Source organism: Plasmodium brasilianum, chromosome 5 (genome assembly GCF_023973825.1).
Source record: "Plasmodium brasilianum strain Bolivian I chromosome 5, whole genome shotgun sequence".
Classification (NCBI taxonomy): domain Eukaryota; phylum Apicomplexa; class Aconoidasida; order Haemosporida; family Plasmodiidae; genus Plasmodium; species Plasmodium brasilianum.
Genome location: NC_090118.1, coordinates 536941 through 651036, shown reverse-complemented (window position 1 = coordinate 651036; position 114096 = coordinate 536941). Strand labels below are relative to the sequence as shown.

Genomic DNA, 114096 nt, shown 5'->3' with positions numbered 1-114096 from the left:
GAGAAAAAGATAAGAAAAGGAAAAAGAAAAAGATAAGAAAAAGATAAAAAATATATAAGAAAAAGATAAAAAAAAGATAAAAAAAAGATAAAAAAAAGATAAGAAAAAGATAAGAAAAAGATAAGAAAAAGATAAGAAAAAGAAAAGAAAAATAATGGGAAAAAAAGGTACATACATACTAATATTATATGTACTGTATTCGTACAAGTAATATTCTGTAACATATGTACAGAAAAAATATATATTTATAATGACTTTACCTTTTTCTGCCTTAAGGACGTTACATGTATGTACTTTTTTGTTCTTCGTTAAAATTCCGTACTCGTATGGTTTAGCCGTATATTTTAAGAGTAACTAGATATTCGTAAGTTTGTGCTTACTTAAAATTTACTTTATTTTTTTTCTTAATGTTTTTATTCATAGTACTATATTTTTGTAATTTGTAATTGTTAATTAAGTCTGTTACATGAATGTAGTTTTCCTTTTTTTTTTTTTTTTTTTTTTTTTTTTTTTTTTTTTTTATGTCATTCGGAATGTTGTCTTTGCTGTTTTTATATGTTACTCGTACAACGATATGCATCCTTTTAAGTTCTTAAAACTAATAGCACTACTAGCTTCAACAATTTTCGAATAAATATTAGCAATCATTTTTCCATTTTAGTTTTATATAGGCTTATGATGAACAATCATTGGCAGTACGCAGATATATTATGTGTGCAATTTATAGTACATGTTGAGGGAAAGCTATTTTTACATTTCCATTTTTGCTCTCTTCAGGTTTTTACAATATATTTTTTAATTAATCCATTGCTACTAATCTTGTAGTAACTTTTTTTATAAACATAACTGGTATATGTAATATTGTACAATTTATTTTTACATTAACAGTTTGATTATATTAATGTTGCATTTTTCGTATGGTGTATTTCTCTCTATTAGCAAATGCTTATAGAAAAAATAAAAACAGATATTTCATATTTTCAAATAATTTTTGATGTTTTTACAAAAAAGAAAAAAGGTAAGAAATGGTAAGAAATGGTAAGAAATGGTAAGAAAAGGTAAGAAAAGGTAAGAAATAGTAAGAAAAGGTAAGAAATAGTAAGAAAAGGAATAATTCATTTCATTTCGATTTCATTTTTTTAAAGTATGATAGCTGCTGTACTTACTAGCCCTATCTCAGTTCCAATTATATTATTCAAAAATTTCTGACCAGGTCATAACTTTTAAATAAATATATTTTTTTACAAAACTTAAAAACTCTTTATATAATCAACAAATTGATGGTCGTTCGAATTGTGCATGTCCCTCCTATGATACCTTTAACTTTTTTCAATTATATTATGAACAAAGGAAAAGGCATATAGCGGGAGGGTTTTTCAATTATATTATGAACAAAGGAAAAGGCATATAGCGGGAGGGAAATATACATATATATATACATATATGTATATATATGTGTGTGTATATGTGTGTAAATATTTTTGTATATATGTATATGTATACATGTGTGCACATATGGATGTATACTGTTTCCCTTTCTTTTTTTGGATAATTTTTAAAACATTCAATGCTAAAAATTTCATTCAGCGCCTTTTTTTTTTGTATTCCTCCATTTATTATATTTGCGGCTTGCTTATCATGAAGTTTTAAATAAAGGTATATATATAAGAAGAAAAAAGGAGGCAGTTTAACGTGTTAACAGATAAATGGAAGATGTTATCTGCCAGTTGCTAGCATAATCGCTGTGCAAATTTTAATAGACACGCACCTGCATATATGATAAGCATGAACAGACAAGAAAAAGGATAATGGTAAATTACCTGGAAAATTTGCACATACTTTTGATGAAAAAGAGATGAGAGCAGTTTCATGTTTTCTCTCTGTTTGCCGCCACATTTTTATATTAAAATGCATAATAAAATGTTACACGGCCATATTTAACTTTATTTTTTTTATTTTATTTCTTCTATTTTATTTTATTTTTTTTTTTTTTTATTCCATTTGTTATAATTCGATATATTTTATTTTTTTTTTTTTCATTTGTTATAATTCGATATATTTTATTTTTTACTTTTTCGTACATATCAGTTCAAAATATAAAACCCGCAAAAATGATAACCTTTACCGTAAGAGTAAACGACCCCGTTAATTTTATAAAAATATTCAGAACTTGGAGAAATGTATATTTTTTTTTTTGAAAAGGGCTAATATATATATATATATATATATGTATATGTACGTACGTATAAAACCTTCAATAATTATATGTGAAAATTATTGAAAGCTATATTTTTCCTGAACAGTTCATAATATTTATCATTTTAAACATTCCAAAAAATTCTTTTTGTCACAAAATTCGTAGCAATTTTGTGAGCATTTTGTTATGCACCAGTACAAATTTTTTTTTTTTTTGTTTTTAATCTTTTATGCTTTGTCTTTTACGCCTTTTCTTTCCCTTTCCCTTTCCCTTTCCCTTTCCCTTTCCCTTTCCACTTTCCACTTTCCCTTTTTTATTTTCATTTTTACATTTTACGTAATAAAAATGCAGAACGAACCATCACGCATAAAGAGGGGTAAAATATATTATATATAATATATAATATATAAAATACATATATATATATATAGGGAAAAAAAAAAATATTGACTAAAAAAATATAACATACCATTTATTTTGGACGTTTCAAAAATGAAAGTTTCTGAACAGATTTATTGAAAAATAAAAAGTGACGTGCACGTATCAGGTAAAAAAAAAAAAAAAATAAAAAAAAATAAACCACCTTTTTTTTTTTTTTTTTCCTCATTGAAGGAATGATAATTTGTTTCTACTAATTTTCATTTCATTTCTTTTTACAAAAACAAATGATAAATTTTTTTCTGCTACTGAAGGAATGAATAAATAATATATATATATATATATATATATAATTTACGTATATTTACGAATACTTAAGTATAATTTATGCATAGTTTTTGTGCATAATTTTGTTAAATTGCAGAGACCCCAACAACATTAGAACAAACTTTGGATTCAGGAATAAATTATAAAATTACTTAATAATATTTTATGCGCATGTTACTACTTAAAGGAAAAAAATAAAATTGCAAATTCTGAAAAATGATTATAAATTATAACAAAAATTTATTAGTAAAATGTTTCTTAAACAATTTAAGCAAATAAAATATTCTACTTTTTTAAATATAAAAAAAACAGGACAAAAAAGTAAAACTAAAACAAAAACCAAATAAACATTTAAAAATTTTAGTTGGTCTCTTTCTTTTTTCCTTTTCTTTAAGACATTAGATATAAATTACTGTTATTTAGAACGACCAGAATTATAATATACTACTCTAGTACTACTACTTGCTATTATATTTTACTTCTACAATACTGTACCCCAGTAACGACTATGTTTCGTTGTAGCATTAACACTACTAATAATTTTCTACTCCTAGTACTATAATTGCAAAGAGCAATTTGCCTTTTTAAGACTTGTACGTGTTATAAAATTAAGAATAAAATGCATTATTGTAAAATTACAAAATAAGAAAAATTATTTCTGTGGTATCTACAACGGCGTTAAAAGTGGGGAGATATAATATAACAAAAAAAAAAATAAAACAATAGGGGAAATAATATAACAAAAAATTGTACAAATTTGTATAAAATTATTAACAAAGGATAAAAAAATAATGCAAAAAATAATATAGTACAAATTGGTAATGATGTTAAAAGGGTAAATACGTAAATTTTATTGCTTCTAAATGCGGTACGAATTTCAATTGGATTCAAAAAATTTGACTAGATTTAATGTATTTTAGGTTTATTTCATTATTTATACATACATGTATTATATATAACATATATGATGACGTAAATGTGAGATGAAAGAAAACAACAAAATTGGACAATAGTGCATAAAAAATAAAACAAAATATTATTATATATATATATATGTATATATTTACATATATATAATATATAAATAAAAATAAAAAAAATAATATTTTTACAAAAATTATCGTAGAATAACATTCTTTTACGAACTTGAAAAAAAAAAAAAAAATGCCAGTAAAATTTTAAAAAGAAAATAATAAATAAGAATTATTCCTTAAAATATTTATTATATTGTATATATATATATATATATATATATAATAAAGTAATAAATATATCGAACAAATTTTTTATTTTTTCAAGTATATCTTAATTTTTATTGTTTTTCATTTTTCAAGAATTAAAAAAAAATAAAATTTAATTGAAAAAATCGTGTTATATATATATATATATATATATATATAATATATATATAAATCATTTTGTATTTTTTTTTTGAAATAACTTCTTATTATGATCTTATATTTTTTTTTTTCGACTCACTTTTTATAATTCGATAGTTTTAGTTTTAAATTTATATAATACTACTACTAGCATGTTATAGTTTATATAGGTTCAAGTTATTTTAATATATATTTTACCTTGTAATATATAATATATATGGCATTATGCTTATAGATATATATATATATATATATTTATATATATGTAATAATATTATAAAGTAAAATATATATTTTAAATAAATCCGACGAGACAGTAGTAAGTAAAACCGTGTGGAGTTTATTCATTTGTAATATTTATATAAGATGATTTAAGATTTAATAGGTTTTAATTAGAATACAAGCAAAGATTATAAAGTACACTTGATATTAATAAAAGCCTGATAGCTCCATATTTAATAGTAGTTTTTTATTTTATTTAATTTTTTTTTTTTCATGTTTCAAGGGATTTTAATTGCTGCGCATTTTTTGTAATATAATATAATAATTGAATGCATATTTTTATATATGTTATGTGCCTCCTATATATTACAATATTTTTGTGTTCTAGTCCTATCCCCCTTAAGTTTACCAATTTAGGATAAAAAATTTGCAAATAATAAAAATATGAATTTTTGCTGATCATCTTTTTCCATTAATTTTTATAAGTACGCTTTTGAATTCTAAGAAAAAAAAAAAAAAAAGAAAAGATGTCAAGAAGATGGAATTTGAAAAATAATAACTCATCGACGAGGCCTATGAATTGGCTGATTCTTGTAATTAGTCTTGTGTTATTAGTAAGCACATAAGGAAAAAAACATACGCAGTGAAATGAAAATAGTGCCTTATTGGAGGCGCGTTATGCAGTAGTAGATCGTGCCGTATGTGAGCGATGCCTCATATATATGTTATACATACATATAATATATATATGAATATTATTTATGCATGTACTGTGTGCATGATTTGAGTTATAAACACCCTTGTAGATTGTGTTTATACACTTATAATAAAACAACCTCGTTTTCTCCCACTCTATAGAACGATGTTCTCTCGTCCAACGGGAATATATACGTAGAAGCACATAGACCCGCACAATCACAAAGGAAAAAGAAAGCAGTAGCAAAGTCATTTGGGTTTTCTAAAAGAAGTATATATTCAAGAAATTTTCGTGCACCAGAAGAAGGTTATCCTTTACCTTTTGAGAATACGGAAGTACAAGATAGTGATGATAGAAATGCCAGTAGTACAGCTGTGCCACCTAAAAAAGTTGAGGAGGAAGTTAATGTAGAAGAGAAGGAAGAACCCACTGATGATACAGAAGATTTAGAAGATGAAGTAGAGGAAGAAGTAGAGGAAGAAGTAGAAGAAGAAGAAGAAGAAGGAGTTGAAAAAGTACCATATGGTACATCGTTATTAAAAGATATAAGTATTCCTTTATATGAAAAAGAAAGACAAAGGAAAGAAAGAAAAGAACAATATGAGAGAAAACGTGAAGAAATTGATAAGTTTAATGAAAAAAGAGAAGTATTATTTGGTAATATATTATTTGGTGAGAATGTAAGACGAGAGAATAAACCACCATTCAATTTAGAAATGAAAAAATATTTCGATAATTTATTAAGTTATAATGGAAGAGAAGAAACATTGAAACCATTTAATGACATTATTGAAGATTATAATAAAATCCATAATATTCTATATGAGGTACGATCATGTCAAAGATATTATTTTTATATTATTTTGAATGAAATATGGAAAAATTTTAATACCTTAGCAACAAATTTAAAAATGATTTCAAAGAAAAAAACAGATGCATGGAATGATTGTGTTAAAAATTTATCTAAAGATGTAGATAGTTTACAAAAAATGACAGAAGCTGATTTTACGAATTATGTTATTAATAGTGGTTTTCCATATGATGAAGATACGTTTGTTAAATATTTGAATAGTAAAGCAGATGCGTGGATAGCAGCATTTGAATTAAATAAAATAAAATGGATTAAAATTCTTACATACAAAGTGAATGTTTGTAGATATTCAAAAAAAAGAGTTGATAGAGATTTATATGAAGAAAATATGAAAACACATGAATATTATGCTGCCTTACCTCCTGTAACAAAGTATGATGTTTTAAGAGGTATTCAAAAAGAAAGCATATTAAATAGACAAAAAATAGGAAATCAAAGATTAGAAAAACAACTATTAAAAAGAGATATGCAACAGAAGAAATGGGAAGAAAAAAAAGATGAAGCCCATGAAAAATGGGTAAAGAATAGAATTGAATATGAAAGAATTATGAGAGAACGCTTAAATGAGCATAACAGAAGGGGAGTAGGAATGTTAAAGGATTTATATGATAGTAATTTAGGTGAGGAAGAAGAAGAGGAAGAGGAGGAGGAGGAGGAGGAGGAAGAGGAAGAGGAGCAAGAGAAAGAGGAGGAGCAAGAGAAAGAGGAGGAGCAAGAGAAAGAGGAGGAACAAGAGAAAGAGGAGGAACAAGAGGATAAAGAAACCGAAATGGAAGATGAACATGTTGAATTAACAAAAGAAGAAGAAGAACTGGAAGAGGAACAAGAACAAGAGGGTGATGATACTCCGGGGGAAATGGGTGATTTAAAAAAGTCAGGACAAGAAAGAGCATTTAAAGAAAGGTTGTTCCGAGAATGGTTAGAAAATAGAATCGCAGACCTTGAAAAGAAGGAACATGAAAAATTAAATGAGGAAATTCAAGTTAAAGAAAAAATTATGAAAAGAAAACAATTAGCTAATAAAATAGCAGCTATAAATAGTAAAGAAAGAAAAGAACGCGAGAAAGAATTAATAAGAGAGAGAAACAAAAATACAACAGGATATAGAAAGCATAATATACCACAACGAAAGAAAAATAAATTAATAGTCATACCATATCCAGAAGATCCAGCAGAAAAATTAGAAACAGTAGATAAATTAAAAAAAGAAAGTACAAAACTAGATAAGTTATATAGAAAAAGATTAGATCGTGAAAGATTAAACAGAATGAAAGAAGCAAATAAAAAATTATCTTATTTAAAACCCAAGGAAATATATTCAAAAAAAATAAGCTATCCCGTAACTTCACCCGTGGTAGAGGCATAAAGTAGTGATTGCAGCTGTGGTAGCAGTAGCAACTAGTACTTACTGAAGTGTATAATCCTATAATAATAATAACCCCAAACAGTTAGAACACAAAATATAATAAAAGGGGTACAAAAAAAAAAAAAAGAAAATTCAAACACAATGACAAAAAAAGAACAGCGAGAAGGCGGCGGATAATAAGAGGTTACACAGAACGATTTGAAAAATGATGAACAGCAATGTTATTTCAAGAAAGAAGTATAACTGTTTCTTCCATTAATTACAAAAAGAGGTGATGAATCAATAATCGAATAAACGAATAACTGAGTGAAGGATAGAATACAATTGTTATTTCCGTATATTTCTACGATACAACACCACCCGTAAGAATGGCGATAACGGGAAAAAAGGTTCATTTGACATAGGGTGTATATTAAGTGCAGTGTATTATGGCTTGTGGAATAAGAAAATGTGGTAGTATATAGAGTACTACGTGTGTGTATATATATATTACTTGTAAATAATTTTTTTTTTTTTTTTATTGAGAAAAAAGCGTGGATACAAATTTTAGAAGGACATGATTTTCATATATTTGAGGAAATATTACTATTATATAAATAATTTTTCATTTTTTAATTTTTTAACCTTTTAACTTTTTAACCTCTTAGCTTTTTTTTTAACCTTTTAATCTTTTACCGTTATATGTAGTTTTTGAGCTTTTTACATTTTTGCACTTTGATATTTTTATACGTTTGTATTTAAATCTCGTTTATTTTTATCTGTTAAACAAAAATCGTCTTGGTGCATGTGCTCTATGTATATATATATATATATATATATATGTATATGTATATATATATATGTATATGTATATATACAAAATAAAATGTTTTGTAGTTGTGTACTGCTGTGCTATATTATTTACTCATATATATATTTTTTTATTTTTTTGTTATATTTATGTATACATAATATATATATTTTATGTATATTTTTTAATTAGCTAAAAGACTTTCAACTGTGTCAGTAAACTTATTCCAATCTTAATAATATAGTAGTCATAATATATTGTAAAAACTCAATTCGGGAAAAAAAAAAATACATCCATATGGCACTGCAAAAATTGGTATATAATTATATATACATATGCATATATATATATATATATATATATATAAAATACATTTATGCAATAATTAAACCTGTAAACTTCAAATTGAATGAAGGAAAAATATGAACTGTTCATAATTAAAAAATTATTATATCCAGTTTATAAAAATTTTATAACATGTACATAAATTTATATATTTTTTTGTATGACTTATGCATAAATGGTTGTCTCATTTTATTTTATTAAAAGGTGCCCAAAAAAAAAAATCATACAGAATTGATCAAAACTGATACAACATAATTTATTTTAAATAAATATACATATACATAGTGAACATATATAATAATAATATGTATAATTGATATTAATGAACTAATATTGAATAATGTAAACAAATATAAAAAAAAAATTTAAAGGGACCCTATCCCTGTTATTTGGTATTTTGTATTTGGTATTTGGTATTTGCACACAGTGGTCGTATTAGTTTGTTGACTAGTGAAAACCGAGAGCTTGTTTCCCTGGGACTTGAACCAGTTTCCGTCAAATCGTCATTATAAGGAAACTTAACCACTGCAATGAGAGCCGCGTAAAAAATTTTTATACTTTTTTTTTTTTGTTTTCTTTTTTGCGTTATTTTTTTGCGTTATATATATATATATGCTCTATATTCATCCGGAAAAAAACGAAAAAAAAAATAAAAATATACCCAATGCATTAATTATTAATGTATATATATATATATATATATATATATATATATATATATATATATATATATATATATATATATAAAATAACATTAAATTGTATAATATTCAAATAATTACATGAATAATATAAATGTTCTTAAGCATATAATATTTTATGTAAAAGTTTTATAAAAAATTATGAACATTAATAATTTTTATATTTTATATCGCCTGACCTGCCCATAATTTTGCTGCATTTTTTCATCCTTTAATTATTTCATTTTAATCGAAAAACGTAAGTGATGGTTATTACATTTTTCAATTAGAACAAAATGAAATTATAAAATATTCTTATTATTTATTACATATAAGGAAAAATATACTTAATTCATTCATAATTGGAAATTAAAAAAAAATGGTGTGTCCCTACTCCAATTTAACTTGCTGTGTATCCAGACGTTAACTTTATTAACAAGAGTTTGGGATCCGAGGAACTCGAATACTCAACAGTTACTCTCAAAAATTAATATCCATAACCACTTTGGAAAAGAAGGCAAGAAAATTATCTTGATATGGTAATTATACTCAAAATTTTTTTTTTTTTTTTTCATATATATGCCAAACTTTTCACCTCTTCATTCACAAGCATAAAAAACACTTTAATGCAAATAATTACTTGAACATGTGTATGTACTCAAAATACATAAAAGGAATAGTAATTAAATGTAAAATGTGCACGTTCATAAATAAAAACTTTTTAAGGAATTATTTTTATATAAAATTATGAACAGTACATATATTTTTGTTATAAAGTGCCTGTCTTATTCATAATGCTGTAATATTGTTACTTTCCTTTTTTTTTTTTTTTTTTATTTGCTTGCTAATATATATTTTTTTTATTCTTTTTATACAAGAATCATATATTACGTTTCCTTTATTATAAGTTTATGAATATCTTAATGCATAGTATTTTTAAAAATTTGTACTATGAACATATATTATCATTAAACATATATTTCTTAATACAAAAATAAATATATGGGGCGAAACATATATAAGAATATATATATGTAATAGCACTAGTTTTTATATATATATGAAATAAATAGTGCTAATGGAGATGATATATTATTATCTACATTTATATGTTATTTCCTAATTCATACACTTTTTTAAACTAGAGAGAGTATTTAGTTTATGTATTATATACTGTATTTTTTTTTTTTCTGTTGCATTAATAAAAAAGAAAAGTATAATTATGCGTAATATTAACATCCTAGTTTATCCTTGATATATATGCAGCTCATCTATGCAGTAACAATAGCTTACAGAGCAGTTCCATTCTTAAATTGTTTCGTCGGACTAAGAAAATTGGTCTTCTTGAATACATACATATATATAAATATATTCATATAAATATATTCATATAAATATATTCATATAAATATATTCATATAAATATATATATACATATATATATACATATATATATACTATAAAAGAACAAAAAAGTATGTACAAAATTTAAATAATATACATGTTTCTTTACTGTATATTTCAACAGTGCATATAAAATATATTCCTATATTAGGGAAACACGTATAACAACCCTAGTTCATATTTCCTCAAATGAAAATTTCTCGTAATATTTTCATAAATGCTCGAGAAGCACTGAAGGCTATTTATTTTTCTTATTTTTCTTTATTTGTTCGCAATACTGTGAGAGCTATGCAGTTATAGCAATATGTTTTTATTGTAATATTCGATACAATCTTCTTCCTCTATTTAGCAAAATATATCTTAAAAATGATACATATTCTTATTATCTGTTGTAGTAATGGTATAGATGAATGAGGCTACAAAAAAATCAAAAAAAGCTTCCAAATATTTTACGGTAAAAATTGAAAACTATGAAATTCTTATCATTTCTTTTGTTCTATGCTTTATATTTTTAAAGAAAATTTTACATGTGAATGATTAAAAACTTTCGTTCAACCTTGTACTGTTTCTTTTTTTTTTTTTAGTGACAATATGTATATTTTATAAATCAATTCCCGAAAAAAAAAAAATATATTGTTATGTACACTAACATTTTTCTACAGCACAACGTACTCCTAAGCATAAGCAGCAAAAACTATATTATGTAAATATGTTAAATAAACTAGCTGTACGAAATTATATCTTTAAACTCTAAATCACTTTATCACCTGACATGTACAGGTTAATATTTAATTTTTCTATAAACCTACTTTCGGTAAGGTATTTCCGCCTTTAGTAGAAAATATTTTGTTATATAAAAACATTTATGCTCATATACTTCGTGTTCAACATTGATTTGGTAACTCGAACAGATATACAATAATAGAAAAAAATTTCGTCGATACATAATAAAAACTTATATTTTCCTTTAATATTCTCAATGAAATTAATATTCCTTTTTTTTTTTTTTTTTTTTTTTTTCAATGTTTTAAGAAGAAAATTAAAGTTAAGTTAACAAAATAATATTACCTGTTCAAGAAAAATAAGATAGAACAAAAATATCGATAATCTCTCTTCTCTAACTTTATTGTAAATTCACGAAGAAAAAAATGTTCAATAATTATTCATTTTCATGAATGAGCAATTTAATTTTGAATTTATATCTATTCCAGCAACTATCAGAACATCAATTTTTTTTTTTTTTTTTTTTTAATGTTTATGTAACAGTGAAATATTACGGAAATATAAAGAAAAAAAAAAATAATAAGTACAGTTACAATAATAGTATTATTTTCTTGCTGTTCCTAGCGCATTGGCTAAGCATGCTGACTTTAAAACTAAGTGTCTAAGGTTACTATCTGTGTGTCTACAAACCCTTACGACAAAACTAACATCCGGATTTATAGCAAAAGCAGATTGGGGTAGGGGGCGCACCACTCTTTTTTTTGACATTTTAAATATCTCAAAGTTTTGTTCATTTATTCATATCTAACAAATTGTATCAAATACTATCAAATTCGTTTAATTTATATGAAATGCCAGATAAAAAATAAATTAACAGTGTATGTGTCTTTACAAATTTTATGAAAAATAAAAAATTGTAAGAATGCATAATATTATAATTATGCACAAGTCAGGCAAATTGAGATATAAAAATATTTACTGTTCATAATTTTTCATAAAACTTGTAGATAAAACGTTTTGTGTTTAAGAAAATCCTCATTTTTCAAAAAACATTTTTTAATATTATACATTTTAATATAACTTAATTTTATATATGTACACACTGTAGAGGGTATATTTTTAATTTTTTTTTTTTTTTTTTTTTATGTATGTATACTTTTATCAAATCAAAAAAAAAAAAAAAAAAAAAAAAAAAAATTGAGTATAATTATAATTATACAGAATAATTTTAAGCGACTCGTACACCAGTGGTTAGGCGTGTTGATTAGGAAGTGATAGTAACTGGTTCAAGTCCCGGGGTATCAGGCGTTCACAAGTCAACATACTAATATGAATCACTGCGAGGGAGTACTTGGGATGGAGTCGATCAAATTTTTTTATATCTTTTTTACATTAGCAATGTCAATGTAATAATATTTACTTATTATAATTGTATGTTCACTATGTATATGTATTAAAATAAAAATAATTTAATCTCAGCTGTGTATGATTTTTATTGGATACATTTAAAAAAAAAAATATATAATATAACCAGTGTCGCATGCGTCAGGTAATATTAAATATAAATTTATGTACACATCATAAATTTCTTTAAATTTAATATTTTTTTTAATTTTTTATGTTCATACATATATTTCGTTTAATTCGTTTGATTTTTTCTTATTTTATTTATATAAATATATTCAAACATGTATTACAGTGTCATATTTTGTTGTTTTCCCTTGTACAAACGAAAGAAAAATGTTTTGCCTATATAAGAAAATAAAAAATCATGAATATAAGCACAGCGACAAAATAATTTTCTTTTCCTTCCTAGAGAAGTTACTGAAGATGTTGAATTTGGAACTACTTGTCGAAAATTTGAATCAATGGGCCTTGAAAGTCATACAACAATGTTAACACTTGGATCCTCTATATAAAGTTAGATTGAGGTAATAGGAACCCACCAAATTTTTTTTTTTCTTAATAAATTTCATCAAATATATGAAATAACTTAATATTATGTTTCTCTTTATACTTGTCAAATATATTTAAAAAAAAAAAAAATAAATAAATACCATTAAAAATGATTAGTTGCATTAAGCACTATTAAAAAAATACCCAAATTCTTAAACCGGTTTTTGCAATTTTGAAAAATAAAAATAAAATGTTCCTCCATGTTATGAACAAGTCATGTAATTAGTGGTGCTACAAGTAGTTATCCCTAAGGAACCATTAAGGAAAATACTGAATGTGTTAATTTTATCTATTTATGAATTTTAATTTTATTCGTCCATTAAATTTTATGTAAATAGAAGTTAACTATACATACAGATCGATAATTATTGAAACACTGATTTTTTTTTTTTTTTTTTTCATTCTTTTTCATTTATGTGCACATGGAAAAAATATAGGAGGAAATAACGGTAAGTATATATGAGTTAAAAAGTGGCAAGTATATATGAGTTATAAAATGGCAAGTATATATGAGTTATAAAGTGGCAAGTATATATGAGTTATAAAGTGGCAAGTATATATGAGTTATAAAGTGGCAAGTATATATGAGTTATAAAGTGGCAAGTATATATGAGTTAAAATGGGGAGAATACAAAAGTGAAAAAGGGGTCTTATAAAAATGTAAAAAAATTTCGATCTTATTAATGCAAAACATAGAATCCTTATATAAGTAAAGAATTATAAGTATAAATGGAATGAAAATAATATTTATTTGTACTACAATGGTTTGATGCTAAGTATGTTAACTTCCGATATGGGGGGTCTTATATTTGAATACTATTGTATCCGACTCCTCCTGACAATGTTAGCATGCACATGCTCTTATAATAATAAGATTGAGGTAAGTGCACATTGAATTAATTTTTCACATTCTTTTATATTAGAATGAAATACTTTGAATGGTAATATGAAATGCTTTAACTCTTCATACTTAATGCATATATATATGTATTACAGAAAAAGAATAATATAAAGTTGTATCGTATTGTTAATAAACATTTATGAAATAAACTATATTAATAATATAATTTAAAATTTTATAAAAAAAAAAAAAAAAATACAGAAAATTTGTGCGCACATCAGGGAATTGTTACTATAAGTGTAAGCACTTCGGATGAACCATAGAAAATTTTTATATTTTATTTAAATTTTATTCATGCATATTCTTACTCATCGCCAAATAAATTATATATATATTTTTATGTTTATATTTATTTATTTTTGTATAGTTAATGAAATATAATATTTTTTTTTCTTGCCTTCTCTACAGGAATAGTATATATATATATATATATATACATATACATATACATACAGCACTATAAAAGCTTTTCGTGCATATATAAAGCAAATTATCTTTTTAAGTACATAGAAAAAAATTAACGAATAAACAAAGGGGGACATTACATCAGTAAAAATTATATAAAAATAAATATGAAAAAATAGAAATAGGTAAAAAAGAGTTTATGTGTAATATTATGCTTGATTGATTATTCCTGAATAATACTTAATATTTTGCTTTCTCATTTATAATATCCCACTTAACAACATTACAGAAATTTTATTTATTTTATTATAAATATATTCTACATGTACTTGTTTTCCTTTTTAATTTTATTATATAATTTTTTACCTTATTTTCATAATGAACAAAATATTTGCACTATGTAGCTTATTACTGTAAACACTATTATGAAATACCATTTTCGATATAGTAAAAATTGATACAGCTAATTCATCATTTTAGGAAAAATTTGAATATTTACCTGTACAAGTCGGGCAAATTTTGAGTTACTGTATTTAGTGGAGTACTAAATTTTTTGTAATATGTTCATTTTTAATATATTTTGAAAGAATGTTTGCATTTTATTGTAGTATGTATTCTATGGTATTATAGTCCAATAATAAGATTATTCGCAATGAAATACTCATACAACATAATATACTACTGTTATGAACAAATCATAAAGGAAAAGAAATTATATATATGTCATAAGTATAATACAATTAAATAATTATTTCTATTGAGGTATAGGAAAACTACATGTATGTATTCACTTCAAAATTTCAGAATGACTTACATTTCCTGTGTTTTAGAAAATTACCAATATTTATTATGAGAAATATTCATACAAAATAAACCTGCTGGAGTTCGTAAATAAATACATGCATATGTATACACACACACACACACACATGCATATATATATATATGCATAATAATTGGTAATATGTCTATAATACTGATTTGTAATGAGTACTGAAAAATTGTTTAATAGCCAATTAACATATTATGCACATAGAAAAGGGAATTTCCAGTAAGAATCTAGAAGTAGTGAATAACATTACATGAAAAAGAGTGTAATATATTACATGAGTATTTACTCACAGTAAAAAAAAAAAAAAAAAAAAAATTAAATAAATAACCCATTTAATTCATATTATTATTAACAGGTCAGGTATTTTCTTATAATACAATGTTATAATAATCTAAAATAATATTTATCATTAATGTACACAATTTAATAAGCATAAAAAGAAAATTATAAATCTCAACATAATAATTAAAGAAGCAAATTTATTTAAAGACACTAATAAAATTGATAATTCCTATATTTAAAAAAAATAAGAACTATACATTAAAAAAAGTATAAGGGTTAAAATTTGTATTGCCAAAGTAGAAAATTTTCAGTTATGAAAAGCATTTCGCCCATTTAACAGTATGCACTGTATCTATTTTACTCCTGATACGATTTCTTGTATTTAAATAAATAAAAATATATAAATATAGATAAATAAATAAATATATATATATATATATATATACAACTCATTTATGTTTGGAAAAAAAAAAATTAGAAATACTTTAGATTAATTTTATAAGTTTATTAAAAAATAAAAATTTGTATAATAACATGAAAAGACGGATGTATATAATAGCATTTGGTTTTACATTTATAATATATAAAAATTATTTTACGAATGTGAAAATAATGCGGATAAAATAGAAACAAATATTTTAAATTGTACAAAATTATACACAATTAGTAATGAACAATTATAAAATATTTAACAAATAAAAAGTACATTAAAAAAGGTTTGACAACAAAATAAATAAATAAATAATTACCAAATTTTTAATTTATTTATGCAAAATTGAACATATCTCATATATCTTTTAAGATAACGCTTGTTCATTAACATGTATAAGACATTTCGTATAACACTAATGATATTAAAAATAATAAGAGGCGATTCCTACAATAATCTTTTTTTTTTTGTCGGTGAATATATATATATATACATATATTGAGAAACGTCCATTTTTCCTTTATTTCAATACTACAGAATATATATGTTCCTTTCGATTATTTACAAACTAACGTACTACTATAACTTCTTTTCTGGTTAGTAAAAAATATGCACATATTTGTTTAATATATACATAACATAATAGCACTTATTCACACTTCATATAAGTGTATGTATTTATGTATGTATGTATATATATATAATATGTGCGAAGGTCGTAACATGTAGCATTTCTCACTAGCTACCTTTTATTTGCCTGTCCCTTAACTGCGGGGGTCCTGTTCTCTCTTTTGCATCATTTTCGCATCATTTTCGCATCATTTTCGCATCATTTTCGCTTCAGTTTCTTTTTCTTTTTTTTTTTTTTTGACTATTTCAACCCCTTATGATGATGTATAATCCATTACTTTTTTTTTTTAAAAGTTTAGAACATTTGTGTTTATCTCCTTCAATAACCAATTTCCATATATTCTTATTGAGCTTAATAAAAGAGGGAAATTTTAAATACGATATTAAAGATAACTTCATTAAAATAATAAAACGACACCTAGAAGAATATTCCATTCCTTTTAAATTCAAAATAAGTTTTTTATTACAGTGCGACGAGTAAAAATCGCGTTCATCCTTGGGTAGTTTATTTTTAGACCATTTTGCATATTCCTTTGCTAATTTATGCATCATATCAACATAAAGTGACCTCAGATACTCACTGTAATGTTAAAAAATAATATAAGCCTTTTTCTTACTTATGTAATTTGTAAAACATTTTCTCAGTTTTTGATCTAACTCCTTTTTTGATAATTTGTTTGCTAAATCGGATTCCTTACATCCGAAAGGCAAATTAGGTCTATTTTGAGTTACAAGTGGATGATTTGAAAGTGCCTTCAAAACATTTTTTTTTTCTGCATCATCATTTTTTATTCCTTGTGATACATAATTTAATATTCTGGAGGATCCACGCTTACTTAAGTGGAACTCTCATATTAAGTTATCTTGTTATAAAGACACAGAATTCTACAAAAAAAAAAAAAAATAATAATAATAAAATATGTATATATGTATACATATATATACAGACTTACTACGTTTATCATTTTAGCGTATTAAACAAAGAATCTACAGTTAAGCACTTTTTACGTGTAAAAATTTTCCTACTGATAACAGGGTATTCAAAAAAATAAATAGGGCGATGGTAAATCCGGATAAACCAATCTTTTTTAAATCATTGTTCGTAATCATATTTTTCTCAAAATGGGGAGAATATAAGTTTAATAAATAATAATCAGTTAATAATTTTAAAATTAATTTATTAATTACGGAAAATTCTAATTCTGAACAATTTATTAATTCGTTAAAAGTTAAAAAGTTAGATAAACTATTTGTTAAAATTTTAAATAGAAAAAAAATATAATTCGGTACTCAATATACAAATATAACTAAAAAAAAAAAATTCCTTATATTTTATTCACAAGTCAGGTAATTTAAAATAAAAATGCATGAACTGTTCAGGCGTTTTCGGCAGAATGTTTCCTTCCTAATTTTTTTATTATATGAATGTCATGCTATATCTTTTATTTATTAAATTCTGTATATACTAGTTTTGCGTATATATATATATATATGTATATGTATATTTTTTTTTTTTAGATGTATGCTTAAATATAAATTAAGAAATATGGTGAGAATATAAAAGTTCAACTGGTTGGTTTGGAAAAATTGAAATCACGAGCATACAAAGAAAAACAAAAAAAAAAAACATGCTAATAATATATAAGGAAAATTTTGTAATTTTTGTTACAATAAAATATCATTTTATTATTTATTATTTTTTTTTCAATAGATATGGAAGTTACCTTTTTAAATGGTAGTGTTACCAATTCGAATTTCAAGGAATGAAATACTTAATTACAAGGTTAATACAGATCATCAGTAATAGTCAAATTATTTTTTTACTAATTTACGATATATGGTAGCATTATATATTTGGAATACTGTAGTTCTTTTTTTTTTTTTCAAATGGAAATGGATTTATATATAATATTATATAAATATTACATGTAATCAAAGGTATAAAAAATTACTCTATCTTTTGTAATAATTTCATTTAAACAATAATCTAGTCTATATACAAAATATTTGAAAATTGAAGAATACATATATGTATATGTATATATGTATATGTATATATGTATATGTATATATGTATATATGTATATGTATATATGTATATGTATATATGTATACATGTATATATATAGATGGATAGATATATCATTAACTATTCAGGACATTTGTACACAAAATTAACTCCTATGTACTTACAATATTTTTTAATAAACGTTGTTACATTACGCCCTTTTTATACATGAACATTCATATTTATTTTTATTTATTTTTTTTTATATATAGTAGCTATAATGTTTTTTTTTTTCTGAAATTATCACAATAGAATATATGTATATGTGTATATATATATATATATATATATATACTTTCTTTTTTTTTTTTTAATGTAACTATCAGAGAATATGAAAGGGAAAATGAAAGAGAGAGATAGAGAGAGATAGATAGAGAGAGAGTAAATTAAAATAAATTACGGACCGTATATGCATACGTGAAAAATTATGAGAATAATACGAATGAACATAATATTTTACAAGTCGACACTAGGTGCAGTGAAAGTCAATCAATAATTATGAATTTTTACCGTCAACTTTGCTAATTTTAAGGGGATTATTGATTCCTTTTAATCAATTTGTAGAATTACCATCAGTAGAATGTAGTATTCTTAGGGATATCATAAAATTACACTATATTGTTTTCATCATTTTTTCTTATCATTAAATAATAGGATATATATATATATATATAATATGCTTTTTATGTTATTTTATTATTTTCTACTTATTTTGTTTTTTGTTAAATAAAATATATATTTTTTTAAATTAATGCAATAATCTAAAAATTATAGTTATATGTGATGCACATATTTTTGAAAAAATACATGCAAATCCTACTTAAATTTTTGCTTATGTTAATATATTATGAAAATTATATATAATCCATTATTTACACTGCCAAATGGTAATGTGTAATTTTGCTTAAAAATATTGTTCATTTTTTCTTTTTTTTTTTTTACAATTATTTATTTACATTTATTTTTTTGCATATATTTTTTTGCATTTATTTTTTTGCATTTATTTTTTTGCTTTTATTTATTTGCATTTATTTATTTGCATTTATTTTTTTATGTTTATTTTTTGTTATAATTAATCTGATATAATGAAAATACCTAATTAAATTACTCATATATTAATGAGTAAAATTTAACATTTTTTGCTTTTCCTTTGAACATATATAAATATTATATATTTTTATCTCCATTCATTTTTAATTTACTATTCTTAGATTAATTAAAAAAAAATAAAACATTATACAATTGAAATTCAATAAATCAGTAAATATGAATTGAATGTCTTAATAAATATAAAAAAAGAGAGAAAAAAAAAAAAAAAAAAAATAGTATTATTCGCTATATTATAAGCAAATATATGTATTATATATATACATAATTAACCAAAAAATGCGTATGCTCCTACCCTTTAACCTGGTTTCCTGCTAATACAAATGATAAAACGTTGTTTTGCAAATTTAGAGACCATTTTTTTTCGAAGCTGCTGTCCTAATGTCCATAGTTAACATTCCTTAGGTGCCGTGCAAGGAACAGCAAGAGAAAAAAAAGAAAGTCCATTGTAATATTATACTTATAATTTTTTCTATTTATTCCTTTACTTGTGAATATATAAATATATTTAAAAAAAAAAAAAAAAAAAAAAGACTTATTTAGACTTTATTAATAATTCGAAAATGTTGTACATACGTAAAATATAAATTAAAATCAAAGTACTTCAATGAAATATGTTATATGAATGTACATACAAAAAATCACTTTTTAAGGAAGCATTTTTATGAAATATTATGAACTGTTAATGCATTTATCTTCCAAATTGCCTGACTTGTGCATATAAAGTTCTTGCATATATATTCTTGTTCTTAATTTTTCTTAATTGAATAAAAATTTATATACGTTGTTCTATCTAGTGAAGTATCTTATAAAGTATGTTCTCACATATATAGTAATCTTCATTTTGAAAATATAAGGAATGTTTCATTAAAGGATTGTCCATTAAGAACATTAAAAACATTACTTGAAATTAGCTATTTCTTACTTACACCTTTAAGGAGTTAATTAAAATTTTCGTTAGCTGTAGGGATGTAATATAAAATATTATATATATCATTTCACAAAATTCAATAATGATGTTGTGCATTATATAGCACTAGAAATGTTATTGCTTTATCTAATCATAGCACTGTTTAAATATTTGTAATTCTACATATATGCATATATATATATATATATATATGTACGTACATGTACATGTTGTACATATTATATGTACGAGGAAAATGCAACTTGAGATCATATTAACTTCGTTAACTCGAGTATATATAAACCGAAAAATAGTTATTGCCATGGGAAAGAAAAGCAAAAAAAAGAAAGCTTCCTTAAAGTTAATTTTACAAGTCCATTAAAAAATAAATAATTTATATCATTAAAAGGAGCGATATAGAGCGAATATGTTGTAAATAACAATATTTATCATTTCATATATATATATATATATATATAATGATATATTATATTACGAATATGAAAATAATGAGGACAAATAACAAACAAAAATTTAAAATAATACAAACTTTTGAACAAATAATATACAATAACATAATTTAATAAATGAAAAAATAAATTAAAAAAGACAATATAAAAAAAAAAAAAAAAAAAAGAATTTTTTAATTTTCAAGTATTTCGTATAACAATAACGATGATGATAATAGGAACAGAAAACTCTTACAATCATTATTTTTTATGTTAGTAATTACATAAGGGCGAAAAATCATTCTGCCTTTATTTCATGTACTACGAGTATATATTCCTCTCAATTACTTATTAACGGACGTACTACTATTTTCCGGTTAATACAGAATACACATGAACTTATATATATAATATATGATTATGCACACATACATATAAGTGTGTATGGAGGTAAAATTTGTTTGAGGCTTCACCGCTGACTGCTATTCTTTTTTTTTTTTTTTTTGCCTGATGTTGCCTTAAATGCAATTCCCTTTTTCACTATTTGAGCCACTTGTTTTTTTTTTTTTTTTTTTTTGCTCATTTTAGGGCAACATGCCCTTCCCCTTTTTTTGTTTTATTATGCTACATAATTATTTACTCTCTCTTCTAATAATTTAGTCCATTTTTCTTCATATTTCTTAATAACAGTATCCCATATTTTGTCAAAATTATCCAAGAATTCTAAAAGATGATATTTAGTTCTTATAAATTTCGTCATGAGATAAAAAAAACTCCACCTAGATATATTTTGCATTTCTGATAAACATTCCAATAGATATAATTTACATTCTTCCCATAATACCTCAAAATAATCATTAGGTATATGTTTTTCTTGAGACCATTTGATTAACAATGTCTTTATATTACATAACATATTTAAAAAACATGTCCTTTTATTTTGAAAGTAATAATGATAAAAGAAATAACCTTCACTCTTTTTTGGAAAATACGAACATCTTTCAGCTAAATTTTTTACCTCCTCTATTGATAAATTTTTCGAAATATCTTCGTTCGTACATCCGAATGGTAGATTATATGTTGGTTCAGATAAACTTGTTTTTAATTCATTCATAATTTCATTATGTTCACTTTCATTTTCGTCATCTTTATTTTCTCCATTTTCATTTTCGTCATCTTTATTTTCTCCATTGTTATTTTCGTCAACTTTATTTTCTCCATTGTTATTTTCGTCAACTTTATTTTCTCCATTTTTACTTTCTTCATTCTGAGTAATATCAGCTAAATTTCTTGGGCATCCCCAAACATGTAACTGTAACTCTGTCAATGCATTTTCTTTAGATAAACAAATAGTATTCTACCAAAAAAAAATAAAAACAAAAAATTATATGTATGCATGTGTATATATATTCATGTATATATATAGTGTGTACTGATTAATAATCTTATTATTTTAGCATGTCAAACAACGCATTATTTATAGTTAAAAACGCTTTTTAGGGTATACAAATTTTCCTACTAATAATACATTATTTAACACTACATTTAGAAGAACAAACAAACAGGAGATGCTAAATCCGAACAAGTAAAACCTTTTTAAACAACTCTTTGCAAGCATATTTTCCTCAAAATGTGCAGAATATAAGTTTGATTTATAATAATCAGTTGATAATTTTAATATTAATTTTTTAATTACGGAAATTTCTAACGCAGAATAATTTATTAATTAGTTAATGGTTAAAATGGTATATTAACTATTTGTTACACTTTTATGGGGAAAAAATATATAAGTACGTTGTTCTTACTATAAAACTAAAAAAAAAAAAAAAAAAAAAAAAAAAAAAAAAAAAAAAAGCCTTATATTATTCACAAGTCAGATAATTTTTAATATAAATGCATGAACTATTCAGGTGTTTTCATCATAATGTTTCCTTGTCCATTTTCTTATAACATGAATATCATGTTATATATTCGTTAAATTCTACATATATTAGTATTGAGTATACATATGCACACTTAAGCAAAGGTTGAATAATTGTCGTAATATCGGCATATGTTTTATACATATACATAAACATATACATGTATATATAACATGTACATTCATGTGCATATACATTCATGTGCATATACATGCATGTGCATATACATTCATGTGCATATACATACATATGCATATACATACATATGCATATACATACATATGCATATACATACATATGCATACATGTACATATATATGTGTTATTTTTTCATATTTTTTTTATCTGTAAGCTAAAATATAAATTAAGAAGTAATGGAGAGGATGTGAAAGTTCAACTGGTTAGTATGAAAAAGTATAATTGGAAAACATGCAAGAAATAAAATGGTAATCATATATAAGTAAAAAATTTTTAGTTTAATTACAGTAACATGATAATTTTTCATTTATTATTTCTTTCATGAAGGCTATGGATGTTACCTTTATAAATGGTAATTTTGCCTATTTGAATTTCAAAGGCTGAAATAGATATTGACAAGGTTAATATATTAATATGCTAATATGCAGATCATTTGTATTGACAAATTGTTCTTTTTCTAATATACTATATATATGTTAGTGTTAAATATTTTGAATACTGTAGTTCTTTTTTTTTCAAAAAGTAAATAATTTATAAATAATACATATATATATTATATGTATATATTAATTGTATATATTAAATGTATATATTAATCGTATATATTAATTGTATAGATTAATTGTATATATTAATTGTATATATTATATGCATATATTAAATGTATATATTAAATGTATATATTAATTGTATATATTATATGTATATATTATATATATATATTAAATGTATATATTAAATGTATATATTAAATGTATATATTATATGTATATATTATATGTATATATTAAATGTATATATTAATTGTATATACTATATATATTCAATAGTATAAATGTTCTATCTTTTGTAATAAATTCATTTAGAAAATAATCTGGACGCTAAATAAGTATTTGCAAATTTAAAAATATATATAGATATAGATATATATTATTCGCTATTCAGGTAATTTGTTTAAGAAATTAATTCTTATGTACATTTAATATTTTTTGATAGAAGTTCTTGCATTAAATCTTTTATATATACATGAACGTTCATACGTCTTTTTACTTACTATTTTTATGCGTAGTAGCTATAATTTTTTTTGTTCTTACAATTATTACAATAGAATATTTGTATACATATGTATATATATATATATACTTTCTTTTTCTTCTAACGTAACTCTAAGAGTATGAAAGTCAAAATCGGAGAGAGCGTATACTAATATAAGTTATTGATCGTATATGTATACATGAAAAATTATAAGAACTATAAAAATAAACATAAATTTGTACTAGTCAACACTTGTTCTGTGAATAATAAGCATACGAAAGAATATAAATTTTCACCGACAACTTTTATAATCCTAAAGGAATTTCTAATTTCTCCTAGTCAGCTTGTATAATTGCTGTTGGTAGTATTCTTTGGGATATAAGAAAATTAACTAATTTTTTTTTATTATTTTTTCTTATAATTAATTAAAAGGATATGTAACAGATAATAATGTTTTCTTATTTAATTTTATTTATTTTTTTAAATTAATTGTGTTTTTATAAATCCAGTATAATTATTTAAAATTTACATCTATTATATATATAATAAATGTATTTTTGAAAAAATACAAGTAAAATTGTTTACTTAAACTTTTCCATATATTATATATATTATTAAGGTACATCTAAAATTTATTATATATATATATATATATATATAATGCACTACGACCAAATAGTAATGCGTAATTTTTCCTTATATAATTGTTATATTAATTTTTTTTTTTTCGATTATTTATTTTTTTTTTTTTCGGTTTGATTAACCTGATATAAATAAAATAAATAATAAAATTATTCATATATTAACAAGTAAATTTATACATCCTTTGTTTTTCCTTTGAACATATATGAATATTATATTTCTAGGTCTATTCATTTTTTATTAACTATTTTTGGAATAATTAAAAAAATAAAACATACAAATGAAGCATTTTTAATAAATAAATATGAATAACTTTATTATATACTTAAAAAAAAAAAAATAAAATAAAATAAAAAATGATATTAATATTATTCGCTATATTATATAGTAAATTTATTTTATACATATAAGAATATATACGTATATTATATACATATAATATACACATATAAGAATATATACATATAATATATACATATAATATATGCATATAATATATGCATATAATATATGCATATAATATTATACATTATATATATAATGAGAAAAAAATTGGTTTACTACTGCCCAAACCTGGTTTCCTGCTGGTGCAAAAGTTATCTTCGTGGCATGCGAATTCAAATGCATGGTAATCAAACCCAGGACAGTCACTTCCAGCACTTCCAGAGTTGTCATTATTAGTCCCTGAGCATGGGAAGTCTAGAAAAAAAATATTGCCGTTGTAAATATAAACTCATAATTTTATTTTTCTTTGTTTTTACTTGTTTATATTTATATTTCCATAAAAAAAAATAAACATATGACATTACAATAATTTGAAGATGTGTATAAACGTAGAATATATTAAATTAAAAGTACTTGAAATGAAATTTATGAATGTTCATAAATAAAATAACTACTTAAGGTATCATTGTTATAAAAATTATGAACAGTACATACATTTATATTTCATGTAGCTTGACTTGTTCATAAAATTCCAGATTTTTTTTTTTTTTCTTTTAATTGGATATATATATATATTATATATATATATATATATATATAGTATATATAAATATATATATATATATTATATTTATATTTCAATTTATATATATAGAACAAGTGCCTTATAAACAATTACTCCTGTTTATAATAATTAATCTACATTTTGAAAATATGTTGAATTTTTCAAAAATCGATTATACGAAGTAATTCTACCAAAAATTAACTATTTCGTAGTACAATTTTATAGCAGGTTACTTAAAAATTTTATCAGCAGCTGGAATACAGAACATATTATATTATTTCTTAAAATTGAATAATATAGTTGATACATGATATATGGTGCTACAGATAATTTTGATTTAATCAATGCATATTACTCTTTCTAGAAATAAGGAAATATTTATATATATACACACATACATGTATCTATCTATCCATCTATCTGCATATATATATATATATATATATATATATATATATATATACATATGTATATAGTTATATGCATACAGATTAAAGTGTACTATTGAAAATGCTCTCTCATTTTTTGTGTGAAATCGAATATAAACTTAAATATAATCATATTCCAATGGGACAAAAAAAAAAAAAAAAAATTAAAATAAAATAAAATACTTCCGTGCAATTAATTTTATAAGTTCATTCAAAAATAAAAATTTATATCATTAAAAGTGGGATGTAAAGTGGATGTAAATAATAATAATAATAATAATAATAATAATAATAATATTTATCATTTCTTATGTGCATTATATTATAAATAAGAAAATAATGAGGATAATTAATGCATGTTCAAAATAATACAAATTTTAGCACAAATAATATACAACAAAAAAATGTAATAAATAAAAAAATATATTAAAAAAGATTATATATAAAAAATAATAAAAATTGCAAATTTTTAAAGGATTTTGGTATCACAAAAATATGATCATCATAACGGTAACTAATGTTTTCTACAGTAATCTTTTCTTATGTTAGGAAATATATATAAAGAAACAAACTCACTTTTACTGTATTTCAATACTACAAAATATACTCCGGTCGATTATATATACTGACGGACGTACTTCTAACGTTTGGGGTAAATAAAAAATACCAAAGCACCTGTATATATATATATATAAACAAATTCTTCATGATTATATCCTTTCTATATATGTACGTTCGGTGGTTATTAGAGGACCCCCATCTTCTTTCTCTGTTATTCTTACCTTCCTTCCTAAGTATATCCTTTTTGGCAACTTGCAGCATTTTTTTTTTTTTTTTTTTTGGAATTCTCAATGTCTCTCAATGAAATATAATCATCTACTTTTTTTTCTAAAAATTTAGCCGCCTTGCATCCATATACATCAATATTAGTATTCCATATATTTTCAAAATTCTCCAAGAAGACATTTAAGGAATAATTAGTTATTACAGATTTATTTAGAAACGTAAAAGTTTGCCATCTCGATGAACATTTCATTTCTCTTAAATGTTGAAAAAGTTTTTTCTTACATTCTGTCCAGTAAAGATCATATATATCATTAGGTATTTCTTCTTGTTTACACATTTTATAAAAATTTTTCTTTATTTTGGACATCATTTTAAGATAACATGAAATTTTACATTTAAGATAATAATAATATATACTATAAATTTTGTCCTTATTTACAAAACATGAACATGATTTAACTAACTTATTTATCTGTTTTTTTGATAAATATATCGTAACATCATTTTTCGTACCTCCGATTGGCATTTCATTTTTTTTTTTTTTTTCTTTTTAGCCAAATCAGTCCGAGTACAACTTTGAGCATTTGTATTATTCGTCTGCTGTGCTTTTTCAGCTAATTTTCTAGGACATCCCCTCGCACTTAATTCTAACTTTATTAATGTATTATTCCTTAATGAAGAAGCAGTATTCTACCAAAACGAAAAAAAAGGAAATAAAAAATATAAAAAAAAAAATACATACATAAATAAATAAATAAATATATATATATATATATATATGTATATATATATATATATATATATATATATATATGTATATATATATATATATATATATATATATATATGTATATTATATATATACACATAATACTTATTGACTAATACGTTTATCTTTTAGCCTGCTGAACAACACTTTTGTAGTTAAACGCTTATAACATGTAAAAATTTTCCTACTAATAACGGGGATTCTAACAGTACAAGTAGCACTACATTTAGCAAAACAAGCAACAAGGCGATGGTAAGTCCGGAAACGCCACACTTTTTTAAACCACTCTTTGCAAGCATTTTTTCCTTAAAATGTTCAGAATATAAGTTTAATAAATAATAATCAGTTAATAATTTTAAAATTAATTTTTTAATTACGGAAAATTCTAATTCTGAACAATTTATTAATTCGTTAAAAGTTAAAAAGTTAGATAAACTATTTGTTAAAATTTTAAATAGAAAAAAAATATAATTCGGTACTCAATATACAAATATAACTAAAAAAAAAACAAAAAAACAAAAAAACAAAAAAAACTAAATAAAATAAAATAAAATAAAAACAAATAAAAAGAAATAAAAAGAAATTAAATTTAATAAAAAAAAAAGTAAAAAAAAATAAAAAAAAGATCATAATTATCCACAAGCCAGGTAATTAGGAATATGAATGTATGAACTGTTCAGGTCCTTTCATTAAATTGTTACTTTTTACAATATTCTATTATATTACAAAGGTATAATTCATTTATTCATTAAATTCGACATATATTAGTGATAAGTTATATGTATGTATATATATATGTTTAAGATTGAAGAACTATTGCAATGTAGTAATATCATATATATATATATATATATATATATATACATGTAAAAATTTTTATATATATGCTTAAACATGAATGGAGAAATGGTTAAAATATAATAATCAAAGTGATATGCATATACTAAAGTAAGAAATTATTAAAATATAAAAAATAACATGGTGATATAATATAAAAATTAAAATGGGAAACATAAAAAAGTTAAAAAAGATTAATTTCCTAATAGTAAGTAAAAAAATTATTGGAATTAATTACAAAAAAAATAAAAAATCAGTTTTCCTGTAGTTTCTTGAACTATACCTATCAATGTTCATTATTTAAGCATGCGTAGTAACTTCAAATATTATTTTCAAATTATTCCGACAAAATTAACAAGTGAGCATTATTATCCTTCTACAAAGAATAAACAATGGGTTTTGTGTCGATTCAATTTTTTCCTCATTTTTTTATTAACAAGAAATATACTACTTATTACCCTTTAAAACAGAGAACAATGTAGCATTCTTTTGTTTTTTGTTTTTTGTTTTTTTGTTTTTTTGTTTTTTGTTTTTTTTTTGTTTGTCTTTTTGTCTTTTTGTTTTTTTGTTTTTTTGTTTTTTTGTTATTTTGTTATTTTGTTATTTTGTTATTTTTTGTTAAATTTTTTTTTTTTTTTTTTTTTTTCCATGTTTACTAAAGTATTCATATGCGTAATCGCAATTTTAATCATATTCGTAGTTCAATTTTTTTTATTATAAAGTGCTTATATTTTTTATAAAATGTTCATTGATTATATATAGCATTAAGTTAGTTGTAGTATTAACAAATACACATTTATATGTTTAACGAAAAAACAAAAGATACCGTATAACACTTTTTAGCGAATATTTTAATTAAGTATGTTATGCCATTAATGATAGCTAAAAAACGAAAATACGAAAAAAGAAAAAAAGGAAATTAACATGCTGACCCTAGAACTTATAACATATTTAGGAAACGAAAACCCTCCCCAGTCATTTGGAAATTTAGGTTATGAACATATTTGGTTAAATGAGAATAAAAAATAGGAAATTAGCCACCTGCTTATTGTCGATACAAAAAAATATATATAGGAAGAGCGAAAGAAATAGCTTTTTAATTCATTAAAATTGTTATATTTTAAATATTTAAAAAAAATAATAATAAAAGGCAACCATTTAAATTTCAAATATGATTGCATAAAAAGTAAAATACATAGAGTAAGAGAGTATGAATGTGGTGGATAAAAAAAAAAAAAAAAAATGAAATAAAATGAGATATTGATACTCGTGAATATAATTATTCAAAAATATATATATTAAAAAGAGAATTAATAAGGGAATAAAGCAAAATTAATATATAATAAAAATAAAATTTATAAAAAAAAAATAAAAAAAATAAAAAAAATAAAAAACAAAAAAAAAACAAAAAAAAACTAAAAAACAAAAAAAAAAATGTGAAATTAAGATATTTTTCCTCTTTTTTATAAATTATTCTTACATATTTCTCGTGTGAAATTTTATAATTTACCTTCATGAACGTACATTTTAGAAACATGTTCATTTTATGGTAAAAAATATAAAAAAAATATTATATTTGTATATGCAAAAATAGGGCATTTGTTATTGGATAATTTTTTCGTTTTTAAGGATTCGAAAATTAATCAAACATATCTTGTATGAATATAATAAAAATATGTCCTAAATTTTATGATAACTCGCACAACAAAAGTGAAAAAATAAAAATAGTCAATAAAAAAGTATATCTGTGGTTCCTGTAAATTTACATGAACAAGTCAGGTCGCAATAAAAACGATTAAGAAGCATTAATTTTGCTTTATATATATATATATATACATATACATATGAAATAGTTTTTTTTCCCAAAATATGCTTTCCATAGCAGGATATACAAAAGATTTCATAGGAGCTATTCTTTTTAATTAAGCTGATGTTGACATGATTTTACGTAAATATGATGATTGTAATTTTTTTTTTTTTTTTGCATTCCTCTTCTTACAGCAGAAGGGCGGAATTGGAAAAAACATAATTTTAAAAACATCATTTTACTTTTTTTTTATTTTTCATGAATATTTATGTAGTAACGTATGGTTATGGAACAAATATATAAGCAATTAAAATTAAAATAAAATTAAATAAAATTAAAAAAATTGAATTAAATTGAATAAGATAAAATTAGGGAAGTTGCGTATACCCGTGCATTTAGACGTATACTTATTACACATAAAAAATGAACGAATGAATGAAATGTTTATATACAAATATGACTCAACATAAAATTATTTTTAATGACTACAAAAAGAACTTTCACAATCTCGTGCACTCACATTTAAATATGAACAATACATATTTACATCCCCATATATGCGTATACACATGCACAATGTCAACTATATATATATATATATATATATATATATATATATACGCTGGATCACTTAAAAATACCCCAATCTTAGCAACACTGTGTTTTGGAGTTACCTTTTTGTAGATTTAACATATCACAAAGAGGATACCATGGAATACGAAATTGTCGTTTTCCAAAAAGAGAGATACAAGGTGTACATGTTTTTATGCAAATGCTACTATATATGTCACTGCGTATATGTTACATAAGAATTTTTTTTATTTTTCTGTTTTTATTTCTTTTCCTTCTTTTTTTCCCTCCTCTTTTCCTTCTTTTTTTCCCTCCTCTTTTCCTTCTTTTTTTCCCTCCTCTTTTCCTTCTTTTTTTCCCTCCTCTTTTCCTTCTTTTTTTCCCTTCTCTTTTCCTTCTTTTTTTCCCTCCTCTTTTCCTTCTTTTTTTCCCTTCTCTTTTCCTTCTTTTTTTCCTTCCTCTATTCCTTTTTTTCATCTTCATTATACTGATCTATCACGATAATAATGCCCTTTTTGAATTTAAAAACGGGCGATACACGTATTCATAATCCTCATTCAAAGAATCAAGGGTTTCCTTGTTTATCTTATAAACAATAAAACTAAATCTCGGGCCAACTTCATTTAAAATTATTTCATTGTTTTCATTGGTCTCCCAATTATAATGGCGAAAATATATTATATCATTTTTATTAAAAAATGTAATAATTCTATTATTTTCATATTTCTGTAAATTGCCATATTCATCATTTTTAACGGATATTTGAAATTCTTTATCAGTCTGCTCTGTCTCTTCCTCTTCTTTTCCATTTTCATCAGTTTGTTTTATAATTTTGGTATGTATTCCATTTGCTATATATTCACAATTTTTATTTCTAACTAATTTTTTTTTATTCACTCTAATTTTAACTGGTGGGAATAAATATTTAAAAATATTCATAATTCTTTTTCCTAAATCTGAATTGAAATTATGAAAAATTAAATGTGGATTACACGATGACATATTATTTATCTGATCAATAAATTCATGTCTCATCTTACAATCTTTAATAGTACAAAATAACGTAGGACCAAATGGCAAATGACAAATTATTAAATTTCTTGGTTTCCCTTTATATTCATGTAAAATAATTACATCAGTTATATTATTTTTTCTTGCAAAATTTATTAAATCTTTAACATAATAACTCCCTCTATTTACTTTTTCACTGTTTGGAATCAAAAGCTTAAATTCTTTTGCAAAACTTTCTAACTGAGCAGACGGGTTTCTTGACGTCGTTATTAACACTCGAGGATTTTCAATTCCGCAGAAAAAATATTCATCATCTAATTTTCTGTTAAGTGATTTTTCATCATACAAGTTCATCTTTTTTCTTAATTCATTTTCTTCATCTTTTAAATCCCCTCTTATTTTTTTATTCTCGTTATAGCTTTGCTTTATACTTTTTATTTTATCTGCATATTTTTTCTTTTCTTCCTCCACTCGTTTTAAATATAAATACTCTTTTCGCAATCTTATGTTTCTCCTCAACATTTTTAAGATTTCAGTTTACAAGAACAATTTCCATTCAGGCAACTAGCCCCATGAACGATTAACATACAAAATGAATACATACAAAAATAAGTACATATATATATATATGTACCTACTTTACAGCATTCCAATGTTATAAAACCGAATGCTTTGACGTTTGTTGGATTTGTGTGTTCAAGCAGTTTCCAATGTTGTTGCTTATTTTTTAATATATCTTTTCTGTATTTCGCACAACGTGTTTATAATTTTTTTTATATCACCTAACGTGTTCATAATTTTTTATATTTCACCTAACGTGATCATAATTTTTTGTATTTCACCTAACGTGATCATAATTTTTTATATTTCACCTAACGTGATCATAATTTTTTATATTTCACCTAACGTGATCATAATTTTTTATATTTCAGCTGCGAATATTTTTTTCATTTAAGATAAATTGTTAATAATTTTTTGTTACTTTTGGGATGACTCTTTTTTTTTTTTTTTTTAGCTAGTTATCGCCTTATTAAGATATTTTTATATGCATATTTTTGTATATATATATATATATATAAATATATATAAATATATATTTTTTTTTTATGACTTGGTAAAGAAAGCCAAAAAAACAAAGTACATAATTCTTATGCAATTTTCATTTACAAGTGCAGAGAAGCACATATATATACGTATGTATACAGCTGGGTGATTTCAATTTTTTAATACAATTTTTTTGGCACCATTTTTGTTCCAAATCATTGTTTACAATGCTCTCATTTCACAAAGATGAGTCAAATATGAATAAATTTTCGTTATGTTCTTCTTAAAAATGCATATGGATAGACACATTAAAGTATGCGCATGTGGTAAGAAGCATTTCGATTATTTTTAGTTTCCGTATTCCTTTGTTATATGATTAGCACATATTAAATTGTAAATATGAAAAGTAAAACATAAAAAATTACTTATTTTTTTTTTTTTTTTTTCTCGGAAATTAATAAAGTGTACAATATATTTTATACTAAATTGATTTACGTTCAAATGATAAATAGAACGAAAGCAGCTTATTCGAAGCGCTTCTTGTCTGGTGGGAAACGAGTGCAGAAAAAAGTTGTACAGAAAATTTTCGTAAAAAATTAGAAGCGCTATATGCTTGCTCTTGTACGGAATCACCTGTTATATATACAAAATTAGGTAAATATGTACATGTATATTTTGTATGCTTATGTCATAGGAAAGCTGCCTTTTAATCCAACAGCTAACAAAAAAGAGATATACTTATATGATTTCCTTTTAAAATGGAAATGCTAAATTTTTAGTCAGTTTATTACTACATCGTTTCAAAAATGGACTTCTTTTGTATTACTAATTTAATTTTAAGTTTATATGGACAACAATAAAAAAAAAAATTGCAAAATGAAGATGTGTGTGTTATACACTGTTCATTATGAATATATTTCATTTCTTGCTAGCTTCTCTAATACATCCAATTTTTGTAGCCTATTTTTTATTCATTCCATATATAATAAATCATACATATAAAAAAAGTAAAATAAATTTTTTAAATTATTCCCTTCTCCCCCTCATGGTAAAAACAAAGTTATATATTAAAAAAAAAAAAAACAAAAAAAAAAAAATTTAAATTAACACAAAATTAAATAAGTGAAATTAAAATATACATATGTACATAATATAGTATTAAGAAATAATTAAAATATATATTTTTTTTTTTTTGTGCCCCCCAGTTTTGGTTATTTAACTTAGTATCTCTCCACATTCAGCTTTTTAAAATCTCTGCTACATTGCTTTTTTCCTTGCTATTACTTTTTTTTTTTTTTTTATATTTATTTTCAAGCTGCTATTCTCTTTTTAACAAAAAAAATATAACACTCTCTTTCTACATGCCATGAATACGAAAATTAAAAATTAAGAGAGCAACCTGTGTTCTTTAAAAAGAGTTAACAATGAAGAGAATTCAACCGATTGACAAACGAAAAAGGGGCGAAGCAAATGGGGAAACCACTTAAAAACGAAGTTTACAAAAATTGGTTGCTCCAAAAATCCTTCATTTTAGGAGTTGATAAAAAAGTTTAGGCGAGAAAACAATATGTATTTTTTTAATTTTAAAAATCTATATATTTTGTTTGTCTTTTCCTATTCTCATACACTTTAATAAATTCACCTTGCGATGATTTAAAATTATATGCACGCGTACATAATTTGTGCGATAATATAATTTTTTAATCTTCAACACATTGAAATTTGCTTATATTTGCTTATACATAATTCATAAGAAAAAGGTTCGCATAACACTAGGTTTATATATTTTATTTTGTAAATTAACATAACAATGATATGGATATTCCATTGTTTTATTTTTCCTCGCTTAGCGAAATAGAAATTACTATCCATCCAAACATATAGTATAAGCATTCCATAATATACTGTGCCTTTTAAACATATATTACGCATACAAATATGTGTATGTACATGACATGAGTATGTGCATGACATGAGTATGTACATGACATGTATATGTATATGGTACATATATAACATTTATATATATTTTTTCTTTTTTTGATTATTTATTTTCTGGCCTACCAAGTTCAGTAAAAGCTGCCCATATATTTTTATCAAAATATCATCATATATTAAGTATTCTCTAATATACTGTTAAATCTAATAGTCTCGTTTTTATTTCAGATTTAAATAAATATATGAACATTTTTTACATACAAAGGTATATTATATATATTTTTATGACATACAAGCACGTAAAATTTATTTTTTATGTATAAAACGCTTTAAGCCTTTTACCCTGCAAAATGTAATGATCGTTATCGTTATCATCATATATGCGTGTACACTGCTTAAACGCAAAGAACATGGATGCGGGAATTTCTTTTTATACAATGTGGTGAATATACAAACGGTACATACATAAATCTGCGTAAATTAAAAATTTACGTAGAAAAAAGGGGGCGGCTGGCCTTTATTTGCTAGTTAATCATATATATATACATACAAATATATAAGTCATGAATTTGCGTCAGTTATTGGTCAATACGCCATACAATTTATTATTTAATACACCATACAATTTATTATTTAATACACCATACAATTTATTATTTAATACACCATACAATTTATTATTTAATACACCATTCAATTTACCATTTAATATACCATACAATTTATTATTTAATACACCATACAATTTATTATTTAATACACCATTCAATTTACCATTTAATATACCATACAATTTATTATTTAATACACCATACAATTTATTATTTAATACACCATTCAATTTACCATTTAATATACCATTCAATTTACCATTTAATATACCATTCAATTTACCATTTAATACACCATTCAATTTACCATTTAATATACCATCCAACGAACTCACCATATAATTCACTAATTAAATTGATGCTACATAATTAAGGAAATACGAATATAAAAATAAAATAAAAAATTTTCATTTTGATTGTAATAATCTCTATCATTTTTAGCAAAAATTTTAAGTCATATTATAAACATAATATAAAAAATATGGAAGAACATTTTCATGTTAAAAAAAAAAAATAAAATAAGGGACCAATAAGGATGATGAAAAAAAAAAAAAAAATACCTAGGTGTCGTTTACACTATATAATAAAATAAAAACAATTGGAGAAAATATTATTGCTACATTTGCTATTTTTTCTTTTTCTGTTTTTTGCCCCTAGCATTATTGAACATTTTTATATGTTGAACACGTATATATATATATAGGTACGACTCTATGTGCATATATAATATATCCATGTTATATGTTCATCATGTATATACTGACAAAAGTGCTCCTATGATGGGGCTTTTTTTTTCCGAAAAGTTTAGCCTCTACTGTTATGTGAGGTTCGACCAAGTAGTAGTTCAATAAATGTACATATATACTTATATATATTTGTATATAAACATGAACCTACTACTTGCATATTTATATATGTAATTAGCTTTAAAAAAACATGCAATAGCAATAATTTCAAGGTCAAAAGGGTATGCCTATGTATACATTGCATACATACATATGTATTTATGCATGTATGTACGTATTATGTACGTATTATGTACGTATTATGTACGTATGATGTACGTATGATGTACGTATGATGTACGTATGATGTACGTATTATGTACGCATTATGTACGTATGATGTACGTATGATGTACGTATGATGTACGTATGATGTACGTATTATGTACGCATTATGTACGTATGTATATTTTTTTTTTTTTTTTTTTTTTAAAAGCTACAGATTTGATATGGGACCAGATGGCCCCATGATTTACCCACCCACGAGTAGTTGAAAATTTTGAAAATCACGAATTTTGGCCCCTTAAAAATTGAACAAAAAAATTTAAAAAAATTTGATGAAATAATATTATTTTTTTTTTTTATAAAATTATTTTTCTTCCAAAAAAGAAAGAAAAAATAAAAAAGTAAAATTGAAAGTAAAATTGAAAGTAAAATTAAAAGTAAAAGTAAAAGAGATAAAAAATAAAAGATACAAAATTAAAATTAACGAAAAAGTTAAAGTACATATTTTTTATTGCCAAAAGAATTATTTCTTTTTTTTCTTTATCGATTAAGAATATTGTAAGTATTAAAAAATACATTAAATAAATATATATTATATATTACATATTATATATTATATATGTTTACATGTTAATAATATACCAATAAAATATACATTTTTTAATATATGGAAATAAAAGGGTTGTAGTTACCATTTCACATTGTATATATTTTCATTTTACGTGCATTGCGCAAATTTTTTTGAATAAGTATTTAAATTATTCGCAGTTACATTTTTTTAAAAAAAAAAAAGCTAACAAAGCAAAGCGAAAAACAAGGCAAAACAAAATAAAACACGCATATATTTTTTTTTAATTATTTAAAGTGTCCTTTTGCGTGTATAAGTAAATAAATAAATACATATATATATATACATATATATATATACATATATATATATTTGTATATATTTGTATATATTTGTATATATTTGTATATATACCCCCCCATATATAGCGCATAGCCCGTGCATATAATCAATAAGTCCAAATGGCAAACGCGAAAGCAGCCAAGCCAAATTTGCCCGAGTCGAATATTGCCATTGGTATCGACTTGGGAACAACGTACTCATGTGTTGGTGTATGGAGAAATGAAAACGTGGACATTATAGCAAACGATCAGGGAAATAGAACAACCCCATCGTATGTTGCCTTTACTGATACAGAGAGACTAATAGGAGATGCAGCAAAGAACCAAGTTGCTAGGAATCCGGAAAATACTGTATTTGATGCAAAGAGATTAATTGGAAGGAAATTTACAGAATCATCTGTGCAAAGTGATATGAAGCATTGGCCATTTACAGTAAAGTCAGGTGTAGATGAGAAACCAATGATTGAAGTTACATACCAAGGGGAAAAGAAATTATTTCATCCCGAAGAAATTTCATCAATGGTTTTACAAAAGATGAAAGAAAATGCAGAAGCATTTTTAGGTAAATCCATAAAGAATGCTGTAATTACTGTACCAGCATATTTTAACGATTCTCAAAGACAAGCAACAAAAGATGCAGGTACCATTGCTGGATTGAATGTAATGAGAATTATTAATGAACCAACTGCAGCAGCAATAGCATATGGTTTACATAAAAAAGGAAAGGGGGAAAAAAATATTTTAATTTTCGATTTAGGAGGAGGTACATTTGATGTATCTTTGTTAACAATTGAAGATGGTATATTCGAAGTGAAAGCAACAGCAGGAGATACACACTTAGGTGGTGAAGATTTTGATAACAGACTAGTTAATTTCTGTGTAGAAGATTTTAAGAGAAAAAATAGGGGTAAAGATTTATCAAAAAATAGTAGAGCATTAAGAAGGTTAAGAACACAATGTGAAAGGGCCAAACGTACGTTGTCATCCTCTACACAAGCTACCATCGAAATTGATTCCCTTTTTGAAGGTATAGATTATAGTGTAACAGTAAGTAGAGCAAGATTTGAAGAGTTATGTATTGACTATTTCAGGGATACGTTAGTACCAGTAGAGAAAGTCTTAAAAGATGCTATGATGGATAAAAAAAGTGTACATGAAGTTGTTTTAGTTGGTGGTTCAACACGAATTCCTAAGATACAAACATTAATCAAAGAATTTTTTAACGGCAAAGAAGCATGTAGATCTATTAACCCAGATGAAGCTGTAGCATATGGTGCAGCAGTACAAGCAGCAATATTATCGGGTGATCAGTCCAATGCTGTTCAAGATTTATTGTTATTAGATGTATGCTCCTTATCCTTAGGTTTAGAAACTGCTGGTGGTGTTATGACAAAATTGATTGAAAGAAATACAACTATTCCAGCAAAAAAAAGTCAAATCTTTACGACGTATGCTGATAACCAACCAGGTGTGTTAATCCAAGTATATGAAGGAGAAAGAGCATTAACAAAAGATAATAATTTGTTAGGTAAATTTCATTTAGATGGTATACCACCTGCCCCTAGGAAAGTACCACAAATTGAAGTTACGTTTGATATAGATGCAAATGGAATTTTAAATGTTACAGCTGTTGAGAAGAGCACGGGAAAACAAAATCATATTACTATTACCAATGATAAGGGTAGGTTATCCCCTGAAGAAATTGATCGTATGGTTAATGATGCAGAAAAATATAAAGCAGAGGATGAAGAGAATAAGAAAAGAATTGAAGCAAGAAATAGTCTAGAAAACTATTGCTATGGTGTTAAAAGCTCATTAGAAGATCAAAAGATTAAGGAAAAATTACAAGCAAATGAAGTAGAAACATGTATGAAGTGTATTTCTACAATACTTGAATGGTTAGAGAAAAATCAACTAGCTGGTAAGGATGAATATGAATCAAAACAGAAAGAAGCCGAAGCAGTCTGTGCTCCAATTATGTCCAAAATATATCAAGATGTTGGAGGAGCTGCTGGTGCTGGTGGTATGCCCGGCGGTATGCCAGGAGGTATGCCAGGAGGAATGCCAGGAGGTATGCCAGGTGGTATGCCAGGTGGTATGCCAGGTGGTATGCCTGGAGGAATGAATTTCCCAGGAGGAGGAATGCCCGGAAATGCCCCATCTGGAAGTGGACCCACTGTAGAAGAAGTCGATTGAACGATGTGTTAAAAGTACATAGTGGAAGAGAAAAAGTATAGGAGAAGGGGCCCGCGTTGTTAGGTTATCTTACGAGAAAGAACAAAACGGAGCATTTACTGCATACATATCGTGTTATATATATATATATATATATTACGATATATGTGTGTTTGTAAATTGCAAATTTGTGTAGTTTATTATTTTTTTTATTTTTTTGTAAATTAAAAAATTACTTGAGAGCAGCATATTATTACATATTAGGCTTGTTATACGTGTTAAGCGTCTTTATACATATTTACATATTATATACGCAAAATTTAATTCATCAAACGCACGTTTTTACATCATGTACTCGCATATCCACATCTTACATACAAACCGCGAAGCACTTCCGTGTGCACCTTTTTACACGCCCCCATCTTAACGAAGAGGAACATGAAGTTTTGTTTGCGCAAATGTGTGTATAAACTCATTTATTTTCATCTTTATAATAATGCAATTAGCCGATAAGAAAGCGGGTTTTCCCAGTGCTAATGATGCGCATTGTATATATACATATATATATATATACATATATATATATATCTGTGCAGTAGTGCGTCGTACAACAGGAACAACTCACATATTAACGCGTGTATGTATATACATGCACACGTGGTCGTATGCATATATTATCGTGTATTTTGCGTGTATGTGTATATTGTGTGTGCCATACTTGTACGACGCGTATATTTTCGCCAATTAATTTTTTTTTTTTTTTCTTACTCTGAAATTTTAAGAAAATTTATTTCAAACTTCTCCTTTTTTTTAATGAAAACTGCGTAAGGAATTAAGGCAGCTCCTATTGGGATCGTCCAAGCATGTGTTATACATATGTGTGTATATATGTACATATATTTATATACATATTATACATATCATATGTATGATCCCTATCCGTAAGTATATGCCTAAGATGAATAATTAACATTGTAGGTTTTTGAATATAAGTATTTATGTTCGCAGTATGGGAAACATATAGTATTAAGTTTAGGTTTATGCTTGTCGGATTTTGGAAAATTCGTTTTCTGTTTTTACAATAATGGGGAACACAAACAAGTACTACGCCACATATCAAATATTTATGTGCACATATCTACGTAAAGTTTCATAGATGAGTGTACCAAAGAGAAAGGGAAAATGGTAAAGAACAATGGTGAAACAAAGCTGCTGCAAGGGCTCTTTTTTCTCTTCCCACATGGTAGATAATTTACATTTATATATATATAGCAATATGATGCCAAAAGCGTCAAGTACACGTGTTAGGAGTCCATTTATTAGTAGTATATATTGTGGTTCATTAATAAGGGGAAAAAACATATATATACAATACACACGCATATATATATATATATATATTTGTATATGCGCACATGTGCATATATAGGATATATAAATTAATGTTTAATTATTTTTTAAAAAATTGCTTTAAGGAGGATAATTTAAATACGCTAGGCCAAATGTGCTGCGCAGCTAGCTATTGCTCTATTAAAAATATTTAAAAAAATAAAATAATTAATTAAATGAGTGGATCAATAACGCGCATTTTTGCAACAGAAAAATAATTAAATAGATAGATAAATGAATAGATAGATAGATTGTATATAGGCAAATAAATAGATGGGTAGGTAATTAAATAGATGGGTAAATGAATGGATAGGTAAGTAAATAAATAAACACATAAAAGAAAGAATGAATAAACAAAACAAAGATAAAAAGAAATGACGAAATGGCAATATGACTGAATGAAGTCGTAACTATGCTGTGATGATAAGGTGAAACGTCCATAGGAGGACACATGTAAAAAAGCGGGTTTCTCACAGTTATGAACATTTCGACCCATTAATTGTTATATCGAAATGTTGTTATACATATTCTTCAAAATATTTCGTAAAAAATAGAAAGACGGATCTAATGAACTCTCTATCGTCCAAATGGTATTTTGTTTTTTCCTTAGTCCATCGGCTTGATCCTTCACTATTCTATGCTTCTCCTTCAACTGCCCCCTTCGATCGTCTTCCTGTATTTCCAATTCCTCCTTCTTAATGTACGTCTTTCCATCAACTATTATTTCATTATCATTCATAAAGGTGAGGCATCCATGAAAAGCATTGTTTATAGTAGTACATAAGGATTGCATGTTTACATTACCAATATATATATTACCATGCAATGTATTTTCTTTACTCATAGCAACTTCATGTGATATATTATTTTCATCATCGGTGTGTGATGATAAAATAGAGTCAGATAAGTCGTCCATGAGCAACTCTTCATCTGTTTCTCCTTGTCCGTTATATATTTCATCATTCATATAATAATTTATAAATTTTTTTTCATTATTAATTTTTTCATCATTATTATTATTTATTTCATTATTATTTTTTTTTTCATTATAATTCTTTTTTTCATTATTATATCTTTCTTCATTATTATTTTTTTCATTATTATCATCATTCTTTTCATTATTTTTATCATTTTTTTCTTTTTGTATGTTTTTTTCACTAACCCCATTAGAGGCATTTTCCTCTTTCACTTTCTCCTGTACATTTTCTTTTTTATTATTATCTATCTCCTCTATATCATCCCCTTCTTCATTATTCTTTTTATATCTTAACGATAATGTATACTTAGCATCATTGCATTCATTCCAAAATGCGCTGTGTTCATTTAAGAATCTTTTACGCCTGTGAGGGGGGGGTGAGTGGAAGAAGTACATGAAATGCACAGCGTGTATGTAGGTACACACCATTATGTGAGTATATGCTATAGGTGTACGGATGTATGTATGCATGTATGTATGTGTGAAATGTGCATAGGCAGTGAATGTATGTATGTACATATACATGTGCCTCCAAACAACCCTGAGAGCTCCATTTTTCACGCAACCCATGTAACATTCAAATTTTTCGATATTTTTTTTTTTTTTTTTTTTTTTTTTTGTTTACCTTTTTCCATTTATCTTATCATTATGTTTTCTTTTTTCCCCATCCGTATTTTCCATATTCGTTACACTAGCCACAATTTTGAAAACCCTAAAACTCCCTTGGGTATTACTAGCCATATTGAGTAAGTTATAAATACTTCTAACATACACATTTTCATATGTACTATTTAATGGTATGCTGACTGAATCTATACAGATGGAGGAGCGATAAAAATAGCGCTGAACAAATACATGATTTTGACTTACTTGTTCATAAAAATTAGGAGAATAAAATGTGTAAAATTTGATTTCATCATTTGGTTGAATACATGAATGTAATAACATTTCAAAATTAAAGGAAAAAAAACTATTACATGTGGGAAGCAAAACAAAATGCTTTGGTTTCATTAAAAGTAATATCGTTTTTAATGTATTCTGATTGACATAATTTTCCATATTAAATGAACTTATTCCACAGTTTAATGAAACTGATATGTGCTGTTCTTGTATGTTCGTAGGAACTTCTTTTAAATAATCAATTAGTTTTTGTTTCCAAATTTTTTTTTTACTTGTTAAGACATTTTTGTTACCCTCCTTAAAACTGCAGTCACTTCCACTACTCATACCCCTTTTGTTTTTTCCATTTGACTCGTAACATTGACGCATGGTCGCTTCTTTTAAATCGCCCTTTTCCCCGTTGTACAATATAGTCTTACTGGTAAAATTTTTACTCTCTATCTTCACCCCATTTTTTAGGATATCATATTTCTCTCCACCCATACTGTAAAAAATATTCCTACCACCTACCTTATCATAGTCATGATGCACCTCCTCCTCCTCCTCCTTCTCCTGCTCCTCATATTTTATTAACAAATGTGGATTAATACTGTTTCTGTTTCTGTTACTGTTACTATCATTGGAATTATTTTTTGCACGATACGAAATATCATTTATATAATACTCCTTATGTGGTAATGCCTCATCGCCCGTGTAATAACTATTATTATCCTTGTCACTATGCTCTAATTTTATTCTTACTTTTTTTTTTTTACGTTGATTTTTCTTCTCTTCATTATTATTATTTTCACTTTTGGCAAATTTCCTTATATGGGCATAGTACGATGTATGGACCCCTTGTTCCTTTTGACACTCGACCTCATCCCCGTTTTCTAAAATGTCGTTAAAATTTTTAGCTAATTCGTTATTGTACCTTCTTTCCCTTTTCGAAATAAGCTCATCATCCTTATTTCCCCCTTCCAGATTTGCTACTTCATCATGTGCAAAGTATTCACTACTATCATCAGTGCCATAATTGTTATCATCGCCATAGTTGTTGTATTCATTTTCTACATTAAGCTTTCTGCTATTCTTTTTTTCGTTTCCCCTCTTCTTCTTAATCGCCTGATGGTCCTTATCATTCGCGTTACTTTCTTCATAGCCATAAAATTCATCAGAACATTTATATTTTACAGACGAGCTTATATTATGTTTTCTCTGTAGCTTTTTACACGCACTGTGGAATTCGTGTTTACCTGATCTTGAAAAGGAGGCCCTACCTTCGCCATCGTAATTATCATCCTCATCTTCATCCTCGTCATCCTCATCTTCATCCTCGTCATTCTCATCTTCATTATCGTCATCCTCGTCATCCTCATCTTCATTATCGTCATCCTCATCTTCATCTTCATCATTGTCGCTCTCATCTTCATCTTCATCCTCGTCATCCTCATCATTTTCGCCCTCATCCTCGTCCCTATGTTCCTTTGCTACATCGTCCACGTGGTCGCTTTCCATATAACCAGTTACACCCTCCTCAAACTCCCATTGCTCATTATTACTCCATCCATTTTTCGTTTCATCTTTTACCGCATCTTCTTCCACTATCTTATTATCCTCACTCCCTTTGACATGTGAGTTGTCACTTCTTATCATGTTTTCCTTTTTTCCCCTTTCATCTGAGTAATCATAATAGTTTTCTTGTTTATAATTTTCTCTTTTCAAAAACAAGTAGTTTGGATGATCAAACGTGGGAGAGCTAAACCGCCTCCTTCTCTCTTCCTTTTTTGTGTTACTTTCATCTTTCAAATTTAGCTCTCCAAATTTGCTTATATTTTTTATATTATTATTTTTATCAAATTTTTTATTTTTATTATTTTTGCAATCTTTTTTCCTCTTCTCCTTTTCGATCATGTCATTTTCCCTTTTTAGGTACATCATTTCCTCATGGGATTCAAATATAAAATTTAATTGTTTCTTCTTAACATTTTTTTTTTTTTTTTTTTTTTTTTTTTTTTTCCGCCTTATGAAACATTCCCTTTTCAATATTACTCTTTTCATTCAAATAAATTTCATATAACTTTTTATCATCCATTTTAACATTTTGGAAAAATGAAAAATTAAAATTTCCTCTGTTGTCTTTTCCTCGATTTGAATAAAAATAATTACATAAATTCGTTGAAAGACTATCTACATTACTCTTTTTGGTAAATATGACAATATTTTTTTTTTTTGTAAGGAAGGTTGATAAAATTTTTTTAGCTGAGTCATTATTGAACGACGCAGGAAAAGAAAATAAAATATAATAAGCGTTTTCGAATTTTTTAAAATCATTGTAATTTCTTAAACATATCAAGTTTTTTATTTTAAACAAATTTATTCTATTCTTGTGAAAATTGCTTTTAATATATTCGTTCATATACGTGAGGGACGTAAATAACAGTCTTGTGAAATTTTCCCTGAAAAGGTAACGAAAGTGCATGAACGGGTCAGGTAAAATAAAGAAGCGGCCAAAATGTAGATTCAAAAAATAGGGAAGCTAGAAATGGAGAGGTGAGAAATGGAGAAGCGAGAAATGGAAGGCAACAAATTGGGAAAACTAAAGCGCGATTTTTCTTACGAATAGGGGCACAGAAACAAAAGGGCATATCTTTGTGAACACACTTCCAAAAGGGCATTAACATGGAATAGGAGATCTATGAATATGCCTACGATTAAATGGAAGGAAAAGAGGGAAGGATTGGAAAAAAGAAAAATTGAGTGAACTAAGCGAGTTGAACGAGTTGAACGAAATGAAAAAATTGAAAAAAAACTGAACGTAAAACGGTATGAGGTGCAGCCAAATGAAAAGAGAAAAAGAACGTAACTGAACTTCCTATCGATATAAGCAAAAAATTAAAAAAATGAGTATTTTTATTCAAAAGCTCAAAATCAATTTTAAAATTTCACAGATATTCCTGTGTGTGCATGGGGGAGACATTTATATATGCATTCTATTTTAGACTACACTGTTCTACACTTTTTTGTTCACTTGTTTATTTTACTCATCCATTCGCTCAACCACCCATCCATTCGCTCAACCACTCATCCATTCGCTCAACCATGCATGCATTGATTTCCCAATGGCATGGAATCACCTCTTACCATCGATGTCCACAGGAAATATCACGCAGCCCAAGTTGTTTATGGTTCTATTGACTGTATACAGAATTTTCTTTATATCCATCAGTTTGGAATAATTTTTATTTGTGTAATGAAAATTGCTAATATAGGTAAAGACATCTGACTCTTTTATAGCGCCTGTTCTTTCAATAAAAGAATAATCTATTACATTAAAATTTATGGAATATAATATTTTGTAATTAAACAGTTTTATAATAATAGCTGATGAACCAATGTTATCTCCATTGTTAATAAAATATAATGGTACTATAAAAACTATATTTTTTTTTTTACAAATTATTTTTTTAAAAATATAATATTCTCTATATTCAATTGTTGTTATATGTTCATACAACTCATTTATTATTTTTAAATATTCATTTTCATTTATATTTTTAAAATATTGACAATTCTTTGTACATTTAAAATAACTTAACATAACATATTTACTAAATGCTTTAATATATTCATGGCATATTATCGGTACCCTACTATTATTCTTTCTTTTTATTAATTCCATATATATTAAGGGGAGACAGCCAACATATTTTAAACTATGATTAGTCACTAGGATGAAGTCTACGTAAGCACACACCCTACAGAACATGAAAAAAAAAAAAAAAAGAAATTTTTATCCCATGTTGTGTGCAGCAGTGCATGTACTTAGGGAAACAACCCGGGAAGGGCTCGACGAACGGAATGGGGATAATTTAATGGAAGTATATATATGTGCACATGCACCAATGTATACATATATGTATATATACACATCCATGCACTAATGTATATGAATAAGCACGTATATACGGAGTGAGGAGGGGGAGCGAATGGGGCCACGTAGAGACTCCTCTTTTTTTTTTTTTTTTTTTTACCTTAACACATTTTTTATATCATTAATGCAAAATTTGTCATCCCACCCACAATTTATAAGAATGTAGATATTCCCATCTTTCTCATTTTCATAAAACTCACTCTTATTATTTAAGTAATCATAATTATACAATTTCTTATACTTGTTAAAATTTATTTTATCATTTTTATAAACAGATAAACCTTTATCATCTTCTTGTGATAGTTCTCCATTGTCTTTCTGTAATAAATCAGTTAGTTTACATTTCTTGCTTGAATATTTTATATCTTTTATTATTAACAGGGTTGAAAAAAAGGTATGGCTGTACAGAGGTACTATTTCTAGTATCATTTTGTTGTAACTAAGGAAGTACTTTCCTCACCTGCGAACACAATCTGTGCAATTTTATTTTTATACGTTTTTCCTGCCTTTTGATTCTAAACCAATATGAACTAATTCGAACTCCTTTTCACTTATCCAGTTTAGCATAACCAGTTTGGCCTATCTAGTTTAGCCTTATCTCCTTTCCGCTATCTCTTTTTTTTTTTTCAAATCAATAATATCAAAACGCATTTTACCAAATCAAGCATTTTTTCGATTTATGGGTATCTTGGCAATAATATATGTATAAAAAAAAAAAAAAAAAAAAAAATTGCTTCCTGTATTTTATTGCATGTCTGGGTAATTATATATTATATCTACATATCACAGCATGTAATCTTATATGTAAAAACTATCTTGATTTCATTTTCTCTTTTTTTTTTTTTTTATTTTAAAATTAAATATATTACATGTAGTATTTATTTACAATATATATACGAACTTTTTCATAATTTTGTACTTTTGTATACCTTAAAAAAAATTATCTTTTGCTCTTCACATTTCTTCAATATATGATGTATTTTATTTAAGAAAAAAAGAAAAAAAAGAAAAAAAAGAAAAAAAGGAAAAAAAAAGTTTTACTTCACATTTTGGCCTTCATGAAGTTCTTGAAATATCTTTGTAGCGATTTTTAATGTATGTATGTACATGAATGTATAACATGCATACATGCGTATAGATATTATTAAGCATTTGTTTATCCCTTTTTTTTTTTTTTTTTTTTTTTGTTTAAATATGCGTATATCATTAATATATATAAATGTATGCATATTAATTTATTTATCTATTCCTTTTTTAGTAAATCGATTTATAAATGAGTACATGTTAATTTAAAATTTTTTCGCTACTAAATTTGGTAAAGCTATGTATTTTGCTGAAAGGGGAAGATACAATTTTTTTAATTTAAAAAAGAACAGAAAAGAAATAATTACGATAACATAAAATAAAATAAAATAAAACGAAATGAAACGTAGTGAAACAATATAAAATGCGTAGTTTCACTCTTCTCTACTTTGAACATAAAAATATTATAACCTTAAGAATTCCACCAACCTGTATTAATAAGAATTTTATAAAGAAGCAGCACTCAAGGCAATCTTTTTTTAGTGACCCCTTTAAGCATGTACATTTTAAGTCTTGGATGTTTTCCAATGTAAATGGGGACTACATGAATGTACATACATATATATACATATATATATATATATATATATATATATAAGTACCTCAAATTTATGTGTGTACGCTTTTGTGCACCGCTACAAGGGAGCCGTTTTCTTGTCCCAGTGTGACAGAGCAACAGACTTATTTATTTGCATCCACCTGTATGCATATTTATGTATATACATTTATGGGGAAAATTTGAGTGAAGAAATAGAGCAAAACGTAGTAATAGAGATAAGGCAAAAATGGTAACAACAGCAGAGGGAAAATTTAAGGGGGAAATAAAAAGTGATGCTGAAAAAAAAAATAAGAGAGAGCAAAAAGTAAGGAAGATCACAAAACGAAAGATAAATACAAAACGAAAGATAAATACAAAACGAAAGATAAATACAAAACAGAAGTTTACAAAACAGAAGTTTACAAAACAGAAGTTTACAAAACAGAAGTTTACAAAACAGAAGTTTACAAAACAGAAGATAAATACAAAACAAAAGAGCAATGCATATGCAAATGCGAATGATGAGAAAGTAGTGAAAAGCACAAACATAATGGCAATTAAGAAAAAAGGAATGAATGCGGAACTAAGATCTCTATCCCATGATTTCTTCGATTTGTTTAGCCCATATTGTGTACTTTTTTATGTAAACAAATTAAAAAATTTAATCGAATTAAATAAAAAATTAAAAGAATTAAGCTATAAATACACCACTTTTATATATGTACAGAATAATAGACTGCTATACAACATTATGAGCAATTATACAAAATTATCTTTAACTTTTCAAATTCAAAGTTTTACAAATTCGTCAGTAATTAAATCGAAGTATTCAAAAGATGAATATTTTAATTTTAAAAAATTAAAACCATTACTTATTTTAAAAAATTTCAATGATGGTGCAAATTGTGAAATGGAAAATTTTTTAGTTATTACACGAAATATACTAAAAAATTTATATCCATGTGTAAATTTGAATAACGATTTTACAAATAAACCCAGGAGAATCATATTATATTGTTACAATAATATGGACGAAACGATATATTTTCGTCAATATGTAGTAAATGTAAAAAGAGAATCATTTAAAAAATTGCTAAATGAAGCATATAAACAAAAAAATATAAGTGAATATTATGACATATATAATTATGTATCAAATAATATTGATATGGATAAATTTATAAATGATAAGGAATCCAAAATGATAGAAATAGGACCGCGAGTAAGCTTCAAGATTTTTAAAATTGCAGATCAGGATAAAGGTATGTGTGTAATTTGTCTTTTCTTTTTTCTTTTTTCGTTTTTTTTTTTTTTTCTATTTTATGATATAATCCCCCACTTCTTACATGAAATTTATAATTTTCAAAAAACTTGTCTATCTCACTATTGTTTATAAAGTATGTTTAAGCTATTGTGAAAAAATATGTTTATAGGTCATTGTATCAATTTTTTTTTTTTTTTTTTCATTTATAGTTATATATTCAATGATGGAAAGAAAGTAACACTTAAAAGTAATATTTCGGACTATGAAGAATGAAGATATATCCTTTTGTTTTTCCCTAATTCGTTTTGTCATATTTTGTTTATTCAATTATTTAGTTAATCATTTATTTAATTTATTAACTGATTAGTTAATTTTTTTTTTTTTTTTTTTTTTTTTACCCCAGTTGGCACAACCGAGATTCATACAAATTGTAGAACGTATCGTGGGGGGTTTTCCCCCTATGTAGACAAATAATTTATTGTATTATTTTTCATTTTATTAATATGTCAAATAAAATTGTGGCTTTATATATCTTATTACAACACTAACGAAATGTGAAATTATTCGCCTTTTAAATTAGGGCTTTTTTTTTTTCTGAACCGTTCATAATTTTATGAACAAGCAATAAAAGTATGACCAAAAAGGTGATCATTATAGCTAGAAAAAGGGAAGTACATGTATATATTATGTGTGCCCTTATATATATTTATATGCATATGTGCATTTTTTTTTTTTTTTTTTTTTTGTATAACGAATGTAAGCATATATATATATTTTTTAATTTCTTATCAAGCTGTTATCTGTGTACATATGCCAATTTGCAAGAAAAACAAAGGCATAAGATTAAACAGTATTATTCGAGTGATATATATACACCGTAGCAACAAACTGAGTCGTACTATCTATTTTTTCATGTTCTCTCCACATTTTCTTATTTCAACGCCATAATTAATTTTTACATACTGCTGTACTTACTCGTGTGAGTAGTCAAACTTTTCCTTAAAAAGTCATATAAAAACGTAAGAAGGGGACATACATATATTATAATTTTGCGTCTATATTTTATCGTCGACTATTTATTTCTGTTTTAATAAAAAATTTTTATCCAAATATTCACGTTCGTCCATTTGTGTGCATGTATATATATATATATATATATATTATATATATATATATATATATATATATATATAATATATATAATAACTGGCTTTACAAATATGCAGCTAAATTGTCTTACTTTGTGCACACCCGCGCTGATAATTCAGCTAGTGGTATGTTTAGCTTCAGCGGAAGATAGTATATTCAATCCTCGTTTATATACTCATGATTCTGATTATTCCATTAAGGAGTATTTAATAAGCTACTTGGGGATGACATACGATATTATTAAAGGGAATCCACTGGGGGATCCACTCTTCGGTGCAGATTTGGGGTATAGGCGTTACGTCCTTAAGAATAAAATGAGGCTGAGCGATGGGCTGATAAGCGGTAAGGACAAAAGTAAGAATGACAGTAACAGTGATAGTAACAGGGATAAGAACAGGGATAGAAACAGGGATAGGAACAGTAATAGGAACAGTAATAGGAAGAGTAACAGGAACAGTAATAGTAATAGTAATAGTTATAGTAATAGTGATGGTAGTAGTGATGGTAGTAGTGATGGTAGTAGTGATGGTAGTAGTGATGGTAGTAGTGATGGTAGTAGTGATGGTAGTAGTGATGGTAGTAGTGATTATGGGGGGGTGCGGTACAGCGCGCTCGAGAGGGGGAGCGTAAAATGCAGCAGGTCAAAGGAACAAAGTGTTATTAACGAAGTGGAGGACATACATAAGGAATACAAAAAGAGCTGCAGATTTCCACCGCAGTATAACATTCAGCCTTTTAGTGGCTCTAATTATTACAAAATGCTAGTGGACCGAATTAACAGAGGGGATTCTATAATAATAAAAAAGGAGCTGTGTGCAAAATATTTTGTTTCTCTTAATAAAGTGAACGGTAATATGTTGGATGCAAATTTTATCGATATGCTAACCAAGTTAGGAGAAAATTATCAAAATGTACAAGATGATAAACATAAATGTAATTTAGAAATGTATAGAAACAATAAATATAAGGAAAACTGTTTAAAGACTATAACACCTTGGATGAACTTTTTCAATTTATTTGGTACTCACCTAATATCAGGGATATATTATGGTGGAAGCATAATCAATAATTTGTATGTACAAAATGATAACATGAAAAATAGTTTTAGAAAGATTAAATTAAATAAAAAAAGGTTAACCCCTTTTGTTATCCTTAATAAGAATAATTACCATAGTAGAAACTTAAACTTCGGTTCAGTCATATCAAATGAAAAAATATATTACATCAAAGAGAGGAATTTATTAGTACACGGAGGAGAAGATAATCAATATGGAAAGAATGGAATAAGTGCTTTAAAATCGAATTGGCAGAAGAAGTGGAAAAATAGCATTAAGGGAAAACTAGCAAAACCGATTAAATTAATTTTTATACCATTTGCCCATTTTTTAGAATCAGATGAAGGGAAAGTTTCCTATTATATGGCTTTAGAATATTATTCTAATTTGAGTTATTCTAATTATAATATATATCCTTTTCAGTTAAACAAAAACGAAGTAGACATGTATAAAATGCATATAAAAAGATATAGACAATATATAGATAAGAATGTTAATTATAATATTTCACCTAAATGTAAAGGAGGGGAAAAGATTATAAGTGGTTTTATTATTACTAATAAGAAAAAACTATATGATGATAATATTATAATGCATATGTGTTCTTTGACTAATGAGTGTGTTAGTGGGGTAGATATACATGCAGATAAAAATTTTGAATTTGGATGGATTTTATGTAGCCAAGAAAATTTAAATCAAATACATCAAATGAAGAAGTTGGTCCAAGGGAATGGAAAAATTACTTGCCCATCAAAAATGAAAGTAGGTTTTGGTTTTACCTTAACGGTCAGAAAGGGTATACAAAGAAATATTAACATGAAACCGTGTGTAAGTAACAGAAAAGAATGTGAAGTTAGTGGTAAGCTGGAGGAAAGGGAAGAGCACTATATGGCGGAAATACCCCATCACACCCTTGACGAAGGTGCACAAAGTTTTCTATGGATAAACTGTCTTCCAAATGAAAAGAGTCTATTATTGGATTCGTTAGAGTCTAAGGTTTATTGTGAAAAAATTTACTTAAATGATAGCACTGTGGTTAGTTTAACTTGCTCAAAAGGAAAATTTATTATTGCTGGATTTGCAGTCGATTACACAGCATCTACTATTGACGATTATGAGATTTGCCCAGTAGGAAGTTCTTCATGTGAAATTAAAATTCGTGTGCAAGAAATAAACAGCCAGGAAGTGCACACTCCTATAATTTACATAGTATGTTCATCTCTCTAAAAATGAGAAAACGAGAATGTAACATACTAGTGTGTGCCTTTTTGGATATATATTTACAGTATTACTTTTTTTTATTTTTCATTTTATTTTATTATTATTATTTTATTTTTTTTTTTTTTCTACAAATGGTCATATAAACTTTCTCACATTTGCCCTTTTGATAAGTGTATATGTGTACATATATGTATATGTATACATGTGCATATATCTGTTTACGCATTCGATGTTTCGTTTCACATTATTCTGTATCTTTTCTTTAAGTATCATTTGTGTCGTTTCATATGCTGGGATCACCTCCCCCGCTGTTATTCAACATTATGCATAGTAATTAAGTTGTAACTCACCTTTTGACCATATTGTTTTCTCTTCAATGTGTATGCGCGTATATGTATGCATATAATGAACAGCGGAATGTTTGTTCAGTCATTTTCTCCACATTCTTTTTGGTATTCTGATTTACTCCCTTTCACGTTAACATAATTTATAAATTGATAAAAGGATTACGTATTTTAATCCAAAAGAAAAAAGAATAAACATGGGATTTATTAAACGAGTGCATACGTAATTATAGCGCAAAATGACATACCCCTTTAGCGGCACTCCACAGTTGTGAGGCATACTTGTGTAGATTTAAAAATTGTATCTTAACTGAATGGAACGATATGAAAACAACAAAATAGCAAATTAACATATTAACGAAATTATCGATTTAAGAAAGAATAACAAAAAAAAAAAAAAAAAAAAAAAAAAAAAAATATATATATATATATATATATATATATAAATTTATATATAAACATATACATCCTGCATTTTCCCGTGAAATGTTTAATCGATCAAGCGTATATACTTCAACGAAAAAAGAAATATAATAAAATTTTTTATTTATAAAAGTGAGTATGTAATATGAATAAATGCCATTTGCCTGTTGAAATATTTTATGGAAATATTTTGTACAATGAAATGCATCATATTATACAGTTATATGTTCCCTAATCATTAGATACAAATTGGAGGTTTGAAGAGTTACGAGCTGCATTCAGGTTTTTTCTTCTTCTTTCATCTTTGTTCTTAATTTTTTTAAGTCCCTATACCTTATTTTTAGTATATTTTGAACAAGTTTTAGGCTGTGCATTGCGTTTCTGCCTGATTTGCAAATGCAACAAGTTAATGCATTCCCCGCGTAACATACATATGTAAGTAATCACATATATATATATATAAATACATGTATATATATATAAATACATGTATATACATGCATGTGTATATATATGTACTTGGGTGTGTGTACTCATATGCCATTTTCCCGCCCAAAATTCGTGTGTAAATATTTCCTGAACAGGCAATATTTTTTTTTGAAAGTTCACTATTAGTCCTGCTTATAATTACAGCAATTCCGTATAGAGGGGCGGTCCAAAGTTTTGCTCGCACGTATATATAATATAGACATATGTACATGAGCTTACGTCGACAAAATTGAAGAGATAGTTAGTCCTAGAGAAGCAAAATGTAAGGACAAGTCTACATTTTTGCGCGTAAATTATTTGCCTAACAAGTTGTGAGGAACAGAAGACCAGTCAATAAACCCTCGGAAAGGAAAGTAAAAAGGGGGATGCACGCAAAAGGAGGAAGTGTGTGCAGAATAAGATATAAATGAATAAATAAAGCATAAATGATATATAAAGCATAAATGATATATAAAGCATAAATGATTTATAAAGCATAAATGATATATAAAGCATAAATGATATATAAAGCATAAATGATATATAAAGCATAAATGATATATAAAGCATAAATGATATATAAAGCATAAATGATATATAAAGCATAAATGATATATAAAGCATAAATGATATATAAAGCATAAATGATATATAAAGCATAAATGATATATAAAGCATAAATGATATATAAAGCATAAATGATATATAAAGCATAAATGATATATAAAGCATAAATGATAGATAGATAAATAACTAAACGAATAAGCAGTATGCGATAAACCCATATGCAAATATATGGACAAAACAGCGACGTCGTATAAGCAAAATGAACGGCAGAAACAGCAAGAGGGAAAAACAACCACGTAGCGAAAATAGGAAAAAGCGGGGTTAGAGAAATTTTACCAAGTAATGATGAGCATTGTAATGTCAAATAAAACTTCAACAATTTTGAGGCGCTTATTTAAGGAAAACCGAACAAATTATACAAATGGGCCTTACAGAAAGAACATTCCTGGAAAATGGTACTATAATATTAATACAGCTACTAATAATGACTACGTAAAAAAATGTAGAGTAAACATTAGCGAAAGGACGGAAAACATTAAGGGTGGTGGGGAAAAGGAGGAAAATGCAAATAACAACATAAACGAAATTGCAAATATTAATGATAATAAGTTAATTAACTTTTTTGAGGATAAGAAAAATGGAGAGCCATATTTTTCAAAAGAGAGAAAAAGAAATATAATAATTAAAGAAAGGAAAAAATCGTTTATAGAAAACGTTAAGAAGACATCCTTATTACAGCTAAATATACAAATTGAAGAACTTATTTATGAAGAGTTATTAAAATACAAAAATATAAAAAATGTAATTATAATAAAAAATAAACAGGAGATATTGAAATATTTAAATAGCTTTTTATTATGTACAAATAAGGCAAAATATTACATATTAAAAGTGTTCATGTTCAGAATTGTTGAAAGGCTCGATAGTTATAAAGTTAATGAGTTAATATATATATTATATATATATAAAAATAATCTTTTTTTAAATCCTTTTTTAATAATGCACATATTAAGTAAATTGTGTTTTGATGAGTATATACAACATATGACTGTTAATGAATTTGTATTTTTATTAGACATTTTAAATATACCACTTGTTATGACGAATAAATTTGTGCAAAATGTGCACCATTATATTGACATAAATAAGAACAAGTTTAAATATAAAGACTATTTTACTATAGGCTATTTTTTTGCCAAAAATAATTTGTACAATGAAACTGTAATCAATTACATTGCTCATTTTTATGAACGATGTGGAGTGCATTCCTTTTGCGGAACTACAAGCCAGTTGCCAGAAAATGCTTTAAATGATGTGAAAGGTAAATGTGAATGTGTTAAACATAGACATAAGAGTGGAGAGAAAAACAAAATGCTCGCAGCTACGCAAAATAACACACCTATACCAGATGTAGGAAACGGTAGGACTCATCCCCTGGTACTTGTGCTTCTTTTCGAAAATAATAAAATGCTTCTTTTTACTAAAGATATATATAAAGATTTATTTATTTTGTCAAAATATGGGTACAGAAATGTACATATATATAACAACATATTTAAAATAATAATTTTGAAAAGTAATTATTTTAAACCAATTGAAATTAGCTCCATTTTGAATTCACTCAAAAATTTAAATTATTTTAATAGCTTTTTATTTTGTAAATTAAGTGCAAATATTAAAAAAAATTTAAGTCAATATAATACGAACATATTATTGGACTGTTTAAACTGCTTTTCTTATTTTAATTATAAAGACAATGAATTGATAACAAAAATATTAGTTACATTACCAAGGACCATATCAACCTACACATCCAATAATTTTATAAAATTGGTATATTTTTTAAATAATTTTTCTCCTTTCTCACCCTATTTTATTTTATTTTTAAATGAGCATATTTTATGCTTTTCCTCTACACTTGGTATGCTTCATTTAATATCCCTACTGAAAATTTGTACTCATCAAAATTTAATTTGCAAGCCAATCTTTTATTTGCTAAAAGTAAAGTTAAGCAAGTTCGTTTCTTGCCACTCGCTCTCCAGTTGTTATGAGCGCAGCGCAGCGGGGAGAGACTCAACAATCAAAATAAATGAGGAAAATGGAAGTAATGGGAATAAGTTCAACAGTGACAACAACTGCAATAACGCCAAAAATATTTATGAGATCCTTCTCGTTATGAATTTTATGTCGGTAAGATACAAAGACCTGCTTAATAAATGTGTAGAAATGATGTTAATTCTTCAAAACGAGTTTGGCAAATTACAGCTCGAAGAAATAAAATACCTGACCTGTTCATGCTGTTACTTCATACTTATTAACAATAGTAACGATCACCATTATGCTGGAGACATTTTGGCAAACTCGTTACACCTGCACATTATTCGTCGAATTTTTGCCTTTACTGACTCCCGTTTGATGCAGGAGGGGGACAACAGCAGCAATGGAAAAGGCGTTATCGAATGTAATAACGAATGTAGCAACGAATGTAGCAACGAATGTAGTAACGAATGTAGCAACGAATGTAGTAACGAATGTAGTAACGAATGTAGCAACGAATGTAGTAACGAATGTAGCAACGAATGTAGTAACGAATGTAGTAACGAATGTAGCAACGAATGTAGTAACGAATGTAGCAACGAATGTAGTAACGAATGTAGTAACGAATGTAGTAACGAATGTAGTAACAAAAGGAGTATAATTGACAAGGGAAATAACGAGAGGGAACATAGCACCCTCCGTGGTAGGGATTGCGCGAATTCACATTTTGGAGAGTATAACAATAACATGTCGAATCCCTTAAAATGTACTCGTAGTACAAAGGAAGAAAAAATTACCCATAATGAATCATCGATTATTAATAAAAATATGAACAAGTTAGAAGAAAATATGGGCGAAAATATGTGCATAAATGCCTCCCCAAATATATATGCAATAATTATACTTAGTTTTCTCACCGACTTAGCGTACCATTCGTCAAAAAACAAAATTGCAAATGTTTACAATTTCAATATTGAATATATAAAAAATATTTTTTTCAAAAAAATGAACAAAATAAAAAAACTCGATGGTACCAACGACTGTATATTTATGCTTAAAAAAATGTTTCCCTTAATTTACTCCCCACATATAAATAATATTCATTTAAAAAATGTTGAGGCGAATACATATTTTATATCGACTTATTTTGTGGGTCTTTTTCAAAAAGAGGACAAGGAGCTTACAGAAAGTGCACATGTCAAAAGAGAGATTTCCTATCACCAAAAAAGGCTTAAAGAAATATATGAAATTATGAAAAGTTTAAATCAGACAGATTACAGATTTAAATTTATTAAGGATGTAAAACAAAAGTCCATTTTTCTTTATACCAATTATATATATATAAAAAGTAGTACAAGTAAAAGGAAAATAGCTATCTTATTTGCAACAAAAAATTACTACTACACTACAATTAAGCAAATGGAAATTGGTTTAAATAAAAGTGATGCTTCCAATATGCTCGATACAAAATGCCTGACCAAGTCAGCAGTAGTACAATTGGAGTATTTTAAAATATTCTTTGATGTAGTGTATTTAGTACCTTTCAATTTGTGGGAGATTATAAACCGGACAGAGAAGAAGCATTTTTTGGCTACTCTCCTTAGGTTATGAAGTGTTGGGAGAGATACATTTCGCCCATTGGAGCATTACTTTGTTATTAATTTTTTTTTTTTTTTCCCGCCGTTGAATCATGTGTACATATCGTCTAGGTAAAAAGTGATGAACAACTCATGAAATTAAAACATGTCATTTGAACAGAAGCGGGAAAGGAACGTATATATATGTATTTATATGTATATATATATGTATTTATATGTATATATATATGTATTTATATGTATATATATATGTATTTATATTTCATCACCGCTGAAACTTTAATATTATTGTAATCATTTTCGTGGAAATGACAATGGGGCATGTGTGCAATATTATTATTTTTATTTATTTTTTTTTTTTTTATTATTAATATTATGAACGGGTCATATTTTTTTTTATGGTTAGCCATTTATTTTGGACAGAGTTGTTGCAAAAACAATTGCAAATTGTTAAATATTGTCGAAAATTGTACATGCTTATCTATTAATTTTTCTTACATAATTTTAAAAAAAAAATAAAAAATAAATACTTGTATATATATATTATCATTGTCCGCGTTTTCTTTTTTGTGTCCACGATTTTCCTTTTATGACGTTGTTCTATGGTGCCATTTAAGGGTATATCAGATCTCTCCAAATGCGCTTAGCGTAAAATATTAAACAGAAAGAAAAAAAAATACATATATACATATATATATGTATGTGTATATATATATATGTATGTGTATATATATATATGTATGTGTATATATATATATGTATGTGTATATATATATATGTATGTGTATATATATATATGTATGTATATATATATATATGTATGTGTATATATATACATGTATGTGTATATATATACATGTATGTGTATATGTGTATATATACATATGCCACTGCATTTTTTTCCCTTTTTTTTATTTTTTAATTTTCACTTCCAATATCTTTAGCACTGAAATTTCCTCCTTCTCGCCTTTTTTGACTTTCATCTTGGTGAATATTTTAAAAATTTGAGCAAATCTGGGATGTCAACGCGTCCATGCGGTTATATGTATGTGCGTATGTATATATATATATATATATATGTATATATAGATAGATATATAGATAAAGATATATATAGATATACATACGCATACATTTGCGTTTATGACCTTCGCACCTATCGGTGTAAAGTGTACAATTTAGTGCTTCTCACAAAAAAATGGAGAACAGATCAGCAGCGAAAAGATCAAAAAAAGTTTTATGTGTGTGTTTGTTCACCGCTTGCTTCCTACTCTCTTATACCAAGTGCAATGTCAAAACAAACGAGAGTAATGATTCGAACGATGAAATATTTAGCAAATACATAGGGAAGGGTTATGACATTCTGTTTGGTTATCCATTACCAAATAATGAACTTATTGAAGATCCAGGTTTTAAAGAGATAATAATTAACACTAGTAACTGTATTGATGTGATTAATGAAAATGTTTGTCAAAAAGGGGAATATTTTAATTTTATAGATAACATAAATGATGTTACCAATTTAGCCATGGATAATATAAATGTGGACCAGTTAGATCGAAATATAAAACCATTTTCAGCATCCATGCCATATAGTAGTTATTTTGTTAACTTAGAAATGGAAAAGAAAAAATACCTTGTTGTTCAGAATAGTTGTGTTCATACTTATGCTACATATAATTTAAGAAATTTTACAAACAATATTAACAAGAATTTTTTAGTAGATATTGAAAAATTACCTATATTATCAAAAAAAAAAAATGAAAAAAAATGCCCCAAATTGTTATATCTAGGTGATCCGAACAGTGAATATTGCTCAAAATATATAAAACCATGGATGAAATTTTTTAAAAAATATGGAACACATTTAGTTATTGCAGCACATTTCGGAGCAAAGTCTTTTAACACGTTGGAAATTACACTCCAGAAGTTAGAACAGATCAAGATATACAACTATAAATACCCCCTTAGGGACGTCCCTTACTTGAACGTGTTTAGCTTTTCCCCACTACTACGGGATATTCTGGAAGAGGCGAATGATAGTAATAATAATAATAATAAGAAGAAGAAGAATAATAATAATAAGAAGAATAAGAATAAGAAGAAGAAGTACAATAAGAACAATAATACAAACAGTACGAATAGTGATAGAGAACAAACACCTGTTAGAGGTGATCTCGAAAAAGACATTGTCTCCATGAAGATGGGACAAAACAATTCAAGTAATCAAATTAGTAGTCTAGATATCAGGGGTGGAACCACAATGGATGAACGGTGGAATGATTTGACTTACGAAATTTGGAAGAATTCAGTTTATTCCAATATTATACCAATTTATCTTGATTTGATTTCTTTAAACTCATTTATGCGTATAGAAAAAAAAGAGTCATATAAGACAGCTCTTTTGTATTATAATAATCTCTATGGAATAGACAAAGAAAATTTTTATCTTTCAAAAAATATAACTGATGTTTTATCAGATGGTGAACAAATTACTGGTTCAGCGAAAGGGTCCTTAACTTTAAGTTGTCCTGTTGGTTATATCAAAAGTACTGGTTTTATACTTATTATTAACAAGTCAGAAAAGTTAAAAAGTTTGAACAGTCAAGGAAAAAGAATCAAAATACAGCCATGTGATAATAAAGGGGAATATGATATTTCTTGCGCTTACAGGACAAACAGCATCGATGTAGTCACTTTCGGCTGGATGTACTGCGTGAAGCACAGTTTCTTAAGGTTTGAAACTATATACATGGACAGCGATGGTAGGGATGATAGTGATGATGATGATAAAAACAATGGCAGCATTGGTGGCAACACTGATGGAAGTAATAATGACAGCAGTTACGGTGGGAAAACCCCATCCAGGGAAAACTCGTTAAAGATAATATGTTCTGAGGGAAACACTCTAGCATTTGGATTTAAAATGAAATTATCAAAAAAGGAAAATTTAGAAAAGATTAAAGTTAAGCCTTGTACTGCTGGACAAAATAATTGTACTATTAACCAAACGAAGAATGATTCTGACTATTTATTGTGGGGATTTTGCATCCCTTTATCTTTTCATAGTATTTCATTATTACAGTTAACATACATTCATGACGCAAATATAACTACTAATGTAATGGGAGCCTGTTCAAATAATTACATAAATGAATTTGATAATATTTTTTTAGGTTTTTCATTTTCTTTTGATTATGAACTAGAAGAAGTAAATGTATCTCCATGTAAAATGAATTACAAATTTTGTACAAGCAAATTAGACAAAAAAAAGAAAATACCAAAAAACGGAAAGAAGCATTATGCCGGGATGCTCTTGCTGTGCAGGTACGGCGGTGCTGCAGAAAAGAAATTCACGCACAGATAAGAAGCGGAGTAGGGTGAGTTCATACATAGGTTCATAGATAAAAAAAAAAAAAAAAAAAAAAAAAAAGGTTATCTCACTGATGAACAAACTACTTATGATAATATATCATAAACCTACGGAAGTATAGCAGGTTGTTATTGCAGCGCTGTTTATATATCTTTTCACACTGTACCATGTGCTTCCTATTCACCAAGCAGATATGCATCTAAGCTTGTATACCAAAGCATGTGTTTATATACGCATGTACAGGTATGCACATATATACACCCACTCCTAATTTTATGACTTTACTACTTTTTACCAGTCCAGTGTACTCTGCAAAAATAAGTGTTACACCCTTTGCAAAACAGGAATGTATGTTAACTTTTTACTTATCATGTGTTCATATTGCTTTCTATTTTTGCAATCACTTTCATTTGTACGTTTTAAAATAAAAGGATATAATATACTATTTATAAATTACTTTTCATTTTTCTTAGTACTGCATGACCTTTTTTTTTTTTTTTTTTTTTTTTTTTTATAATCATACATATTCGAGTGTTTCTCATTCGTATGTATGCATGTATGAATGTATATATGTATATATGTGTATATGTATATATATGTATATATATGTAAATATATGTATATATATGTAAATATATGTATATATATGTATATATATGTATATATATGTAAATATATGTAAATATATGTGATTTTTTATAACGTATAAATTAATATTAGTTTTACATGACATAGACATATACTCTATTTTTTGAGACCATGTACATAACTGCTAGTGATTTCGATACACACTTATGTGTTATAGATGTATAATTTTGAATAAATAAAAATCATTTGTTTTAGCTTGTTCTTCATATGTTAAGTTTTGATAAATCTGTTATTATTACGTATGTAGAGTATGCATACATCCATATGGCATATGGCATAATCCATGAGCAGCTCTTTAAGCTTTCGTCTTAAGTAATAACATGTACGAATTAGTAGGTTATGCATATGTGTATATACACACGTGGGTGCATATACATATGTTTGAGCAAATGTTGACTGGGTACGTAATGGTTGGGAGAAAATTTTTTTTTTTTTTTTTGGGGGGGAATAATCAGTTCCCTCTGTGTTGTATACATTCAAAAATGACGCTTTACACTTTTTACGACAAAATGAAAAGGAATAAAAAAAAAAAAAAAAAAAAAAAAAAAAAAAAAAAAAAAAAAAAAAAAAAAGAAAAAGAAAAAGAAGATATAAAATGAAGACATAAAAAGAAGACATAAAATGAAGACATAAAAAGAAGATATAAAATGAAAATATAAAAAGAAGATATAAAATGAAGATATAAAAAGAAGATATAAAATGAAGATATAAAAAGAAGATATAAAATGAAGATATAAAAAGAAGATATAAAATGAAGATATAAAAAGAAGATATAAAATGAAGATATAAAAAGAAGATATAAAATGAAGATATAAAAAGAAGATATAAAAAGAAGATATAAAAAGAAGATATAAAATGAAGATATAAAAAGAAGATATAAAATGAAGGCATAAAATGAAGACATAAAATGAAGACATAAAATGAAGACATAAAAAACATAAATATATGCAAGTCATAAAATATCGTTCATCAATTTGTTTGAATTATTTATGTATGATAAATTCTAAATTGTTTTATGTCTAGAATAGTGGAAATGTATTGTTTGGCTGTTTATAAAAAAGTTGGCATTAGTTGCATATCACAATAATGTTAACACAAGAAGTAGTTGCTACATCAAAAAGAAAAAGAAAAAGAAAGGACGTGAGGAAAGGTCAAAAGAAACAAAAAGTATGGTATTAAAATTGAAAAATTATTGTTATAATTCACTAACACATGTTACATTTATTAAATTTACTACATTAATTTAAAAAATTTTAATATCACAAGCTGAAACGTTTGTATTTCATATAATAAAGCGGTACAGGCTGCACTTCTGAGAAAATTGTAATACTTCGAGAAGTCGACGTGACCATGACGTCCTTTCGACTGATGCACATATGAACATATATATATATATATATATATATATATATATATATATATATATATATATATATATATATATATTATGGGTGGGTGCACACGCAAGCCCTCTTTTTCTTTTACTAGGAAAAACGCTTCAACGGAAGCAAAAACCATGGTCTGTTCAGGCGAGGATTGAAGAAGGAAGAACTTTTATATAAAAGAATTTATAAAAAGGGAAAAATTAACTGCTATAATTGGATAGACCCATTATTTTTAAAAATTTGAGGTTTATATGTTTAAGTTGAAGCATTTGAGCAAAATAAAAGCTATCAAATTTAAGCTGCTCCGTAATTTCTATCTTGCACCCAGTACAATAAACTAAAAAAAAAAAAAAAAAAAATCTTTTAGAAATGGTATATTCCCTCATCTAGTGCATAACAAATAACCCATTGGTTCAACATACTCGTTTTTGAAAAACTTATGCAAAGCCAATCAACAAATCGGAAAAATCAATACATCACAATTCAATAGAGTACAATACAGTGCAACTAAATTATTTGTTTTGTTTGCAAGCGAGAAAAATGAATGATATGTGTAAGAAAAAAAATAATATATATAAACTAATATATGCTGCATATAATGCTCTGGACACATGGTCCCGATGAGTGATTTTTTTTTTTTTTTTTTTTTTTTTTTTTTTGATTAAACAAATAAAATGAACAAAAGGAGTAAATAAGATAACTATATGCACATATATATATGTATATGTATGTTCGAGGAAATGAGTTTAAATATATATTTCAGTATTTTGTGAATTCTTTTAATGTAAATGTATTTTTATATAAGTATACATTTTTAATAAAATTACAATATAGTAAATTTTTACTCAAAAAATAGAAAGTACCTTAAGTCATACTCCCCTATTTCCATTGCTTTATCTCTCTGTATATATACTTATATATATGCATGTATCCCTCTTTGTACGTATGTACGTATACACATATGTACATATATAATATATACATATGTGTATATCTTTGCATGTGCATGTAGCTTTAGTATGTATGTGCTTTTTAGAGATCAAATAAAGAATGAGGACGATCAAAATGACAATCAGCAAGTAGAACTCAACCTCCAAAATAATTTATCTTCGGAAAATGTAAACAAGAGCGCGAACACGAGAACGATCATTTAAAAGCACATACACATAAACACATACATATACATACACATACATACACATACATACACATACATACACATACATACACATACATACACATACATACACATACATGCACATACATACACATACATACACATACATACACATACATACACATACATACACATACATACACATACATACACATGCATACACATACATACACATGCATACACATACATACACATACATACACATACATACACATACATACACATACATACACATACACATGTATCTGTGAACATACTGTTCTCCCCCCTCATGTGCGCATATGCCCCATTTTAATCGTTACTTTATTCCTGTAACTGTTTACACCTGTGGAGTGCTAAAAATGAAATTTTCACTCTGCTTTATAGGATAACACACTGACCTCCAAATACTTAAGGAAAGAAAATAGGAGGTTTAAGCATAATTTGGTAAGAACAAACATTTCATATATTTGCATGTACCTCAGTATAATAGTGGGCTACATTTGCACATTTATATATGAATGTCCACTCCTAACGTTGGTCCCACGTTAACGCTGGCGGATTTTATTTTCCCCCATACGTGCATACATATATATGTGCATACATGTATGCATGCATATATATGCATAATGCTACCTTCTCCTTGCAGAATGTTTTGGATAAATATAAGCCTCTGTCAAATATTCTGGGAAGTACATACGAACAAGTTAAACAAAAGAAAATGGGAGTGGCAAATATAAACGTGGAATACATAATCGTGGCACACATAAAAATCTATTTTTTTACTCAAAAAATAATGGAAAAAAATTATATGTTTATTATTCCTCCATTCACTTTAGAAACTTGAATTAGCGGCTGACAAGCAAAATGAGTTAGACATATCGAAAAATAAGGTAAATTTTTTTTTTTTTTTTTTTTTTTTGCAAGTTATTTTTAATAAAATTTTGTTCAAAAAGGAGTGTTACACATTGTGCACTTTGTATTTTGTATTTTACGTTTTACATCCCACTTTTTATACATTTATTTTTTATTTAGAAAAATGCACATCCAACGGGAATTGTAATAGCGGTCTGTCTTGGTACCGATTTTGTAAGTTACGTGCATATGAACAATTCATTCTTTTGTTCAATCATTTGTTAATTTATATGTTTTATTTTATTTTTTCATTTTTATGTATCACATTTTGGAGATTTAAAATGGCTGAAAAAGGAGGAGGGAAAATGATCTCCTCACTTTCAATCTCTTTTTGTAGTTACGCAGTCCGTACATGCATATTTGTTTAATTTTACTCTTTTTTTTTATTTTTTTATCCTTTTTTATTTTTTTATTCTTCCTTTTTGCATTATTTTTGTCCATATTGAGTTCTTAAAATTTCTACCTCTTCAGCACTTCTCTGCATTTGTAAAAGATTTTAAAACGAATAATATAAATAATAATTTTATCAAGTAAGAGAACACAGACTCCTACACTCGTATTGTCTCTTGAAGTATCGAGGTGTTGAAACATGTATATGGTTCTGATGCCCTCTCATTGTCATATGTCTATACTGCCAATACTGTCCATACGAGTTGTGCTATGTACATATACATATCATCACAATGAACACGATAATTTTATTCCAAATCTTTTACAGAATAAAAAAAGTGTACAGTGAAGTAATATTCTGCTCGGCATTTGAACAGAAAAAAATTTTTTTCTTGTTTCGTTTTGGTTGCATTGTCCTATGGGATTTCGACATAAAGGAGAAGGAAGTAATGAGAGAGGGGAAAAAAAAAAAAAAAAAAAAAAAGTATAAGATAGTATAGGAATGGATAGAGTAGACTAGTAAATAATAGGAAAGAAAAACCATTCGATACAGCAAACAGACATGTTTCACGTATATAATGTGTATTTGTAGCATTAATGTGCCTTATCATGTTATTTACGTTTCCATTTGTGCAGATATTATTTTTAAATCTGAAGGATTACTTAAGTGAAGCATATACAGAAAATAACAACGAACTGGACAGCATGTTTTATATCATGAATATTCCGAATGATGATAATGAACTTAAAAGCATAAAAGAAGTTGATAGACGATCTTTTAAGATAAAGAATGATGTTATTTATATTTACACAAACAATATATTTGAAAAGTTAAGCTACTCGTATGCATTTGCCCAGGTAGAGCGGGAATGTTGACAGGGCGTGTTCATGTACATATCATGCTCATGTGTACATATGCATTGATCATATATATACACATATACATATATACACATATACCTATATACACATATACCTATATACACATATACATATATACACATATACATATATACACATATACATATATACATATATACATATGTGCATATATACATATGTGCATATATACATATGTGCATATATACATATGTGCATATATACATATATGTATATGTGTTTCGTCCCTCATCAGAGCGTAAAGTTATCATACTTCGAAAAAGTAGTAGATGATACTATTGACAAGACAAAGAGTATACCAGGTAGACTCATTTTCATATATGGTGTTATTGAACATGAGTACTTTGTAATAAATTAACAGTACTAATGGAAACACATGTATATGTATATATGCTCTTGCGTTACAATGTTTTGCTATTACAGAGTGCTTAGCTAGAACGGGAAAGATACAGTTAAAGAAAAATGACATAAGTAAAAAAATTGGAGAACTGTTTGTGAATAGATTTTATATTAATTTGAACACTGATATATTGGACACTCCAGGTAATAAAATTTTTTTTTTTTTTTCTTTTTTTTTTTTTGATTAATATCAAATTACTCCTCAAATTGTGTAGCATGAGGAGAAGAAAAAAAATAAAAAGCTGTACTTGCATATAAAAATGCATAGCTGTGTAGATACACACGTACACACACAAATACGCAGATATATAATTACACGAATGTGCAAGTGGATAATTACACATATATATAAATATTAAATGCATAACTACGCGTGAGTGTCCAGTCTAGATCAGGCGAACCGAAAATTTTTTTATTTTATATTATTTTATATTATATTATATTATATTTTTTTATTTTATATTATATTATATTATTTTATATTTTTTTATATTATATTATATTATATTATTTTATATTATATTATATTATATTTTTTTATTTTATAGTATTTTATATTTTTTTATATTATATTATTTTATTATTTTTTTTTTTTTCATTCCTACATGCACAATTCAGAAATTTTCTGGGACCACGATGACTTTACTGACACGTATGAGCATTTCCGCAAATATCTAGATATCTCAAAAAGAGTGGAAATATTAAATCATAGGTAAAGTAAAACGCATTTATGTGCATACACACATAGGAGTACGCAATTCCGTGTGCTCGTATATATGTGCATGTTACCTTTCTGATACCACAATAATGTTGTACTAAAGAAATAGTACTGCTATAGTAATCGTTTAAGAATAGTTTAAAAATCGCTTAAAAATAGTTTAGTAATAATTTAAGGGGAAGTGTTTCATCGTAGTAGTATGACTATGTCAGGAAGAAAGGAAAATTGCGATAGAAAATCTTCTTTTCATTATATCATATATGTTCCTTTGATATATATTTTACTGTGTTTAGTAGCTTTATGAATATGTAACATGATGCGATTGCGATAAATATGGATATACATTTGGATATGTATGTGCTGATGCACATATGTATATATACATATGAATGTATGTGGCGGTTCTCCCTTTAGGTTAGACATAATTAAGGATTTGTACGATATGTTACAGAACGAGTTAACGATTCAGGTGAACCATAATAAATATTCAGTCTAAATGAACATATCCCTTTTTTTTTTTTTTTTTTTTTTTTATTTTATTTAGTTTTACTTGTTTCACACTAGTGATGTTTCTAGTATGTCTGTTTAATTTTCCTTTTAACTTTTTGTAGCATGGCTATAAGCTAGAATGGATAGTGATATACTTAATATGCATAGAAGTTATTATAGACATTGTGTGGACAATCATTATTAAGGGGGTCTTTAAGTGGAGCTAATTTTCCCCACTCCTCCCCTTCCCATCGTTTATTAGCGGCTTTCTTTTTTCCCCTTCCTTATTAGCTGCTATTTTTTTTTTTTTTTTTTTTTTTTTTTTACTTTATTCCTTGTGAAACATTACTTTTAAATATTCTTTAATATTATATTTTTTTTATATAAAAAAAAAAAAAAAAAAAAAAAAAATTATCTTTGTAAGTGCTCTCTCTTTAAAAATTAAAAACAAATGACAAATAAAAAAAAAAAAAAAAAATAATAATAATAAAAGTATAACGATAAAAGCAATAAATATAAGATAACAAATGAAGAAGAAAATAAAAATAATTAGAACAGAATGGATAGTAAAAAACCCAAGAAATTATTATATTTTTTCATAAAAAATAAAAAAATGCGTTCCTGCGCATATATACATACATATATATATATAGTTGGCTGCATTTTGGTATATATACTGGTGTTTCAATTTAACAATGTAGACTTAATCTGCTGTCACATAACTCGTAAGTTTCTGCTAACATGGAAAAAAAAAAAAGAAAAAAAAAGTATGTACGTGTGCAGATGAATATATGAACGGGTAAGCAAATGAATACACTAGCAGGTAAGCTTGTACATAGACAAGCATGTAAATAAGTAAGGAGACCTATTACGCACAAAGTTAACAGAACAATTGGGTGTGTTACACAAGAATTGCTGCTTACAGTTAAGGATTACCCTTCAAAGGGAAGCAAAACGTTTTTGATTTTTTCTTATAGAGCTAATGCTTGCCTTTGTGTTCACTTCGTTTCTTCCTATATCCATTGATACATTTACTCTCCTATGTGTTTATCTTGCTTATTTCGTTTATCAGTTTTTATTTTTATTTTTTGGCATTTCCTCCAGTGCGCGTACACAACACACACGCGTATATATATATATATATATATATATATATAGGCTTACACAAATGCATATTCACATGAACATCTGTATGGCTGAGTGCTCTTTATTTCCAGTCCACTCATACAATTAGAACAATTATATTGAACATTTTACTAATATATACACGGAACTAGCTATTACGCTTATTTTTTTTTATTTCTCAGTGCTCTCCAATTTTTCATTACCCACTTCTTTTTTTTCACTTCCTTTAACTGCATCATTATTAATCTCTTTTTGTTCCATGTTTATTGTTTTTTCCGCGTTTATTTTTTTCCCTGTCATATCCTGAAGTTCATTACGCGCCTTATTCTCTTCACATTCATCACTGTCATCCTCATCATTTTCCTTCTTTTCTTTGTATATGTAACATATTGGTACAAAATAATCAATTCTACAATTGTCAACTAGCTCTGACTCTTTAAGGGTTAAGAAGTTGTTTAGGGGTGCGCCTTTATAGAGCAGTACAATATTCTCAACGGGTATTCTTCAAAAAAAAAAAAAAAAAAAAAAATAGAGAAGCGGAAAAGTATAAAATGTGTGCAAATAAACTAATGAAAATTTTCCTCATAAAGGAGGCATAACACCACGAGTAGCATTCAAGACTCGTAGGTATGAACACGCACACACACAATGAAAAAAAGAGGCACGCGCTTATGCGCATGTGTACGAGATCGTCTTTTTTGCTTTCTTTTGCTTTCTTTTGCTTTCTTTTGCTTTATTTTGCTTTCTTTTGCTTTATTTTGCTTTATTTTGCTTTATTTTACTTTATTTTGCTTTATTTTACTTTATTTTGCTTTCTTTTGCTTTATTTTACTTTATTTTGCTTTATTTTACTTTATTTTACTTGATTTTGCTTTATTTTGCTTTATTTTGCTTTATTTTAAATTTTTTTAATTTTGCCTCATTTTTTCCCCCTGTTCTTTTGCTGCTTACGAAACAGACTCATCCGTTAGATTATAAATTTTTTGCTTCAGCACTCGGACTTCACTCGTGTCGACAATTTTTATTTTAATAGTTTGTCTAAAGCATGCGGACCATAAAGGAATACATCGGCTTGTTCCTGACCCACATGACTGTAGCGTTCTAACATTAACTGTAATCAATGATGATAAGTATAATTCTAATTTTATGGTTTTTCTATTTGATTTATTATACGTAGATAATTTTTCATCCAGCTTACATTCCACCCTCGCAAAGTATAACACCAATGATGAATTCTCATATGTATAATTTTTTAATAATTTAATTTTATTAATAAGTTCATTTATTTTAATACTATTGCTAATATCAGTCAGCTGGTACGTCGACGAGTTCTTATTAACAAAGTCGTTTATTGTAATTAATATATCGTTAGTACCTACCGTTACGTACATTATTGCAAAATTGGTGGGAAAGACTTACATGAACACCTACCAAGCACCAACCAGTGCACACAGATATATTTAAGTGTACAAGGAATGAGTATATTTCAAAATGTGAGAAGGGGCAATTAGCGGTAATTCGCTATAATTGGCAGTAACTGTCGGTAATTGGCGGTAATTTGCAGTAATTGGCAGTACATGTGTGTGTGTTCCTCGACATATACGTATACGCATATGTTGTATGCATATGCACATGTAAAAAGCAAATTATTTATTCTAATGCAAATAGGCCAGGAGCTCACAAAAAAAAAAAAGAGGCACACATATATATATATATATATATGAATAAATTTCCGATTAACAAACGCAAGTTAAGTAAACATAAATGGACATGATGCGGTCAACAAAATAGGTGCACAAAATAAAAAAGCATATGGAATATAATAGCACAGAATAGCCAGAAATAGAATGGAGGAAAGAGAAAAGAAAAAATGGATAAAACAAATGGGGAGTGGGTGTATTAACGAAATTATTCTTCTATTTATTAGTGGAACATTTATTAGTAACATGTGCAGAACGTTAAGCGCTTAATTTGACATCTTTAATTATTTTTATAAGAAAAAAAAAAAAAAAGAAAGAAAAAGAAATAGAAATAGAAATAAAAATAGAAAGAAGCATAACCACAAAAGTAAACACAAAATAAACACAAAATAAACACAAAATAAACACAAAATAAACACAAAAGTAAACACAAAATTAAAAATGAAGGTAAAATAAAAAACAAAAAAAAGAAGATCGATCGAGGAATAAAAAGAAAGGAAGTAGTAACATTTATAATGACAAGGCGAAATTGGGATAAACACATGCATGCATACACATTTTTTGGTAAATTTTTACAGATTGTTAAAATAATAGCGAATAAGTACTGAGTAAATAAACATACAAGTAACAAATGAATTTACGTATACGTAAAGAATAATTATGTACAGAATGTATGTATGTATAAAAAAAAAAAAAAAAAAAGAGGATGCAAAAACGGGAATTTAAATTACTGTTTGCTTTTGTTTTATTTTGCTTTATTTTGCTTTATTTTGCTTTATTTTGCTTTATTTTGCTTTATGTTACTTTATTTTGATTTATTTTGCTTTATTTTGCTTTATTTTGCTTTATTTTGCTTTATTTTGCTTTATTTTGATTCATTTTGATTTATTTTGATTTATTTTGATTTATTTTACTGTATTTTACTTCATTTTGATTTATTTTACTGTATTTTACTTCATTTTACTTTATTTTGCTTTGTTTTGCTTTATTTATTTTTTCCCCCGTATGGAACATTTTTGTTCTGTTTTGGCTTAACTTTTTTTAATTAAGTTTATTATCACACGTATATAGAAGTTTATGCAAATATTAAATTTGTAGGTCTATGCAGATAAATTTGTAGCATGTGCAGATAAATTTGTAGCATTTGCAAATAAATTTGTAAGCATGTGCAAATAAATCTGTACGTATTTACGTACACATATATTTACACATATATTTACACATATACATACGTTAATAGGACATCATAACAATGACGTTCTTACTGGTTAATATTGTATGGTGGTGTTAATATAACAATTATACTTAAAAAAAGAGGAGAATCAATTAATTTCTCTTTCTTAAAAAAATGTATGTATAATGTACGGTAATATATATATGTACATACGTTGGCACTTGTACAAGTATGTGTATGTATATGTGTACTACATATATAATCCAGTAGAACTGACGTATATCATAGTACCTTTTTTTTTCCCCTCTTAACGAAATGATTTACGCTTGCTTTGTTTTGTATTGTATTGCATTATTTTATTTTATTTTTTTCCCTTTATCTTTTAATTAACTATCACTTCACATATGTAACCGCAGCAAAATTGCACACCTTACGAGGTTTTAAGAATGAGAAAAAGTAAAAAGGTTTAACAAAAAATGAAAAAGAAAAAAAAGAAGAAAAAGAAATAAAAGAAGAAAAAGAAATAAAAGAAGAAAAAGAAATAAAAGAAGAAAAAGAAATTCCTATTTAATAAAATTTCTCTTATTATCGCGCATATATAAATTTTTAAAAAATGTTTCCGTCTGAATAGGTGAATGACAAAGGCCATTTATTCTTAAAAACATTCCATTACGCGTACATACATATGTATGTATATATATATATATATATATATATATATATATACATGTGCATGTGCATGTGCATGTGCATATGTTGGCATATAATAGTGCATGTATGAATATGTACGTATGCTTGTTTATTTATGTACTTAAGTTTACATTTTTTAATTGGATTAAATAGAAATAAAAATATTTTAACAAAAATGGCGCAAATTTTTTAAAAATTGAATTTGTTCATTATTAATTAGTATATTCCCCTACATATGTGCATGTATGAGCGAACATTCAAACAGGTATGCACATGAACACACAGAATTATACGCATGTATATGTCCGTACAACCCTTTCGCCTTTTCTGATAAAATTCTTTTAAAATATCTGCGATGATGAATATGCAGTACTTGCAATATTTCGCCGAGTATGCATGTATGTATGTGCATATGTAAGAATGTATACATCACACATGGGGCTTAATATAAAAAATAAATGCGAAAGATAAAAAACTGGACATGCACAGAAGATTTAGTGTTTCAATAATTTCACAAAAAAAAAAAAAATAAAAAAAAGTTTTACATAATTATACATCATCAATTAGTACTTGTTTACATTTGCACATTCACATAACATAAATAAGCAAATTTTTTTTTTTTTTTTTTTTTTCCAATTATATTTCCACAAGAATATGTTCTTTACAGACTTTTTTTAACGACTGCGCAAAAATGTAAAATGTGTACAGAGTAGATACGACTGTATTATCTGTGTATTTATGTGTTACGTTCGTTCGTGCTTGTGTATGTCTGACCGTTATAAGATTTACATCTGTTCCTTTTCCGCAGCTATACTGCTTTTTGAAGAATTTGTGTCTGGAACGCGTGTGTGTAAAGCATTTTCAAGGGGAGATCATTTTTCATACAATTTTATGCCGCTGTTTTTCGTAAAGCTATTTAGTCGTTCGTTCATTCGTTCATTCGTTCATTCATTCATTCATTCATGTTTTGGCGTTTTTTCATTTCACTGTTTTGCTTTTTCTCTTTCCTGACAAAATAGACTCACCAGTTGAATGCACTTTCTCTAACAATTTCAAAAATGTAAAATAAAAAAAAAAAAAAAGAAAAGAAAAAAGAAATAAATAGACAGATAAATAAATAAACCGTTTAATTATTTAATTAATTAATTATACTTCATGTTGTATTGTGGTTCACAAAAAAATGAATAGAGGTTTGTTCTTTTAAAAAAAAAAAAAAAATGATTCGTCTTAGTTTAAGGAAAAGTGTAAAGCGAATTTGCAAGAGTGCACACATATGTACCCATACACGAACATATACACACATGTACATGTATACATATATCGCTGCATCACCACCATTGCACATGGCTCCTTCAGGATGTTCTTTTTCAAAATTAACGTCCGTACCTTTGCATCGAACTGCTGTAGTACATTATTGCCTTTTTCACAGAGTTAATATTATAACTAAAAAATTCATAAATTTCTGCATCTGATAAGACCCATGGTTGTATTCCATTTTGTTCAAATGGATGAATAATATTGTACAAAAAAACAAATGAACTAAAATATTCAAATAAAAATTTGATACAATTTTTTTTGGGAACATTTTTTTTCGTTTTATAACATATAAGTGTAGATAAAAGGTAATCTATTAATCCCATTCGTAAGGAAATAACTACATCAACAGGTATATAATTATATAGTGCATTGAAGTTATTACGAAAAACATCTATATATATGGGCTTTACATACAAAGGAATGTTGTTATTAATAAAATTTTTAATAATCTCTACGGACTTATCATCATTTTGTAGTAAGCAGCTTTCAAAAAGTTCATCATGAGTGTTATAGTTTAGTGTCCTGTTTTTCTGTATGCTACTAATATTTAGTGAACTACTCAAGTAAGTACTTTTAGCTTGGGAAGGAGGACGTTTGTCAGCAGGCTGTCTTTCTTCTTTCCTTATATCTATAGATCCATTCTCGGTTAAGTGCTTACTTGTGTCCATCATCCCATTTGACCATTTTGTTTGTCCATGCAATATTTTTTTCCACTTATTTTGAGAGAATTTTTGTGCTATTAATCTTCGAAAAAATGAAAAATCCATTTTTACAAATTCGAAAATTTTCGAAAAAAGGCTAGCTATTTTTTGCTTGAACAAGCAATAAAAATATTTGAATTTACAAAAAAATGCTCCCATTACTTCTTTCGGAAAATAATAAAAAACATACCATATTTGTTTCAAAAAATTTTCATTTTTATCATAAAATTCTTTTTTGTCAAGATCAAACATTTTCCTTAATACGTTTTCTATACTTTTATTAGTACTTGGTAAAAAATTTTCAGCTATTAGTTCACCTTCGGAAGTAATATTACTGTGCTCAGCTATGTTTATTAACTTGTCATGAGAAAAATATTTGTTCATAAATTTTAAATGGAGTGAAAAATTTTCGTAAGTGCAATACATTTTTGAGAACTTTCTTCTTCCCTTTTGAGAGGAAAAATTATTAACAGGACAGGACATTTTTGTTATAATGAATTCGTCTGGTGCGCCGTGAGCATCGCATTGCGGGCAATTACAGTTGGAAGTGGAGCAACGGTTACTGGTGCAACTGCAGTTAGCACAGTTGGAAGTGGAGCAACGGTTACTGGTGCAACTGCAGTTAGCACAGTTGGAAGTGAAGCAACGGTTACTGGTGCAACTGCAGTTAGCACAGTTGGAAGTGGAGCAACGGTTACTGGTGCAACCGCAGTTGGCACAGTTGGAAGTAGTGCAACTGTTACTAGTGCGATCGCTGTTAGCATCATTGGCAGTAGTGCAGTTGCTACTATTGAAACCTCTACATGTGCAGGTGCCTCTGTTAGTGATGTTTCTACTAACCTGCCTAGTCGACTGAATTACTCTGTTCATGTAAAAATTATGTCCACACAAACCCTGCGTCAAATTATCATAAAATAAGGAATTAAAAAAATGGTCAGCCACATATATAGTTACATATTGGACTTTCAATTCATATAAATATATTAGTATGTTCAGAATATAATTCATGAGTTTCTTTTTGTGTAATATTATAATATCACTCATTTTTAGTACAATGTAAATATGTTTAGGTACCTTGCTAATATGTTTACTTAATAAAATGGTACTATTATTTTCATTTTTTAAAAATGCTAAAAACGATAAAAATATGTTCTTATATAACTTCTTAACATGTGTTATTGTACATTTATTAAAAATTCCTTGAACAATATTTCTTAAAAAGAGTAATTTAAAATATATCTGTAATTTATAAAATTCTTTAATTTTTCTAATAAAACAATACACAAATAATATGGACCATATAATTATATATGATATAAACAATAACATATAATCAACTGGGTTCTTTACATGCTCTTTTCTGTGCCTTCCCTCAGTCATTTTTGGAATTGCTGCATTTTTATTTTGTATTTCGTATGGTATACGCGTTTGGACTCGTTTGTTTGCTCCTTTGTTTGCTCCTTCGTTTGCTCCTTCGTTTGCTCCTTCGTTTGCTCGTATGTTTGTTCGTTTGTTTGCTCCTTTGTTTGTTCCTTTGTTTGCTCCTTTGGTTGCTCCTTTGTTTGCTCCTTTGTTTGCTCCTTTGTTTGCTCCTTTGGTTGCTCCTTTGTTTGCTCCTTTAGTTGCTCCTTCGTTTGCTTATTATTTTTCCTCTTCCTTTGTTTCTTTATTTTTACAAAAAATCATTAGGTACGGTCTTCCTTTGAATCATTTTGTGGTCTTTCACTTCAGCGTTTTCGTGTGTGTGCATGTGTACATGTGCACATACAGATATAGATAAATAGATGTATATATACACGCATACGCACGTACATACATGCACACTTGCATATATAGGTACACTATGATAAAGTAGCTTGTAACATTTTGGCATGCCCCCCAAAGAAACGAAACATTAGCTTTCTATTTTTTCTCCTTGGGAAAACTTAGCTCATTTGACGTTAACGAATATACCTCCCTAATACTTTAAAAAGGAACTAAACAATTTTGAAAAAAAAAAAAATAAAATAATTATGTTACAGTGCATTTCAATCAGTTTCATTACCATCAAGAGTATCCACATTCACCCAAATTAAGCATGTTCCCATTTCTCAAGTTGTATAACAGAAAAGAAAAGAAAAATTAAAATAAAACAAAAATAAATATATAAATAAATAAAATAAAATAGAAAAAAATATATTATATTAAATCAAAAACTTACAAAAAAGGATAAAGGAGAAGAGAACGAAACAGTTTCATTTCTTGAAATTTTATTTGTTATTTGCAAACGTCCATTTCTGAGCTATAATTTAAAGAAAAATAAACCCTCCTATATTAGCTTTTTTATAATGCGAAGGAAGGACAAAAAAGGAGAACGGTAAAAAGGGAGAATAATAAAAAAAAGAAAAGGAAAATAATCAAAAATGTAGGAGAAAATAAACGAAAAATAAGAATAATATACGAGAAAAATAAAAATAAAATAAACGGAAAAAAGGAATAATATAAGTGAAAAATATAAATAAAATAAACGGAAAATAAGAATAATATACGTGAAAAAAATAAATAAAATAAACGGAAAATAAGAATAATATAAGTGAAAAGTATAAATAAAATACACAGAAAATAAAAATAATATAAGTGAAAAATATAAATAAAATAAACGGAAAATAAGAATAATATAAATGAAAAATATAAGTAAAATACACAGAAAATAAAAATAATATAAACAAAAAAGTACAAGAAAAACCTATACACACTACTTACCTTTCATTTGAGTAACGACCTTTCCCTTATTACACGTGTACTAAAAAGCTACTCATTCATAATGTATATTTTATTTTAACGTTTTATCGTTGTTGCATATTCGTTAATGCTAATTTATGTATACCTTTGTTTTGTGTCTTATTTAACATTTCTCTTTTTTTTTTTTTTTTTTTTTTTTTTTTTTTCAACATAAGTATTTATCTGTTCATTTGTTTTTGACCCCCCCCCCCAATTTTACATAATTTAGGGTTTTATTAAGGTATAGCAAGTGACATAAAAATGCTTGAACGTAAATTCTTGACATTATTTAACCTTTTTGCAAAATGCAATTATAGGTTGTTTTTTTTTTTTTTTTTTTTAATCCCTTTGGTAGTTCGACATCAGCTGTTAAAAATTCCTCAAAACGCGTATGCACGGTGTACACGTAGTACTTAGTACATAACATATACACATAAATATATACACATAAATATATACACATAGATATATATATATATATATATGTACGCGTATAAACCTTGGATGAAGTAAAAAAGTGAAAGATTTTGTTTCCAGTTATTTGCTCATGTGCAAGTACATGTACACGTACATGTTAATGTAAATATGAACGTAAGCGTAAGTGTAAGCGCAAATGTGTATGACAACATGGGTATATATGCACATATGCGTACTTTGCGCACGTAGTTGATGCGTAAAAATGAAGGGATATCCTTAAAGTATGCCCCTTTTTTGTTGATCAAGCATATATTTATTTTTTATTAATCCATTTGTTTACATAATGTTAATAATTGTTTTTCTTCTTTCTCGTAACCAAGTTTTTTGTATGCTGCGATGATATCAGAAATAACATCCTTATTGTACTTTTTCATTTTAATGAAATTACTTAAACTTCTATCGGATTCTCTCTACAAATAAAATACAGAAAAGGAAATGATAAAATGTGCACTTAATCAGTAGTACTGCTTTTGCATGGTGTTCCCGTGTTTATATATTTACACGCACATGTATAATTTAACTCGCATTTAATGGAAAAATGAACGAAAATGCGACTTTGCGTAGCTTCCTTGTCTGCGTTGCCTAGTTTGCTTTCTTTTCCTCATTTCATCCTTTCTTTTTTTTTTTTTTTTTTTTCCTCTTTTCATCCTCTCTTATTTTATTTCCATTTTATTGTTTACCTTCATATTCAAGTGTAGGAACACTATCGATAGGTATGCCCAGAGTTTGTAATTAAAAATGTTGATTTCATTCGACTTATATAACAGTTTATATGCAAACAAATATTTTTTTCTTCTTAAATAATAATAAGCAAAGTATATATAAGCATAACTTGTTGAACATATTTGCAATGAATTCTTAATCATAATTTTGCACTCTTCAAATAGATTTAAACAAATATATATTTTGCTTAACTGTACATAAATTTTTGCGCAAATATTATTGCTTGTACATAATTTTAAATAATTTTTTAAAGGCTCAATACATTTTTCGTAATCCCTTAACTTGTACAAACTTTGACCATAAATATAAAGAATGTCTAAGTTGTTAAGGTGTTCTTTCCTTTCTTCAATGAGCTCAACACACTTTACATAATCTGTAGAAAAAAAAAAAAAAAAAAAAAAAAAAATTCCAACTTGAGAAGACCATAAAGTGATACGTTCTGAAGTGAGCACGGTGAGATGTAACACAAACAAATGTATACTAAGTAAATCATAATTTTGTTCTCACCTTTAATAGCAAAAAATGCCCTAATAGTTAATTGCTTGTACAAATTAGTATTTATGGACACTTCCGTTAAAAACTTATTTTTATTTTCACAAATGTACATGACAATATTTAACATATTAAATTTTATGCAATATATAAGAAACAAAATCATATATTTATCCTTCAATGGTATGTTGTCTACACGAATTTCAGGGAAAACCGCTGTGCTTCCGTTATTGGTAGGTGTTTGCTGCCCCCTTTTTTTTGCTTTGCCTTTTGTTTTTGTTTTTGCTTCTTCTAAAGTGTTCTCCTTGTTCGCCTCCTCCTCATCGTTCACATCATCTACTTTGTTAACATCATCTACTTTGTTAACATCGTCTACTTTGTTAGCATCGTCTACTTTGTTAGCATCGTCTACTTTGTTAGCATCGTCTACTTTGTTAGCATCGTCTACTTTGTTAGCATCGTCTACTTTGTTAGCATCGTCTACTTTGTTAGCATCGTCTACTTTGTTAGCATCGTCTACTTTGTCAGCATCGTCTACTTTGTTAGCATCGTCTACTTTGTTAGCATCGTCTACTTTGTTAACATCTTTGTTCACTTCTCCCGCTCTTCCAGCTACTATCTGTTCCTTTTTCCTGATGCTCTTCTTGGAACCCTTATTTTTCTTCTCATCCCTGGGCGAGTCTTCTTCCTTCTTTATACTCTCTTTACCGTCGAACTGCGTATTTACATTTTTTTCTTTATCTTCTTGAAACAAGTTGACATTTTTTTCAATTTCCCTTTTGAGAACATTTTCATTCGTATTTAAAAGAATGCACATGTTAATATAATAGTATATATAATTGCGTTGGAAAAAGTAGCACAGCGCTTTTATATATATACAAATTTCTTTAGTTATATTTAAATTGTTGTAGTTGAATGTGCTGTATAAATGTAGATTCTTCAAGTCCATTTGTTTTTCTGTTATGCAGTCCTCATTTTTGTAGTTCTCATTTTTGTAGTTCTCATTTTTGTAGTTCTCGTTTTTGCAGTCCTCGTTTTTGCAGTCCTCATTTTTGTAGTCCTCATTTTTGTAGTCCTCGTTTTTGCAGTCCTCATTTTTGTAGTCCTCGTTTTTGTAGTCCTCATTTTTGTAGTCCTCATTTTTGCAGTCATCTGTTATGTGATCAGCTTTTTTTCTATCAATTGTGTTCTTGTTAGTTTTTTTTTTATTTTCTGCTCTCCTCCTTTTTATAATTTCCAATAGGTAACCAACCAGATTTAGCGCCTCTTTATATTTATGAATATTTAAGTACAGTAGACTTAAAATGAAAATGCTTTCAACGTCTTCCTATAAACAAGTAAGGAACTTTGTATGAGTGACATATTTCACCGAATGCTAAAAGTGCACACACTTTACATTTCCACATGAACTGTTCATGCGGTGTTAGCAGGGCTTTTTAGTTACACAATGTTGCATTATGCTGCTCTGCGCTCTATTATGTACTACACTCTTTGTTTTATTTATTTAATCTCTTTATTTTGTGTTTTTATTTTTTATTTTGTGTTTTTATTTTTTATTTTGTGTTTTTATTTTTTATTTTGTGTTTTTATTTTTTATTTTGTGTTTTTATTTTTTATTATGTGTTTTTATTTTTTATTATGTGTTTTTATTTTTTATTTTGTGTTTTTATTTTTTATTTTTTATTTTATTTTTTTTTTTTTTTTACAAAATTGGCTAGCTGTATATAGGCTGACAGACAACCCACACAGGTCTCGATTTTATTGATGTTAATATATTTTTCATAAGAGTCATAATTTTGATGAAAACCATAATCATGGTGAGACTCCGAATAATTTGCAAAGTCCGGGTTTGTGTTATTTGGATTGTTTTGTTTGGAGGCACGATACTGTTTATAGCATATTTGCTGTCTTTCCTTTTTACAATTTAAATTGTCCATGTTATTTGTTATTAGCAGAATTTTAGCGTATTTGTAAATAATATCGGTAAATAATTTTTTGACATGTTTATTTTGTTCTAAATTCAGAATTAATATAATATCTTCCTGTTGTATGCATTCTTTAAAGTATTCCTTTTTTTGAGTTAATATATTCTTATTTAAAATTATATGCTCAAAATGTTCAATATATTCAAATAAATAAAAGCTAGGAGAATTATTTTTATTTTTTGCGCAAATGGTATTTATTAACCCAGTTAAGCTATTGTTCTGGCTTTGTATTTTGCTTTTTCTTTTTTCATTCCTTTTATACAAATAATTATTCTCATGAACAGTATTTTCCCCATTGCAGTTATCTTCATATTCGGTATAATTTTCTATAATATTAACAAGATGATTATCATTTTGACTTTCCACAAATGTGTTCATATTGCTAATTTTTTTTTTATTGTTGTTTTCATAATGTGTATTTATCAGCTTTTTAAAAAGTAGAACTAATACTGCTTCGGAAAAATGTTCATTCTTTTTCTCTTTCAACAAAAATTCATTTTCCATGATAATATTATATAAGTACTTTTCCAAGTCGTTGATATTGTTTTTTTTTTTTATTTCATCTATAGCATTATTGTTAAAATTTTCTTGCTTTTCAAAATAGCTGTTTATTATTATGTTCGACGACTCCTGAACAAGATTAAATAAATGCGCAAAAATGCAGTTCAAGTTTTCCTCACACATGGTATTTTCCTTTTCAATCCACTCGCATAGTTCAGGCACTTGCGGTATTTGCTGAACATGTTGCTGCTTTATCAGTTGAGGCTGTTTTTCGTGTTCCTGTTTTTGCCGCTCTTCCTGTGGGCTTCCTTTTCCATTCCTTGGATTTCCTTCTTTTACCTGTCCCTCTTGTTCTGCATCACTCTTTTGTTGTTCCTGTTGTTCTTTCTGTTCTTTCTGTTCTTTCTGTTGTTCTTTCTGTTGTTCTTCCTCTTCTTCCTCGTCCGTAAATGCAATATCCTCGTGTAGATTAAAATTTTTATAAATTTTTTTGTTTATAATTTCGTACATTATTTTTATCTACGAACAGAAAAAAATCAGCGTTTTTTGGTGGGGAACAGCCAGTGAACTGTTCTTATGAAATTATTTAATAAAAAATATAACAGAAGAATAGAACAGAAGAACAAAGGAACAGAACAGAAGATGAGAAAAACTAACCATGACATTTTTCACACTGTTGTACAAACTAATGTAAGCAGCATTTTCCTTCAAGTTATTTAAGAAGGAAAAATATTCTTTCGATTTTTGGTAAATTTTTATTTGATCTTCCTTTTTCAGTTTATTAATTTCACTATTGACAAAATAAATGCCTTCAAGAATTAATCTGCGTTCAGATCAAATAAGAATTGAAAACAGGATAGGCGAGGGGTGCCACAGCACATATGAATACGTGCACATGCATCGGTGTGGTGTAAAAATTATGAATACATTGTAATTGCATTATGGAGTTCACTACGATATTCACTACGATATTTACTACGATATTCACTACGATATTCACTACGATATTCACTACGATATTCACTACGATATTCACTATTATGCCATTTTTATGCAGGAAAAGTGAGTCCTTACCTGTTAAACATATTGCTGACACTTTCATTTGTTTCCTTTTGTACCTTCTCTTCTTTACTTTTCGTTATTATATTATTTTTAAAATATTCCGTTTTGAATATATTATCAGTGGTCAGTCTTTGCAAGAATGCTACATAAAAATTGCACATTTTGAAAAGTAGATACAAGTGTCTCACGGATTTGTTTTTTGGTTCAGAAAAAGGGTAGCTATTTTTTATTCTATGCTATTTTATTTATTTACTTATTTTTTTTTCTACTTTTTATATTTTTTTTTCTACTTTTTATATTTTTTTTATTATTTTTCTTTTCTTTTATTTTATTTACTTATTTATTATTTTTTTTTTATTTTTTTTTATTTTATTTTTTCCCTTTCTTTTTAGTTCACTTACGTTTATAAAATTCGATGGTTAATACAACATAGGCATTATTGTAAATGAATAAGTCTTCACTAGTTTTACTGTCTTGTATGGTTTGGGTTTCCTTTTTTGGTGCATTCATATTTTTCAGTTTGTACTTTGAGTTAATGACTACACGAAATGAAAAGTAAAAAAAGTTAAAAGACAAAAGAGAAGAGAAAAAAGATGAAAATAAAATAGAGTAAACTAGGAAACTAAAAATTCCTGAGGACAGCTATTACAGAATAACCAATTTGGAAAAAAAAAAAATTTTTTTAATTTTTTTTTTTCCATTTTACCTCTATTAGATATGACGTCTGATATGTTAACTTCGAACATTCCACATAAGCATTCCACCATTTTGGTGGATGCTCCGTCTGAAAGGGGTTAAGGGCGAACAGGATTATGTATACGTGCATATACATATCAATACGTACTTATATAGGTACATGTACATATTCGTATGCGTATATATGTGCATGCTTCCCTCCGCACTGCTGTGACTGAGCAGAGTGAATACTATGTTTGTGCCTATTTCTAAAAAATTATTTATTCAAAATTTTTGTTTTATTTTTCTTTATATATATGTACAATTGATGATAAATTTTAAATATTTTTTTTTTTTTTTTTTTTTTTTTACCTTTTTGCTTTTTATTTTCATTAAAGCATAGCAAATAAGCATTAACATCGAATGATTCATAGAACAAAAAATTGTAAATATACTCAGTTTCCTATAGTAAGACAAATATATTTTTGTCTTAATGAAATAATAGTATGTCCTATGGTTAATAGCATTACATATAAAGTATTCATTCCTATGTACAGTACCTTTATATTTCGGTATTTGTATATATTATTTTTACCCCACTTAATGCTATACTTATCACGTTCTGTCTCTGCATTAGCACAAAATGAATGCCAATAAAACAAAATGCATACAGGACAAAATGAAAAATAGAAAGTGAAATATAAAAAATGAAGGAGAAACAAAAATTTTTTACAAAAAAAAATAGACAAACCTTCTTCAAGGGTACCATCCGTGAAACAGAAGTCGAGAAACTTTAACTGCAAGGTGGTGAATCGAAAAAATAAAACAAGCAAAAATGGGAATGTGCCGTGGCACAGAACAATATGTACGCATCAGCAAACATGAAGTGCGTACATATATATGTTTATGTGTATGGGTATATGCTTGTACATGTCCACGTTTCATGGTCTTTTAAGATCATCAAAAATTAGTAGCTCTTTTAATGCATAATCTTACTTGAAAAGAGAGAGCAGCTTTTTTTGGTATCTTCTCGCCGACAGACGCGGGTATGTTATACACCCCGTCAACCTTTCAATGAGGGAAAAAAAAAAAAAAAATGCACAAGCATTTGACTTACACGCGCGTGTATGTATGCGCACATATGTATATATACATATGCATATATCCATACACACACCCATACACATACACATACATATATATATACATATACGCACATGCCCATACTAATGAAAGAGCAAGTACACAGGTGAACAATAATTTAACCCTTATGTTCATTATATTGTAGTTCGATCTTCCGCAGTAGTGTCCGACCAAGGAATTTATGTTGAACGTGATATAAAAGCCTTGGGGAGGGAGAGGAAACATAGCAAACACGTACTTGTGTAAAAGCGCTCAAATGTACAAATGGACTAAGGAGCATACAAACAAATACATTTACAAACAAACGTCCAAATGTATACACAAAATGGAGTACACATGCACAGAGACAAGCATGTAACTGCTCTAACAGCTGCAACGAAATGCACGTTTCTAAGACTGACTTATATTGATATCCGTCTTTATACAATTCTTCAACTTGTCCGATTCCCCTTTTGAATTATTTTTGCCCTTGTCTTTTTTTTTATTTTTCTTTTTTTCTTCTTTTTCATTAATTTTTTTCTTTTTGTATTTTTCATTTTCAGTATTTTCTTTATTATTCTGTTCATCCTTTTTTTCTTCGTATTTATAAGATACTATAACATTTTTGGTAATTATTAACTGTTCATGTAAAAACGGGAAAGTTTTTATGTTTTCTGATGCGATAGAAATAAAATTGCCATCACAGGTGGCATTATCCTCTTTGTTGTCATTATCGTCAATGTTATTTGCTTTTGCAAAGGTTTCAATTTTTAAGGAATGTTCAACTATATCGTTTATGGCACTTTCTAATAAGGGTAAATTGAAGTTGAACGAGAGGGATGGATGAAGAAAGTATCAATATATTTTTCTCAGCTAGTTATTTCGCTATATACATCATTTTTTTTCTTATTATTTTCTCTTTTTTTTTTTTTTTTTTTTTTTTTTTTTTTTTTTTTTTTTTTTTTTTTTTTTTTTTTTTTTTTTTTTTTTTTTTTTTTTTTTTTTTTTTTTTTTTTTTTTTTTTTTTTCTTATTATTTTCCTTTTTTTTTTTGGTTTCATTTCACTAGGCTTCATTTCGTTTCGTTCTATCTGTGCGCATACCCTCATTAATCTCAATGTAGTTGTTTGGAAAATTAATTTGACGATGCCCATTTGTGTTTATAACATTTGATTCGTAAGAATTGCCGTAGAAATCTGCAAGTTTACAAGGATGGATGTTGTGTTCATTTGTTTGGCATGCAGCTATGATTATGTATTATGGTAAAATAATATTGTAATATATATATATATATATATATATATATATATATATTTTTTTTCCCATTTTTCTTTCATCTATTCATTTTGTCCATTCATTTTGTCTAATAAATTCGTCCATTCATTTTGTCTATTCATTTTGTCTAATAAATTCGTCCATTCATTTTGTCTAATAAATTCGTCCATTCATTTTGTCTAATAAATGCGTCCATTCATTTTGTCTAATAAATGCGTCCATTCATTTCGTCTATTCATTTCGTTTAATCATTTCATCTTGTCGTTTCATCTCTTTTTTGCAAGACCCCTAAATTTTGGCAATTTACCTGTTACAGTTATTTTGTACGAAGCTAACTCATCGGATGCGGTGAAATTTGTAATCTTTTATTTATTATTTTTTTTTTTTTTAAGAAAAAAAGAGAAAAGATATGAATCAGCAAGCAATGCGCAAAATATGGAAGGAGTTAATCCCTCTTCCTCGTCTACGCCTACATGTACTTCTACTTCTTTCCTTTTTTATCCTTACGTAAAAAGAAACAAAGAACGGTCCCTCAGGCTTTTCCTTATACTCCATATTTATGGGGAAAAAGGAACGAAAAATAGAGCTTAAAGTAATATATATAAATGGTAAGGAGCATAAACAAAATGGTACGATGAGAAAATAAAGCAGTAAGATACGAAATCGAAGCGGTAGGATGCGAAATCGAAGCGGCAGGATACGAAATCGAAGCGGCAGGATATGAAATCGAAGCGGCAGGATACGAAATCGAAGCAGTAGGATACGAAATCGAAGCAGTAGGATACGAAATCGAAGCGGCAGGATACGAAATCGAAGCAGTAGGATACGAAATCGAAGCGGTAGGATACGAAATCGAAGCGGCAAAATACGAAATCGAAGCGGCAGGATACGAAATTAAAGCAGTAGGATACGAAATTACAGCAGTAGGATACGAAATCGAAGCGGCAGGATACAAAAACAAAATAGTAGGAAGCGAAAACGAAATATCGAAGCGAGTGCAGATGGAAGAGTGAAACTAAAGGAAGAAGCACAAGTGTGCGTGTTATAAGATTTGACGCAAAAAGAATAATTTGTTTTTATAAGAAATATTAATTCATTTTATATATCCTCTTATTACATTCTTTATTTTTATTTTGTTTTCATTTTGTTTTTGTTTCGCTTTTATTTTATTTTTTTAAAACTAACGGCATATTTTTTAATTTAAAAAAAGATAGGTATTAACGCGTTCGTTATACTCATCATTTTTGCAAATTTTACTGTCCTATTTTTCATTGTAGTAGTACATTTCTCTTATAGCATACGAGCAAGTATATTTACAGGTGTCTTATAATGCTAAGCTTCACCACATTAGCTAAATATATAAGTGCAGCTCAATGGTAATATTTTTGTTTATTTAATGCCTATCCAATTTTATCTTCCAAATTTGTGTTCATTAGGATATGCCGTTTAATAATTAGCTTCTATTTTGGAACAAAATGGATAGAGAAAAAAAGTCTACGTGAAAAATTAGTAATAATAAAAAAAAAAAAAAAAAAAAAAAAAAAATGTACGAAAAGTTTAAGGTGTGTAAAAAGCGTAAAAACTAGGGTTACAAAAAAGACCCATACGAACAATGTCAAGCAGGCACAGACAAATAAACACGCACACACACATATATATATATATATATGTATATGCATATATATATGTATATGCATATATATATGTATATGCATATATATATGTATATGCATATATACAGAAACGTGCAAATGTACAAACGTTGAGCTTCTTATTTTTCGAGAAGGAATAAACTTTTATTTCATTGCAGATGACACTAAAATGATGGAGTCTCCTCGAACAAAAATCATGTCTAAATTTCTTTCCATTTTCTAAAAAAAAAAAAAAAAAAAAAAAAAAAAAAAAAGAAATTAGCTACATATGGCCCATAATTCGTCACTCTATTTGTTATATCAATCTGCATTTATTCAGCAGTCTGTTAGCAGTACGTTCATTCCTTATATCGTGTCATACTATGCTTAATGTTATACTATTAGTTACATAACAAGGTAAGAAATTATTAATTTTGTTTGTCATATAACGGTACAACTGTTACCTTAATACACTCTTCATCATTTTCTACTACACTATGTTTGTATGTTTCGCGAGCGTTGGAAAGGATCATATTCAGGTGGTTATCATATGCCTTTAAAGAAGAGGAAATAGTTGTTTGGAATTTAAATGGGGTAGAAACAGAGCGGGAGAAAACGTCGTGTATGTGCTATGTACGTACTAGTGTCTATATGCATGTGTTGTGTGCGTAGTTGAACACATAAATAGAGAACAACATGAATAGAAGATGTGTTATATACAATGGTGAACAAATGTAATACACTGATTTTTCATTACATCCAACTTTCCAGTTATTTCTCGTTCTCCTTTGCATTTAAGAAAAATTTCCTCCTCCATGTTTAGTCGTATGTAATCCAAGGGATCTACAAAAAAGGGGAAGGGGGGTGATGCGCACAGTAAGAATTACGAAGCATTGAAGTGGTCCGACAAGTTTGAGATGGAAGAAAGAAAAACGAGTCGACAGGTTAATAAGATAACATATTAATAAATTACAATTCGAAAATAAAATAAGGTCCACTAAAATATAATGCAAATTTTTCTAATTTTCCTCATTTTTCTCATTTTTCTCATTTTTCTCATTTTTCTCATTTTTTTTTTTTTTTAAGCTGTGTGATTATTAGGCCTTACTCTGTATTAAGGCTATTTTCTCCATGTGTGAGAAGAAAACAGAATAAACAAAATTTGCTAATTCATATGAACTGAAAACCTTAGTTTGTGTACGTTTTTAAAAAGAAAAGAAAAAAAAAAATAATAATATAAAACAATGCAATGCAATGTGATATGATTAGAAACGATTTGAAATATTTAAAAAATTTAAAACAGGTGCGAATCTCTTTTTTCTATTTGCTTTGCTATTTTGCTGACTTGTTCATAATTTTTTTGCCAATATATTAATGTACGTATATCGCAAGTTTATGTCAAGTATAAATATAACGTAGTAGATCATATACATATACATATACATATATATATATATATATATATATATATATATTGCGTACCATTAATGTATACATAATGTACAAAATACCACGCAGCTTTAAAACACTATTTCAAAAGTTGAAGCATCACACGCACGCGCTACGCATGATAGTGACGTTGGCATGAGTAGCTCCTTTTTTTCTTATATTTTGTACTTTTATTTTTTTTGAAAAAACCCATTTTATTAAATAAAACAAAATAAGAGTGAATTCAATAAAATAAAAAAAGAATACATTTGAACTGAATTAAGTAAAAAAAAAATATAATAAAATAAAATCAGCAAAGATAATCGAAACAAAGCGAAAAATGCAAAAGCGAAAGTTGGGACCGTCAGTCATCATTTACCTATCCCGATCAAACTTTTTATTTCACAAATTAAGGTGCGAACATATTTTCATGTGCATTTTATTTTTTTTTCTTTAAAAGCAATTTTTATTTTGAGTTCGTACTGGTGTTATGTACTGACGGTGAGCATACACGAGTCGGGGTAACCGCCTCTATGCAATGTTCATTCGTACGAATTCGTATATTTCTGTACAAGTTCATGAACTGATAGTGTAACTGCTCTGCTCTCTCCCTTTTTTCATAATTTTTTTATTTAAAAAAAATCATGTTTCAGTATTAATGCTTCATATTTTTTATAAAATTAAAAAAGGGTAAAAAGAAATAAAAAAAATACACATTTGTGTACACAATTACAGCGTCGTAACATATATATATATATATATATATATGCATATATAGTACAGGTATATGTTTATGCGTGTACGGGCGCAAATAATAAGGACATATATATGAATATATATGGGTAGAAAAATGCACACCAACATATACCTACGGCATACACATTTACAAATAATGATACAAATGCAAAAACAAACAGTAAGAAATACGTATGCACAAATATATCTCCCTGCACGACTTTCTCTTTTTTTTTTTAATTTTAAAGAATTGTTAAGAAATACATGAAGAGCACACATAAATAAATAAATATATATATATATATATATATATATATAGCAGGTGTGCAGATGTTACACACCAGTTACGTAGATGGAGTATAGACGTACAGTGGAAGGCTTTTTTTTTTTTTCTTTTTCCCATGCACATGTGCATGCACATACATATATAGTAGTGTAGATCAAAGGAAATAATACAAATACATATGGTCGTTAATTGACAATGAGGAGATATCAATAAACGTACAAAAATTAAAGCATACAGATACACATAACATGTGTACACATATGAAGGCAAAGATACCTATATAAGCCCACGTTCCGTATATTCCAAATAATATCCCAGTGGTGTTGGGGGAAATATACGCATATGCATACACACATACAAACGTAAATATATAAAGGAAAATCTCAAAGTACTTGATGTGCAGTAAGTCAAGGCAAATAAAGAACCCTGCCCGAGTAGTGGGCTGTTCTTACCATGTACATTTTCTCCGTAATGTCCTATTTCTGTTCAACTTGTCACATTTGTAATATATTTCTATCCTGTTCGTAATGTTGTGGTTTGTACGTAATGTTGTGGTTTGTACGTAATGTTGTGGTTTGTACGTAATGTTGTGGTTTGTACGTAACTTTGTGGTTTGTTCGTAACTTTCTGACCTGCACGTAATTTTGTGGTTTGTACTTAACTTTCTGACCTGTGCATAATTTTCTGACCTGCACGTAATTTTGTGGTTTGTACTTAAATTTCTGACCTGTGCATAATTTTCTGACCTGCACGTAATTTTGTGGTTTGTACTTAAATTTCTGACCTGTGCATAATTTTCTGACCTGTTCATAATTTTGTGGTCTGTTCAAGAATTTGTGACTCTTGTTCACTTTGGCTGGAAGAATCATCAAAGGACGGATTTTCATCTTCTCCTGCATTCATCATCTCAATCTCTATTTTCATTTTCATTTCATCGATTTGTTGTTTCAAGTTATCCGTCAAGTTATCATTTAAAAAGTTGAAACAGTAGGAGGTGAGGGTATACGTTTCTTGGAAATTATTCTTGTTGGCAAATTCCTAAGAAGAGGTGTACGCATGTAAGATCAAGTATACATATGCGCAAATTAATAATATTATTCACTCCGTTTGGGCGAAAACAGGCGGCACAGTAGCCCACTTGTTCTCTCCTCACTGTCCTTAAGAGCAAGCACAGGCAGGCACAGTACGGCATATAGGCAAACAAACGCGATATAGATGTAGTGTAAATGATATGCAAATGTAATGTTAACAAAACACATAAAGGAGAGAGGAAAACTCGGGGTAGAAGACACTTTCCATATGTTCAAACTTCCACCAAATTACACTCACATACTTCCAAATATCCACATGTACCTGCAAGTCCTGAGATATAACGTGTTGAGTTTCCTTCTTTACTTCGTGGAGAGCATGAATATCATCTTTATCCTCAACATGTTCCAACGTTTTTTCAAAACGCACATTTGTTTTTTCAGTATCCTCTAGATGTTCATGTAAGAGTCTGTCTTTGTATATATCATCATCTTCATCATTATTTTGTTTATTAATAAAAATTTGTTTAATAGTATCAACATTTGAAAACCAGTCTTTACTAGCTTCTGAATTTGTTGAAATATTGTTATTCTGTTTATCATCATCTGCAATTGTGTTCATATTAATGTTCATACTAGTTGTATTACTAACTCCATTTGTAGTAATAGTTTGATTATTAAAATTGCCCATATTAATACATATATTGTCCAGTTTTCTTTTTTGTAGTTGCTTCTTCCATATATTTTCTTCAACAGTATATTCACAAACAAACCTGAACACATGCACATCTTTGGTTTGTCCAATACGATGGCATCTATCCATGGCTTGTTTATCAATAGATGGATTCCAATCAGTATCATAAAAAATAACAACATTAGCAGCAATTAAGTTTATACCAATACTACCACTTCTTGTTGATGATATAAATATAAAAATTGATTTATCATTATTAAACTTGGTTACAATCTTTTGACGTTGTTCCACTTTTGTTGATCCATCAAGTCGTATAAAAGAATAATTTAAATGATTTAAAAATATTTCTATTATATCTAACATTTTTATAAATTGTGTAAACAGTAAACACTTGTTTCCTTCTCTTTTACATTTACATAGTAACTTTTCTAAAGCAAATAATTTACCGCTTCCTAATGATATGTCTTTATTTAATGGAAATATTATAGACTGTTTTAAAAAAGCTTCATGGTATACTCTTGTGGCTATTTTTATTTTTCTAATGATTGTATCTAACTCTTTATTGTTATTTAACAAATTGTTGTTGATGCATATCTTGTGGCTCTCACAGATCACTGCGGGGGTGTTTATTATAGTGAACCTATCAATTATCGGTCCATGTTCCTTTAAAAAGCACTCCATAGTCGGGAATAGCACCTCCAAGACAAGATGGCTCTTTCCCTCACATCCACCACTACCAGTAGTACCATCACTGCACACGTAGTCAACGAGACCCTTTCCAGTAGTTGCATCTCCCTGTTCAAATCCACCCTCTGGTATGTCTAGTACGCGCGTTTCCCGCATAATGGACAGACCGTCCATGATTACATTATTACTACAGTTGTAAACAATATTTTTATCTTTAGAAAATTCTCTTTTTATCATCATTAGAAGGTTCTTTCCGAACAAAGGGGCCCTAGTTTTTTTGACATAGTTATACTCACTGACAAATACATCTTTTTTGCTATTTTCATATTCCCTCTTCTTTTCTTCCATATATCTTTGCTTCTTAACCCACAAGTTATGCTCCAGTGAATTTAGGTAACTCTGATTCGTTTCATCAGTAAAAAAGTTTTTATACTGCGTTTCACTATTTAAAATTTTCATCTCATATCGGTATATGAAATTTCTTTTTCTAAAACTAGCAAATTCGTTAGACCAGTTTTTGCTGTACGGTTTATGACTAGTACTGTTATTATAACTACAATTGTAATTTCCACTCATATTGGCACTGCCGCGCATGTTAAAATTGGCGCTGCTATACGTGTTTGTATAACCGCTATTGTTCATGTTAACGTTTCCGCTGCTGTTCATGTTAACGTTACCGCTACTGTTCATGTTAACGTTACCGCTGCTGATCATGTTAACGTTACCGCTGCTGTTAATGTTAACGTTACCGCTGCTGTTAATGTTAACGTTACCGCTGCTGATCATGTTAACGTTACCGCTGCTGTTCATGTTAACGTTTCTTCCGCTATTCACGTTCATGTTATTATTGCTTTCACAGAGTGCTGCACTGCTGCTTGGTTCATAATCTACGCTATACAAATATTCGTCATAACTCTTGTACTTATTGTTCGGATCTATATATATAGACAATATATCATAATTGTTATTTAACTCTTTTAAAAATTCGTCTGAGTAACTCAACAGATTTCGGGGTCTATTCCTTCTGTACACTTGGTTATTAACATAGCTATGCACATCCTCTATATTTACATCATATGCACTTGGTTCATTATTTCTGCGCAAATTGCCTACCCAACTGGAGTTACTGAAGCCGCTATGCATGTTCCTATACACGCTGCTATACACGGTACTGTACTCGTTGAGACGATTTTCCTTTTTGATTTCTTCGTTCTGAGGAGCTAAACTTTCCTGTCCGCCGCTCATATTGTTTTTACCCGTATCACTTGCATCCATTCTGGTAAAATTGCGTGTGTGAGAGTGCTTCTCATGCATGCTTTTCACCATGGAGTGGTTAATTATACTGCTGTTACAACCTTTTTGTTGATCTTTTTGAAAAGGAGGTTGCTGGTTTTCCCCATCTCCTTCTTTCACTTGACTACTGCATGTGTTGTTAGCGTGGATAAATGAGTGAGACTTCTTCGACACTTCCACTGATGAGTCTACCCACGCGTGTTCCACCTGCTCAATGTTGTTGTGGATAGGAGGAGTACCTCCTCGAACTAAATTTATCAGGGTACCGCTACTCAGTGGAACTGAATTACACTGTGCATTTTGCGCACCAGTATGAGGCATCCCTACGTCAGAGGGAACAGATGAAGAAGAAACATGATAACCATTCTTTTCATACGAATTGAAAATATTATTTTTTAACGTGCTTCCTTCTACTTCTGGAGGGGTATACCCTACCTTGCTGCGAACGAAGGGATTCCTCCCGTTAGGAAAGTTCTTTTGAGGGATTGGCCTATTGCTGTTACCACCGTTCCCAATGCCACTGTTTCTGTTGATCCCATAATCAATATGAACATCCCCCCTGATACCTTCCTGAGAATCTATTTCGCTAATCAACTGGTAATCATTTTTGACGTTTGTTCCACTTCTATCATGGTGGTGCTTCAATGTAACAGTAGTCCCACCTAATGAAGTAAATTCATTGTGCAAGAATAAAATTAAGTAGTAATCTAAGTAATAATTTTTGTCAAAAATTATACAAAAACGAGGAAGATAAAAAGTTATAGGAATCATATAATAGTATGGAGTTTGAATATGTTTATTAGCAAATAAATCACAATGATTACAAACTTTTCTTAATTGAATTAATACATTCATGAGACCAATATAATTCCCTTCATTCAAAGTGTTTTGTACATTTTTATTATTTATAAATTCATCATAAATAATTTTTTGTCTTCTTGTCAATTTACATTTTATGATATGTTCATATTTATTCGGCATTTCTTTTTCTACATTTTTTTTCAATCTCCTAAGTATATATGGTCTAATAACAGTATGTAACCTATCAATTAAATATTTTGAATCATAAATTTTACTTTTTTGAATGGCTAAATTTAACGGATCCGAAAACCATTCTTTGAAATCTAAGTGGGATGTAAATATATTTGGCATTAAAAAATGAAGGAGAGACCATAACTCTTCTAGACTATTTTGTAATGGTGTACCAGTTATTAATAAACAATTTTCTCTTTTTAGACTTAATATAATATTCCATCTTTTCGTGTTAAAATTTTTTATATTATGTGCTTCATCTAGGATAATATATTTCCAATTCTTTCTCTTAAAGATTATATGATCTTTTACAATTGTAGAATAACTGGATATACATATATGAAATGAATCTCTATTAAACCATCCAATTCTTTTTTTAAATCTTTCAGTTTGACTTCCATAATACGATAATATTTTAAAGCAAGGTGAAAATCTCTTTAGTTCTATTTCCCAATTTATTAATATAGACGTTGGCACAATTATTAAGTGAGGTCCCCATATGTTCAAATAGTAAGCAAGATAACTTAACAATGATATACATTGTAACGTTTTACCTAAACCCATCTCATCAGCCAATATTCCATTAATATTGTTTTTATATAAATACAATAACCAGTGTAAACCAGCATGTTGGTAGTCACGTAATGTTGCTTTTATAAATGGTGGTATTTTCGTTAAGTGCCTTTCTTCCATGTTACACACTAACTCTTCATCCTTTTTGCTAAACGAGTTACTCTTCATTATTTTGCATTTTCTCGTGTTATCCTTGTCAGGTGAGAACTTCCTCTTCTTCTCATTCCATTTTGTTTCCTTCGATACTGCGCACAAACCAAGCGTCCTCTGTACCCCGTTGACTGCAGCTCGGTTCGTTTCATCCCCATCCACCGCATCTTCCGCACCTTCCGCATCTTCCACTTCTTCCGCATCTTCCACTTCTTCCGCATCTTCCGCATCTTCCACTTCTTCCGCATCTTCCGCATCTTCCACTTCTTCCGCTTCTTCCACTTCTTCCGCTTCTTCCACTTCTTCCGCTTCTTCCACTTCTTCCGCTTCTTCCACTTCTTCCGCTTCTTCCACTTCTTCCACTTCTTCCACTTCCTCATTTCCACTTCTTCCGCATCTTCCACTTCTTCCGCATCTTCCGCATCTTCCACTTCTTCCGCATCTTCCGCATCTTCCACTTCTTCCGCTTCTTCCACTTCTTCCGCTTCTTCCACTTCTTCCGCTTCTTCCACTTCTTCCACTTCTTCCGCTTCTTCCACTTCTTCCACTTCTTCCACTTCTTCCACTTCTTCCGCTTCTTCCACTTCTTCCGCTTCTTCCACTTCTTCCACTTCTTCCGCTTCTTCCACTTCTTCCACTTCTTCCACTTCTTCTACTTCTTCCACTTCCTCATCTGCACCCTTCTGCTGCATCAAGTTAATGTACTCCTCCCCGCTTTTAAAACCGTAGATGCGCTTGAGCAGTTCTTCAACAGGCATGTTCGCTTCATCATCGAGCAGATTGATTTCCCTTTCCTTTTCCTCTGATTCTTCGCTAGAATCCATTTGTTCATCTAACAATACGTCCTCTTCTTCTTGATCTGTTAGATCCTCCTCATTTAACTCCTTATCTATATCACTATCTTCCATGTTGTTATTACGGTCGAGGTTGTCCTCTCCACCACGCACAACGCTGCTCTGTCGACCTCGATCAACACTACTCCTTCCACTACGCACAATGCTACTACGTCCACTTCTTACAATACTGTTCCTTCTACTCTGAAGCTCACTACCCACGGTACAGGAATGATTAATATGTTCACTACTGTTATTATTCGAATTTGAGCAGATACTCTGGGACCTATTTTCAAATAACACATGAGCATTATTTCTTGAACTTTTAATTTTTTTAATAGCTCCTTTTACAAACTTCTTAAACCTCATTTCTTTTTTTTTATTTAATGTCTTTTGTAATTCTCTTTTTTTCTCTTCCCAAACAAGCTTTTCAATTTTTTTCCAAAATAGATCCATATATGAGGATATATTTTTTGAGTGTATTTTTAATCGTTTTTGTTCCTCTTCTTGTTTTTTTAATTTCATTTTTTCTCTATTACTTAAATATTTCAAACAATTATAACTTAAAAATTTAAAATGCTTTTTTTTCTTTTTTATTTCGTACATGACTAAATCCTGGAACTCCTTCTGGTAGTGCAATGGGTACAAGGGGATGGGAAAAAAAAAAAAAAAAAAAAATGACAATGGCATAAGTTCAAGCAGTTAGCAGTACATCACATTGCATGCAGTTGTATATACATATGTATATATGCGCATATATGTGTATAAATGTATATGTATGTCCATTTATATGAACATCACGACAGGAAAACTGGTTAGCTACTCGTATTACCACTTGGAAAGATACACACATGAATGTGTACAGGCAAATATGCGCATCTACATCATGTGCAACCTTTTCCCTTTTTATTTTATTTAATTTTTATTCATTTATTATTTTATTTTATTTAATTTTTATTCATTTATTATTTTATTTTATTTAATTTTTATTTATTTATTTATTATTTTATTTAATTTTTATTATTTTATTTTGTTTAATTTTTATTTATTATTTTATTTTATTTTCCCTTTTTATTGTTGTACCATTTCCTTCAACTCGTAATACCAAAATGTGTACTCGGGGAACTTGGCTGGCTCAACAATTTTATGAATATATCCGCTGTTACAATCAAAAAAAGGTTGGGAGGGAAGGGGGGAAAGGAAGACGAAAAAAGGAAAATAAAAATAAAAATTAAGGTGTTAAATAAAAACGTCATAGCAGTTGCAACACAAAATAAGAGAGTGTAAAATAAAAGAAATTATGCACATCCTTCTAATTTCTATATTTTCATATATTTTCATTATATTACCATTTTCCCATTTTTTCGTTCAAGTCGTTCAGTCTACATATGCGGGGTGGGGATACACAGAAGGCGGGGTGAAAAAAAAAAAAAATTAAAAAAAATAAGGTATATAAAAATGAAATTCATAAAAATAAGACGAATAAAAATAAAAGCGTACAGTTCCAATATGTATACATATCTATATACATGCACCGCTGTTCTATTTTTCCTTGCGCACGTAAGCGATATATTATTCTAAAATTTGAGTTCTTTGTTATTTCCAAGTTATGCACAGATATACATATACAAATAAAGCAGCTACATGGCACACAGCATTTACAAAGCACATACGTATGTATGCCCGTATGCACGTGTAACCACACACACACTTTTGCATCTCATCTTGGAGTATTACTGTTGTTTCAGCAGATTTATTTCTTCATTATACTTTTCAATCTTTTTGTTATTTTCAAAAAAATATAAAGACCCCAAATTTTGAATATCCTCAATCCCTAACTTGTACGGCTTTGTCTGCATTATGATATCATGCGCCATGTTATTCATTTTTGCTTCTTTTTTTTTTTTTTTTTTTTTTTTAAATTCCTAACTAAATAAATATATTATTTTTCACATGATTAATTTGTTTGGAGTAATGACGTCAACCGTAAAAACGAAAAAAAAAAAAATAAATAAAACATTAAAAGGAAATAATACTATGAAGTGATAAAATTAAATGATACTATGAAATGATAAAATTAAATGATACTATGAAATGATAAAATTAAATGATACTATGAAATGATAAATTTAAATGATACTATGAAATGATAAATTTAAATGATACTATGAAATGATAAAATTAAATAATACTATAAAATGATATAAAACGATAAAACGATAAAACAGTAAAACGATAAAACAATAAAACGATAAAACAATAAAACGATAAAACGATAAAACAGTGAAACAGTAAAGTAGTGAAACAACAAAACAGTGAAACGACAAAACAGTGAAACGACAAAACAGTGAAACGACAAAACAGTGAAACGACAAAACAGTAAAACAACAAAACAGTAAAACAACAAAACAGTGAAACGACAAAACAGTGAAACAACAAAACAGTGAAACGACAAAACAGTAAATTAATAAAAAGAAGTAACATGAAAAGAAAATTAAATAAAGCCTCATACTAACATAATAGTCATATGCTTTGTTTTTTTCACCGCGCGGATGTATACGCGGTACTGGTAGAAAAGTATATCACATACGTACTTAAATTATACAAAGGGTAGTTCGTAGTACATACATATAAAGTACAACACGAACAAACGTATAAGAATTACGAATTTGTACATATGTACGTATATATATATACATATGTATGTATTTGTATGTATGCGTATATACGTATATTTTTTTTTTTCCCCAAATAATAGTATGTAGTGATGAAGCCGAATGTATCCTCAGAAAAAAAAAAAAAAAAAAAAAAAAATAATCAAAGCTAATAATAAATAAACGGTCGACTTTTCATAAATAAAACAATACACAAAGGAAAGAAAAAAAAAAAATATTTAATGTGTGATATAAACATGTATTTCCAAAAGAAAAAAAAAAATAATATAAACTTGTATATATAGCACAGTGTTATGTTATACTGGTATAAATACTGTAACTGGAAAGTGTATATATATATATATATGTGCATACTCACGTATAAGGCCAAGTACGAGTGGCTGGAGATGCCTTACCCTCGTATTATTATATGACTACAATTTGTTTATGACTAAAAAATGATAAAATCCCCATGATAACTAAAAAGGTTTGTTTACAAATATATATACATTATGCTATTATAAATAAATTTTAACAGAATACATTAGTCAAAAAAAAAAAAAAAAAAAAATATTCATATTACGACATGCTTTAACATTATTTTGGATATATATAATTTTTTTTCGAATTACATACAGATGTAAAAGTATAATGTTTATCCATTCGTATTATCATACTTTTTCAAAAGTAGGGGAGGCGGGGGGCACGATTAAAAATGCGTAAGAAATGTAATTGCGCAAATGAACGGTAATATATGACCGTGTAGTAATTTGGCGTTTAATATACCTAAGACTAGTAAAAAAAAAAAGAATATAAATGAACAAATGAATATATATGTAAGGGTGTACGTGTGTGTGTGTGTGTATATGTGTACGTATGTGTGTGTGTATATGTGTACGTATGTGTGTGTGTATATGTGTACGTATGTGTGTGTGTATATGTGTACGTATGTATGTATGTATATTTGTACGTATGTGTATATGTATATTTGTACGTATGTGTATATGTATATTTGTACGTATGTGTGTACATATGTATGCACGTATATGTGTTTGTACATACGTAAGCATATATATATATATATATATATATATATATACTTACACAAGTACATGGAGCAGTTGTAATATTTTCCTACAAAACAAAATAGCTTGAATGCACCTTCAACTATTTGCATGTCATTGTTTGATATTGAAAAATTTTTCAAACTCTTTAATTTCCCGTTTGACATCTGATATGCTTTCATTTTTTTTTTCTTTTAAAATTCGCTTTTGGTCTCTTGTAAATCTTTTTCGAATAACATAGCTAAAGGGGAAGAAAAAAAAAAAAAAAAAACAAATAAAATACGAAAATAAAGAAGAAAAAAAAAGAATGTATACCATTTTTATTTCTTTAATAAAATGTATTCAAGCATATAAACGAAACAAAGTATGTATGAACTTGCTCCTTATCAACAACAAAAAATGAAAAAAAAAAAATATCCCTTCTATGTACAGAAAAGGGTATTCGTTTCATTAGTCGTTTCTTAGAATGTGCACATAATGTCTGTAGTGTGTGGTTTCTCCCTATGCATCGGAACTTGCAACCGAGTATAGTTGCACTCCCCCCCCAATAACTCACACTAATCAACAATAGCCTACAATTGCTCACAATCTCTAGCAAACACTCACATACACACGTAAGCATCTTTTAAAAATTTGTTTATTTCTATATGTTTATCTTACTGATCCTCGTGGATGTTTATCACTTCATTGAAAACTTTCACTTCATCCTCCATTACATTTAGTACGTAATTCTCGTCATCGACTGTTCATTGTTCGAAAGAGGAACAGGGTGGTAATTTATTTGAAAAGATGGTGAGTGTTACAAGGAATTGCAAAGCAGTGAGTAGCTGCGTATGTACACGTACTAACTGGTAGTCATGTTTACACGTCAGAGTGCATATTCGCTCACCCATGCATATGATATTCACATAAGCACAAACACATATACACATGCATATGCTATGGACATACTCACACATATGTATGCATTTGCGGAGTTCATGCTTCTCCTATCTCAGCTCTTACTTGTGTTTCCATTCACTTTTATAGCCCGAAGACCAAACAGAATTTTAATTTCTTCTTTACTCCCAATCTTATTATATACTAAGTAATCAGTTACATTCTTGGGTACCTTTTCGAAGTCTATACTTTTTATTCTCTGCACTGCTGCTTTGGGATTGTCCGATTTTACTGCAACGGATGTGAAGAAGGGTATTAAAAAATAAAAATTAAAATCAAAAAAAAAAAAAAAAAAAAAAGATGGGGTTGCTTCCACCTTGCGTGGTCAGAAATATTATGAAATGTACAGGTTTTTTTTTTTTTTTTTTTTTTTTTCACTCATTTATGCGGTATGTCTTGTCACGTAACAGGTTAGAGCACCACATGAATTTTTATATCTTATCGTTTCTTTTTGCGTACGAATTTCTCGGAATTCTTGGGGTGAACATAACTCCTTTTTGCGTTTTTTTTTTTTTGAATAAAAAAAAGGTGAAAGGTCGTCAACGTTTTTCATTAAATTTCTTTTGTATGATATATACTTTTTTCTGTATCTGTTAATTAAAACTATTTCATTTTTTATTTGTCTTTTTTTACTTAATTTAACTTGTTGATTTTCCGTTAGGATATTTGGATTTGCGTAAAAGATGGTTTCTAATTTTTTTATTTCCCTAAGCTTTTTATTTAGTCTACCTAATTTGCTTGTTAAGTAATTGCAGAATTTTCGTGTTTTTTTCAGTGTATCTTTTATGTCATTATTACGCTCAGATTTGCTCCGGCTATTTGGTTTTTTCTCAGTGTCGTCCAAGTAGTCCAAGCCATTCGAATCATACTCTTTCCTCAATTTATTGACGTCCGGTTCTTTCACCATCCTTTTACCCACCTGCTCTTTCTTCACTCCCCTTTCTTTATTCCTTTCGTTTAAGTTATCACTTGAAAAAAAGAGATTCTCCTCTTCTCCTTTGTTTAACACGTACAGACGTGTGGTACAATCCCTTATTTTACTCCGAAATAATGACTTACTTAAAAAACATAAACCTTTATGTATACATTTCCTCTTTATTTGACAGGGCATCTTAACTCCATTGTGCAGTAATAAATAGCTGCTGATATAATTGCTGTTTTTGAAAAAGGGGCTTTTGTAAGCATTTACATTTGGATATAAACGAACAAATAGGAGAAATACAAAAACAAACATAGTGTGGTTAAAGCTCACACACGTGTAGTTGTTTACACAGGTATTAGTACAGATACTCGTACGGATGTTCATATAGATGTTTTGTTTACCTCTCTGCTATGCCTTCTTATTTGCTGTATTTCAATTTTATACTTCTCATCCTTTTTTCTCCCCCCGAATGACGTGCATACGTGCATACGTGCATACATACATGCATACATACATACGTACATACAAGAAGCATAAATGTATATATACCTAAGTATATGTACGTACAGGCATTATTGCAATATATTCGAAAAAAAATTAAGGCAAATACCTCATTTCTGTCAATTTCGGAGTTGTACTTATTGAGCTTCCTCATCTATTGCAGCATATACTTAACGCGCTTAGAACCTGCGCAGATTTTGCCTTTTCATTTATTATTTTTAGCGCTTCGTTTGAATCAATTTTCTTCTCATTTGCATCCTAACTAGCTTCTCTATGATCTTCCCTATTTTATTTTTTATGAACTAATATTTTTCAATCTCCCCAGATACTGAAGAAAAAGTCCTACTGTACATCCACCAAGCCCAAGGATGACGTTTAACGGCAACGTAAAATGTATACTGGGGCAAACGCCAACATACGTACATGTATACATAAACATGCATACATATACATATATGTACATGTGCATTTCTCTCGTCGCGTCCCTATAATGTTTACACTTTGAAATAATTCGAAGAATCCTTTTATGCATTTGCCGCGGACGAAATTCGAGTTAATGCTGACTTTTGCATTTTCTGAGAAGTATTTCGTTGTACACCTATAACAGAAAAAAAAAAAAAAAAAACGAAAAAACGAAAAAACGAAGAAACGAAGAAACGAAGAAACGAAGAAAAAAACAAAGAAAAGAACAAAGAAAAAGAAAACTAACGGAGTAATTTCAAAAGAATGAGTAAACATTAGTTTTATTTATTTCACTTCATTTTTTGTTTTCCCTCTTATCAGTGCCAATTTTACGTGCTTTCGATTAAACTGCCTATTAGACTGCGTTCTTTTAAAATCTTCTGACAACTCATATTATTTAAAAAATAAATTGTATCACCAATTCGTAGAGGGAAATAAAGAATACATACCGTCGGAATTATAGCACACATATTGGGGGATAGCGTGGGTACATATTTACATACATGTGTGCATAACATGAGCACTATATCTACATTGCGTGTACATGACTCACCCTTAATGCGAAGTTAAAAATAAAACAGTAAATGTTTTGTAGTATTATTACTTATAGCCTCTTTTTAATTATGCATTGGCGCGCCTCTAAATATATATGAGTTGTGCCTTTTATATTACATGTTCATATTTTTCTTTTATTTTTGTGTTGTATCTCCCTTCATCTAATTAAACGAGTTAAATGAAGCCCATGGACATGGTGGTAATGTTATAAAAGCAGTTTTTAAAGTGAGGTAAAAATGTGTGTAGAAAGGAAGCACAAAAGAAAGGGATAAACGGTAAAATGAAAAAACGAGAAAAAAAAAAAAAAAGCTTTGCTTCACCTTTGAATTCGTTTAGTTTTGCTTATGAGGCACAAGTTAAACGTTTTTAGGAAAAAAGATTAATATGATTTTTTTTTACAATATATTTATAAATCGAAAAAAAAAAAAAAAAAAAGAAAAAGAAACAGCACTTCAAAAAATATTTGGGTGAAAAGGAAAAATTATGCAAACGTATAAAATGTGTACGTGTACATACATACATATACATACATATATATATACTGCAAACAGCTGAAAAATGGACAAAAAAAAAAAAAAAAAAAAAAGAAAGGAGAAAAGAAGGAACGCTACTTCAAGCGATGGTTCTCCTGATCCTTAATGCGTTTACTGGCTCGTGGTATACATACATGTACACATTCAAACGAAACAAATCGAAAGAAACACCAATACAACCATAAACGCACGACATGCACTGCTTTCATAAAAGCCACTTTAAAACGTAGTTGACCAGATACCTGAGCCACCTAGGGTACCTTAACTTCAGTTCGTGCATATGCACAAATTTGGAAAACTCATATATAATATTTAATTCCTTCTGAAATTGATATTTTAAATTATCATCATTTGTTTTTATTATAAAACTCATTTCTAAATCTCTGTATGTTGCTCTATATCCGTAGTTAGAGCTTCCTATTACTGTTCCCCATGGTAAATGGGAAGAAGTTTGACCTATACAATCGCTGGTAGTATAGGCATTATCCAATTCTTCTTTTTCTAAAATATGTGCAAACAAATTTTCTTCATTTTGAAAATGTTCTGACTTGTTCATGCAATTTTCCAAATTGTTTGAGCAGTTGGTCATAATTTTTGAAAAATTCCAATTTTCTGAATATTCATAATTTGTATTATTTTCCTGATTATGAGCATAATTAATTAACCACATTCCTTTAGTATGATATGTCCATGACGGTTTATTATATTCTAAATAAATATTTGTGGATGAGTATAATTTTTTTTCTAAATAATTATTTTCATTATTTACATTTTTAAAAACATTTACAATGTTTTTCGTAATAAATTCAATACATGTATGAGCAATAATACTATAAGCAAGTGGTACATAATAAGATATCCCTTTAGATTTAAAGAAACTATTAGCACACGGTGCAGATGTAATAAAATGTATTTTCCCTTTTTTTGAAATTAAATTATCATATATATTTCTCAATAATTTTAAAAAAATTTTTGGAAAATTTAAATATCCAGATGAGATAACCAATCCTTGATTATGTTTTTTTATATTTTTTAATAAATTTTCCAGCATATTACTTTCATCAAATATAGGAGGTATTGAAAAGCCACATTGCACAGCTAGTTCAATTGATAATATACTTTTCCCTTTTTCAAATAATGGATGAAAAAAATCATCCTTATCCCTTAAAAAGGTTGATATATCTTTCGCTTTTTCACAGTCATTTTTTTTTACATTATTACGTAATGACCCTTTAATTAATTTCCTGAACAGGCTATTAATTTTTCCACTTTTTATTTTCCCTTTTTTTTCCTTATTATTAAAATGATTTAAAATACTCCTTTGGTTACTACAGTCTATCGTATTGTTGGCATAATCTATAGTATCTTTTACAGGATTTGCAAAACTTTTTGCCTTAGCCCAATAACTCCCACTGCTATTTCTGTAATTACAATTGTTATTTGTACAATCATTTATATTACTGTTATACAATTTTCCTGTTAGTTGTTGCATATTATAATAATATATATCTTTTTCAATTTCACTAAGTATGAATCGCATTCTTCTGTAGTACTGTTCACGAAATAAATGAGCTTCTACCAAAGGATTTACCAAATCACTTTCCCACTGCATAGTTAAATCTACATTTAAAGTAAATGACATATTCTGAACAGTGTTAATAATTTTATGAACAGAATCAGCTAATAACTTATTTTCAATTATAAGATACCTATCTTGCCTATTTCGCAAATAACTATCACTTAAATTTGCTCCTGAGAGAATTATAACATCATCACCAATATATGCTTTCATATGCATAACACCCATAGCTTCATTAGCTCTATAAGGTAATATATTATATAATATAGCACCTAATAAAGGATTATGAAATAAACTTATATTTATATTATTAACATAATTAAATAAATCAGATAAAACACTTATTGAGCTTTCTTTGAACTTCCCTTCCGGTCTTGTACCTCTTTGCTTATCTAGTAATATGTCTATCTTTATATTTTTTACATTTTTATTATTTTTAATACTTTCTATTAATTCTTTCTCTAACTCCCCTATTCCCATATATAAACAACTTATCACAATTCTTTTCTTCGAATTTTTGAACATATCATTTAATGTGTTAAAAAACTCATTCGGTGAAAACAGTAGCTTTACTTTTGGTTCATTTATTAAAAATTTAAGAGACATCTTGCCTTTTTCCCACCGTTAAGCGGTAGGCACTAACATGCACACGGAAAGGATGAATATGCACGCTGCAAGGACGAGTCAAAAACAGTGCATTTATAAAAAATGCTCATAATCTAAATGTATAATCCATTCGCCAAAACGCCAAAAGCGTACGATTTCCATAAAACCCTTTTTTGGTGTACGATTTTTCGGCGTATGATTTATGTAGAGTACCTACTAATACGAGCTATGCGGAAAATCTGAACTAACATGTAATTTAAAAGCATAAACAAATAGATACATACATACATGCCCATACACATATACAAACACGTATATACTTACACATGTACAAGTGGATATATAAATATGTATACACATATGTACCTGCACATATGCAAACATGTGAACATATGTACCTATGTATAAACAAATATGAACATATATGCATAACTAAACCACACAGTAATAACAATAATGACGAAATCGTTGAGACAAATTATCCGTGTAATTTTTTTTCATATAACATTTATAAAAAGGGTAAAGTTTGCAATAAATAAATGTACATATATCTATATAAGTGTAAATGTATGTACATGCACTTGTATGTACGTGTACATGTATATTCGGGCACATGTATGTACATGTATAAGGTACACAAATGATGTACTTTTGGAAAAAAAAAAAAAAAAAATGCATCCTATACATAAAGACCCTAATATGTACCTTATATTCAAGATGACGTGAATTTCGACAAAGGAGAAAAAAGGAAAACAGTTCGATTAAACTAGTATATGTGTGCATTCAAATATGGGGGTAACACGTACTCGCGCATATACATATACAAGTGCTTAATCATAAATGCAAATGTAGATAAAATTGTAAATTATATGCATATATGTACGTAAAATATATGCATATGTAAATGTAGCATACGCGCATATGGAAATGCAAAATATGCTCATTTATATATGCATATATATATATGTACGTATGTAGAATATATATATATATGCATATACATTTTTTTTTTTTTTTACCATTTTAATAGCATAATATTTTAGCTCAAAATGAGAAGTTTCATATACCGGTTACTGAAAATATTAGCTTAAAAAGGTTAAAAAAAAAAATAAAAAATAATAATAATATTAAAAATAAAAATATTAAAAATAAAGATAATAATAATAAAAATTAAGGTACAAATTACAGTTATAATAAAAATTAAGGTACAAATTACAGTTATAATAAAAATTAAGGTACAAATTACAGTAATAATAAAAATAAAAATAAATAAATAGAAAAACTATATAACATTTCATTATATTGCATTATAGTGTAAATATTTATAACGTATTTATCCTTTGCACAGTTCATTTTGAAAGTTCGCTTCATCATATGGTACATATATATACATATATATATATATATATGAATACAAGTTGACTGCTCATAATATTTGGCTTATGTATGACATAACAAAAATGTAGGACTAAAGTAAAATAGTATTAGGTTATTTAAAATGCGCTTATATATCTTTTATTTAACATATGAGCCGTTGGACTAAAACAAATTAAAAAGTGAAAATAAGTGAAAATTTAACGCAGGATGTAAACTTGTAAGCACTAATATATAGTCATTAAAATGACAGTTATCGTAAGGAAACTTATCAGATATATAATATATTCTTACATACCTGTATATATAAACATATTGACTTAGTTTCTTATATTTTTCTTTCTTTCGTTCTTTTTTTTTTTTGTTTTTTTCTTTTTTTTTTGTTTTTTAAATTAAGGCTGCTTTTCATATTCATATATAATAAGTAGTTCCTTTTTATTTTAAGTTTTTCTTTTCTCTGTTTTTGGTAGAGAAGTAGGTATACCCATTTGGTTAAGTTTTATATTTTGCAGAAATTTTATGTAACGGGATAATCATTTTATTTTAATTTTTTGATAGTTAAATATTTCATTATTATGCTTAATTTTTCTTAATTTTGTGTTATTTCATTTTATGCGCTTACACAATTTTACCGCTTACATAGCAGTAAAAATGCTTTTTTCCTTTTTTTAAAATGTTAAGGAGAATTTTAAAAGGTTTTTAAGGGGCATATCGGTAAAATAACATCGTTCATGCCGCGAGTACATGTTTATATCTATATATATAAATGTATATACAAACTGTAGAAGGGGGAAATATATTGATGACAAGGGGAACCGTGTTAAAAAGATTGTGCTATTATACACAAATATATATATATATATATATATATATATATGTAGCAACTACTGGACGTAACCAAATGATATTTATTGTTTATCGCATCAGCCAACAACGCAAGGGCGTTTGCATTTGCACGTTCGTCCGGATAAGGCGGCTAACCTGTTTGAAAAAAGGGGAGTTGCAAATTGTATATATACTTTTATGTACATTTTTATATAAATATGGGCGTACATTCAAGAGAAAGCGCGGCAAAAACTGCACGTGCTTCTCCCATACAGTGATAACACTTCAGTTTTAAAATAAAATTTTATAATCCTTTTAAAATTAAGAGAGACTGTTAAAACTATAAGCAACAAATTAACGACATTATTATTTTATTATCCTGCATACTTGTACCAAAATATAAATAATAAAATATTCATTTTCGTTGAAAAAAACAGAGTTGGGAGCATTTGGGGAGGAAAAATATACAAATTTGCTTACTACTTTATTGTGTACCTTGCAAATTATTAACAGTGCAGGTGTCTACAGTGTTTTATATTAACGAGAAATAATTTTTTTTTTTTTTTGTTAAAATGAGTGAAGTTCGGTCGAGTACAAGTATGCAGTTTGTCTGCCTTGTACCTTGGCCGGTGTATGTTTATTCATACATAAATGCGCAAATATTTAAATATCTATATATATATAGAAACATGTACATATGTATATATATATATATATATATATATATGTGTTTATAAACTACTTTCCTTTTCTTCATTTAACGTGAGAACATTTAGAAAGCGCAAGAATGTAAAGGGCAGTGGTGAGTGCTAACCCATTTTCCCATTAACCTGTAATAATTCTATGTGCCGTTTACGTTCATTTTTGCATTCCTTCACTGGCACGTAAATAGATAAATAAACAAACAAACAAGTATACAAATATATATATATATATATATGTAGTAATATACTTATGTATGTCTGTATTTATGTTCGTTTTTTTTTTTTTTTTTTTATTATTGGCTGCCTGTTTGTAGAAAAAACGAGCAAATATAAGCAAAAATGTGCATATTTTTCTTTGTTCAACCAAAGTAAAAAGAATATGAACATATAATACAAAATACATGTACAAAAAAACTATAAGGCAGAATTCTCCTTTTCATTTATTTAAATGAATTTACAAAATCGTTATAATCATTTTACGTTGTCTACATAGAAACCATTAAAAAATGTTTTTTGAACCTTTTGATTTTTGCGCAAGGAAAGATTATATTTGTATATTTGTCTAAATGGTATTTGTTTTTACGTTAAAAAAGTGCAAAAGAAGGAAGAATATATTATTTTATACTTTTACGTGGATTATATATATATGCATATTATATACGTATAAATGTATGTAAATTTGTATAATTATACATACGAACTGATATTTAACAAAAAAAAAAAAAAAAAAATTTTAATTTTTTACTTTTGCCAGATTTAGAATTGTACCATAAAGTTCGTCTTTGCATTTTTCATCTTTTCATTATTCATTTTTCCCATTTTGTCCATTTTTTTTACAAACCAATGGATTAAAAATTTTCGTTTAAACATGTTAAAAGGAAAAAAAAAAAAAAAAAAAAAAAAAAAAGGCAAAGGCAACAAAAAAAATAAAAAAAAATTTCATCATGTAAATCCTTTTTAACGTAAACAATAATGTAATAAAAATTATATATTATACATTATATGTTAAATGTTATATATGTACATACATATATGTAAATATATATACTCATGTAAGAAACTGATTGTATTATAACGTTAAAACAAACGTTTATTGAACTGCTCCCTTTTTTTTCCCTTTTTATATATTACATATAAAATGTATGTATAATATAAGCATACTATAAATGTACACGTATAATACATATATATACATATATACATATGAATAATGTATGTATAATATTATACTGTTATATATATAATATTATAATAAATATGTATATTTCCATGTTTATCTTTATTTTTCCTTTTCACCGTGATATATAAAACTTATATATGCGACGTTTCTTGTTTAAAAATGTATATTTAAATTATTGTAAAATTAAATTGAAAAGATGAAAATGAAAATGAAAATGAAAATTAAAATGAAAATGAGATTAATACGAAAACAAAAATAAAAACAAAAACAGCAGCAAAAACAGCAGCAAAAACGGCAGCAAAAGCAGCAGCAAAAACGGCAACAAAAGCAGCAGCAAAAACAGCAGCAAAAACAGCAGCAAAATGACAAAAACAGTAAAAAAAATTTCAGAGGAATAAGAAAAAAGAATATAATTTTACAAAAATACTCGCATTTGTATTTTTGTTTCTATATAATACGTGCACTTAAGCATACGTTTATATATTTACTATTCCATTTTGTATAAACATTTGAATAGCAATATATGTTTACATTTATTTACGCATACAGTAAGACATATATAAATGTATACAAAAATGTAGAAGTAAATATAATCAACAATATATAAAATATATGTATATATATACATATACATAAATTATTTATGTACGATATTAGTGCGAACATAATGTATATATATGTACATATTTAACAGTAAAATTTATATGATTACTTGCAGCATAAATTATACTTAATATTTGCGTTTAGTTTTTTAATATTTTCAACGGGCTTTAAGTTTCCACGCAGTTTTTTTTTATTTTTTAATTTCTATTTTATTTTTTATTTTTTATTTATTTTTTATTTATTTTTTATTTATTTTTTTTTATTTTTTTTTATTTTTTATTTTTTCTTCATTTTTTGTTTATTTTATATTTTTTCTTCATTTTTTGTTTATTTTTTCTTTTTTCTTCATTTTTTGTTTATTTTTTATTTTTTCTTTATTTTTTTTTTATTTTTTATAAAATATTTACTGGTACAAATATGCAGATGAAAATTACGAATTTTGGAACTTCTTCAACATTATGTTTATTTGTTTAAAAACCGATAAAATAATAAAAAAAAAAAAAAAAGGGAAAAAAAAGGGAACAGCTGGAGGAACAGCTGAAAGGAACATTTGAAGGGAAAAGTCCAAGTGATAAACAAGAATAAACATATATTCTCCCCCCCCCCTTATCAAAAAAAATATATACATATATGTATATATATATATTTGCTGAATTTAGCAGAAAAAATTTTACTTAGGTATTTCAATAAAAGGAAAAACATCGTGATCTTGGTGATATATACAAGATAATAATTTACTTTTGTTAATATAACAGCATGTATTTGATGCGTATGAACAGTGCATACATGTAGGTATCAATATTGGGGTATTTACATATATGTATATGTAACGTATGTATGTACTATATATATATATATATAATATATATATATATATATATATATATATATGTACTGTATATATGTATGTATATGTAACATATGTATATACTATATATATGTAAATCTTATGGAACGGAACTGCTTTTTATTTGTGCCGTTTGACATTAGTTTGTTTTAATTTATCTATGAATGACAACTTTTTATGAGTCCATTATTTGAATAACGTATATATTTTTATTATCACTAGTGGTATGCGTTTTTGCAAGTTATATATATATATATTATATATATATATATATATATATACATATTTTTTTTTTTTTTTTTTTGCATGACCATGTTAATATAATATTGGAAAGGAGATAGATTTAAATTTTTGACTAACGTATAATGTAAATATAATTAAATATGTATAATTAAACATATGTGTAGATATACATATGTGTAGATATACATATGTGTAGATATACATATGTGTAAATATATATATGCATAAATGTGTACATAATATATACCCATATGTTTGAGTGCTCGATTGTGTAAGAATAAAATATGCCCGTATGTAGACACGCGAATGTGTTTTCCCACTGTATATGCGTACGAGGTTAAAACACAAAAGTATTAAACGTGAAGAAGGAAGAAAAACGTACGAATATATGACGCGTAATATATATATTATAATATTTATAATATATATAAGATATTAAAGGAGACTTTTGTAGTAAACATAATTAAAGTTAAATATATATGGATGTATTTAACGAACCACAAACTTTTTAAGTTGTACAGGAAAATAATGGTATTTCTTGACAAAAAAGAAAAAAAAAAGACAATTTTTCAGTACCTCATTTTAATGTACAATCATTTATGTATACATCCTTTACATGTATTTCTCGTTTCGAGTGAAACAGATTTAGTATCGCTCATGGGTGTTTACCATACATATATGTATATATGTGTGTGTATGTATACCTTTTACATATTATAATATCATATATTTTATTTATTTATTTATTTTTTTTTTTTGTAGCCATTATTTTTCAAAAAAAAAAAAAAAAAAAAAAAAAAATATTTTATGACAGGAAAAAATGGAAGAGAAAATTTTACAAACCCATATTACACTGTTATTTTATTTGATGTTAATATTTTATTTAAATAATTTTACAATGAATTTTATTGATATGCCCAGAAAGCTGTTTAAATGTGTAAAGGTGTATTATTCTTTTTTAATAATACTAACCATAGTAGGATTTTTTAATCGATTATTTTCGTTAATA

General features: G+C 27.1%; 21 protein-coding genes and 1 pseudogene across 22 annotated transcripts in view; 8 read left to right on the top strand and 14 right to left on the bottom strand.

The window, feature by feature from the left end:
- Positions 1–5030: 5030 nt before the first annotated feature.
- MKS88_001405 (uncharacterized protein) lies at positions 5031–7894 on the top strand (the record flags this gene model as incomplete). The annotated part of the gene is made up of 3 exons (XM_067214326.1): positions 5031–5117; positions 5362–7425; positions 7805–7894. The coding sequence occupies 3 exons, from the start codon at positions 5031–5033 to the stop codon at positions 7892–7894; spliced, it is 2241 nt and encodes a 746-aa protein (XP_067074773.1).
- Positions 7895–17061: 9167 nt separating this feature from the next.
- On the bottom strand, positions 17062–17925 carry MKS88_001404 (uncharacterized protein; the record flags this gene model as incomplete). Its single annotated transcript, XM_067214325.1, has 3 exons — positions 17062–17351; positions 17433–17661; positions 17824–17925. 3 exons carry the CDS (start codon positions 17923–17925, stop codon positions 17062–17064), a joined length of 621 nt encoding a protein of 206 aa, XP_067074772.1.
- Positions 17926–21968: 4043 nt separating this feature from the next.
- On the bottom strand, positions 21969–22967 carry MKS88_001403 (uncharacterized protein; the record flags this gene model as incomplete). The annotated part of the gene is made up of 2 exons (XM_067214324.1): positions 21969–22706; positions 22869–22967. The coding sequence occupies 2 exons, from the start codon at positions 22965–22967 to the stop codon at positions 21969–21971; spliced, it is 837 nt and encodes a 278-aa protein (XP_067074771.1).
- A 4406-nt stretch (positions 22968–27373) lies between these two features.
- Positions 27374–28437, bottom strand: MKS88_001402 (uncharacterized protein; the record flags this gene model as incomplete). Its single annotated transcript, XM_067214323.1, has 3 exons — positions 27374–27721; positions 27883–28059; positions 28327–28437. The coding sequence occupies 3 exons, from the start codon at positions 28435–28437 to the stop codon at positions 27374–27376; spliced, it is 636 nt and encodes a 211-aa protein (XP_067074770.1).
- A 3163-nt stretch (positions 28438–31600) lies between these two features.
- Positions 31601–32885, bottom strand: MKS88_001401 (U3 small nucleolar ribonucleoprotein IMP4; the record flags this gene model as incomplete). Its single annotated transcript, XM_067214322.1, has 2 exons — positions 31601–31818; positions 31955–32885. The coding sequence occupies 2 exons, from the start codon at positions 32883–32885 to the stop codon at positions 31601–31603; spliced, it is 1149 nt and encodes a 382-aa protein (XP_067074769.1).
- A 3034-nt stretch (positions 32886–35919) lies between these two features.
- MKS88_001400 (uncharacterized protein) lies at positions 35920–36294 on the bottom strand (the record flags this gene model as incomplete). The annotated part of the gene is made up of 1 exon (XM_067214321.1): positions 35920–36294. One exon carries the CDS (start codon positions 36292–36294, stop codon positions 35920–35922), a length of 375 nt encoding a protein of 124 aa, XP_067074768.1.
- Positions 36295–37995: 1701 nt separating this feature from the next.
- Positions 37996–40071, top strand: MKS88_001399 (heat shock protein 70; the record flags this gene model as incomplete). Its single annotated transcript, XM_067214320.1, has 1 exon — positions 37996–40071. The coding sequence occupies one exon, from the start codon at positions 37996–37998 to the stop codon at positions 40069–40071; it is 2076 nt and encodes a 691-aa protein (XP_067074767.1).
- Positions 40072–41941: 1870 nt separating this feature from the next.
- On the bottom strand, positions 41942–45235 carry MKS88_001398 (ribonuclease; the record flags this gene model as incomplete). Its single annotated transcript, XM_067214319.1, has 2 exons — positions 41942–42779; positions 43041–45235. The coding sequence occupies 2 exons, from the start codon at positions 45233–45235 to the stop codon at positions 41942–41944; spliced, it is 3033 nt and encodes a 1010-aa protein (XP_067074766.1).
- A 40-nt stretch (positions 45236–45275) lies between these two features.
- Positions 45276–47657, bottom strand: MKS88_001397 (ribonuclease; the record flags this gene model as incomplete). The annotated part of the gene is made up of 4 exons (XM_067214317.1): positions 45276–45753; positions 45915–46002; positions 46439–47052; positions 47329–47657. 4 exons carry the CDS (start codon positions 47655–47657, stop codon positions 45276–45278), a joined length of 1509 nt encoding a protein of 502 aa, XP_067074765.1.
- Positions 47658–49096: 1439 nt separating this feature from the next.
- Positions 49097–53544, top strand: MKS88_001396 (BRIX domain; the record flags this gene model as incomplete). The annotated part of the gene is made up of 3 exons (XM_067214316.1): positions 49097–50111; positions 50517–50575; positions 51382–53544. The coding sequence occupies 3 exons, from the start codon at positions 49097–49099 to the stop codon at positions 53542–53544; spliced, it is 3237 nt and encodes a 1078-aa protein (XP_067074764.1).
- A 2138-nt stretch (positions 53545–55682) lies between these two features.
- Positions 55683–58988, top strand: MKS88_001395 (uncharacterized protein; the record flags this gene model as incomplete). The annotated part of the gene is made up of 1 exon (XM_067214315.1): positions 55683–58988. One exon carries the CDS (start codon positions 55683–55685, stop codon positions 58986–58988), a length of 3306 nt encoding a protein of 1101 aa, XP_067074763.1.
- A 1185-nt stretch (positions 58989–60173) lies between these two features.
- Positions 60174–62342, top strand: MKS88_001394 (perforin-like protein 4; the record flags this gene model as incomplete). The annotated part of the gene is made up of 1 exon (XM_067214314.1): positions 60174–62342. One exon carries the CDS (start codon positions 60174–60176, stop codon positions 62340–62342), a length of 2169 nt encoding a protein of 722 aa, XP_067074762.1.
- A 3058-nt stretch (positions 62343–65400) lies between these two features.
- Positions 65401–69575, top strand: MKS88_001393 (uncharacterized protein; the record flags this gene model as incomplete). Its single annotated transcript, XM_067214313.1, has 13 exons — positions 65401–65499; positions 65925–65984; positions 66187–66279; positions 66377–66430; positions 66573–66626; positions 66924–66982; positions 67171–67288; positions 67479–67700; positions 67978–68044; positions 68166–68285; positions 68760–68853; positions 69274–69328; positions 69471–69575. 13 exons carry the CDS (start codon positions 65401–65403, stop codon positions 69573–69575), a joined length of 1200 nt encoding a protein of 399 aa, XP_067074761.1.
- A 1069-nt stretch (positions 69576–70644) lies between these two features.
- On the bottom strand, positions 70645–71864 carry MKS88_001392 (ubiquitin-like protein; the record flags this gene model as incomplete). Its single annotated transcript, XM_067214312.1, has 2 exons — positions 70645–70975; positions 71425–71864. 2 exons carry the CDS (start codon positions 71862–71864, stop codon positions 70645–70647), a joined length of 771 nt encoding a protein of 256 aa, XP_067074760.1.
- Positions 71865–75410: 3546 nt separating this feature from the next.
- MKS88_001391 lies at positions 75411–78117 on the bottom strand (annotated as a pseudogene). Its single transcript has 4 exons — positions 78100–78117; positions 77490–77719; positions 76246–77322; positions 75414–76098 (listed from the first exon to the last, which is right to left on the bottom strand). Coding segments are annotated over exons 1-4 (2010 nt in total).
- A 1438-nt stretch (positions 78118–79555) lies between these two features.
- MKS88_001390 (uncharacterized protein) lies at positions 79556–87466 on the bottom strand (the record flags this gene model as incomplete). The annotated part of the gene is made up of 17 exons (XM_067214311.1): positions 79556–79702; positions 80213–80388; positions 80523–81834; positions 82214–83512; positions 83651–83816; positions 83921–84016; positions 84068–84197; positions 84457–84594; positions 84762–84839; positions 85103–85193; positions 85291–85358; positions 85482–85527; positions 85727–85798; positions 85997–86076; positions 86275–86658; positions 86955–87095; positions 87463–87466. The coding sequence occupies 17 exons, from the start codon at positions 87464–87466 to the stop codon at positions 79556–79558; spliced, it is 4428 nt and encodes a 1475-aa protein (XP_067074759.1).
- A 95-nt stretch (positions 87467–87561) lies between these two features.
- Positions 87562–88139, top strand: MKS88_001389 (uncharacterized protein; the record flags this gene model as incomplete). Its single annotated transcript, XM_067214310.1, has 2 exons — positions 87562–87601; positions 87796–88139. The coding sequence occupies 2 exons, from the start codon at positions 87562–87564 to the stop codon at positions 88137–88139; spliced, it is 384 nt and encodes a 127-aa protein (XP_067074758.1).
- A 783-nt stretch (positions 88140–88922) lies between these two features.
- MKS88_001388 (U6 snRNA-associated Sm-like protein LSm3) lies at positions 88923–89890 on the bottom strand (the record flags this gene model as incomplete). The annotated part of the gene is made up of 4 exons (XM_067214309.1): positions 88923–88997; positions 89222–89311; positions 89515–89600; positions 89866–89890. The coding sequence occupies 4 exons, from the start codon at positions 89888–89890 to the stop codon at positions 88923–88925; spliced, it is 276 nt and encodes a 91-aa protein (XP_067074757.1).
- Positions 89891–92013: 2123 nt separating this feature from the next.
- MKS88_001387 (uncharacterized protein) lies at positions 92014–99382 on the bottom strand (the record flags this gene model as incomplete). Its single annotated transcript, XM_067214307.1, has 6 exons — positions 92014–92244; positions 92560–97038; positions 97095–98123; positions 98580–98655; positions 98846–98878; positions 99234–99382. The coding sequence occupies 6 exons, from the start codon at positions 99380–99382 to the stop codon at positions 92014–92016; spliced, it is 5997 nt and encodes a 1998-aa protein (XP_067074756.1).
- Positions 99383–101328: 1946 nt separating this feature from the next.
- Positions 101329–103387, bottom strand: MKS88_001386 (RNA-binding protein; the record flags this gene model as incomplete). Its single annotated transcript, XM_067214306.1, has 4 exons — positions 101329–101455; positions 101875–101956; positions 102220–102384; positions 102562–103387. The coding sequence occupies 4 exons, from the start codon at positions 103385–103387 to the stop codon at positions 101329–101331; spliced, it is 1200 nt and encodes a 399-aa protein (XP_067074755.1).
- A 1944-nt stretch (positions 103388–105331) lies between these two features.
- On the bottom strand, positions 105332–107311 carry MKS88_001385 (phosphatidylglycerophosphate synthase; the record flags this gene model as incomplete). The annotated part of the gene is made up of 1 exon (XM_067214305.1): positions 105332–107311. One exon carries the CDS (start codon positions 107309–107311, stop codon positions 105332–105334), a length of 1980 nt encoding a protein of 659 aa, XP_067074754.1.
- A 6596-nt stretch (positions 107312–113907) lies between these two features.
- MKS88_001384 (uncharacterized protein) overlaps positions 113908–114096 on the top strand; it is a gene marked incomplete at both ends in the record, with an annotated part of 1416 nt that continues 1227 nt past the window's right edge. Inside the window, one exon of the mRNA XM_067214304.1 lies at positions 113908–114096. This exon is cut by the window's right edge and continues 1227 nt beyond it. Within this exon, the coding sequence (XP_067074753.1) occupies positions 113908–114096 (189 nt within the window).